At 39.5% G+C, this 144179-nt stretch overlaps 1 protein-coding gene across 5 annotated transcripts; it reads left to right on the top strand.

Moving 5' to 3' along the window:
• The first annotated feature begins 54179 nt into the window (after positions 1 to 54179).
• Positions 54180 to 126909, top strand: WDR11 (WD repeat domain 11). 5 transcript variants are annotated; one of them, XM_073354200.2, is made up of 29 exons: positions 54182 to 54510; positions 58791 to 58902; positions 67325 to 67478; positions 74119 to 74292; positions 75836 to 76022; positions 79824 to 79989; positions 82945 to 83059; positions 84279 to 84474; positions 85731 to 85834; positions 86962 to 87138; positions 90111 to 90195; positions 95669 to 95775; positions 102096 to 102171; positions 104185 to 104293; positions 104612 to 104736; positions 105260 to 105407; positions 110641 to 110747; positions 112000 to 112114; positions 112843 to 113014; positions 114856 to 114964; positions 117584 to 117646; positions 118884 to 118991; positions 119966 to 120137; positions 120579 to 120674; positions 121696 to 121861; positions 122820 to 122917; positions 124551 to 124696; positions 125149 to 125231; positions 126414 to 126909. In XM_073354200.2, exons 1-29 carry the CDS (start codon positions 54425 to 54427, stop codon positions 126566 to 126568), a joined length of 3711 nt encoding a protein of 1236 aa, XP_073210301.1. In that variant the 5' UTR covers positions 54182 to 54424; the 3' UTR covers positions 126569 to 126909. The 5 variants fall into 5 exon arrangements, with proteins under 5 accessions (XP_073210305.1, XP_073210301.1, XP_073210300.1 ...); XM_073354199.2 differs by having other exon boundaries at positions 54183 to 54510; positions 86959 to 87138; XM_073354202.2 differs by having other exon boundaries at positions 54186 to 54510; positions 118926 to 118991.
• Positions 126910 to 144179: the final 17270 nt, after the last annotated feature.

The following is a 144179-nucleotide window of genomic DNA, read 5'->3' as shown; positions in this document are numbered from 1 at the left end:
ATGAGACTTCCACTTAACACATGGAAACTCCATGGTTCCCCTGGGCTTTGCTTATATGCTCCCCAGCCCTGCACAGTGTTGTGAGAGCATTAACATACACAAACAGCACATAGAGTTTGCAAGGAGGCAATGTGGGCATTGCCCTCCCTGACCCCCCTCTTCCTGACGCTGGCTCCTGTATATGGGGAAAATAAAGGTGGCTTAAAGACACTTTTTGCCTCACCGCTCTACTCCTGCCGTAGGCTCCAGAATGGAATAAGTGAGAATCCGGACCATAACGTTTTTGACACAGTGTGCAGGAGTTGAAATGCTAAGCAAATGTACTGTACTTGCAGCCAACATAGAGCATTTTCATGTACACTGTACTGGTTTCATTTAATCTGGGGGGTGGTATTAACACAATGAGGAAATGTTAACCAGCTCACTGTGATTATCTTCTATCCTTTCAAATAATGCCATGGGATCTTTAATATCCACCTAAACACCCCCCAGAAATAAATTGGCCTTTGCTTAAATGTCTCATTGTGATGAAGACTCTTTTCCTTTTTTTAAATCTTCTTTCCAATAATAAATTGCTATTTTTACAGCTGCAGATACAGAGTGAGGGAAGGTCAAGCTTATTAAATAAACCATCAGTCTCTTTTACTTTTCTGAGCCATTTTATGAATCAAACAACTGTGATGTCTCAGTTCAGTTCCCAGTGGACTCCAGCCCAAATTCCCAATCTACCACACAGAATTTAGATTAGGACGGCTCTACCATGGAAAATTATTCAGCTCTGCCAGCTCTTTGAGTTTTCTGTAACTCTATGGGACTAGAGGGAAATCCCCGCACCTCTGATTGTCACATGGTGGGTTAGGGATCAAGGGTACATAAGAGGGGACTGGCAGTGTGTGGGTCAGAGGTTCATGGGAGGGTGGTGGAGGCACATAAAAGCACTAAGGGTGAGAGGCACTTGGAGGGGATCATAGGTTAGGGAACCTTGGCAGCAAAGGCCTGACAGTAGGGTTGTGGACTCATTGGCAAAATCCAGCGCCCTCCAGTAGGTATGAAGCAGGGAACTATTTCCTGATGTAGCTAGGAGTTTGGGTGGAGCGGAGGTGCAGGTGTGAGGGATTTTAGGGAAACCAGACTGAGCTGGTGTGTTGATTAGAGGGTACAGTGGAGAATTGGGACTATGGGAGTGGTGATTTTTTTGGCCAGAGAAAGGGGAGTCAAACATAAGACCTGAGAGATCAGTCACTGGGAACAGCTAATGGGGACTATGGTGGTGGCAATTTCTTGCCCAGGCAAAGGAGAAACATGGACAAGTGCAGGGAGGCATGGCCATGTGGTGCTTATTGGAAAGCATGAGACTGGACCAAGGCTATCTTGGATGGTTTACACGCAACAAATCCTGCATCTTGGCGTGGGGGTTAGATTAGATTATCCTTGCGGTCCCTTCTAAGCCTATGATTCTATGATTGTATGATTTCTACCTACCACATGGAAACTCTGTGATCCCCTGGGCTTTGCTTATTAAAGGTAGAGCTTATGGCTGTGCTTTCCCTTCCCTTGAGTAGCTTAGGGGACTTGCTGATGGTGATTGCTGAACAGCACCTGCGGTGATGAGTGAGTATGGGTATATGCAGAATGGGTAGGTGTGCGGATAAGTGTACAGAACGTCTATATGTATTCACAGAGTGTGTGTGTGTGTAGAATGAGTGGACAGGTGAGTGGGGAATGAATGGGAGTAGGTGGTGGAGGAGACGTATGGGCATATTGAGTGTGTGGGTGGAATGCCAGGATGGAGTGAAAGTTGGTGTGGAATGAATGCAAATTGAAATGTATGGAATGTATGCATGGAGTGGTTGTGAGTGAGATACACAGACAAAGTGTCTGCACGTTTATATGAAAGAGAATCCACTAGTTTCTTTTGTTTGTTTGCAAATGTTGGCAAGGATGAAGATTTCTCCCTCTTGGTCCATTTTCTCCCTGTCATATTCAAGGTGCAGTAATGAGAGCACTGCTGTTTTCTAGTTTATCAGAAGCTGATCGTGGTGGATATTTGGTTCCCAGTAACACTTGAGGACAAAGCTGTAGGTCAACACTTTTTCAAAATTTGTCTACTAGTTACTTAACATTAATTTATTATTTATTTATTTCTCATGGACCAGGACCCCAATGTGTTGGGTGCTGTACAAACACAAAACAAAAAGACAATCCCTGCCCCAAGGGACTTACAATCTAAATATAAGCCATGAGACAACAGATGGATATAGGGCTTGCCTACATGTACCTTTAGTTTGCACTAGTAGTTTTGCACTAGTTTAGTTTGCACTAGTAGAGCCTACATGGGACAGTTACAGTGGAACGCTTTTGTGCCCACAGCAATTCACACCCCCACAGTCCACACTGTGGGGCTGTGCGTCCTTTTCATTAGAGGGAGTGTTTTGTCTATCCCAGTCCACATGCAGACCGTACGTGTCCGTAGTAGCACTGGGCCCCAGACAAAGACGGGGATAAGCACGTGCATGAACACATACCACCTGCTACTCCTATTCCTTCAGGACCTAGAGACAGCCAATCATTGATCAATACCAGCGGGGAAAGGACATGGACAGGCCCTTTTCTGGCAGCACCCCCAGGGAGGGCACTAGTTTTGGAGGTGAATTCCCTCTCCTCTCTTGCAAAGGGAATTGCAATTTGCACCCCTTGCACTGATGGGGTTGTGTTAAGGCCAGTAAGTCCATCCATGTTTAGGAAGTTGATGATTAAGCAAGTCAACAGCTATAGTGTTGTTCCGGGAACCTGAAGAGGTGGATATGTTTTCCTATTGAAGGTGAAGTGCTACAGGTAAAAGTAAGAGTATATATTTACCCAGAATATCTTTGCCTTGTGTAACCATTATACTCCATAAGGGGTGCATTTTAGGACTTGCATGCTGGTCCTACCATGGGAGTTAGTTACCTTGCTTTAAGCAAACAGAAGGGCAGTCACCAGCTGACTCTAGGGCCTAGGGGATTGGAGACTCAGTTATTCTTATATTTATATTACAGCTCTGCCCAGTGGCTTCAATCAAGAGTAGCATCTCATTTTGCAAGTTACAATACAAACCTATGTTAGCAATTAGGGTGGTCAATCCAGCCTGCCTCTTAAAAACTGAATTTAAAAATCCCAGCTTCCCTTTAGCGAATGCTGGAGGGAGCAGGAGCCAGCTGGGCTGAAACAGAGCCACTTGTGGCAGCAAGATCCAATTGAGAGAGGATAGGGGATGCTACTGACACTAGACAGTTTGGTCGCTGGATAGGGTGCACTGCTCTCTCGTGCTTGGATGCAGTTTGGAGCTTCCACTCAGGAGCATCTGCTACTGATGCTATTTGCAAAGAGATAAGGAGCGTGCATTGTATCGATTGTAATGCTAGCACTGAAAGCCAACATCGCAAATGTATTATACAACAGAGGCACCCATAAATTGATGAGGGCTCTGAAAAGCTGAAGATGACGTTCCTTTCAGACTTGGTATTTTGAACTGTCTGTTGCATATCATGAAACATCAAGTCACTTGTGAAGGGGAAAAGACAGAACCACAGAGCTGTGTGTGCCTGCTAAGCCCATTTGCAGTAGAACAATAGCATCCCCATTTAAATTCAGTAATGCAGTTTTCAGGACAATATTATCTCTGGATTGCAGGGATCTGTGGGGTTGCAGTTTTGTCAGTGTTTAGGCTGTGCGAGGAATTTTAGCAGAGAAGTTTATTGTGGAACTGCTGTCAATTTGCAAATTAATGAAGTGGTCAAAGACAATTGGCAAAGAAAGCTAAATGGGGAATACAGAACTTTTGGTTGGAGTTAGTAGCTCTTGTGATCCAGATAGCAATCCTTGTCATATCAGGAGAATAGTTTTGCAGCTGAGAAATCCTACAAGATGAATTCAGTGCAAAAAGCCTTGGCGTAAAGTCAGACAAGGTGCAGTTTGTGGGAAAGAAAGTTGAGGAGTTGTGGCTAGCAGAGCTGTGTGTACTTCATGTTGAAATAGCATGATGTGTTCTGCTGTCGACCTAATACCTTTGAGTTCAGTTTAAAATAGATATAGCCAGTGATGAGCTGCCAAAATCTTAAGAACGGGTTCCCTCCTCACCCCAAGAGGGGGTCGTTGCCCACCCCCACCCCCCAGGACTCCTGCCCCATCCAACCCCCCCGCATTCCTTGATGCCCCCCCCAGGACCCTTGCCCCATCCACCCCCTCCCCTGTCCCCTGACTGCCCCCAGAACTGGGCAGAAGGGTCTCGTGGGCCACTGTAGTGGGTGCCCACCCCACCCCTAAGAGCCAGAGGCACCTGCCTCGGGAAGCTCCCAGGAAGTATCCGGCAGGTCCCTCTGGCTCCTAGGGGCGGGGGAGCGTAGCTGGGGGGGGAGTAGGGGGAGTGGCTGCTCCCCCACTGATCACATCAAAAGTGGCGCCTTAGGCGCTGACTTCCTAGGTGCTCCGGGGCTAGAGCACCCACGGGGAAAATTTGGTGGGTGCAGAGCACCCACCAGCAGCTCCCCGCCCCGCGCCTGGCCCCAGCACACCTCACCTCCGCTCCACCTCCTCCCCTGAACGCACCGTCACACTCTGCTTCTTCACCCCCACCCCCGGCTTCCCGCAAATCAGCTGTTTGGCGGGAAGCTGGGGAGGGCTGAGAAGCAGGCGGCAGCTTCCCACTCAGGCCGAGGGTGGCGGAGGTGAGCTGGGGTGGGAAGCGGTTCCCCTCCACGTCCCTCCCCCCCCAGGTTACCTGCTGCGGCGCGGGCAGCCCTCCTCCCCTGCCCCAGCTCACCTCCGCCTCTCTGGGCCTGAGCGGGAAGCCGCGGCCTGCTTCTCAGCCTGCCCCAGCTTCCCACGCGAACACCTGATTCGTGGGAAGCTGTGGGGGTGGAGAAGCAGAGTGGGGCAGTGCATTCAGGGGAGGAGGCGGAGGTGGAGCGGAGGTGAGCTGGGGCTGGGGTGGGGAACTGCCGGTGGGTGTTCTGCACTTACCAAATTTTCCGCTTGGGTGCTCCAGGGCTGAAGCACCCATGGAGTCGGCGCCTAAGGCGCCACTTTTGGCCGGTTAAATTTAGAAGCCCTTTTAGAACCTGTTGTCCCTCGCGGAACAACCGGTTCTAAAAGGGCTTCTAAATTTAACAACCGGTTCTAGTGAGCCGGTACGAACTGGCTCCAGCTCACCACTGGATATAGCTACAGCTGACTGGCTGAATAATATTAAACAGAACAGGTCTGCCCTTTAGCTCTCACTGAGCCCAGCATACTTAAAGACACTAATTCTGAACAGAAAAGTGATTTCCAGATCAAAAGAAAAGTTGAACTATAAATGGCCATAGTTACTTAATACAAGCCAAGCCAAATCCCCAGGGGTCATCCCTTCTATTTCCATGAGAGCAGAGAGGCAAGAAGGAAGGATTGTTGTGTGTCTAAGGCACTGGCCTGAGGCTTAGGAGTTCTAGGTTTAGTTCCTGGCTTGGCAATGAATTTCTTCACTGCTCTGGGTACCCGCATGGCCCCACAGTATGCCAACATATTTACGGCTGACTTAGAACAACGCTTCCTTAGCTCTTGTCTCCTAACACCCCTAGTCTACTTCCGCTACATTGATGACATCTTCATCATCTGGACCCATGGAAAAGAAGCCCTTGAGGAATTCCACCATGATTTCAACAATTTTCATCCCACCATCAACCTCAGCCTAGACCAATCCACACAAGCGATCCATTTCCTGGACACTACTGTGCTAATAAGCGATGGTCCCATAAACACCACCCTATACCAGAAACCTACTGACTGCTATACTTACCTACATGCCTCCAGCTTCCATCCAGGACACACCACATGATCCATTGTCTACAGCCAAGCTCTAAGATACAACCGCATTTTCTCCAATCCCTCAGACAGAGACAAACACCTACAAGATCTCTATCAAGCATTCTTAAAACTACAATACCTACCTGCTGATGTGAAAAAACAGAATGACAGAGCCAGAAGAGTACCCAGAAGTCACCTACTACAGGACAGGCCCAACAAAGAAAATAACAGAATGCCACTAGCCATCACCTTCAGCCCCCAACTAAAACCTCTCCAGCACATCATCAAAGATTTACAGCCTATCCTGAAAAATGATCCCTCACTCTCACAGATCTTGGGAGACAGACCAGTCCTCGCTTACAGACAGCCCCCCAACCTGAAGCAAATACTCACCAGCAACCACACACCATACAACAAAAACACTAACCCAGGAATCTATCCTTGCAACAAAGCCCGATGCCAACTTTGTCCACATATTTATTTAAGTGACACCATCATAGGACCTAATCACATTAACCACACCATCAGGGGCTTGTTCACCTGCACATCTACCAATGTGATATATACCATCATGTGCCAGCAATGCCCCTCTGCTGTGTACATTGGCCAACCCGGACAGTCTCTATGCAAAAGACTAAATGGACACAAATCTGACATCAGGAATCATAACATTAAAAAACCAGTAGGAGAACACTTCAATCTCTCTGGCCACTCAGTAACAGACTTAAAGGTGGCAATTTTGCAACAGAAAAGCTTCAAAAACAGACTCCAGTGAGAAACTGCTGAGCTTGAATTAATATGCAAACTAGATACCATTAACTTGGGTTTGAATAGCGACTGGGAGTGGCTGGGTCATTACCCATATTGAATCTATTTCCTTAAGTTAAGTATCCTCACACCTTCTTGTCAACTGTCTAAATGGGCCATCTTGATTATCACTACAAAAGTTTTTTTCTCCTGCTGATAATAGCTCAACTTAATTAATTAGCCTCTTACTCCACCTTTTCATGTTCTCTATATGTGTGTATATATCTTCTTACTATATGTTCCATTCTACGCATCCGATGAAGTGAGCTGTAGCCCACGAAAGCTTATGCTCAAATAATTTTGTTAGTCTCTAAGGTGCCACAAGTACTCCTGGTTTTTTTGCGGATACACATTAACACGGCTGCTACTCTGAAACCTTTAGTAAGTCTGTGCCTCAATTTCCAATCTCTAAAATGGAGAGAATAATGCCACTGTGAAGTGCTGAGACTTTACAGTGAAGGCTGTGGCTAGATAGGGAGAAGCATCTCAGGCCCAGATCTACAAAGGTACTAAGGCATTGCAGCGCTCAGTATTGCAGCACTGTGACGGGGTGTCCACCTCACAGAAGGGCTGAAGGAGTTAAGAGCCAGGTGGGCCAATTAACTGCCTAGGCTGCACCTTGAGGAGGAGCCAGGGATCAAGGACTAATTAGAGATGAGGTTCAGCTGCATGGGGACAGGAGGGGTCCCTATAAAGCCCAGCAGCTGAAAATAGTAGGGGGCTAGAGAAAGAAAGTGCATCCCTTCTCAGGGTGAGGGAAGCCAGCCAGCCAACCTAAGGATATAGAAGTAAAATTTGGGACTATACTCATTGTAGGATCCCTGGGCTGGGACCCAGGTTTGAGGATTCAGCTGATTTCCTCTACCAGCCACTGGAAGGATGCCTGAGACAGTGGGTCTTGGGAGATTTTAATACCCTGGAAGGGGAGGACCAAGCCATGAAGCAGGAGCAGTTGAGTCCCAAGTGAGTGACGCAGGGAGAGTGATGGAGTGAGCAATTGCAGGAGAGAGTCAGACTGGCAGAGCTAATCCCTAGACACGGCCAGAAGGAGGTGCTCTGATGGTGAATAGAACACCCTGTGACAGGCACTTACAAAATCACAGGAAAAACACTATGGTCCACAAAAGCCTGAGTTAGGCGCAGAGGCTCGCTATACAATAAATACGGAAAAAATAGGCACTAAAGGATGCAATCCACAAAAGCCATCAGGCATGGTGGGGAGCCCTCTAAAATAGCCAATGGGAGATGCTGATTACAGGGATGTGTGCTAAGAGCTCCTGAAGATGGACACCTTTCTCTGCCTCGCTCCCCACAAAACAGCTAGAGGAGATGGTGATGCTCATCTTTTAACCTAGGGGCTGGAGAATTCATCCAGGATGTGGGAGACCCTGGTTCAATTCCCCTCTCTGCCAGAGAGGGGAGAGGATTTGAACAGGGATCTCTTACTACTTGGATACATTCTCTAAAATCATGGACTATGACCGGAGGCCTGGATGGATCCCCTGGAACTTGGCTGCAGTATGGGGTTCCACCACAATACGTACTCCAGGAGGTGAGGGCAGCCTTATTGCCCACCTCTTGGACTTTCCTTAAGCAGGCCCTGTGGGACAGTGCTCCTCGCCTGGCTCTAACCCCTGGCCTTCTAGACCTTGTCATCAGGCCCCTGACTCACAAGCTCCCCCAGCTGTCCCCTCCACATACCCCAAGCCAGCTGCATGATCTGCAGCTGGTCCATTTCCAAACCATGCCGAGGAAACAACTGTACACACTTGTGTGCCACACCTTTCATTTCCTCACCCCCTTGTCTTGCCCCAACAGCAAGTGGTGGGATCTCTTATCACCTGTGGAGGGTGAGGAACCCCAGTGGGCCAGTCTGTATTCCACCCAAGTCCCATGGACCCCTGGAGATATTAGTTGTGGCTCCTTCATGGAACCGTGAGCACAGGTGTGTACTTGGCACTCTTCACTCCCCTTCCTGACACCTGCCCTTTCTGCAGGCTGAGGGAGCCTCTTTTCTAGCTCCTCCAGAACCTTCTCCTTAGGTTCTGGCTTCACTTTTCCCCATACCTCCTGATTTATGCACATCCCATCCATGGCCCCATGAAGTCATGAGACCTCCTTGTCAACCTCCTCTGGGTGTTGGCCAATGTTGCCATCCACCATACCAGGAGGAGGATGCTGGATGAGGAGATGCTCTGTGACTGTGAGGCCTGTTTCTGCTCCTCCATCATACATCCATGAGGAGTTCATCTAGGCTGAATGCACTAGCTCTCTACCTAGACACTTTCGAGGAGCAGTGGGTGCTGTTGGGAACCAGAGGACGACACTGAACAGAGAACCCTGAACTTTTAACCCTATAACTCTCCCTCCTGTCCTTGTTTTATCATTAGTTGTTCCCCTGGAATTGCTTGGGATCTGGGTCTGGTAGCTCCTCCCCTTAGGTTGAGGAGAGGGACCTTTATCTGTGGATGGGTGCATTCCCAATAGGTACATTCTCTAACCACTGAGTTATGGGATATTCTGATTTGGGGCACCCTCAGTCCCTTCTGTTAAAGCTGTTCCACTGTGGATAAATAATAAAAGGGTGACTGTAGCAGGGGGACTGGACCTGTGGTCTCCCACCTCTCAGGTGGGTGCCTAACCCCTGGACTACAGTATCATTCACTCACTCCCTTTCTCTCCCAATGACTCTCTGAATGTTGATACTGTGATAAACTCAGGACAGACAGCTGCAAATGGGGGGTAGAAAACAGTCCCAGAAGGTTAAAAGGCCCTCCTCCCTATCAACTGAGTAGGGGTAACTACAGGTCAATCAGGTTCAGCTGAGAAGGGGTTACCAGAGAATCAATTAGGTTGGTAATCAATCAATTACCAGAGAATCAATTAGCTGAGAGGGGGTTACCTGAGGTCAATTAGGATCAGCTGATTCCAACTAAGAGCTGCCTGAGACCTTTTTAAACCCTCCCCTGGAGGTGGGGAGAGAGAGAGGTGTGTCAAGCTGCCAGTAGGCTAGGTGCAGGAAGACAGTGAGCCTCACCAGGTGGGGAGGTTGTAGTCCCTCGCAGAAGGGAAGAAAAACAAGCTCAGGAGACTAGCTGAGGGAAGGAATGGACTTCCCCTGTGCATCCTAGAAGGACTGTTTACCCAAGCCTGTCTCACCAAGGCTAAAAACAGCTGAGGCTGGTGAGAAGGTACCTTGCCACAATACCTAGCAGAACAGTCATTGGGTCAGTCATTGGCACATCCCAGCTGAGTGCTCTAACCTCTGGGATGAAAGTTATAAGGTAGGCACCACCACCTCCTTCTCTAGTGGCAGCTGGATTCTGAATGGGACCTAATCCAGTCAGCAGGTCTGAGTAGATCTACTGGATCAGGCCCTGCATGTTACTTATGTGGACAAATGCCTATCTGTCTCCCTGGTTTGTGAATTGCTCTGCAGCTTGGGAAGGAAATGAGCATTTGGAAGTCTTGAGTGAGGCATACCTCATACCTCCCTTCAAATCCACATGTGTTTGCTGAGTAAGATAATGCTGAACTCTAATGGACAAAATAACTCTCTGGCGAAGCTATGCTGGCATTGCAAGGAGGCTATCAGTGCAGAAGTAAGAGGACTCTCAAGTGTCCTGAGACTGTTCCTGCTTTGATTTGGTAAGTAAAATCTCTGGGTACATAAATAATAAAGTAAACAATAAGATATCAAATCTCTTGTAGTTCAGTGATCCAGTCAGACCATGATTACTATCATCAGGGCCAGGTTATACTATTTAAAATGAAATTGGGGTGATCCTCTCTCAACATTGGTTGTTAACCTAAGTGAAATAGGTGTGCTTTGGGGGAGCTTTAATAGACCCATTGCCAACCCCAACTGTTCAAAAATCACCAGTCAGGCCACAAGCAACTGAGATTTAAAACCAAATAAATATTGGAGGTGGTATTTACCTTTTGGCTTTTGAGGCTGTAGGGTACACTTGGGTAACCTTTCCCATGTGCAGACTAGAAATTATTTTAATTTAAGCTGAGACTGAGAGCTGGGACTCTAAGAAAAATACTAAATGTTGTGGCTGGCAATAAATTTGATTTGGCAACAGCGTTTATTGTATCTGACTACAACTCTCACAGCTATATGAATTCACCAGGAAACTCTTCAAACACTTTATTTTCAAGGACATTATTTTACTTTATTTCAAAGAGTTCTAAGAAATAGAAATTCTGAAAAACAAATTGTGATATTCATGTGCAGGCATTGTACTGATCAAACTGAAAAACCTTAAATATAAGGTATTGCTGTTGGTGTGCAGTTCTGATTATTTATCTCTTGGCATTGTCGTCCTATTTTAGTGAGTACACAGCAGTTTGAAGGAGTGGATTTTTATCCCTCTTAACACACACACCTTTTAAATGGTGTAAATTGGTCACTTTCAAGATAGCTCATGCATCAGATTAAATGTGTTGTATTACTTTTATCTTTAGAATGCAGTGCAATTGTGAATGCAGTGATGAAAAGCCATCAAGCTCCCATTTCTGGTTCCTTCCAGACAACACAAGTGGATAATCTTTGTAAAAAGATTTACCAGAGACATGTACTGGTATTGCCTGTATACAAACCTGCAGTGTTATGCTACCATTGTAAATTAGTTACATCCTCATTTCCTCCTCTCCTCCCAGCCATATTCAGGGTTCTGTGTTGAAGGCCATGTTCAGCTGCCAAAGATTGGCTTAAACTTCTAGTGACAAATTATGTGCAAATTGATTAAAAAATATAATCACCTAGCTCAAGTACCCCAAGCTAATATTTAGGTTTCAGAGTAGCAGCTGTGTTTGCCTGTATCCACAAAAAGAACAGGAGTACTTGTGACAACTTAGTCTAACACATTTAGTAGAGCATAAGCTTTTGTGGGCTACAGCCCACTTCATTGGATGCATAGAATGGAACATATAGTAAGAAATCTGTGGTGTGTGTGTGTGTGTGTGTATATATATATAATATAAACATAAACACACAAAGTTGGAAGTTGCCATACAAACTGAGAGCCTAATTAGTTATGAGCTATTATCAGCAGGAGAAAAAAACTTTAGTGATCATCAAGATGGCCCACTTGATCATCACTACAAAAGTTCTCTCCTGCTGATCATAGCTCAACTAATGAGAAATGATCAGCAGGAGAGAACTTTTGTAGTGATGATCAAGTGGGCCATCTTGATGATCACTAAAGTTTTTTTCTCCTGCTGATAATAGCTCATAACTAATTAGGCTCTCACAGTTGGTATGGCAACTTCCAACTTTGTGTATCTTATACACATACACAGTCCACAAAAGCTTATGCTCTAATAAATGTTAGTCTCTAAGCTAATATTTAGTTTCTAGCTGCTTACTTAAAATAGCATCATTTGTAATTAACTTTTTTCATTATGAAAATCCCAGAGCAGGTGATCCCTTTTCAAATTCTTGATAAGGGATGCATGTTGCTCTGACTTTCACGCTGTCTGTGGCATCGCGTAGGCCTTAATTGCATTCAATTACAATAGTTAATTGCATAAAAGAGGAAGGAATGGAAACATAGCTTGCATTATGTAATTTTCTAAAAGTTAGGGATGGGAGAATCTAATATCCATCCACTCAAATGACTTAATATCCTTTGCTTCATCCTTCTTGTTTCAGCAATGTGTTCTGGTATGCAGGGATCTTCTAGGCTGGCCACACAAGAGCAACCAGCTGTCACCTTGTGGAGCACAACTGCTGTACAATACAATATACTATCATCATGGAGGTAGTAAGACTTTGTCTGCCTATCCAGTCTCATGAAAGTCAGGTTCAGTTCAGGAGGTTCAAAAGCTCCTCTTTGGGAATATTCACCCACTCCTCAAATAATCAGGGTGTCCCAGATTTACCAAGGTGTTCAATGTCCCCACCCATTATACAGTCTCTTTGGGAGTACTCCTATTTGCCAGGCTTAGCTTTTCTACAAGGATGTGTCCCATGGCTCTGCAACTCCAAGACTGAGCCTTTGGCTCCAGCTCCCTGCTCCCTTCTCACCCTGGCTCTACAGCAAGTCCAAATGAGTTCAGCCACCGGTTGGAGACTTTTCCCTTTCAGGGAGCAGTGTGTCCAGTAAACCACTGCAGCAACACAGGGCAATCCTTTCAAAACAAGCCACCATTTATTAGTCAACTAGAGTCCAGGTTAGAACAATAGCCACAAAACTGAAGTCAGAGTCCATGGGAACAGAATTACCTGCCCACTTTCCCAGAGCCTCTTAGGATTTAACTATCTCCCTGCAGCTCTCTCAGAACCCTGAGAGTACATCTATCCTGCAGCTCCAGCCCAGAAAGACACACTCATACCAGTGCACTAAAAATAGCTGAGTGGATGTTGAGCTACCAGCAGAGGCTTGGGCTAGCCACCCAAGCCTAGTCCTACCCTAACCACTGGGTCCAAGCTCAGGTGACTAGCCTGATCCTCCCCACTGCTGCAACATCAACACATTTTTATCACATTGACACTAGTCTGTCTGCCTGGGCAGGAGAGGCTTACCCTGTGTGTCTCTGACCTGGCCTGCAGCAAACTTAAAACTCAGCATGTTCACACCTGCTTTGTCCCAAGTTGCAGTCCTGCTGTGTCCTCATGTTCTCCACTCTGGGGTGCCAATCGCTGAGGCTTCCATTGACTCTCCAGAGCCCTCCATTCATCTGTGCTAATTCCAATCCGTTCTAGATAGGCCTATATGGCATACAGCCATGCTTTGCATCTCTGCCCTCAGGGAGCAATTAACACCTTCTCACGCAGTAGGTAGCAATACAAATTGAATGGGTAAATTGAGTCTCTCATGCATTAAAAATATTGCAGAAATTACCACAATGGGCAGTGGAGAGCTATTTATTTTCCATTGCAATGTTTTTGATGGAAAATAGCCTTTTCAATTAAAGGCAATTTTTTCAAAATTTTGCATTTTCATAAATACTTCAAGTTTAGGAAATCCATGTGTGGTGTGGGTATTTTGTTTAAAGACAAACTTTAAAAAAAAAAATTTAAACCATAATAACTTGGCTTTTGGGTACTGAAACCAACAGCTTTTTGGTTTTCGTGTTTTTTGACTAAAACCTGAAATTCTGACCATTTTAATAAATATGAAATTAATTTCATGGGAGGTCGGAAAAAATATAAATGTCCAAACTGTTTGGACAAGACCTTGAACCAAACCATTCAGTGAGCATCTGTCATTATTTGTTAATTTATATTTTATTTCTATGCTGACTGTGAGCCGAAGGATTGCCCCCCCCCCTTTTTTTTCAGTCCTACAAATAACAAGCTTATGTTGCTGGTTTAATTTAAAGGTTTATGTCCACTGGCATCATAGTATCTAAATGTCTCAAACATAAATTGATTTATCCTCACAACCCCTCAGTATTATGCTAGTATTATACATTGGTAACTGAGACACAGACTAAATGATTTGCCAAAGGTTCACAGGAAGCCAAGAACTGACCCTATATCTTCTGTGCTCCAGGCCAGTACCTTGAGTAGAATACCAACCTTCCTCCATAAGACCAGCCTTTAAGTCTCTGTGGCCATATCTATTCCAGGGTATATTCCCAGATCCATTTTCCCAGTTATGGGGTGGGGAGATGTACTACTTAACTCAGTTCCTTTCATTAGTTATCAAGTTTCAAGTTTCTGAGAGAACCTCAGATGCTGCTATGAAACTTCAAAAGTAGTACTGTGATTACTCCATATGTTTTCTGTACTGCTTTGAAAATGTGCCCCACAATGACCAAATGTTTAAAGATACATAAAACCATCCAACATCACTAAGTCATTAAATTACTGAGAAAAACAGGAACTGAAAGTCCCCATGGCCCACACCTGAGCCTTCGGGGAATATTTGCATTAGCATGGTAGGCTACCTCTTGCAAAGACACTCGACTTCCTTTTAAGTGAGTTGGAGACAGGTCATCTTTGGTGTAATCCGTTCTATTTTTAATGGGTGACTGATCTTTAGAGTCTCTTCTTAAATCTACATTTTAAATCTTACCTTTAAATCTAACTACTCTTTAGTTGTAGTCTCCATCTGTGCCAATCACTGCAACTGTGGTCTTTGTTCATTACCAACAGTCATGTCAAGAGGAAATAAAAAATGTAAATGCTTCAAATTTAATACTAATTGTTGTAGAAATGTGGAAGGTTTGACATGCATGGCAAAATTTTTGCTGCACAGCTGTGTTAGTGCACAAATGAATCAAAGCATAGCTTACAGGCTGCATCCCTCTTGCTAACAGTGATTGGCCAGATGATCACAACTGGATTGCTCATGTTACATTAAATGCAAAGCATTGGCTTCATTTCCATGACAGCAGCAAAGCACAGGCAGGAAATATACCAGCATTTTGCTTTCGGGTGTCCCGTGCAACTGTTTGTGCTTCATGTGATAAGTCAACCGCTTTTTCTTCAAGGACATGTTGAAAGATGAAATCATGGACCCAATATATAGCTGATGTAATAGCATTGAATTCAGAGGCGTTATACCAAGGATACTTGCTCCAGTTTGTTTTGAAAGAGGCAAAGTTGTCACAAAGTGACAAGTATTTTGTACACTAGATTTTAAGATACCCTGTAGTAGAGCCAAAGTTCTCAATCTGTGGTCATGAGGACTTTCTCTCACAAATGAGCTTTGTATCCCAGTGGCTGCATGATTTTTACAATGTGGTGTTTTTATGGAAAACGTTCAGGGTTTTTTATAACTCAACATTAACTTTCACAGAAAAAATCATATAAAATCCACATAAATGACCAACATTCGCTAAGGCAAAGCTTTCCTGCGGTTTCCTCCATGGACTTTATTTCTTTTATTTGGGAGGCAGAGTGGATGGACACTAGGCTGACCTGAGTTCTAGTCCAGTTCTGCCACTGACCTGCTGTAGGGTTTCAGACAAATCTTTGTATGACTAGTCTGTAAAATAATGAGACTTGCCTCCTTTGTGTTTATATAAAGAAGTTGAGATCTATGAATGAAAAGTACCAAAAACCTAGATATTTATTTCAAACTTTAGAATATAGGGTTTTTTGGTAAAGGCACATGTATTTTGCTGCTTCTCCTCCCCCACTTTGTGTGAAACATCTGGAGTGCTTAAACACAGATTTTACTCCAAGAAATTCTGCCCCATCTGCTGAAGAGTTCTGAGAACTGGGCTCTCCCATTTTCCTTTTGCCATTCAGTAAGCCAGATGGCTTTTACTTGTGTAAGGTTATGGTGTTCCAGTTTGTTTCTGGAGTGTGGTGAAGTAACAAGCCTAGACCTTGGATTGCCTGTAGGATTTCTGTTTCTAACAGTTAAATGTGACAATTGTGCCAAAAAACAATGGACTGCAATAGTTCTTGCAGTCTGCTCCATACTTGCATGTGCTGATGAACAAACTACAAAAATCAAGCTAACAAAATCAACTTACCAACAGTTACCATAGCAGACTATCTAAAGGAGCAATGGTTACCTCCTACTCTCAAAATGGGGAAATACTTCAGTATTTGGAAACCAGTGTCTGGTAAATGGTGTACTCAGGTAATCACTGTAGGTTAGTCTTCGGTAACTGAAATATACCATCTGCAGCTAACCCTCTTTTTCCATTTCTGCAACAAATGTTAAGAGTGGTGGCTTGCATTTCATGACCAGCTCCTTTAAAAACCTTCAAAGAAACCCATCAGATATTTCACCCCTTCATCTTTCCACCATCCACATCCACAATGGTTTTTAAATCTCTTTACAATCATAAGCATTGTTTGTTACTAGATATTGTTATACCAAAGCTGTTAGATAGGTAGAAGAGACCTTGACTCCATGATGCAAGAACAGACCATGTTTAAAAATTATGAATGAGATTTTTGCAACACAATCAAAGATCCAGAAACAGAGGTATTCCCTGATACAACAATGTTAATTTCAACCAGAATTCATAGCTTGTACACACAGATTCCCCAAATAGTCACTGTCTTAAACATACAGCTAATGGTAGCATAAAATCCCTCCTTTACCTGTAAAGGGTTAAGAAGCTAGGATAACCTGGTTGGCACCTGACCAAAAGGACCAATAAGGGGAGAAGATACTTTCAAAACTGTGCGGTGGAAGGTTTTTGTGTGTGTGGTCTCTGAGACAGAGACCAAGCAAGCAATCTAGCTCCTACTGAATGATACATCTAATTTACAGAAATAGTTAGTAGTAGCAAGGAAATGCATTAGAGGATCTTTTTCTTTTAGCTTGTGACTTTTCCCTGTGCTAAGAGGGAGGTTTATCCCTGTTTTTGTAGCTTTAAAGTTTTGCCTAGAGGGGAATCCTCTGTTTTGAATCTTATTACCCTGTAAAATTACTTTCCATCCTGATTTACAGAGGGGTTTCTTTTTTCTTATAAAGTTCTGTTTTCTAAGAATCTGATTGGTTTTTTAGTGTCCTAAAAACCAAGGGTCTGGTCTGTGTTCACCTGGTTTACCTATTTGGTTGGTAGGCTATTCTCAAGCCTCCCCAGGAAAGGGGGTGAAGGGCTTGGGGCGGGGGGGGAATAGTTTAGGGAAACAGGAACTCCAAGTGGGCCTCTTCCCAAATCTCTGTCTAACTCACTTGGTGGCAGCAGTACCCATCCAAGAACAAGGAAGGATTTGTACTTGGGGAACTTTAACCTAAGCTGGTAGAAATAAGCTTAGGGAGTCTTTCAGGTGGGTCCCCACATCTGTACCCTAGAGTTAAGAGTGGGGAGGGAACTTTGACAGTCACAAGCAGTTTAAATATTAGCTGCAGCCCATGTCACTTGCAATGTGTTTGGGCCACAACTGACCCACAGGTTGAGAACCACTGATCTAGTCTGTTGTAAAAGTGACTACCAGAGAGGAGGGCAGCTATCATTCCAGAGATTTAAAAGCACAAGAACAGCGGGAAATAGAACAAACTACTGAAGAGAAGGGAAAAAGACTAGGTACATTGCTTTTCTTGTTTAATCAGCAAATCTCCTTTAGAGCCTAAAGCAATGGACTAGTGTTGCTTGTTGAGTTCACATGAAAATCAAGTTCCACAATTAAATGCAGTATGTTTTTTGTTTTGCAATCACTTTTAAAGTTAATTAAAATGTTCAAAAATGGTCTACTGCCACAACTGTTCATGCAATCCCTGTATCTGGGCTTACATGTCATACTGTGCATCTGTGTACCTAATTTGCACTCACAGGTGTAGGTTTTCCAATTGCAAATAAGTTTACAAATATAAGCAGAGTCAGGATGAGCTCTACCCTGACATCTGGTGGCAAATCATGGTGGGTTGTGGAAAAACTTCAGTGGCTGATCTCATTTGCATAGGCACACCCACCCTCCCTAGATGGTCACTTTGGCTGCTGTAGGAGCCCCAGTTTCTGTTACTGGGGCAGGAATAAACTGTTGTTATCCTGATTGTGTGAATCAAGGACAGTGGAACTGTACTTGGTCTTTTGTTATGATGGAGGGACTCACCATCAACTAAGCAGCACTTGCTAGGCAAGGGTCATGGATTCCAAAACCCAGTGAATGGAGAGGGGCTAGGGACAGGTATTAACACTTGGTGGTATGCGCACCCTGGTGCTATTTGCACTTCCTCCTCTCTCTACTGCAGAATATCAGAGCTCATTTTGATTCCTTTGAGTCTAGTTATAGGCTGCTAAGCTGAATTTACTTTGGGCTAATGATGCACCAGCACTGAGGCTCCCCTACTACAAGCTGAAATCACAAGAGCTAAGCTTACTAAAAGCTTAAATCACTGAGTTTTAAGTAGTGGGGGAGCCTGAAAATATATTGTGGAGCACTTTGCGGGATGGTGGGCAGGGCAGAGTGGCTCGTGGAGCAGAGCAGTTTGTCGGATGCCTGGAGCAGCTCATGGGGTGGCGAGCAGAGCCCCATGGAGAGGTGGGGCAATCAGCTTTGGACCACGTAAGGTGCCCCTTAACCCCCCCCCCCATCTCCACCCAGGTTGGGAGGTAAAACTCTGCAGATAAACTTTCAAACTCTGGGGCTGCCCTGACCCGGGACAGACACTTGGGTTGTTTGACTTTTGGGACTTTGGGTGATTTTGGGTTGCTGGACTCAAGAACCAAAGGGAAAGGACACGCCCCAATTTGCTTGCGGTAAGTTTTTTTGCTCATGGGTTGTTTTATGAATCCTGTTGGTGGTGGTTCCCCAACATAATGCCACATTGTTTCTTTGTTATTAAAAGGCTTTTTGCTACACTCAGACTCTGTGCTTGCAAGAGGGGAAGTATTGCCTCTTGGAGGCGCCCAGCGGGGGTGGTATATATTTGTCCCAGGTCACTGGGTGGGGGCTCGAACCGGTTTTGCAATGTGTTATTGGAATGGATCCCCTAGATACTGAACCCGGCCCTTGTTGCTGCCAACTCTGAGGGGCAGAAGGGCTACACAAACAATTCTGAAAGGCTTTTTGGGGTGGGGATAGGTGGAGTTGCAGGCTTTGGAGGTCATTTGACTGAAGTCGTTGAATACTGTGAATATTCAGACTTAACTTTGTAAAATTACACATGCACTATCACAACTATCCATGCATAATGTGCATGAGAATTAGGTTCAGAGTTATTGGTTCCCTTCAAAAAATCTGACCATATACAGTGCAGAGTTTGCATTTTAACTGAAATGCCATTTAGAATGGCCAATGGTGGACATTATCTTTGTAAATATAGGAGTAAAATGATTCATCCAATCTGCACAGAGGATCCCAGTGTTGATCTTCTCTTAAATGCATAGATCTTAGTGGAAGTTTTTCCATGTGTCCACTGGGGCCAGAAGATCAGAATCAATATCCACCATGTGTATGAGAGGATAAGTTTGCCTAACGGCAGTACATTTAATATAATACAAGCCAATTAACTATGCATGTATCCACCCCAGAAGCAAAGTTTAGCAATTTGTCTAAAATAAAATGGATATATAAATGCTTTTAATCAACCAGATTATCTTTTTAGAAAGACAGAATATCATTAACTTCCAGCAGAGTATTAACAGTTGACTCTCAGTGTAAATCTACATGGTGAGAAATAGGATAATTCATAATTAATATTCTTTCACAATGAGCAAATACACATCAGAGACCTGTATCATTAAATTAGAATTTTTTACTTCTGCTGTTCAGTAACTTAACCTATGTTTCTGTAGGATGGAACTTGATATGATAGGAATAGACTGAGTAGCCATATTAAATATACAAGATCAGATCCCATAAGGGCTAGTTAAATCAATGTATTTAGTTTACACTCAAATTTAAGCCTGTTCCTCCTGTTTAAAGGAATGCAACACTTTTTGTAAGCCCTTTTTCGGGTCCAAGAAAGAGAACCTGACAAGAACACTGTTTTTAGATAGTCTTGGGTTCACATAACAGTGGTGACAAGAAGCCCTTCAAAACTGTCAAAGCTTACCAGAGAGGCAAAAACATATGCGCTAGTCCTGACCAAACTAGCCAGATCCTTTTACTCCTCTACCCACCCTGGTGCTTGCCCTCATAGCAGGGTTACCTGGATGGTTTCAACTTCATTTATGGCTGAGTATTGTAGAAAGCCTCAAGACAGTTAAAGTCCCTTGATATGAACTGTAGGATGAATACATGTGTTATAAAACTCTTTTACCTGTCCTAATGTAACAACTGGAGTTTTCAAAGCTCCTGTAACTAAAATCTCAGAGGAATATTAAGACAGTCATGACACAAATTGATATTACATTCAAGCAGGGATCTTTGGCAATAATAATTTAGCCAATTCACAAATAAACAAAGTCAAGAGTGCCTTGTAAATATTACTACTATGACCTAAGGTGCTTTGGTTTTAATATTGTATGACATGCTAAATTTTCAATATTTTTCTTCTGATACATGCAAATCTATATTTCCAGAGTATTCAAAAACAGAATATTTTATTTAAATTGCTACAGAGAAAGTAGAGCCAGAAAGCTTTCATCATGGAAAACACAGCTACAGCTGTAAATTACATATTAAAGCCATCTCTGTTCCCCTATGTAAGTGCATCATGCTGCTTGAAGGAGAAGAAACATCTAGACACAAGGATAGTGAGGGAAAGATCTTAACTATGGTATGGATTCACTGTTGTAACTCAGTTAATCTTAGTTCCATTATGGTTGTTTAACGCAAACTGAAGCGGACTTTGGTGCATGCTTTCTCTCTAATCATAGGGTCTATAACTGTGTGAAATAGTCTACAGACAAGGGAAGCAGTTGGCTACACCCAAAAGCCTGTCAAAAATGTTCCAGCTGGAGGGGACCTTGGTGGGGGAAAAAAGGGAGGAAGCAGGCTTCCAGGAGCCACTAACCTGTTAGCCTTCAAAAAATGATGTGTTAGAAAAATTTGACACTGCTTAGATAGTGATCTCAGCACACCAGCTGCCTGTCATGCTGACCCATATTGTAACATTGTTTTCTTGTGCTTCCCCATTTCTCTGTATTCCCCTCTTGTCTTTTACTTAAATTGCAAGATTTCTGGGGCAGGGACTATTTTGTCCTGTATTTGAAAAGCACCTAGCACAATAGGGTCCTGATCCTTAACTGGGGTTACTAGGCACTATTGACATATGATCAAGGACTGTTATACCTGAGGAAAGTGGCTCCCAAAGGCCTGGGAATTATCACCTTATTGGTAGAGCAAGAGAAGTAACTCTCCTGACTGGGGAAAGACATTCTTAGGTTGTATCTAGAATAGGCTTTTATTTATTTTGTCAAACTTACACTGTTCCGCTCCATTGCTTGAAGCAGTGACAAGACCACTAGTGTAGACAGGGCTTCAGGCTAAGAAGCTGAAGAACTTAATCCAGTGACTTCTGGGGAGTATATCTATACTGCAGCAGGGAGTGAGCCTCCCAGCCTGGATAGACAGACTTGAGCTAGCACAATAAAAACAGCAGTGTGGATGTTTGTGACTCAGGTGGCCACCAGGCTTTCAATGTCACAACCAGGGCATGGGTGGTCATGCATAATGGCTACAGTCATGAACCTGGAGTCATGAGCAAGTGGGTCTGGAGATGGAGAGGAATAAGACAGTCATAAGAGTAATCACAGCTACAGGCATAATCATTCAACAGCCAATGACCTGATTTCCTTCAGCCAATCAGGTGGTCCAGCCAACCAGGTGGCCTACTACAGCCCAACTCAGCCCATTAATCTGCCTGGAGGCTGGGCTGGCTAATCTTCAGATGAAGAAGCTTACTCCTGATATTACTTCCCCACCTGACCCACTGGGAAATATTTGCTCCTATGCTCTAGAGATTTGTGGAGTTTCACACCAAGTAAACTTTCAGTCCTCCACTCCAGTATATACACATCAAAGATCTGTGGTCGTTGGTTGCTTGTCTGGTGGGGACATTGTCCAAGCAGCCCTTTAAGGGGTTGCCTATTTGCCCAATTTGGGGCAGGCCCTCAAAGGTGGGATAAAACAGCTCCCTTCCAACTTCTTTTTACCTGTTGGAATGTTCACATTGTATTAACTGGACTTGAACTGAAAGACCATGAACTTCAAAAAACAGCCATAACTGACAGAACTCCATTAGAGTTGATGTTACGGCTCTCAGTGAGATGACTTTCAGAAACTGGATCACTACATGAAATAAACCATCACTTCTGCTAGTGTGGGAAACCTGAAAATGAACAAAGGGTATATGGTGTCAGATTTGCTGTCAGGAAGTTTGTCCTCAATGCATGTACCCCTCTGGTATTTATCAATGAGATCATCATGTGGCTGGATGTGAATACAAATTCAGGAATCCTGGTTCTTCTGTCTATTTACCAACCAACACTTGACTACTCCAAACAGCACCAAAAAAAAGGGTTCTATTCTCAACTGGAACAAATCAAGAATGCCCCCGTAAGGAACATTCTTGTGGTTCTTGGTGATTTCAGTGTAAGTGTGGGGAAGGACTGGGAGCATTTTGAACACATCGTTGGCCAACATAGCATAGGTAGCCTTTATGAAAATGGCCAGCATATCCTTGAGCTTTGCACCTCTTGTGACCTGATAGTCTTGAATACCTATTTTGCTGGTAGCAGCAGTAGCAAGGTCACATGGGGGCTCCCCTACCCAGAACACTGGCATCAGCTTGACCTCATCCTGATCTGTCACAGAAACATTTGTGATGTACTGCATGCTTGATCAATGCATAGTTTAGATTGCAGCACTGACCATGCCCTTCTCAGGGCCAAGCTCTGATTACATCTTAAAGATCCATCATGTGAAGCCAAAAGGTAACCCTCACCTCAACATCACTAACATGAAGGACTCTGACACTTGTGAAAAGTTTTAATGTGCGCTTGAGCATGTCTCATTTGAAAATGATCAACTTGATTCCCCTGATTCTGACACCTTATGGGAAAATTTCGAGAATAATATACTCACTACTGCCAAGGATGTCTTTGGAACAACAAAGGAAAAACAACCTGACTGGTTTGCAGCATCTGAACATCTGCTGTTCCCACTCATAGAAAAGAAAAAGCAACTTTACTACTCACCTAACTTTACTTCAACAACCAACTAAGTCCAGAACTCTTAATTTCAAAGAGGCTAAAGAAGGTCCAGAAAGCCATCACAAAATGTACCCAGAAGTATTGGCAAAACCTGTGCAAAATGATTCAGACTTGCTTTGAAAGAGGGGACCTCTGTGGTACCACAATGATGGAAACAAAGAGGCACTTGGTCCAATTTGTAGGAAGACTGAAAGCAAAAGATACTACCATCCTGACTGACAGACAAGCTGGTGGACTGAGTATTGCAAAAACCTCTATTAGATGCCATTGTTTGATATTGTCTTAGCTGCCATTTCCCAGCTTCCAACAATACAAGCGCTGGACCACAAACTCGTGAAGATGTAGAGAAAGCTATTGAAGAGATTGTGCCTGGGAAAGCAGCCAGCAAATCAGATACCCTAAAGGCATGGGGGGGGGAGAGCTGGCAAGTGACATCCACATGCTTCTCTGCACCCATTGGGAAGAAAGCCAGGATCTGATAGACTTAAACATAATTACTTTATACAAGAATAAAGGGGACAGAGCAGACTGCAACAACTACTGAGAATATCTCTAGTCAGCAAGGTGCTTGCAAGGTTCTGCTGAAAGGACTCAGTCCTTGCTGAGAGAATTTTATCCTGAGAGCCAGTGCAGGTTCAGAGCTGCACGATCTATGATTGACATCCTTCACAATGTGCTTGTTGCAAGAAAAAAGCTATGAACAGGCACCTCTATGTAGCATTCATTAACCTACAAAAGGTTTTTGATGATTGACTGAGTCTGTCTGGGCAACAATTAAATTGGGGAAGAAAACTATTAGAGCCTCCCCTGGGATAGTGCTTGGGGTGTGCTATAGACTGCCGGGATCTAATTTGGATATGGATAGAGCCCTTTTTAATGTTTTTAATAAAGTAAATACTAATGGAAACTGTGTGATCATGGGAGACTTTAACTTCCCAGATATAGACTGGAGGACGAGTGCTAGTAATAATAATAGGGCTCAGATTTTCCTAGATGCGATAGCTGATGGATTCCTTCAGCAAGTAGTTGCTGAACCAACTAGAGGGGATGCCATTTTAGATTTGGTCTTGGTGAGTAATGAGGACCTCATAGAGGAAATGGTTGTAGGGGATAATCTTGGCTCAAGTGATCATGAGCTAATTCAGTTCAAATTGAATGGAAGGATTAACAAAAATCTGCAACTAGGGTTTTTGATTTCAAAAGGGCTGACTTTCAAAAATTAAGGAAATTAGTTAGGGAAGTGGATTGGACTGAAGAATTTATGGGTTTAAAGGTAGAGGAGGCCTGGGATTATTTTAAATTAAAGCTGCAGAAGCTATCGGAAGCCTGCATCCCAAGAAAGGGGAAAAAATTCATAGGCAGGAGTTGTAGACCAAGCTGGATGAGCAAGCATCTTAGAGAGGTAATTAAGAAAAAGCAGAAAGCATATAGGGAGTGGAAGAAGGGAGGGATCAGTAAGGAAAGCTACCTTATTGAGGTCAGAATATGTAGGGATAAAGTGAGACAGGCTAAAAGTCAAGTAGAGTTGGACCTTGCAAAGGGAATTAAAACCAATAGTAAAAGGTTCTATAGTCATATAAATAGGAAGAAAACAAAGAAAGAAGAAGTGGGACCGCTAAAAACTGAGGATGGAGTGGAGGTCAAGGATAATCTAGGCATGGCCCAATATCTAAACAAATACTTTGCCTCAGTCTTTAATAAGACTAAAGAGGATCTTAGGGATAATGGTAGCATGATAAATGGGAATGAGGATATGGAGGTAGACATCACCATATCTGAGGTAGAAGCGAAACTCAAACAGCTTAATGGGACTAAATCGGGGGGCCCAGATAATCTTCATCCAAGAATATTAAAAGAATTGGCACAAATTGCAAGCCCATTAGCAAGAATTTTTAATGAATCTGTAAACTCAGGGGTTGTACCGTATGATTGGAGAATTGCTAACATAGTTCCTATTTTTAAGAAAGGGAAAAAAAGTGATCCAAGTAATTATAGGCCTGTTAGTTTGACATCTGTAGTATGCAAGGTCTTGGAAAAAATTTTGAAGGAGAAGGTAGTTAAGGACATTGAAGTCAATGGTAAATGGGACAAAATACAACATGGTTTTACAAAAGGTAGATCGTGCCAAACCAAACTGATCTCCTTCTTTGAGAGAGTAACAGATTTTTTAGATAAAGGAAACACAGTGGATCTAATTTACTTAGATTTTAGTAAGGCGTTTGATACTGTGCCACATGGGGAATTATTAGTTAAATTGGATAAGATGGGCATCAATAGGAAAATTGAAAGGTGGATAGGGAATTGGTTAAAGGGGAGACTACAACGGGTCCTACTGAAAGGTGAACTGTCAAGTTGGAGGGAGGTTACCAGTGGAGTTCCTCAAGGATCAGTTTTGGGACCAATCTTATTTAATCTTTTTATTACTGACCTGGGCACAAAAAGTGGGAGTGTGCTAATAAAGTTTGCAGATGATACAAAGCTGGGAGGTATTGCTAATTTAGAGAAGGACAGGGATACCCTACAGGAGGATCTGGATGACCTTGTAAACTGGAGTAATAGGAATAGGATGAAATTTAATAGTGAGAAGTGTAAGGTCATGCATTTAGGGATTAATAAGAATTTTAGTTATAAGCTAGGGACACATCAACTAGAAGTAATGGAGGAGGAAAAGGACCTTGGAGTATTGGTTGATCATAGGATGACTATGAGCTGCCAATGTGATATGGCTGTGAAAAAAGCTAATGTAGTCTTGGGATGCATCAGGAGAGGTATTTCCAGTAGGGATAAGGAGGTTTTAGTACCGTTATATAAGGCACTGGTGAGACCTCACCTGGAATACTGTGTGCAGTTCTGGTCTCCCATGTTTAAGAAGGATGAATTCAAACTGGAACAGGTACAGAGAAGGGCTACTAGGATGATCTGAGGAATGGAAAACTTGTCTTATGAAAGGAGACTCAGGGAGCTTGGCTTGTTTAGCCTAACTAAAAGAAGGTTGAGGGGAGATATGATTGCTCTCTATAAATATATCAGAGGGATAAATACCAGAGAGGGAGAGGAATTATTTAAACTCAGTACCAATGTGGACACAAGAACAAATGGATATAAACTGGCCACTAGGAAATTTAGATTAGAAGTTAGACGAAGGTTTCTAACCATCAGAGGAGTGAAGTTTTGGAATAGCCTTCAGAGGGAAGTAGTGGGGGCAAAAGATCTATCTTGCTTTAAGATTAAACTCGATAAGTTTATGGAGGAGATGGTATGATGGGATAACATGGTTTTGGTAATTAAATATTCATGGTAAATAGGCCCAATGGCCTGTGATGGGTTTTTAGATGGGGTAAGATCCAAGTTACCCGGGAAAGAATTTTCTGTAGTATCTGGCTGATGAATCTTGCCCATATGCTCAGGGTTTAGCTGATCGCCATATTTGGGGTCGGGAAGGAATTTTCCTCCAGGGCAGATTGGAAGGCCCTGGAGGTTTTTCGCCTTCCTCTGTAGCATGGGGCCCGGGTCACTTGCTGGAGGATTCTCTGCTCCTTGAGGTCTTCAAACTACAATTTGAGGACTTCAATAGCACTGAGATAGGTGTGAGGTCTTTTTTAGGAGTGGTGGGTGAAATTCTGTGGCCTGCATTGTGCAGGAGGTCAGACTAGATGATCATAATGGTCCCTTCTGACCTAAATATCTATGAATTAGCAGGAATAGCATAGACAAGATCCTGTCAAAAATTGGCTGTCCACAAAAAGTGCTCTCCCTATTTAAGGAGTTCCATGAGGGAATGAAGGCAACTATCCAGTATGAAAATGAAACATCAGAGTTTAGCATCGATACTGGTATAAAGCAAGACTACATCTTAGCACCTACCGGCTTTGGCATCTTCTTAAGTATGCTTTTGGAAACAATCTGGCATACTAACTGAATCGAGGACAGATGGCAGCTTGTTCAACATCAGACAATTTCAAGCAAAAGGCATGTCACCAGCTCGCTATTCAGGATCTGATCTTTAGCACATGATGCTGCATATGTCTCTAACCTGATAAATTGCAGATCCAGGATGAATAAGTTTCCCTGATGCATTGTATTAAGTCTGACATGCTAATCAGTATCAAGAAAATAGGTGTCAGGTCACAGGGCACCAACATCCAACCTGAAATCTACTTCAATGAAGCACTGGACAATATGGATTGCTTTTGCTATCTTGACTCAATTGTAACCAGTCCACCTAGCCTTGTTAGAGAACTTGATGTGAGAATCGCCAAAGCCTCTGTCACCTTTTGATAAACTTTTTGTCACATTTCTGGAACAAGATGCTAACCCTGAACACAGAGGTGTCCATTTTTCAGGCTTGTGTCTTAAGTACCCTCTTTTATGGCTGTGAAAGATGAGTCGTACTCCACACAAATTGAACAACTTCCACTTTGGCTGTCTCAGAAAAATCCTTGCCACTTGGCACCAACAGCTCATTAACAACAAGATCCTTGAGAGAACCAGCCTTACAGTCTATGCAGACTATGCTGGATGCTCACAAGCTTCGCTAGCTAGGGCACATGGAGTGTATGTGTAATGCCAACAGACCCCAGTCGTCAGCAGGCAGGATTGAACTGGGGACTTCTGGAGCTTAGTGCATGAGTCTCTACCACATGAGTGAAAAGCCAATTGGCTGTTAGCTAAGTCTGTAGAGCAGGCTCATTTTATCTCTAAGTGGTCTCGGTGCCAGTAGATGGGACACAACACCACACCCAGAAGGTATGTGGGTTACATGTGCATAAAGATTGTCTGTCTGCCAAAGGCTGTGCTCTGTAACCAACTCAAGAATTGCCCACAACACAGAGGAAGGCCGAAGCTCCAACACAGCAACAAGGTCAAGCAAGGTCTCAAGAAATTGAGGGGAGGGATAGCTCAGTGGTTTGAGCACTGGCCTGCTAAACCCAGGGTTGTGAGATCAATCCTTGAGGGGGCCATTTAGGGATCCGGGGCAAAAATTGGGGATTGGTCCTGCTTCAAGCAGGGGGTTGGACTAGATGACCTCCTGAGGTCCCTTCCAACCCTAACCTTCTATGAAATTCAGCATTCCCACTGACAACTGGGAGGACCCTGCCTGCAATTGCTCAGCCTGTAAAAGCCAGGTCAAGGTTGGTGCAATCATTGCAAGTATGCTTCATCTGGCGAGTGGACCTGTGGCAAGGTCTGCCACTCGCACATCGGGGTCTTCTCCCACACTACTGTCAAGCACCATTGACAGGCTGACTTTGCTGTGTTTCCTGTCATCTGTCAAGATGCTGGATGGATGTATTAGCTAGTGATGGGCGCTGGGGATGGGGTGGGGGAGGAGCACTGCATTAGTCTGGTTCTACCTCCAAGCTGCAGGCAGGCTGAAATATCCATTGTAACAGATTGGTAGACCTTATTGCCAGAAGAAAGGAAACTTCCAGGTAAATACAGATGCTCTATGGATGGCTTTCCCAGGTTGATAAGCCTGAATAAAACATTTCAGGATGTTCTTTGGCAGACTGGAAAAGAGCTGGTAGTATAATACCACTTGGCCTCTGATTTAGCTGGTGGACTAGAAGAGCTTGAAGTGAAAACCTGTTGAGTGAGACTAGTTCTATGTGACTGTAGTAAGGGTGTACAGTAACTTGCTCTGATGCATTGTGGCTCATTGTAATGGGTGTAGATTTGATTAAAACATTGAAATTTCATTTTCCTATTTAGATTGCATTAAAGAAGCAACTGTTGCTATCAAAGGTATACTCTGAGTTGCTATTGTAATTACATCTGTACAACAGCTACAGTGTGCTCAGGTCTTGCCAAGATGCTGGATGGATGTATTAGCTAGTGATGGGCGCTGGGGATGGGGTGGGTAATTTCTATCTAAAATTAGAACAAAAATAGCCGCCTTATGCCTTCTATGGAAATATATTGAGGTTGTGGAATCACAATGGGAAAACATGAAGTTAGTCTCACAGGCTGGCTTGTAGTGTGAACGCATCATGCCATGTATAGCGCTCTAAATGCAGTCAACATGGAAAACCTCTTCCAGTCTAATCCCCTTCTGATAAATACCCATGTCTTTCCCAATCTGGTAAATCAAAGGTGAGGGGAGCTGGAAAATGTGTGTGCACAGAGTTGCATTTTCCAGAAGCCCCTGTCAAGAGTAGGTCCTCATTGCTACAGGTGTTGACCAAAAACATAAGATCTCAGAATTTAAGATGACAAGTAACAGTGAGCGAAGAGAGGAAAATAACAAAATAAAGGCTTTTTTAATTAACATCTGCATTTTTGTTAATCAACCTGTACTATATGTATAATATACTTGTATGTCCATTCACCTAGCTGGCACTAATTTACATGCGTATTAGCAGATTTCCAGGATAAATTCAATATATTGTACTTCTGTTCTTTTCACCCAGCTCTTAACTTTTTCCCCCTACAGAATTTTGTTTGAAAGCACTTGTTCAAGGCAGAGTGGGTCATTGTGGGGAAACTTATTAAGAGTGAAAGGCCAGCATGTTTCTTTGTGGGAGTCCTCAATTTCTGAGAACACTTTACACATTATAATTCCCAAGCCAAGGAGACAACACTTTGATGGAGGAAAGGAGATGTCTCCAACTGCTGAAACTCTTAGGGCGCACCCCTGAAGGCCAGTCTTTGATACCTGCTTTCCCTTTTCCTCTATGCTGAAAAAGGGAATGATCAAAAATGGAAACATGGTAAATAAAACTAAGAATAGGAATACTACCACTGTGTCTAGGTACTAGTCAATTTATCACACTGACATTAGAACCACTGCGCGTAGCTGTGAGTATACTGCAACTGTTGATAGGACATCCATTGTACCTTGGGAGAGTTCTATTGCCCTTCCAAGAACTTCCTTTAAACAAGATGTGATTATTTTAGGGAAAAACTCTAAAACAGCCAATTCTCTCTCCAGTACTTTCATTGAAGAGGGAGAAAAATTGAACAGCGCTGATGACACAGAATGGAGAGATGAAATACACAACTTCAACAAGACTCTCTGAAGAAATCCATAACCAATGGTGCAGGTGCCTGAGCTCTAACTTTTTTCAGCTGCCTTCTTGATGAAGGATAATATTTTCTTTATCTGTTGGAAGATACTGAACTTCAGCAAAGTTCTTGTAAAAGGGTGGCTTGAATGTAGTCTGGAGCTCCTGGGGCTAAGACAGCCCTGATTACAGCAGCATTGAATCACATAGTCCCAGGATTAAAAAGGAAGCCCAGGAGACTGCAGCTATGGCTGTAGATACAGCAGGGAGCAAGAAGGCTCCTGCAGGACCTGAAAAGCCAGCAGGAGACAGAGAGCTCCCCAGGCAAGGGGACTTGGAGAGACCCTGCCCAAACAAGGGAGAGACCGGAAAGGACTATGGAGAAAGTCAAACACCCAGCAGAAGGTACAGGGAAGCGCAGACCCTCAGGATGGAGGGGCTGTACCCAGCTAAAACTGGGATAATGGTTGAGAACTTCTTTTATTTTCAAAGACCTGTTTTTTGACTACTGTGCAAGTGGCACTGAACCAGGGTTGGGGCCTTGAGGGTTTGGGTGTACCTAGTGGATTAAATAAATGGAACCCTTGTGAGGATTGTTTCAATTGAGTTCTTAAAGGGCCTTGAAGATTTTGGGGGAGGGTGCAAAGCTCAGCATTGCAACTTGATGAACCAGCAGGTTCTCTCCAAAGCATACTCTGAAACAGCTTTTTAAAGCCAAGCTCATTTGGCCCTGCTGACTGGAAACCAATATTGGTGACACAACTTTGAACTTCTATAATGCCTAGAAGCCAAGAATCTCTCATGCTTCACAAATGTTTAATGGATTAAACCTAATACCTCTTTGACGTGGAGAACTCTTATCCTCTTAAAGATGAAGAAACCTTATCTGCACTAGAACTATGGCCATGAAGCTTACATCACCAGGGTAAGGAGAAACAGTGGAGGATATGGGTAAGAAAAAGGAAATGTAATTTATTTACGGCAGTGGCTCAATCAGGCAGCCTCTGTAGTTGCTGAGGTCTGCAACAGATGTCCTCAGTCATTCCTGGATCCAAGTAGCAGGGGCAAAGGTTGTAAATAGAAACTGAGATAAAGGATCTAATATAATGGTGGTTCATCACTCACCCAGATGTAAGTGCAGCACACAGGTCAGGTAGCAACAAGCAGAGTGAAGAAAGAAAAGGGAGGAACTTCTGGCCAGAAGAGATGTGGAGCTTATACATACATGTCACGGTCACCACAAAAGTATGAAAAAGTAAAGAGCAAAACTTTCTCCTAGGGCATAGCTAACTCTTTTGCTCTGTACTTTGCTCTGGGGAAGGGCTTTGTTGTAGAAGCACCAGAAATGGACCCAACCAGTGAAGTTCAGCTCCAGGCTTTCCAAAAGTTCAGTGGGATTTGGATTCTTATTTCCTGTATAGGCCCCTCTCTAACAGTGCGGCTTCCAATTACCACTTCTGTTTCTTTATCTACCTCTTCTCTTTCTCTGACAGGCAATATGAGAGAACTTGGCCTGCTCTAGTGGTACCACAATGGTGAGACGTTCACCATTATGAGGTGGAGAATAGTTACTAGGGCAACAAGATTTGCTTTAATTCTACTATAAATGGCAGCTGTCTATTACTAGATAAATTACCTCAAATTTCTAAGGCCCTCTTGACAATTGGTTGGAGTACTTTGTCAAGAAGTCCTGTAACATGGTGTTGCTAGGTGCTCAGTTAAGAATACTGAAGGTCAACCACCATTCTCCAACATTTAAAGACTACTTTTTATGAGTTTTATATTGAACTGGCACCATTGTACCACTCATCTATTGGCTATAACTATGCAATGGTACATAAATAAAAATCCCTGAAATGTAAGTTAAGCAATAACACATGGTGGTGGGTCACATGGACTTGAAATTTGGACACTGACGCTCATTCAGAAAAATGAAGAAAATCAAAATAAGTATATTTGCATTTCATTTCTACTTGAAATTTGCCTGTTTTATGTATCCAATGATCAGGTCAGCTCTCTTGGCTGCATCCTTTGTTCCTAGATGTATGACTTAGCATTTGGCCATATGGAAACATCTATTGCTTGTACCTAGTTTACTGAGCAATCCAGATCACTCTGTATTTACCATCAGCCTCAATTTTTGTCATCTGTAAACTTGATCAGTGACTTTATATTTTCTTCCAAGTTAATGTTAAATAGTGTTGGACCAATAACTGATCTGTGGGCAATGCCACAAAAAACACAGCTGCTTGGTGAAGCTTTCCTACTTAATATTTTTGAGACAAATCTGTTAACCAACTTTTAATCCATTTGTGTGTAATGTTGATTTTTGTATCCTTCTAGTTCCTTAATCAAAATGTGATTCCATACTAAAGCAAATGCCTTACACAAGTCTATTGCATCAACACTATTACCTTTATGAACCGAACTTGTAATCTCATCAAACAATGTTTAACTTGATAGGATCTATTTTCCATAAATATATGTTGAGTGGCACTAATTACACTACCCTCTAATTCTTTATTCATGAAAGTCCCATATCGGCTGTTCAGTTTTGCCTGGCATCAATTTTAAGCTGACAGGCCTAGAATTATCTGGGTCAAGCTATTTATCCTCTTAAAATATTTTCACATTAGCTTTCTTCCAGTCCTCTGGAACCTCTTCAGTGTTCCAACACTTATTCAAAATCAACACTAATGGTCCTGAGAGCTCCTTGGCCATCTCATTTAAACTCCTGGGTGCAAGTTATCCAAACCTCCTGACTTAAGAATATCTAACTTCAGAAGTTACTGTTTAACGTCTTCCTAAATTACTGTTGGAATGAGGGGGAAAAAACACAAGGAGTGCTTGTGGCACCTTAGACTGACAAATTTATTTGGGCATAAGTTTTAAGTGGGATTTAGCCCACAAAAGCTTATGCCCAGATAAACTTTAGTCTCTAAGGTGCCACAAATACTCGTCAGTGTTTTGGTGTGTGTGTGTGTGTGTGTGGTTTGTGGGTTTTTTTTTTTCTGATACAGACTAACAGCTACCACTCTGAAACCTGTTGGAATGGAAAGTATTTTCTCATGATGTCCTCTCCCTTTTTCCCCAAATAAAGAACAGATATATTTATTGAACATTTCTACCTCTTCTGCATTACTGACAGTTCTACCATTTCTTTCTAGTAATGGACCAATATTAGGACTCATTTTGTTCCATATATACTATTTTTTTTTTAAATCTCCTTATTGGCCTTAATTCTGCTGTCCATAGATTTCTCCTTGTGGGCTTTTGCTATCTTTATCAATTTTTGTACAGTTGCTAGTTTTGAATTTATGTTGTAAGTATCAACTTCCCCTTTTCCTCTTTCCTTTTGCTATGCTTGATTTATTATTTTTATAGCTGTTTTCACTTCCCCTCTCTGCAAGGCTTTTTTTTTTTTCCAACCAGTATAGCTGTCTTTCTCAATTGTGGGATTGTTACTTTTGAGCATATAGTAAAAGGTTCTTAAGCATTTCCAAAGTGTTCACTTTTTCATGTTTAAAATTCCCCCCCGCCCCTCCGATGCTTTGGTTCAAAGCTGAACTTTGTGAAACTGACCCTTTTTTTAAAGCCCTATATATATTACTAGTTTGGACTTGATTAAACTTTTTGTATGCATACAAAATAATAATCATGGCCACTTGTACAAAAGCAACAACAAAATTTTAGTTCTGGATACAATTTCTTTTCAGATCCAACATCAAATTCTCCCAAATTAATGCTTTCTGAGTTAGAAAATTGTCATCTTTAGAAATTCCAAGGACATTTTAGTATTGCAGCATAACACCTCGATGTATTACTCAGACTGATAACGTAGCCTTTTTTCCCCTACATGTTACAGATAGGATGAGCAGCTCCTTAGGCAACTGTCTGCTTGTGTCATTTAGTGATTTGTAGCAAACACCAGCTTTTACCCCATCTTTTGTTTTATCTGTTAGAATATTAACCTAGAGGAATTCAAGATCCTATTTCAGCAGCACAGAAACAGGTTGTCATATTTGATATACAGTGCTAGTCCCCCTTCCTTTTTGCCCACCCGATCCTTAAAGAGGTTGTAACCATTTTATTCGATTTTTTTTTTAAACATTCCAGTCACACAAACCTTTTCTCCAGGTTTCAGTAAAACCAATTTGTTTGAATTTTTGCTCATATATAGAACAGGAAAAATATTTGACATCTTGAAAGTTTTGTGAGATGTGAAAACTGTTTCTGTCCAGCTCTACTCCTAAGTAGTTTAGCCAGTCTGACCCAGAGAAGCTTCTTTCTACTGAGATGGAGCATTCCAAACTGTACCACTCCCTCTCCAGAGACAGTGGATCACTTTTCCACAAAACCACCTACCTTACACGAGCAGTTCACACCCAGAATCTGTCCTTCCTTGTAGGACAGGAACAATATCTGAAAAGATCACTTGGACATATTTCTCAATCATCCTGCTGAGTTTCCTGAAGTTGTCTGTAAGCTGTCCCATGATGTAGTATCATTAGTATGTACCTCACCAGTGTATCCTTGGCCAGAAGCCTGTCCAATCCTACAGTTACATCTTCTACCTTAGTTTCAGAAAGACAAAACACAGATCTTTTGTCCAGCTGTCCCTTGCAGAAAGTTCTTTCTGTTCTTAGTATAGAATCTGTAGCAGTGATTGTCCACCTTAGATTTCTGGAGATCCCCTCTGTGGACACACTTGATTGTCTTGTAGGCTGGGCTGAGCAGCCATCTACAGGTATGTCCCATACAGTTCTCCATTCCATTTGAGCTGGCCTTTTAGAGATTTGTCTGCAGTTTCCATGCTGAGGACCTGGTATCTATTGGAAACTTCTAGCTTTGTGAATTATTCCTGATCCTCTACTCTGAGTCATAACCAGCCCATGCTCCATCTGCTTCTCTTCATATAGAATGCCACCTCAGCCTCTTGCTTCAGTTTGTGAACTGACAATCCTTGTCTAGTTTCCACTCACTCTGTTTCCTTTGTTACTAGTTCCTTTCTTTCTTGAATTGGGGTTGGAGATGCTTCCTAAATCTGGTTGTCCAAAAACTCTTCATCCTCTCTGTTCTGTAGTGTAAGTACTTGTCCTTCCAAATCACAAGTCTTTCTTCCAGCACAATTACTGACTTGAACTTCAGACAGAAGTCTCAGGCAGGAAAGAAAACATGGCACATGGGCTGCAGGTCATAATTGCTGTTCTATTGCTGGCCATCAGGGTATTGACTGTAGAACTGAGAACCTCAGACCCTCTCTTCTTTTACCTCCCTCTGAAACTCTCCTGGTGGTTGCTCTTGTTTGTGGTCCAAGGCCTTGGTCCTTCAGATAACAGAATCATGAGTGGCAGCTTCAGTCTGACTGTTCAGGTTGATTTCTACTAGGGGGGTCAAAAAGAGCAGCAGGATTCTACCGAGGGCACCTGAAAATCATTGAAGAACACAACAGCTGTAGCAGAGCAGTTAGTGGCATTCCACGGTGACCTTGTCATAAGATGTATATGAGGAACCTCTCAACAGCTGAGAAGGGTTATAGTGTAGCAGTAGTGCCACTTAAAACTGTGGTTTCGAGCCATCAATACCAGTCAGAGGAATTTACCTTGGTACTTAACCCTGTTGATTTTAAATTTAGAACATTATGTCTAACTCACAGTGGAATTTGTCTCATTAATACTAAGTTTTTGTATTGCCACAGCACCCAGAAGCCCAGCAAGGAGTGGGGGTCCCATTGTCCAAACACATTCAAATATCTCTTCACCAAAGGTATTTGTGCTTAAACAAGGGCTTTCTCCCTCACAGCCCACCTTTAACCTACCATTTGAAGTGGCAGAGTACTCAGAGCATTGTCCTGTGAGCTGTTTATAAACCTCATTTCCCCTTGGCTTAAGGGAAGTTCAATAATACAGATCCCCCCTCATTTCAGGTCAGGAAAGGAAAAATTGTGTATTGTTATAAGATATGCAAGGATATGTCTTGCCTTATTATTCACAGGAAAGACTGTCCCTTTCTGAATTATCATTACTATTTTCTGCACCATCCTGGAGTATTCCCTGGAAGTCTCCTCTCCAGCTACTGGTTAAGTAGGACCCTACTTAGCTTGTAAGATCTCACAAATGGTATGCATAACATTGAAATAAACACAAAGGGACCTGATTCACCACTATCTTAATCTAGTTTTACACTTGTGTAATTCCATTGAGTCAGTTTACCAAATCCGATAAACCATGGTAATCAAAATCTTCATTCATTTTTTCCTTAAAAATGGAGACACTAAGTGGAAACAACCCATTAACACAACACTTATGGTTAAAGTTTTGAAGGCACAAATAGTTCAGGTAGTTGAAGGTTAATGCTTTTTTTGGCTACATTCTACCTATATATTAAGGCATAAAAGTTATCACCTACAGCAACAGAAAGTACTTTACTAGGTATGTGCAGAGGAGTAGAAATATTGTTACCATGGCTTCCATAATTCTGAATTTCCTGATTTTTAGCGTATATAAAAATCTTTACAATGTAGATTAAATAAAGGAAAAAACTTTTAATATACAGTACGTATGAAAGCATTTTATTTTAGTTTTTAATCTGCACTTTATCAAGCTCAGTAAGTTAATATGTGCTTGCATTTTCCTTAGCTATAACCATGAAATTGAATATGGTTCTTTAAATCAGTCTTGGGCTCAGATTTGTTTTACATTATTATTTCACGAAACAGCTTTTTTTAGTGATTGCTTTTCCCTTAAACATCTATGCTAAGGAAAAACTGGCTTGTCAAAAACACTAACTAATTTAACAATTTCTTAGTATCCTAAATTACTTCACATAGATCTCAAATCCCCAATGTTAAAAAAAAAATAGATGTTTTGAAGCAGCCTCTTTGAATCACTCAAGTAAGTACTTCTTGAGATAAATGACTCTAAAGGAAAATGCTCCAATGCTAATAAAATATCTGCTGGTAGCTTATTAGCCACAGCAATTTTTGCTTTCTGTACATGTCAAAGTAGAAAATAAATGCTTTCTTGAATTACAGCTAAAGGTCCATTTCACAGCTCTGATGCACTGATAGAAGCTCACTTAGGAAAAGATCTCTTTTCCTCTTGACCCTATGGGTCATTTAACACCATGAATGTGCATTTTATGTTTTTTAAGAGACCCAGGCACAAAACTACCATGGACATCAATAGGAGTTCTGTATGCGTTACTGGTGATATTAACCAGTGGTGTGGAGGGCCAGTGCATGAGCCTCTTCCCTGCTCACCCTCCTTGATCAAGCTGTGGGGTAGGGAAGCCAGAGGCCAAATGACTTTAACAATTACTTGTGTGCTGCTGAGGGAGTGATCAACCCCAAACAGGTAGTGTTTGTCTGTATAACTAGAGTGTGTTAGAATTTCCTGAAGAGTCACATGAATGAGACCACTCACAAGAGTTAGGACTACTTTGCAGGAACAGGGATGAGTCAAGATTGGGCTCAAGTGAGTTAAAGTTCCTAAAATTGCCATCAAATGACATTTCTACAGCTCTGATCCTTCAGTGAATGCTGCACAAATGCAGGGGTCCACCAATCCAGAGCTCATTTTAGGATCAGGGCCTAAGTGAAGTAGCTCGCTGTCTCAGTTGATGGGCCAACTGTAACTCTGACCCATCCTTCTCTCTAAAGTACCCCCTCTAGGTCTCAGGCCTCTAGCTGTCACCTGGCTCCAGGCAGTATCATGTAATTCTCGCACTCTGGGTTGCAGTCCCCTGGTACTAACTGAATACCTCAGCAGGTCTGATTTAAGCTCAGACCTTGCAGTTCTGCTCCTCCAGGAGCAATGACAGTGGTTAATGCTGTAACCAATCATGCTTTGTTTTTAGGAGGCTCATTTATTATTTAGAACAAAAGCATTTCAGAGAAAGCAGATCTTTAAAAAAATCAACATATCACACTACACATGACTAGCTTATGAGGTATCTAACCAATGTTCCCTCTAATTTTTTATGTCCATGTGTGGAATCAATTTTATGTGCACCAATATGAAGGTGATGTGTGACACATCACCTTCATATTGGTACACACAAAATTCATGTGGTAGGGGTGGGGCTGAGGGGTTGGAGTGTGGGAGGGGCCTTGGGCCAGAGGCAGAGGGTTGAAGTGTGGGCAGATGAGGGGTCTGGCTGGGGTACAGGCTCTGGGGTGGGGTTGGGGATGAGGGATTTGGGGTGTGGGATGGGGTTCAGGGCTGGGGCAGGGGGTTGGAGTGCAGGGGGGGGTCAGGCTCTGGGGTGGGGCTGGAGATGAGGGGCTTGGGGTGCAGGCTGCCCAGGGACTGTGTTGGGAGGACTCCCCCCAGCCCTCTCTCACTGAAGCAGCTCAGGGCCAGAGGAGAGGCGCCTTTCCCCGGCTGTGGCAGCTACGGCAGGGCCTGGTGGGGCTAGGCTGGGCCAAGGGAGGGGCAAGTCTCTCCCGGCCGTGGCAAGTCCAGGGCAGGTCCGTGCTGGAGCCAGCAGGGAGGGATGCCTCTCCCCACCCCTTCAGGTCTGTGCTGGGGCAGAGGCATTTCTCCCTACCGCACTCCTGAGCTGTGCTGTTGTATGGCCACGCGCTTTAGGTGTCTAACCATCTTCCACCTGGTGGCCCTCGTAGGACCAGCTCCTGCTAGACTCTTCTGCAGATCCCCTCTCTGTCAGCTTGTCTCCCTGTCAGAGTTCACTGACAGCACAACATCTCCTGCTTACTCACACCCTCCCTCCCACTTTGTAGGGAACAAGACACTTTTTTAACTGCTTATGTCCCTTTTGATCTCTAGCCTCTCAGCTTGGAAAAACAATTGTCACTTTAGCCTAGAGCCTGGAAGGATACCATTGTCTTTCAACTGTGTCCTTGAGTGTTTTTTTATCTGGGAAGCCATTGTGTCACCTTCCCAGTGCAGACCCTATTGAATTTGAGCATTAAAGTCTTATAATAAACATTTTACTACCCTCAACATAAGTTAGATCAACATAGGAAATTCTAATAACCCATTCTAGTTGTACAGTAACTTTACCTCACTTCCCATGTCACATACAATGTTCACAAAATGGTTAATCTCAATATTCACATTGTTACATAATCAGAGGGTGTCTCAGTGTTGAAGGAGAGGTAGCCTCCCTTTTTTATAGGGGTGTGAAACATGGATAGTTTACTGCAGACATATTAAACAACTTGAAAAAATTCGCATGACCAACAGCCATACATAACAATTCATGTCTGTCATACCCACACCGCCTGAAATCCATCTCACCACTGACTTATGTTTCCTTGGCCAAGTCACTTAAATTATCTGTATTCTCATCTGTAAAATGGGACTGATTATCCTGATGTCATAGGAGTAGTATTAGGACTGTCAATTTAAAAATTCCTGAATTAAAAAAAAAACAACCTCAAAGTAATTTCAAGTACTTCATTTGCCCTTGATTCCCCTGGCTGATTTCTATTTAAAATCACATTTCCACATATTAAAAATTGTTTTAAAGACCCACTCAAGCACCAGGGGAAACTAAGAAACCGATAACTCTAGGTAAATTATGCAGTAAAAAGTTGTTTTTTTCTCTAATTTTAACAGTTATCTGTAGCAATAGTAGATAAAAGAACTTCTTGACAGAAGTCCATTGTGGGGTTTTTGTTTGGTTGTTTTTTTACAGTGATGGTGTCCCTCAAAGCAGTTCACTAGCTGTAGTATGCCTAGATGTAAAACACTACATACAGGTCAAGTATTACAGATGTGTGGAGGGGCAGATTCTCCCCTAAGTTATACCAGGGTGACTACACTGTACTAAATAAGGAGAAATTGTCCCCAACAGATAAGAGTAGAAATCCATCTATCTAGATAGGTATTTATATGGCCCTCATCACCATAGTATCAGAGCACTGCACAAAAGGATTAAGTATTATCCCCATTTTACAGATCGGGAACTGAGGTACAATGTCGGTGAAAGGATTTGTCCAAAGTCACACGAGAAGCTTGTGGCTACGGGAGGAACTGAATGCAGGTTCCCCATATCCCAGTCCAGTGACTTAGCCACCAGATTACTTTTCCTTCTAGAAGCAGTCTTTATAGTGGAACATTTTGAGATAATCATTTATTGGAATTAATGAAATATCATTAAAAACAATTTAAAATGAAAACCTCAGTGAGACTGGGAGAAATTTCTTTCCCATTTGATTGTTGGTCTACTTTAGTATCTAGTGAAAAATTATAACCAGCATTTTTTCCCGGGTAGGAATTGTTTTGACTGATGGCAGAGTTACAGTAGGCACGACTAGAATACCACAGATTTTGTTTTTATACACCTCCTTTCATACTTAAGATAGTCCCAAACTGATGAGTCTGAGCAATTACTGGGAATGGTGACTGTAAAGGCCAATCTGGCAGTCATTATCTATGACATTAATCTATGATTCAAGAAAGCACTGGCTTCCTACTTTATGGGACACATAAATAAAATCTTCTCGGGTAAGAGTTCATGTCAGATATTTTATTAGCAATATAGAATCTGCACTAAGATTAATCTATCCACAACAGAAGTCATTGTGTACATTAAAAAGATCAGTGACTCTAAGCTGCAGTAAGAGAACATCATTTGTTTTTTTTTAAAACTGTGGATATTACTTAACGTTACCTTATGAACAGAAGAATTAGAGATGGACCTATACCACCTCCATAGTGCACTTTTGATATTATATACGTCAGGGCCATTGGACATGATTAGATGAATGGAGCCAATAAGTAAACAATGTGCAAATCATACAACAGAACATCACTGAATAAATGGGAAAAGTTCAGGACAAGTGCAAAACATTTTAAATCACAACATGAAACTTTAATGTCATACAAAGAGAGAAACAGTCTCAGTTTATTTCCAGATTAGTCAGGGGTGACAAAAACATGATTTTCCTCTTTTAGACAATTATAAACACACTTAAAAAAACCCCAAATAAACTTGCACTGCATCTAGTGCTAGGAGTCTGGGTAACAAACAAGAAGAATTGGAATTGCTCATTTGCAATTGTTCATGCATAAATTCAATCTAGTTAGTATTACTGAAACCTCATGGGATGATTTGCATGATTGGAATGTTAAATAAGTTATAACCATTGATTTTTAGGGAGGATTGAGTGGGCAAAAAGGGAGGGAGTGGCCCTGTATGTCCAAAATTGCATTACTTGTTCCTGAGTCACTGATAATTCAGAAGAAAATGATCTTGAATGCTTATGGATCAATGTTCTAACAGATAAACCACAATATGGGCTATTAGTTGATGTCTGCTACAGATCACCAAATTACACCGGGGAACAGGATAACCACCTCCTTATGCACATATCTATAATGTGTAGGGAGAAAAAAGCTGCATGATCATGGGGGACTTCAAGTTGAATGACACATGCTGGAGGTCCCATGTTGCCGGTACAAAAACATCCTTGGAACTCCTAAGCATTACAGTTGACAACTTCCTAACTCAAAAAGTATTGCAGCCAACATGGGGGAATTTTTTCTTATAACTGGTCTTAACAGAAAAAGAGGGACTGATAACAGAACTAAAAATTAATGGTAGCTTAGGTACACATGATCATGACTTGATCACATGTATAATGTGCAAGCAGAATAAAGTCCATATCAGTAATGTATATACTTGGTGCTTTAATAGGGCCAGTTTCACAAAGCTGAAAACAATTATGGGCCAAATCAGTTGGGAGGAAGAACTTAATAGAAAATGGTGAAAGATAATGAGGAATAATTTAAGAACACCTTACTAGATTCCCCAAAGCCTACAATCCCACAACTGAGGAAGAAGGCTGTGCTGATTAAAAAAAACAACCTAGTTTAGAAGAGAAGTAAAGGTAGCTGTCAACATATAAAACAACAGAAGAAAGGGGAATTTGGTTGAAATTAATATAAATCAGATGGTAGGGATTACAGAAAATTGATAAGGGAAGCAAAGGGACACAAGGCAAAATCTATGGACAGCAGACTTAAGGACAAAAAAAAAGGAGGTTTTTAAAATACATTAGAAACAAAAAAAATCCTGACAATGATATTGGTCCATTACTAGATGGAAATGGTAGAATTATTAATAATAATGCAGAAAAGACAGAAGAATTACATAATTTTATGCTGTATTTGGGGAAAAACCAATGATATACCCATATATCATATCATGTGGGGATAACACTTTTTTCATTCTACTAGCATCTCTGAAGGATGTTAAACAGAAGCTACAAAAGTTAGACATTTCTAAATCAATAGGTCCAGATGGGGGTTCAGAGAAGAGCCATGAGAATGATTAAGAGATTAGAAAATGTGCCTTCTAGTGATAGACTCAAAGAGCTGAATCTATATAATTTAAGAAAGAGAAGGTTAAGGGGTGACTTGATTAAAATCTACAAGTATCTACATGGGGAACAAATATTTAATAATGGGCTGTCATAAATATAAAGGGAAGGGAACCTACCCTTCTGTATACAGTGCTATAAAATCCCTCCCGGTCAGAGGCAAAACCCTTTCACCTGTAAAGGGTTAAGAAGCTAAGATAACCTCGCTGGCACCTGACCCAAATGACCAATGAGGAGACAAGATACTTTCAAGCTGGAGGGGGGGCAAACAAAGGGTCTGTCTGTGTGATGCTTTTGCCGGGAACAGATCAGGAATGTAGCTCAGAACTCCTGTAAAAAGTCAGTAAGTAATCTAGCTAGAAATGTGTTAATTTCTTTTGTTTAATGGCTGGTAAAATAGCTGTGCTGAATGGAATGTATATTCCTGTTTTTGTGTCTTTTTGTAACTTAAGGTTTTGCCTAGAGGGATTCTCTATGTTTTGAATCTGATTACCCTGTAAGGTATTTACCATCCTGATTTTACAGAGGTGATTCTTTACCTTTTCTTTAATTAAAATTCTTCATTTAAGAACCAGATTGTTTTTTCATTGTTCTTAAGATCCAAGAGTTTGGGTCTGTGTTCACCTGTGCAAATTGGTGACGATTTTTATCAAGCCTTCCCCAGAAAAGGGGGTGTAGGGCTTGGGGGGATGTTTTGGGGGGAAGACATCTCCAAGTGGGCTCTTTCCCTGTTCTTTGTTTAACACGCTTGGTGGTGGCCACATAGGGTTCAAGGACAAGGCAAAGTTTGTACCTTGAGGAAGTTTTTAACCTAAGCTGGTAAGAATAAGATTAGGGGGTCTACAAACAGCTCAGGTGAGGTCCTCAATCCCCACTCTGGCCTCTTTATGCTAGGTAGAAGGATGGAAGTGTTATAAAAGGTACTGAAACACCTGCTTTCAAGCTAGGGGATGATCTCCCTGGTGCAGGCTCTGGGAAAGACAGATGTCAGGCTGCCTTCCGAGAACCCATCACAAGCCCTGGCATAGAGAGGAGGGCTGGGTGTGTGTGGGAGGGGGTGTGTGTGTGTGCAAAATGGGTTGTTTAGGGCTGGGAGCCACTATTCAGTATGAGTAAGGATTGTAGAATTTGACCTAAAGGGATTAAGTAATTTGCCCAAAGTCACACAGGAAGTTTGTAGCAGAGCCAGTAATTGAATCCAATTATCCAGAGTCCCAGCCCCGTAACTTTATCCACAAGACCCCCCTTCATCTCATTTTTGACTTTTCTGCCCCTGTATTTGAATTGTGTTTAACAGACTAATACATCCTATTTAGTACCTACAGAGTAGATGTGGCAGTAATTTACCTCTGCAAATATATCTATATTGTTAATTATTTCATCACAGTATTAGCTGAAATAGAATATGTTGCCTGGGAAACAGGATTATTCTCTTTTTCAAAAGCTTTTAATCTTTTTTATGGTTAGTTTTATCCCTCATCCGCAAGATTAAACTGACCCATTATTGCAGTCTGTCCAACATCATTATAGCATATGACTCCAAATCCTCAGTAGTAAGTTGACTTTTCCTCCACAGAAGTCTGTCCAAGCCAGATAGAACAGCAAATATGTCCATCTTTTTTTAAAGGGGTTATAGGCACAATGCACTGTTCATAACTGCAAACCTCCAGTTATTATAGACAGCACAGGTCAGACACAGCCAAGAGCAATAAAGCAGGAGAAAACTCATTCTCTGCTCTGTTATACTGTGCTGCTCTCATATTGACCAGGGCCCAGCCTTGTTCCAGTTTTCTTCAGACACACATTAATCTGATCTCTCTGCGCAGTAGAATAATTAGGCACATGCACAGTGAGGAACTGCAAGATTACAGTTTTCCTCTGAGCTTTCTCTGACAGGGTAACAAGCCTTGTGGAAAGGAGCAAGTGGTAGATGTGGTATTTCTTGACTTTAGTAAGGCTTTTGATACTGTCTTGCATGACCTTCTCATAAACAAACTAGGGAAATATAGCCTGGATGGAGCTACAAGTAGTTGGGTGCATAACTGGTTGAAAAACTGTTTGCAGCGAGTAATCATCAGTGTTTCACAATCAAGCTGGATGGGCATATCGAATGGGATCCTGCAGAGAATGGTTCTGAGCCCGATTCTGTTCAATACCTTCATAAATGATTTAGATAATGGCATAGAGAGTACACTTATAAATTTTATGGATGATACCAAGCTGAGGGGTGGGGTTTTGCAAGTGCTTTGGAGGAAGGATTATAATTTAAAATGATCTGGAAAAACTGGAGAAATGGTCTGAAGTAAATAAGATGAAATTCAGTAAGGACAAATGCAAAGTACACCACTTAGGAAGGAACTACTACTGCACACATACAAAAAGGAGGAGTACTGTGGAAAGGGATATGGGGGTTATTGTGTATCACAAGCCAAATATGAGTCAACAGAGTAATAGTGCTGCAAAAAAGGTAAACATCATTCTGGGATGTATCAGCAGGAATGTCGTAAGCAAAACATGAGAAGTCATTCTTTCAGTCTTCTCCACACTGATAAGGTCTCATCTGGAGTACTGTGTCCAGTTCTGGGTGCTACATTTCAGGAAAGATGTGGACAAATTGGAGAAAGTCCAGAAGAGAGCAACAAAAATGATTAAAGGTGTAGAAAACATGACATAGGAGGAAAGAAATGGGTTTGTTTAGTCTGGACAAGAGACGACTGAGAAAAAACATGATAATAGTTTTCAGCTACATGAAAGGTTGATACAAGGAGGAGGGTGAAAGTTTGTTCTCTTTAATCTCTGAGGATAGGACAAGAAGCAAGATGCTTAAATTGGAGCAAAGGAGGTTTAGGTTGGACATTAGGAAAAACTTCCTAGCTGTCAGGATAGTCAACCAGTGGAACAAACTGCATAAGGAGGTTGTGGAATCTCAGTCATTGGAGGTTTTTAAGAACAGGTTAGACAAACACCTGTCAGGAATGGTCTAGTTATTACTTAGTCCTGCCTTGAGTGCAGGGCACTGGACTAGATGAACTACTGAGCTCTCTTCCAGTCCTACACTTCTAGGATACCCTTCTGTGAAAAAAAGCTGCCTGAAGGCTGAGGGTAAGTAAAAAACTATGTAACCTTGAGGGTATGCACTTTCAACCAAAGGTTACTTTTAGGAAGTAGAAGTGGCTTTACCACCCTGCCTACTTGACAGGGTGCATGACCCCTCCATTCCTGCAGTTATTCCAAGGTCAATGGGAAAATCCTATGGAAATTGGGCTATCTGAGGAAAGCTAGGACATTTGCACTGAGGCTCATTGTTTCTGTTACTCTTCATGGCAGACATGGGACTGGGCCAATCTCCAGCATTGTGCAGACTGAATGGCAAGCAACACCATATCACAATACCTTGAATATTCTATTTCTGTATTTATTTGTAAAAGAGGGTAGAGAGTTTGTTGCAAAGAAATAGGCTCAGAAAAAGTCACAGAATAAAGGTAATGGTAGAGGTAAAGATCATATAGACTGTGAACATTGTAATAATTTTCCTAAATAGAAGCCTCCACATGCAAGAAGTATAGAATAGAAATTGATAATCATCTGTGTTCTATAAAACAAATGTGATCCTGTCCTTGCTGTTACTCAAAAATCCTATATAACTACTCCCAGCAGTTTGTTAATGGAGGTTAAGTCCATTAATGGCTATTAGCCAGAATGGGTAAGGAATGGTGTCCCTAGCCTCTGTTTGTCAGAGGGTGAAGATGGATGGCAGGAGCGAGATCACTTGATCATTATCTGTTAGGGTCACTCCCTCCCTCTGGGAGGTCACTCCCTCTGACATTGCCCACTGTTGGTAGACAGGATACTGGGCTGGATGGGCCTTTGGTCTGACCCAGTATGGCCATTCTTATGTTCTGTTTGCAAAAGGATGGGAACTATCTTGTGGTTCATCCATGAAAGCGGCTATAGAGAAAACGACATTGTATTAGTCATTTTGAACTGGTTTTCATGCACTTTAAAAGGAGAGCAAGGACTTCTCATTTCCTGTTTTAATAGAATCTAACTAAGTTACTTTTATGTTTGCAGTGTTGTTGTAGATGTCTTGGTCCTAGGATATCAGAAAGACAAGTTGGGTCAGGTAATATCTTTTATTGGACACCTTCTGTTGGCGAAACAGACCAGCTTTCGAAATACCCAGAGCTCTTCTTCAGATCTGGGAAAGGTATTGATGCTTTTCACTTCCAACTTTCTATTTGGAATTTGCTTGTAGGCCTTTGCCCTTAGTTTGAATATGACAAGGCATTAACATTTATAAATCTGGCTTTGCCTAGGCTGCAGCAAGATGAACATCTGTTCAACAAAGAAAGCTCTCAATAACAGATAACAAAGCTGAATAGGTTCTTTTAAATCTGACGCAGGTGGGATTTTCAGTGCCATCCTAACCCAAGGCTAGTGAGCTATTCAGAATGTTATTTTAATGGCAGTGACTCACCATCCACAAGAACCTTCGGGTGAGCCATGATTCACACTCAGCTAGAGTGATGTTAAGGGAGAGGGTGATTATTTCTTCCACTTTTTTTTTTCATTTTCCTTCCCTTTGCCTTTCTCAGCAAGATTCTTTTAGGTGTGCAAGGCAAGGTGACAGCAGATCTCAAGAGTTTCAGTTTTAGGAAGAGAAAGAACTGATATTTCGCAGACTCAATCTTCCTTCCTTTGGTTCAATTTTAAAATAAGGCTTGTGAGAGGCTACAAGCCTTCAGAATGTGCTAAGAGACCTCAACTTCCCTGGAGTTCAGGGAGCTCAGCATCTCACAAAATCTGGACACGAACTACCAAGATAAACTGTTAATATGATGGTATGATAGTCTATTGTATTATGTGAGAAACAGTATGAGATTATGTATACAACTATCGTAATGCATATGTACAAGTGGGTGGAGTTATATCTGCATTTCCAACCTGATCATTTTGGCATTTCCTGACTTTTGAATCCCCAGTTCAGCAACATGAATAATCACATTCTTATTCAGCAAAGCCATACGCCCCAGGTTAGCAAAGCACACCTATTCAGTAAAGCATTTAAGCACATGTTTAAATTCCATTGAAGTCAATGGAATTCAAGCACATAGGATGGGGTGGGCAAACTTTTTGGTCTGAGGGCCACATCTGGGAATAGAAATTGTATGGCGGGCCATGAATGCTCACAAAATTGGGGTTGGGATGAGGGAGAGGGTGAGGGCTCTGGCTGGGGATGCGGGCTCCATACTGGGAGCCAGAAATGAGGAGTTTAGGTTGCGGGAGGGGGCTCTGGTTTGGGATGGGGGAGGGAGGTGAGGGGGTGGGTGAGGGCTCTGGCTGGGGGTGCGGGCTATGGGGAGGGGCTAAGGATGAGAGGTTTGGAGAGCAGGAGGGGGATCAGGGATGGGCAGGGGTTTGGGGCATGGGGAGAGGCTCAGGGGTGCAGGCTCCAGGCAGCGCTTACTTCAAGCGGCTCCTGGAAGCAGCAGCATGTCCCTTCTCCAGCTCCTAGGCAGAGGTGCATCCAGGTGGCTCTGCATGCTGCCCCGTCCGCAGGCACCGTCTCTGCAGCTCCCATTGGCTGCAGTTCCTGGCCAATGGGAGCTGTGGGGGCAGCACTTGGGACGGGGGCAGCATGCAGAGTGGAGCCCCCTGGCTGCCCTTATGCGTAGGTGCCGGAGGGGGGCTTTCCGCTGCTTCAGGGAGCCATGTGGAGCAGTCCCCGATCCTGCTCCCCAGCTGGAGCGCCAGAGCAGAGCAAGCCCCAGACCCCGCTCCCCAGTGGGAGCTCGAGGGCCGGATTAAAACAGCTGGTGGGCCGTAGTTTGCACTCCCCTGACATAGGACATAGGGCTGGATGGGACTGACAAAGTCATTGAGTCCAGTCTCCTCCTATCACAGGCAATCTTATCATGTAATACTGTTCACAAATGTATCAAGCTCCATCTTAAAACTAGTAAGGCTATTTAGCCCCCACTGCTCCTATTGGAAGGCTGTTCCAGAACATCACTCTTCTGATGGTTAGAAACCTAATTCTCATTTCTAGCCTAAATGTATTCATGGCCAATTTATACCGCTTTTTTCTTGTATCAATATTGTCCTTTATTTTAAATAGCTCTTCTACCTCCCTAGTGTTTACCCCCCACCATGTATTTACAGAGAGCAGTCATATCTCTTCTCTGAACCTGTTCCAGTATGTATTCATCTTTCTTGAACATGGGTGACCAGAACTGTACATAGTATTCCAGATCAGGTCTCACCAGTACCATATGCAATGGCATTGATACTTCACTATCTCTACCAGAAATACCTCACCTGATATATGAGGATTGTATTTGCCTTTTTCATGGCCACATCAGATTGGTGGCTCATAGTTAAACTGGTTGATTAATACACCCAACTCTTTCTTCTCCTCTCTCATTTCCAAGAGATGAGCCCCTAGTTTAGAGCAGAAATTCTTTTAGTCCTACATGCAACACCTTTCACTTTGTACTATTAAATTTCATTCCATTTCTATTACTCCAGTCATCAAGGTCATCCAATTCTTCCTGTAAATATCCCGTCCTTCTCTGTATTCACAGTGCCTCCCACCTTTGTGTCATCAGCAAATTCCATTAGTACACCCCCACTTTTTGTAGGACTTTGTGCCTAGGTCATTAATTAAAATATTCAATAAGATCAGTCCCAAGCCCGAACCTTGAAGAACTCCACTAGCAACCCCCCTTCAGTCCGATAGTTGTTCTTTCAACACCAACTGTTATAATTTCACTTTTAGCCAGTTCCTTACCCACCTTACAATTCTTGTACTGATCCCCATTTTCTCCTGTTTAATGAATATTTTCCCATATGGCACTATGTCAAATGCTTCACTAAAGTCCAGATAGATTAGATCAATCACATTTTCCTTGTCTAAAAAAAATCCATTATCTCACCAAAGAAAGATACCAGATACTGCCATATTCTAACTTTGCTAAATCCATGTTGCATCTTATCCCATTACATCCATTACCTTCATGTCTTTTATTATTCTTTTCTTCAGAATTTATTCTAAAGCCTTGTATACTATTGAGGCCAGATTAACAGATCTGTATATGCCTGGGTCATCCCCCCCCCCCTTTTCTTAAATCATAGACTCACAGGGTTAGAAGGGACTGCAAGGGTCTTCTAGTCTAACCTCCTGCCAAGATGCAGGATTTGTTGAGTCTAAACCATCCTACACAGATGGCTATCCAGCCTCTTTTTGAAAACCTTCAATGAAGGAGCTTCCCTAGGCAGCTTTTTACATTGTCCAACTGTTCCTACAGTTGGGAAGGTTTCCCTGTAGGTACAATATTAGCTATTCTCTAGTCATACAATATCACCCCTGATTTGATAGATTTATTAAGAGTCCTTGTTACCAGACTTGCAATTTCATTTGCCCGTTCTTTAAGTATCCTGTGATGGTCCCCCTGGTTAGAGCACATTCATCTCTGTGCATGTGGCTTCCACCTTAGTTGTGGTAATTTTCATTTCTATATAGACTTTCCCATTAGCTATCCTGCCTTTTCCATCCATGTTATAAATTATCATCCTTATTGAAACCCTGAGGCAAAGTTTGCATTTAGTTTTTGGGCCATACCTACATAATTTTTAATTTCTCCCCCACCCTGACTGCATAGCAGCTCCACTTCTTTTCTTGTTCTCTTTTTATTTACGTAACTAAAGAACCTTTCACTATTGGTTTTAATTGGCTTCGCAATTCTAACTCAGCTTGACTTTTGGCAGTTCTCACTTTATCCCAGCATTTTCTGATCTACATAATGTAGCTTAATTTGCTGACCAATCCCTAAGTGTTTTACTGAATATGGATGGAATTCATCATGTGCTTACACATTTTGCTGAACTGGGGTGTAAAGTCCAATTGACTGCAATGCTTAAAGTGAAGCAGGTGCTCTGCTGAACGTGAATGCGATTACTCATGTGTTTAAAGTCAAGCATGTGCTTAACTGCTTTTCTGAATTAGGGCCTAGCTGTGCAAGCTTAATGTAGATTTTTGCATTTTATTTTCTGTGGTTTTAGAAGGAAAAAGTTTAAATGAAGAAGCTTCCATCTCTTGGGCTTCAAAGTTCCTTCTGAAAAGCTTATGAACACAGCACGTAAATATCATATGCTGCAAAATTTTGCTAAATATTACCTGAAAGCTGCCAGCCTGGACCTAAGCCACCTAGAACCTATCACTCCTGAATACAGCCACTAAAGGCCAGCTGCCCTTGACCAAAGCTTCCTGTGTACTGCCCTTCCTTATTCTGCCCAAATGGAGCTTGCTTAAAAATTCACTACATTTACAGATAAAGAAATGGGGGATGAGCTGCAACATGCTAGAGACTGGATAGTCACTGAGCTTACCCCATATTTTCCAGAGGGTCATTTTTGACTCATTTTCTCAAGACAGGCTGCTGTTTTTCTCTCTGAGGTTTCACAGCTATATTATTAGCGTCGGAACTAAGACCCAGGTCTGCAAAGGTATTTAGGGGCCTAACACCACTGACTTCAATGGGAACTAGCTGCCTAAATATTCTTTAGGGTCTGGGCCTGACTGCACTGCTATATATTTGATAATACTATTATAGTCTAATTATTGGCATTGCATCCATAGAACAGAGTCGCACAAGAATATGACAGGTTCTGTTCCAACATCAGAAGTACTTCTCATTAGAAGAAGATAACCAACTGCAGAAACAGAGTTAGTTTTACATTTGCAGCAGTGAAAGACATTTCTCAAGAGTAATTATTATGAAGAGGCCATCTCGCTGATCACATTATCTCCTTTAATACTGTTCACTGACCCAGGACTTCCCACCATGTGCATTAACATCATCGCCTTCTTGCTGCCCCTCCTTCCCTCACTAACCTCCAAGAGGTTGATGTCCTCCTTCAGCTCCCCCCTCTCTCTTTAGCAAACTATTTGTTTCCCCAACATTGGCTGGCAACTTACATCCTTTTCCTCTTTTTTTTTCTTTCCTGCTGCTAAACACCTTTAGATAAAACCCAAGGTTCTTTCACTGCAGCTTTTCCTTTTCGTTCAGCACTGCATCTCTGACTTCTTCAACCTGTTTGAGTCAGGGAGGAGTGGCCAGTACCACTTCTCCTCCTTAGCATATCCCCTCAAAATCTTTCACATGCTTCCTCTTTCTCTCTGTTGAGGATCTTGTCGATTTCTTCAGTGAGACAAATGATGCAACCTGGAAAGAGCTTTCACTTTCCTCTACTTCCCTCCTGCTGTGTGATGTTCTTTTTCAGCCCAGTATCTGATCAGATGACTCTTTCACTCCTTCAACTCCAGTTGAAGGAACTGGATAGAAATGTGACTAGGGAATTCCTTTCCACCCTGTGAGGATAGGGAGAGAAGCAACAGCAGCACACTCAAGGACACAAAGTCTAATGTACCATATTAGCAAAGATGTTGGGGACACTGGGGCATGGCCACTAGGTAACTCGAAGGGATGGAAGCCCCCAAGTGTCGATGAAGCCCCCTCGCACTAGGCCCAAGTCTCCTTGGCCCCCCCGCCTGGAGGCACTCGCAGCAGTTATGCTGAGGATCTGCAACAATATGTTGCAGAGTCAGACTGCCTGAAATGAAACAAGGCCAAACAGGGCAGATATGGAAGAACAATGCTGAATAAAGCAGGTTTATGTATAGTTTAACAAATGATACCAGCTAGTTCCCTTGTTTTTTGTAACTGGATTGGCTGGCTATATGGATACTTAGGGCAGCTTGCTATTGGATAAGTATGCTGAAGAAAGGATGTATAAAAGCCTGTGTAACTTCCTGCTCTGTGTGTAGGATTTGAGATTCTATTCTCCCTGTACCTTTTTGCAGCTGCAAATAAACTTTTCTGCTTCTCCACCCCGTTGTGATTATTGGGTGAAGCAGACCGGGTAGCGAACCAACCCCTGCTGTTGTTTTGCCTCTCGGCACTGGGTGCCGGCAACAAAGGGACAATTACAATTAGTAAGAATTCAGTGTGTTCAGTACTTTGGCAGATTGAACTCTAGGTGTGTACGATTATGTTGCCCCTAGTGGTGGATTATAAAAAGAAAAAAGTCCTGTTAGTACTACTAGTAAACAGAAACTTCATCTCAAAGAATAAATACCAGTGTTTTGGGATCTGAAGATCTTGAGTTCTATTCTCCATTGTAGTGTTTTAGCTGACAATTTTATACAGCCATGTATTTGTTCCAAGAGCAGGGTCCTAAGGAGCAGATAGAAGAAACCATAAGCCGCAGATGGCTATTTGAATGGAAGCCCAACAACTGTTTATTACATAAATAAGAAAAAGTGTAGTAGCACCTAATATACCCCAAAATGTAGGCCCTGCTGCAAACTGGCATAACAATACTCCAGTAGCTGGAGATTGCCAATTTTTGGCCCCCAGTTCCCAAATTCCTTTGCAACCAGAGGCAATATTTAGTCAATCCCACTGCACCAAAAAAAAAAAAAAAAAAAAACGGAACGCCCATACAACCACATACAACTTCACCACAAAAAACTGACATCTGGATCTATCTGATCCTTGCCTCTGCCTCACAAATTCCATGGCATGAATAGAGAATAGCAGCTGCCCCTACTCCACCAAAATAATCTGGATCCCTGTGCGCCCCAGCACTGAAAAACCTGACTATAGCAAATGGAGCCTATTTTTAGTAGCGATCACTCAAATAGAAATCTAAATAAAACAACCAAACAAGTGTAGCTTCTTCTATGTAAGTAGGAAAACCTGGACCCTCCCTTTTGCTTCCCTGTATTATTTTGCAAACTGGTGCAGTACCACTGCAAAAACACACAATGTGTGCTTTTGAGTTGCTCTTGCACTAGGATGTCTCAGTACTCAGAACCTGGGTTGTAATGGCTAAGTAGGAATGGCAATAGGTTTTTACGTAAGTACAAACAGGGTGGCAAAGGGAGCCAGGGTTGGGGCTAATAACAGTAGACAAGTGCAGGATACCTGCTTTTGCGCTCCTTGTGAGGAGGGATGTGTGGGGATCTGGATTATTGCAGTGTAATTGGAATAGCTGCCCTGTAGCTGGTAAAATTTTGGGGATGAGGATTAAAAAAACCCAAAAATGGTTCGATTCAGCTGCCGGCTAACTATTTTTTACAGTACTGCTCTATCAGTGTGCAACAGAGGCTGGGTGTTGTGGCGTAGTAGGTGCTGAAACAATTGGGCTTTAAAAAAATGACAAGATCCAAATCACAGATAAGTCTTTTTCCAGAGCTACTGGGCCAGGATGGATCAAGATCCAGATATTCCCACTGAAATAGGAGTGGCCACATTTGTTTCCTATTTAGATTGTACACTCTGAGGTTGGGCCACCCCCCCCGAATTTGTCAATAATCGGACGGCTCCTGGTGCTGGATCCGTGTTTTTTGGTGTTGTCCCGCCAGGAGAACGGGTTCATCGCGTGGCCTCTGAGTGACTGCTGCCAAAAATGTAGGAAAACCTGACCGGAAGCAGCGGCTGGATGCGGCTGCTTTGCAGCGCTGCGCGGAGAGGGGAGGTTGGGTGTCTGGGGCGGCGCAAGCGGCTCCCCGGTGCGGTGCTGCTTGGAGGCGCTGACTCCGGGGCAGCGCTGTGGGTGAGCTGGGGAGGCAGAAGCGGCACGAGGTGGGGGCTCGGGCTCCGCCGCTCAGCGACTCCCTGCCGCGGCGGAACCAAAGTGCCCCAGGCGCTGGGGCGGCCCGGACCGCTGGGGAACGGGATCGGCGGCGGACTGCCCCGCGACGCTTCCTGCTGAGGCGGCGGGCTGAGGCTTCCCAGCTGCCGCGCAGAGCCCGGCTACCCCCGCCCCGCGCAGAGCCAGGGGGGGGGCCGCCGCCGCCGCCGCCGCCCGGGGTCCAGCGCGCCGCTGCGGGCTCCCCCTGCACAGTATGTTGCCCTACACGGTGAACATCCGGCTGTCGGCCCGGACCCTCACCGGAGCCCTGAGCGCGCAGAACAAGGGGGCGGTGGACTGGTGAGTGCGCGGCCGGGCAAGGGAGCCCTCGCTTGGGGGGGCGTGAGGGGCCCGGGCTCGGTGGGTGGGGGAGTGAGAGTGAAGGGCCCTGGCTGGGGATGGAGGGCGGGAGGGGGGCGGCTTCTGGTTTAGAGTCGGTTGATGAACCAATAGGAAAGGAGGCCTTGGAGCCCCGGAGGAGGAAGGGGGGCTGGTGGGGGAGAGAGGCTAGGAAGCCCTGGCCTAGGGGTGCAGGGGGGGAGGCCTTTCGGGGAGAGGCTGGGCGCTAGAGAGAGAGAGGAGCAGAGTCTTTGGAGTGGGGGAGCGAACTATGCCCTCCCTCCTGCTCCGGCCTTTCAGAGACAATTGTCAACGAGGGATTGTGCCTGACCCACTTTCTCTGCGACTGGGAAGGTTGTTACTCACTTTTCTAAGAGTACAGCATGGGCAGCCTCAAACACTGAAAACATGAGCTTTAAACATGTTTAAAAAAAAAACAGGTGTTCTTTTATTTGACGACTTAGGTTTCTGAGCCTTTGCTTGGTATAGGTTACACTATAGTCATGTTTTCAGTTTCTTTCCACAAACGGAAGGAGTAGGAAAATATAAAGTTGAGATTCCCACATAATCACTTGTCTGCAGGAGGTGAAACATTAAATCAGACACCAAATATCGTGGGACTTGCTCATAGGTGCTGACTTTTGGTTTTGCTGGTGGGTGCCCCATCCCAGCTCTGCCCCCTTCTCCAAGGCCCTGCCCTCACTCTTCCCCATTCCAGCTCTTCCTGCCCCTGCTCTGTCCCCTCCCCTAGGTCCTATCCCCTGAGCATCTCTTGCCCACTGTTCACTCCTTTCTGCCCCTTCCTGACTTGAAGGTGAGAGATGTGTGCTTTTGGGGGGGGGGTTAGCCTCCTCCCAAAACTGGCAATTTTCAGCATATTTATACACTTTTCATAGTCTGTTATTGAATGTGTGTCTATCATTTGGCATCTGAACAATGTAATCATTATTAAAATAGTAATGAAAAATATCATTACATTATCATGAATTACAGTACAGATGCTCCCCGGGTTATGCAAAACCTGACTTATACAAATTCGCACTTAAGGAAAAAGTTTCATAAGCTAGAAATAGGATTTTCGAGTTGCGGAAATTTTTGTGTAATGTACAGGTATATGTTTCCAACTTATGCAAAATTCTAGTTAGGCAAGACTTTCCGGGACGGAACGATTGTGTAAGTCGGGGGGCATCTGTATATTAAATTCATTACATTCAGCTATAAGCTGTCTTCACTAACATCCCAGTGTAAAGACATTACGTTTGCTCTGGGCTTCACACCGGCTTAGCGCCTGTTTGGGAGCTAAGGCCACTGATGGCTGTGGGAAGAAGGTGGATGGGAGGGACAAGCATTGGGGAGTTTTTCCCCTCTCCTTGCCCCTTTCTCCTCTCCCTTCCTTTTGCTCTCCCTGCCCCTTTCCCTTTCTCTTGTTTCTTCTCTAAGTCCTTGCTCCCCTTCCTGATGTTTCTCCCTTCTTGCTTCCCACCCATATCCCTTTTCCCATCTCTCTAAGCTCCCCACCTCCTGGTGGCTCTGTCTAGTGCCTGTTCCCACCCACACACTCAAAGTGGCAGAGGAGGTTCCCTAGTGGCTAAGGCACAGGTCTCGGGCTTAGAAGTTCTGGGTTTGATTCTCTGCTCTGCCACAGACTCCCTGCTTAGCCTTGGGAAAGTCACTTCTCCTTTGTGTGCCCTAGATCCCACCTGCAAATGGGGCTAATGCTGACCCTGCCTGCTAGGCTAAATCCATTCATGGCTGTGTAATGATGGTGGAAATGGAGATACCAATGTGGGTAGATTTGGGCTGAATTTCTCCACAGCCGGAGAGTGTGGGGAGACGGGAGAGAGGGGCGCTCAGGCCAGCTCTGCACAGAGTGGGGTTGGGGCTTCAGCCCTGTAACTTCTGCCACTAGGGTGGCTGGGGCTCCCGTGCCAGGGACTTCAGCCCCAAATGTTCTGCCAGGGTCCAGGGCCTCTTGACCGCCCCACCCCCCGCCACCCAGCATGACTCCTGCCAGGGTCCGAGGCTTCTCCTCCCTCTCCCCGCGTGGCTTCTGCTGGGGTCGGAGCTTCTCCCCCCGCAGCGTGGCTCCTGCCGGGGTCAAAGCTTTTCCTCCCTCCTCCTCCCCCCAGTGCAGCTCCTGACAGGGTCCAGGGCTTCTCCTCCCCCTAATCTACCACTGCACCAGCCCTAGCCTAGCTGGGCTCCTTTGGGTCACCTGATGCCTGCTGTGGCCGGAGTCGAGCCTGGCTGCCAGGGAGTAACCAAACACATGGATGCCATGGTCAACAGTCCAAGAGGTGTGGGGCGGCCCTAGGTGAGCAGGGGCTGGCTGTGCTGCTGCTGATAGCCCTGCACTCCTGCCCATGCCTAACCCTAATGCTTTTTTGTGTGTGTGTGAGACTCAATTAGCCCTTGCCAGAGCAGGGAGGTGGGAAACAGCTGATCTGAGTTTGCCCGCCAAACAGTTGATCGCAGCTGCGCGCTGGCTACCCGCAGGAAACAGCTCATCTTCTGAGGCACCCGCAAAACTGTTGATCCCTGGCTGCCAACAGCTGGTCATCCCAGTGTGTGATGAGCACCCCCTATTTTTTTTTCCATGGGTGCTCCAGCGGAGTCGGCGCCTATGGACTTGCTATATAATTGTGAAAATTGTCAGCACTGAGTTTGGAGGATCTGATCAGTTTCACTTCCTGCAAATGAAAACTTATCATAAACATGCTCTTGACAAATTCAGTTTTGTTAAATTTCTGTGCATCGATGACTGTTTCTGGTTTTGTCTGTTAAATATTTATATTGGTGTAGGGTCAAAAGAAGTTGTTCTCAACCTTTTTTGGCTCAGGACCCATTTGTAAATGTTTATGGCCTGTTGTGACCCAGTAAATTGTCTGGGGGTGGAGGCCCTGGGGTAGTTTTGGTCGGGTCCTACCCAGCACTCATCCATCACCTGTGCTGTGGGACTGGCTGGGCTTCGCTCTCTGTAGCCTCCTTTATTGGTGTGACAAGCCACATATGGTGTAAGTGTTGACAAACATAAATGGTAGAAACCTTCTGCTATGTGTTGTAGAGATGATACACCTATCTACCTATGAAATGGCAGATAAAAAGCAATATTATATATTCAATGCCCTGTATGTCCTCCAACTAATCCAAACAACTGCTCTGTCTGGGAGGTTAAAATTATACCCATTTTGCAGCTTGTGAAACTGAACAGGCTGCCTGATTTTTTCAGTCCCATGCTTAAATAACTGAACCAATCCTCTGTCTGAGGACTTCTGCTTCCATATCTGTCAAGTCAAGACAACACCTTCCCCTCCACTGATTTCCTCGATATTTACTCAGAGTAGTGGACATTATCTGGGGTTCTGTGCTTGGTTCCCTTTTGGATTCTTTGCTTCAACCCCTTGACTCCAATCCTATTCTTGTTTGTCCTCAACCATTCAGCTGAACCTCATATTTTTGTGGTCCTCATATGTGGCAGTCAGCCTCTTCTCTGAGGTCAAATAGGCCGAAACTTTTGACTACTACTAAACTCACTTAAAATATGCCCCTTTTCTCTGTCACTTCTCCCCTTCCCTGCAAAAACCAACCAACCAATATCCCAACAATTATGAATTATCTCATATCTTATAAAGGAGCATGCCATACTATGTAAGTTTTAGCCTACCCTTTTAGCATTTAAACAGCCTCTGACATACATTAGCCTTGCATTGAAAAATTGCTCCCTGTAGAGTGCTGGTATTGAGTTTTGTATGTTTTCAAGTTTTATTTTGTTGGGTAGGTTTTACTATTTTTATTTGTTTCCAGTAGCATGCACACAACATGCTTGATGTTGTACAAACAAGTGGCACACTTCTTGCCCCCAAATGATTTTAATTTTAAAAATGATCAAACAGAGGCAGAGTGTAGGAGAGAGGGAGATTACAGTTAACACAAGCCCTCTCTTCATAATAAACACAATGTTTTAGTGATACAATGATTTTTTAAAAACATATGATATAGAAGCAATCACAAATAAATCAACCATGCTGCTGTAGTTGCAGTTCAGCTTTATTTTATTACTTATTATACACAATATCAGTTGTGTTGAAAATCCAGCTACAGAAATTCTAATGAAGTATAGATCATAGCTACTACAGTTTGACTTTACAGCTAAAAAAATCTCATGAAATCCAAGTACACCTACTGATGGTCTGCACATTTACTTCTTTCCTTGTTTGATAGTAACATTGCTATTTTTCCAGGGGCTGGCAAGGTTTGATTGCATATGGGTGTCAGTCCCTGGTGCTAGTTATTGATTCCAACACTGCCCAGACTGTACAGGTTTTGGAAAGACACAAAACTACTGTTGTCAAGGTGAGTTTATTTGTTTCATGTTTTCTTTTGTGTGTGTTGTTTTTTCTAAATTTCAGTGTAAATAACTACCATTTTATCTAATTTGACTTTCACATCAAATCTGGTATATAACTAATCTTTAAGGAATAAAATGACCTCTTTGATGGCTAAGATCCAATCATTTGTTGAAATTGAACAAGCATCTATGTACCATTATATTTTCGGATGTATGGAGAAACATCTGTATGTGTGTTAACGATACAGATGTGGTCAAAACAGAAACACTCCTTAAAAAAACCCAATTATTACACACCTAATACACATTGAAATTCTCCTTTGCTTTTGACTTAACTGATCTTTCCTTATTAGAAAAAGGCCAACATTGTAAACAAGAGATATGCATGGCAACATACAGTTCTACTAACTTCACAATCCATAAAAATATTTTTGCAGTTTTCCTGTTATTTTTGAATCTTACAACTATTTTTATAACTTAATGTAATAGCAGTAATGAGTCACCAGGAAGGCTTTTCCTGATAGTTAGGTAGCTGAGTTCATTATCATGGCACCTGCCAAAGAGACACAGTCTCCTTGCAGATCAAGCACCACGATTGTTTTTGAGCTAAGTCTGGCTCAGTGTTCAGTCTGCGTCTGTCATTGGTGTTCTTATAGTGCTACTTTTGGCAACCATGTGATAGCTGGTTGTGCAGCAGCATTCCTTAGTTAACGCACCAACTGGCTGAGTTAAGTGCCCTCAATTTCATTTTGCAACATTTATCTCCTAGGAAATACTGCTTTTGCGTATTTGTGTGTGTTTAATTCCTTAGTATTTTCTTGTTGGATTCCTATTTTTCTGAGAAAATGAAACTGTGCTGACATTCTTAAGTCATCAGTTCATCATGATTATCAATAATTATGACAACCCTAAAAAGATGACAAATTCTGAGCTCTTTTTAGCAATAATCTGCTTATCTATGGATTGTCTATTCTTGGGGAAGGGGTGACGCATGTTTTCTGTGGAGATTCCTCAGCTCAGAACTCCATCAAATAGTTTGTCAGGGCTTGACCTTGCCAACCTTCAGAGCATGGTACAAGGCACATCAATTTGATCTTTTCTTAGACCATTGGGTATTGGCGGATTATTAGTGAATGATTGGTGCATTGCATGGCTGAGGGCTGTTTGGTGGACAGTTAGATTTCATGTCTGGTAATACTGAATCTGTTCTATCCAGATGCTACAACAATAGATACATAACAAATTAATAAATTCCAAGTCCAAAAAGGATCATTGTGATTAGTCTGACGTCCACTACAACACATAGCATAGAAGATCAAAAAAATAATTCATAGAGTAGATCTTCCAGATATAAATCAGGACTGGAGATTAAATTAATATTCCTCCCCTGAAAAAACATTAATAAGCATTTGTGTGGGGCACTTCTTGAGGGACAATGCAGTTCAATTCCCCAGTCTCTGCCCTATCAGCCAAGCAGAGGGCAGGTTTGGGAGCTGCAGTGCAGATCCTCCTTGGCTTATACTCCAGTCTATCGACTGGAATGGTGGTCACCCCTCCTCTGCAGTTCTTGTATAGTGGAGAGTGGGCTGTATAAGAAAAAGTGGTCTGTTTTGACGCTGTAGACTGCCATATTTTTGAGTGAGGTGCAGAATACCATCTTGCAGTGTTAAAGAGGTTCATTTATAGTTGATCCTCTGCACTTGGATACATATCAACCCAAATAAATTAAAATAGCATCACCAAATCCTGAAAGCAGCTGTCTTCAGAGGTAAAATCTATCAAGATATTGCAGGTGGCTGAAACTTTGTGTATTTAAAAGTTGATAACTGCATGAGAGTACTTTTTATTTTGGTGGGGTGACAGCAATCTACCATGTTTATGTTTCTTCAAATACAGTGCTTTATTTCACAGTAGCAGCCGTGTTAGTCTGTATCCATAAAAAGAAAAGGAGGACTTGTGGCACCTTAGAGACTAACAAATTTATTAGAGCATAAGCTTTCGTGAGCTACAATAAAGTGAGCTTTAGCTCACGAAAGCTTATGCTCTAATAAATTTGTTAGTCTCTAAGATGCCACAAGTACTCCTTTTTAATGCTTTGTTTGGGTTTTTTGGGATGTTTTATATTATAAAATTAAACCTGTTTACATTGCTATGGAAACATTGGTAGCTACTGAATAGTTAAGATTAGCATCTAAATAAGGACAAGAATCCCTCTAGTCACATTTTAATGATTGAATTTAGTCTCCGGATTTGGAGCAATAACATACCAGAGAGCAACTGAATTTTCTACTTAAGTTTAGATCCACCATTTGTCTGATACTGCCAGGCTGTGTCTCTGACTTGCCTATTGATTAATATATATATATATAGATATAGATTTTTGTTTCTGTTGATAGGAGTATTTTTCAAATGTAAACATCTGGAACTGCTATATAAGTTGTGTGCCATGTCGTATCTCCATATATGACAACACATTTCTATGCCACAAACACTTTGATTAAAGCCTTTCTGTTTTATTACGTGTATGGAGAGTATCAAAGAAATATGTGGCCAAAATTTGAACAATAAATTATATTATCCTCTATAGTGGATGGAGCAATAAGTGATATGGACATGTGCAAGAGGTTGGCAAATAACCATACAAATAGTTAGTCAGCATCATAACTGTTCTAAATTGAACATAATATTTAGGTATTACTTCTGTTGGTTAGAGATCGTCCTGCAGTTGGTCACAAAATGGAGACTGATGAGAGTGGTAATAAAAACATACCTATTGGCCAATCCACATGGATATTTTGGGGACCTGTATATTATGAAGTATATTAAAACACTTTTTAATGACTTTACTCTCTTAAGGCAAGATACTGTATAAGAAAATGTATCAAATCATTCTTTACAACATGTTTTAAAATTATATACTCTGACATTACAATGAATGACACTCACTCTGGATGAGCAGCAGATTGTCGTCTTAGTCTCCTACACCCCTGACATGTGCTGGACTGTCCTCAGAACTGGTCATGAGCTATAGGTAAATACCAAAACCTAAAATAGTGTCCAAACAACAAATTAAACACACAGTGGAACAGGACAGTGGCAATATTAATAGCTTAGTTTAAAAGTTAAACATTAGTTAATAAATTATAACCGATATAATTATATATTATATCAACTCTTCTGCCTTATAATGATAGCATTATAACTGCATCAGGATAGCCATATTTTCCAGCAAATTTTTTTGATGTTATACTATTTCAACAGTAAGCTAAATGTTAAAGTCCCTGCAGTCTTTATATAATTTATTAGATCATTTTTCAAAACCACCATCTCTTTTATTAACTGGAGCAGACCCAGGAAAATGACTAATTTATGAGGAAAAAGAGAGGAGTGGAATTCTGTTCTTTTCTGCTTTAAAGATCAGTGGACATCGTATAAGAAATTATTATACTGGCCAAGATCTTTCCACACTTCTTTAGATGTATTCATAAATAATTTTCTTCCATTCCTGAACTTAATATTTAAGAAGTCTACTTACCACATTCCTTTTTAAAAAAACTATTACAGTTGCAAGTGACATAAGAAACATATTCTGAGTCCATTGTTACAAAGAAAATAACATAGGCTCCATTTACAAGGAATTTTCACCTAAAAAACTTGTTGGATGTTATGTTACTGGACTGCATACCCCAGCAGTTAACACTGTTAAAAGCCAAGAAATAAGCAATTAAGTATTTCAACACACTATCTGCAATCTATTAAACATATCCTCTTTTTAACCTTACGAACCGTGTATCTTTTGCACACATGTCTCTACCTTCATGTTGAACTATTAATGGGTATCCTTAAAGTCCAGCCATGTTTACTTTATATATTTACCCCCTTTGTCCTAATGAATAGTATAGATTTTGTGTGGCTTTAATAATATTATCTGTAGTGTATCTATATTTAGGGGTTTTTTTATTGGTGTGTAATGTCAGATTGCTAATAGTGATTGCCCGATGTTTGTCTGTAATGTTTAAACAGTTATGCATGGGTGATCAGTGTAGCTAGTGATAGTTCTAAAGTTCATGTGGCTTTTTTATATAGTAATTACAGGTTTGAAATCTACATTTGAGTATGCATTCGCATATTATATAATTGTTCAAAGTCAAGCTTGCCCTTTTAGTTGTTAAGGTGAGGGTGATATGTGTAGGCGGTGGATGGTGGAAAGAAGTAACTGATGTTTCAAAGATCTTTCACCTCCCTTCCCCAATTCAGCTCAACGTTCTGGCAGAAGTGAGAAAAGGTGAGCAGGGATGTAGCGGCGGAGGTACAGGGAACGACTGAGGAAGTGCTAAGAGGGTTTTGGTTGGAGGGACACAGGGATGTGGCTAGGAACTTGCGGTGGTGGAGCCTAAGGTCTACTGTTTTGCTGCACCCCGGGATTTGAAATCAGAATGCCAAGGAGCCCTTGATGTGCCAATGCCTTTGTGCAAAAGCACTGGACTCGCTCACGCATACACTACCTTCTTGGCCATCCAGACACCTCGTGCGTCTGCTTAAACATCACTGTTCCCCACTCCCCCCCCCCCCCCCACACACAAAAAAAACCTAAAAGATTTGTTCAGCCTCTCATCTTCCCCAGACCTGCTCTGCTCCCACTCCAGAGCCTGCCTCCATAAACCTTGCTGCTGAGTCTTCCAGGTAGTGAGTTAGACATGCTGCACATGCCTAGTGAAAATAAATGACTTAGGCTTAGACAGTCTGTAGCTTAGAATTGTGTCATCCAATACGTAGATACCGGACACCACACAACTTACATTTTGTTGGATGAGAATATTAATCTTTGAACCCTACAGCAAAAATGAAACTCTAACTTTTCATTAATAGTTGCTTGTAAAGTGTTTTGAAGAGAGGTGTCCTGTATAATAAGTGCTAAGTGTAACAGTGATATTTGAAGGACCTTTGAACAGATGCAGCTATCAGAACAACCAGAGTTTGGAATCTGATTATGGTGATCTGGTCTGGAAACTTATCATATAGATCTCTTTGGTCATACTGGCCAAACTACCCACCTGATTCGTGAAATCAACCCAACTAGAGTGCTAAAGTTTCAAAAACAATGGTCAGAGACAGCTAAAAGGGGCTAGGGTTTGTGTGTAGAGGGTGGTGATTCTTTGGGTGGAAAGAGAGATTCTAGACGACGCTAGCATAGGTGAAGAAGCAGCACCTGATACATTTTTTTGACAAAAGTATATGTAGGAACTGAAGAGAAACAGTCAAACAAAAAAAGTCCTGTTCAGTTACGTCACATGAAGGCAGACAGCTAAATATTGAGAAATTTTAAAAGTGCTTGTATACAAATGCAAGAAGTCTAAATACAAACATGGGTGAACCTGAGTTCCTGGTATTAAATGAGGATATTATGTAGTAGGCATCCCAGAAACTTGCTGGAATGATCATAATCAATGGGACATGGTAATACCAGGATACAAAGTATATAGGGATGATAGAATAGGTCACACTGGTGGGGAAGTGGCACTATATGTGAAAGCAAACATAATCCCATGTAGTAAAAGTCTTAATTGACTCAAACAGAATCATAAAATCTTAATGGATAGAAATTCCATGCTTGAATGATAAGAGTATAGCAGTAGGTAATACACCATCAAGCCCCTGACCAGGATGGTGACAGTGATTGTGAAATGTTCAGGGAGATTAGAGAGGCTACATAAACAGAAAATACAGTAATAAGGGGAGATTATAACTGTCCCCATAAGCAGTCATGGAATGAGGGAAGATCCTCTCATGGATCAGTAACTGGTTAAAAGATAGGAAGCAAAGATAGGAATAAATGGTCAGTTTTCACAGTGGAGAGAGGTGATAAGTGGGGTCCCCAAAGGATTTGTACTAGCACCAGTGCTGTTCAACATATTCCTTTTTCCAGATAATTTATGAATAAACAGTGAGGTGGCAAAGTTGGCAGATGATACAAAATTACTCAAGATCATTAAATTCAAAGCTAACTGTGAAGAGTTACAAAGGGATCTCACTAGACTAGGCACCAAAATGCAGATGAATTTCAATGTTCATAAGTGCAAAGTAATGCACGTTGGAAAACATAATCCTAAAATGAGTGGTAACATACAAAATGAGTGGTAACAGCTAATTTAAACCACATCAAGAAAGAGATCTTGGAGTCGCCATGGATAGTTCTCAGAAAACATCAGCTCATCGTGCAGCAGCAGTCAAAAAAACGAACAAAATGTTAGGAACCATTAAGAAGGGAATAGATAATATAACAGGAAACATAATACAACTACATAAATCCATGGTGTGCCCAAACTTTGAATACTGTGCAGTTCTGTTCACCCCATCTCAAATATATTGGAATTGGAAAAAGTACAGAGAAGGGCTACACGAATTAGTAAGTGTATGGAATGGTTTCCTTAGGAGGAGAGATTAAAAAGATTGAGACTGTTTAACTGAGAAAAGACAGGACTAAGTGGGGAGTATGATAGTGGTCTGTAAAATAATGAATGGTATGAAGAAAGTGAATAGGGAAGTGTTATTTGCCTGTTTTACATAACAGAAGATCCAGGGGGTCACCCAATTAATTAGTAGGCAGCAGGTTTAAAACAAACAAAAGGAAATGCTTCACACAACACATAGTCAACCTGTGGAACTCAGTGCTGTGGGATGTTATGAAGGCCAAAAGTATAACTGGGTTCAAAAAAGAATGAAAAGGAGTACTTGTGGCACCTTAGAGACTAACCAATTTATTTGAGCATAAGCTTTCGTGAGCTACGGCTCACTTCATCGGATGCATGCAGTGGAAAATATAGTGGGGAGATCCAGTGAAGTGAGCTGTAACTCACGAAAGCTTATGTTTAAATAAATTGGTTAGTCTCTAAGGTGCCACAAGTACTCCTTTTCTTTTCACAATATTGTGACCTTTTTGAACAGCTGTCCAGATGAAATTACAAAACTGAAATTTGGCCTGGCATGGCCCTTCTTCAAAAAGTGCCTTTTGGTTGTTCTGATGAAATTTGATTTTGATTTGACAAACTTTGAACCCCTTGAAAATTGCACCCTGCATATGCATAGTACATTCATTTTTTTTTAACCTTGGCTCTTCGAGCAAGATCCTGGAAACTGGCCATACTGTTCTGAGGAGTAGAGAATACATGAAGGTGTCTGCATTGTCCTAATATAAGGGGTGTTGATCCAGTACAGGTAGCTGCTTCATGGCAGCTCTATTTTATCACCTGCCACCTATGGCCCCCATGGACCATTGTGGCATGGCAATCATCTGGAGGTTGTAACCCCTGGCCCTTTCCTCAAAACGCCCCGTAAGCTGGAGACTCTAAAGAGAGAGGAGACATAGAGTTATGCCAGCCACCTATGACACACTCACTGGGGGAATCCCCAAGAAGCCAGTTATGCTGGCTTTAAGGCTTTTTTCTTGTGTGCCAGAGCAATGCATAGAACCTTGCTAGGGGCCAGATTCTGGACCATAAAGCTCCTTCCTCGACGGTTCACTGCTCCTCCACGTCAGCTTTGCTCCTCCCTCTGCTGAGGGGACCTGGGGCCCGGCTCTGCAGCTCAGAGGGTTACAGTAAGATAGTACAGTTTAGAAAGGTTGTATTTAAGAGGGCACCTGCTAAGTCTTGCAGGGAAGGAGCAGTCTTCATTAAGTCTCTGAAGGTGCATGTGTGTTCCAGTGTACTACAGTCCATTTGTTACAGCTGATTAATTTATGCACACAGATTGCTGTCTTCTTACAAACCAGCAGGGCTTTGAAGTCTTGAGAGAAAGAGAGGTTTGGAGGGAGGGTTATGCCTGGGTGCTGACCATTTTTAAAATGTATACTTTTTATCATATAAAAAGTTTAAATCGTATATTGGCCATTATGGCAATTAGTATAAGAATTAAAAAATGCTATATTCTGTCTCACACATTTAAGGTTTTAGGAAAATGTGTATTACTTTGTATACAATGTTTGATGGCAATAAAAACTGCACTTGTGTATCTTCTAATGTGTACATGTAAAAAGACAGGTGCACATGCCATCTTAATTTTGGCATTTTTTGACTTTCCTTAACTGTGGAACCTTAAAGTTATCAATATTTGTATATAGAATTATTATAAACCATGAATGCAGGGAAAATTATTGATTTATTGTGTAATTTTAGTATACCTGTGCACAGTGGTAATATATTTAGGATAAACTAAAATAATTAAACTTGCACAACAGTTGCCAGTTTAAGTCTCTATTTATTAAACTGTAGTCATTTCACATGTATGTCACTAACTGTTGCATAATCTTCTGGTGTCTGTGTTCAGATAGTTTATATCCCATTTAGTGGGGTCAAACTAAAAAGTATTAAATACTTGTCTTTATTATACATAACTGTCTATTTTAACCTGTTTCATTCATACCTTCAGGTTAAATGGGCTAAAGAAAACTACCATCACAATATTGGTTCTCCGTATTCTTTGCGCTTAGCTTCTGCTGATGCCTCTGGAAAGATAATTGTGTGGGATGTGGCAACGGGAACAGTTCGCTGTGAAATACAGGAGCATACAAAACCAATCCAAGGTAAGGAAGGTGTATGCTATTTGTATAATGAGTTGTATTGTAAGAGGCAGTATTATCTACAAGTTATAGTGGTGACTGGAGGCTAGGACTCATGAATTCTATTCACAGGCCTGCCATTGACTTACTGTCTGACCTTGGGTACATCAATCTGTATGCCTGTTTACCCACCTTTAACATAGGTATAATGCTGATGTCCCAGCAGCGCTGCTATGGGGTTTGTTTAATGCCTATAAAATGTTCTGAGATCTTCCGATGGAAAGTGCTATAAGTTAAGAAGTATTTTATTATTCATAAATGTTCATACAATACACTAAATAAACCTCCTTGTTTTTGAGTTTGGGATTTAATGCAGTTTGCAGTCCACATTATAATAATACTTGTACAGCATTACAGTGCTGTTAATCATGGATTTGACTGTATTCTTATTTAAAGTGCATTTTATATAGCCATTACAGTCCAAGCATACTAATATGACAAATTAAAATTGGATTGTATATTCATAAGGAATATGGTATTTTAAACCAGTATGCCCTAGATTCCTTTGAATATCTATATCTGTCTTCCTTGGCACACAGGAACAGGAAGACTATTTCATGCATAGGAACTGGTATAGAAAAGGCAATAAGATGGATTGGAAAAGGGAGCATTAAGGAGCAGGCAAATGGCAGCAAATGAGTGAGATGTAAGATGAAACTAGAGCTGATATGTGCTTGGGTTTAACTGGGCAGAGTCTTTCCTGGGTATCTGGCTGGTGAATCTTGCCCGTATGCTCAGGGTTTAGCTGATTGCGATATTTGGAGTCGGGAAGGAATTTTCCTCCAGGACAGATTGGCAGAGGCCCTGGAGGTTTTTCGCCTTCCTCTGTAGCATGGGGCACGGGTCACTTGCTGGGGGATTCTCTGCTCCTTGAAGTCTTTAAACCACAATTTGAGGACTTCAATAGCTCAGACATAGGTGAGAGGTTTTTCGCAGGAGTGGGTGGGTAAGATTCTATGGCCTGTGTTGTGCAGGAGGTCAGACTAGGTGATGATAATGGTCCCTTCTGACCTTAATATCTATGAATCCACGAATCTAAGTTGAGGCTGCAGTGTTTGAATGTAGAAGGAGTCAGTAGAAGGAGTCAGATGTAGAAGGAGTCAGTGAAGAGACATATGGGAGAGGGCTTGACTTGATAGAACAGAGGTGGGCAAACTAAAGCCCGCGGAACCCTCCTGCCCGGCCCCTGAGCTTCTGGCCTGGGAGGCTAGCCCCCAGCCCTTCCCCTGCTGTCCCCCCTCCCCCGCAGCCTCAGCTCACTGTGCTGCCGGCTCAATGCTCTGGGTGGCGGGGCTGTGAGCTCCTGCCAGGCAGCACAGCTGCAGAGCCCTGGCCTGACCCAGTGCTCTGTGCTGCACAGTAGCATGGCTGGCTCCAGCCGGGCAGCACGGCTGCCTGTCCTGGTGCTCTGGGGGGCGCGGCTGTAACACTGCCAATCACCAGTGCTCCTGGCAGCGTGGTAAGGGGGCAGGGCAGGGGGTTGGATAGAGGGCAGGGGAGTTCAGGGTGGTGGTTGGGGGCTGGGATTTGGAGAGGGGTTGGGGCAGTCAGAGAGTGAGGAACAGGGGGGTTGAATGGGGGTATGGGTTCCGGGGGGGGCAGTCAGGAAGGAGGAGGGGGGTTTGATGGGGTGGTCTGGGGCGGTCAGGGGACAGGGAGAAGGGGTGGTTGGATGGGGCAGGGGTTCCTGAGGAGCAGTCAGGAATGAGAGGAGGGGTTGGATGGGGCGGCGGCGGGGCAGTCAGGGGCACGGGGTCTGTGGGGGGATAGGGAGTGGCAAGGGGGTGGATGATGCAGGGGTCCTGGGGGGGCCGTCAGGGGACAGGGAACGGGGGGGTTGGATGAGGCAGGAGTCCGGGGGGGCGTCAGGGGGTGAGAAGCAGGGGGGTTCAGATGGGGGCGGGGGCAGGCCATGTCTGGCTGTTTGGGGAGGCACAGCCTCCCCTATCTGGCCCTCCATACAATTTTGGAAATTCGATGTGGCCCTGAGGCCAAACAGTTTGCCCACCCTGTGATAGAACATGCAGGAAAGGAAGGAATTTCTGGATGATCATTGATTTTTGGTTACAGTTGACAAGATATGTCAAGAAGGCATTTGCTTTTTACATTGTCGTATCTGTATACATCTGCATGTTGCAACTCTTCAACGGGAAGCTATAGAAAATACTCACAAAGCCATGTATAAATAGTCGTCCTTGCTTAGGAGTTGGAATGTTCTTTATTATGCCCCTATTAAAAAATAAAAAAGGAGCATAGATTAAGACGGTGGTTTTCAATCTTTTTCCACCCACAACCTAGAAACCACCCAGTTCCTTAATGCAAAATACCTAAATTTCACAGGCCTTTCCGGCCACAAAAATTTGTGGGCTGTAATCAGTATGAAACTGTAGGTGTGTTTTGTGCTGGGACTTGTGGAGGGTCTGTGCTTGATTGTGCTGGATAGCAGGCTCCTAATGCTAGTTGGGCTGGGTGTATTGGCAATTACTGGTGATGTCTGGTGGGATGCTTTACCTCATCCCATCTTCCTTCAGCAAACTACTTAGCTCTGGAAGTTGTGGAAGCCAGCCCGATAGTCTCTAGAAGTGCTGCTTGCCGCAGAGCTCATTGTCATACTAGTAGGTATGGTGAATTGGTGGGAGGACTGAAGAGCTGCTCTAGGACTTAGTAGTGGAGTGGAACAAAGAGCAGCAGGAGAGGGGGAGTAGTAAACAACCTTCCTTTTACCTGGCTTCAGTCAACGGGTTACCATCCAGCAAATGCCTCCAGTGGAGAAGTCTTAGTCTGATGGTTAGAACAGGGGCTTAAACATTAAACCATTCTGCTTCAACCAGATTCGCTGAATGACCTTAGATACATCTCTCTCTCTCTCTCTCTCTCTCTCTCTCTGACACACATTCACTCACACATCCTCTCTGACACACACACACTCACACACACACAATGCATGACATTGAGGATCTTGGGTAAAAACTACTTTATTATTATTGGTAGTAGGGACTTACAAGATCTCCTCTTGTGTATGAGATTCTGGTTGCTAAAAGAAACATGCAGTTTTATTTTCTTGGGAATTTTTCAGTAAACAAGTTTCTGTGCAAACACATTTTGTCATCTTTTAAGCTCTCCTGTAATTTTAAAATCAAACCAAACTCCGAGTAAATCTCTTTATTTTACAGCTACCCACGTCCTTATTAGCATCACACTTTATAGGTTGTTTTATTTCTGAAGTAAAACTCAGAAATAAAGTTTTGTTGTGCAATGAAATTTTCATGGTACATTTCTGAGAATAGTTGATAGTTCATTTGGGCTCCAAGCCTTTTTTTTTTTTTTTTTTTTCTTTTTTTTCCCCTCTTCCAAACTCTCTGACATCAGCCTGAATCCTGTGTTTATCTTTAACTGTATTATCTGAAAAGCCACTTAACAAATTAGACTTTTGTTTCTTTAGCAAGGTTTATAAAACAGAAGCATAAAATAAAGTGGATAAAATACAGCAAAGCTTAAACATGCTTTTGTTGGCTTCAGTTAATTCAATTAGCTTTGTTTTTTTCTCTAGAGTTACGGGTTTTTTTCTAAGATGATGAGACTGAGTTACTGAACGAATAGTGTGGCTTTTTACGTGTTGCTTAAAGCCATTTTCTGATTGTTTAGCACCAATCTGCCATCTACTCCCAGTAGTGTGTAACTTGTACCTTCTCACTCGAGGAAATCATTATCCCTGTTGTTTTGATGAATGGAAGAAAAGTTAGTGGGGGACAAAATAACAAAATTGTCATTCCTTTCCTCACCTTCAATTCATTTTTAAATGTATTTTTAGAACATCATCCTGCTTTACATTGCTGTTTGTAAGCAAGGTTATCCATTCTTTTTCTGTTTAAGGTGTGAAACTGGTGAAGTTATTTTTAAGATTTGATTAACTTTTTATCCATATTTTACAATGTTTTGCGCTACAAGCACCTTCCACCAGCACTTCTGAATATAGTCTCCATTGTAGTAAAACACATCTCTAAGCCACCATCTAGAACAGGGTACTCACAAAGTTTTCATAGTGTGAACCACATCTTATTAAAGAGATTATCCCACAGATCATCTCCCTCCTACCATCACATAACATTCCTTTGGCAGTTACATCAATTACTTACATAGAAAAATAATATTGAGAAAGTTTATTGTAATTTTCAGTCTTTTAGTGTAACAAGAGTATTATCCTTTTTTTTTTAAATCAGTCTTCTGATTTAAATTTAAATCAGCTCATTGAAGTAACTGAAAAACAGTATCTTCAAACAAAGTGGCATTTGTTAGCCAAAAGAAACATAGTGTCTATAAAATGGATTAATAAAACAGCTGAGTTCTGTATGCGCATTTCTTTAAAGCTTCACCTCTCTATCCAGAGGTCAGTTAGACCCAGCATATTCCCATCTCTTGTTGGGAAAGCCAGCCTACTTATTGCAGTTCATATGTCTGTCTGCCAGAGACCCATCACTTGCCACTGTTGCTGACAGCCCATTCAGCCTATCTTCTTTAAGGTTTAGGATTTTCTTTGATCCTGGGCTTTTGGCCTGGGGAAGAGTAAACCATGTCAGTCTGATGGGAGCTGGGCACGGCATTCTCCAATTAACCCTTCTTCCCTGAAGAACTTGAATAGGCAAAACACAAAGGAAGGGGAGTAGGAAGTATTAGCCCCATTTTATGAATAGGGAACTGAGGTAGAGAGAAATTGTGACTTGCCAGGGTCACACCCATCTGTGGCAAAGCAAGGTATTAAGTCCAGATCTCCTGAGTCTCAGTCCAGTCACATGACATCCCTCCCTGTGTTAACCTTAATTTTCTTCCCGTGTGTGTATACATACACAATATCTTTCATTTCATGATCTCTCTGTGTACTTCCACTGCAGTTGTTTAAAAAAGCACTCTGAGTTGGCTTTAACTACATTATTACTAGTTTCAGAGTAGCAGCTGTGTTAGTCTGTATTCGCAAAAAGAAAAGGAGTACTTGTGGCACCTTAGAGACTAACACATTTATTTGAGAAGAAGTGAGCTGTAGCTCACGAAAGCTTATGCTCAAATAAATTTGTTAGTCTCTAAGGTGCCACAAGTCCTCCTTTTCTTTTTACATTATTACTGAGGTCAGTGAAATCTTACCATTGACTTCAGTGGGAGCAGAGTTAGGTCAGTGCTGAGTGTTTGAAAATTCAAGCACATTATACACATACGTTACATTATTTTAGCTGAGTCTGTATATTGGTACCTGGCTTTTTTAAAATGTCCTTCTCGCTCAGCTGAGTAGGTAATGACACACTGCATTCTTCAGCAGGATAGATTCAAAGTATATTCTCAATGTCATTGGAAGTCATTCATCTTTTTTAATTATTTATTTATTTATTTAAAGAATAAAGGGAAATTATATATTGAAAACCATCCTTTGAAAAGATTTGGGTAATGAGTTCTTCTTGCCAGCTTAGAAACACATCAAAGTAATTTAATATTTCACACGAATGATTTGTGCACATTCTTACAGCATTTTTGTATTAACTTTTATGTTGGATCTGGCACATAAAAAAGTGTCATTTGTTAAAGTGAGCTATCAAGTTAAAAATTAATGGAAAGAAAAATTGAGAGCTCAGAACTTTTTGTTATTTTCATCCTACTTTTGATAGTAGAAACATTGCATTTGTGTTCTGAGGGATTTAGGTACTATTTTACAGAACTTCAGAGTAGTCTGCGGATTCCATTTTGGTTTGGCAGTACAGATTTTCCCCCTTACTTTTAGTTGTCTGGATTAGGATGGTTTTTTTTTTTTTTTCAAGGGTGGTTGATCAATAGGATTTTATTTAGATCTGAAAAGAACATTTGAATGGAAATGGGTGAAAGAGAGTGGGGTGAAAACAAACAATGCAGCTTCTACTGAAGGGAGATTCGCATTTTTCAGTCATGTATAAACATTTGCCCACTCCATTGTTCTGTGGCCCATCCCCTTCTCCCATCCCTGCTAGCTAACTTCACCTACTGTTACAGGACCATGTACCTTGAATAATTTGGTACATTATGTCAAAGAATAATATGGTTGGTGTCCTCTCTTGTGACTAATCATATCACTTTAGCAGTATAGTTAGTTATTCTTTTGGATACATAGTATAAGAATGATAATTTAAAGTTATTCCTAAACTCAGGACTCTATTCCAAAAGGAGAATTTGAAACACAGAAGTCCTTTGTTTTATTTTAATATATGGTACTTCCACTATTTTAGGTTTTCTAATAGCAGTGCATGCATTAGTAAATTGTTTTATACATTTCTTGGTTGTTTGAACTCATTCATTGTCAAACCAATGTCTAGGGTATGTTATAAACTAAAATAAATAGTTTCAAATATGTATACTTCAGTTGATCAGGACTAAGAGAACATGTCATCAACGTATACTGTAAATAAATACTTGAAGTAATAAAAGGAATTTTTTTGAAATCATGAAATATTTAGTGTGGTGTTCCTAATAAGTCACTTTTTCAGCCTAATAAGGCCAAGTAGTTGGAAGCGAAGTAGGTTTAAAACAAAATGAATATTTTTAACACTAACTTCAAGTTTGGCTAGTTGTTGCTTCTTTCTTTTGACAGACATGCAGTGGCTGTGGAATCAAGATGCTTCTCGAGACTTATTACTTGCAGTTCATCCACCAAACTACATTGTACTGTGGAATGCAGATACAGGCACTAAACTTTGGAAGAAGAGTTATGCAGAAAACATCCTTTCTTTTTCATTTGATCCCTTTGATCCTTCACATTTAACTTGTAAGCTTGTTATACAAAAGGAATTTCTTATTTTTATGATGTTTGTTTCGTGCTGACAGTATACTTGGTATAGTAGAAAATACAGGTAGTTTAGAAGAAGAAGTTTAGAATCTCTGGTTCAGAGTAGCAGCTGTGTTAGTCTGTATCCGCAAAAAGAAAAGGAGTACTTGTGGCACCTTAGAGACTAACAAATTTATTTGAGTATAAGCTTTCGTGAGCTACAGCCCACGCCACTTCGCAGCTCCCATTGGTCCGGAGCAGCGAACTGTGGCCACTGGGAGCTGCGATCAGCCGAACCTGCGGACGTGGCAGGTAAACAAACTGCCCGGCCTGCCTGCCAGGGGCTTTCCCCGCACAAGTGGCGGAACAAGTTTGGGAACCACTACTATAGACATTTGTCTAGTATCATTTCTTACTAACTCACGAGCATTGTGGAAGTGAATCTGAAGAGGATTTGATTGTGTGGGTGGTGACTTGGCATATTAGGAGGTCATTCCATATGTACGCTACTTAACTGTGTATGAGAAAGGGAACAAGTGTCCAGGTTGTGAGATGAAGGATCCAGCATTGTTTCTGAATTTGCAAACAATAGCCTTAAGCAGTAATTGAATTACTTCAAGAAAGGCTGAAGAGCAAGAGTGATCTAACGTCAGAGCCTTGTGGGATCCCTTCTGAAAGTGAGGTGGGGTGATGGGGAAGAAGGCCCACTAGAAAAGCTGCTGAGGGACTGACTAGAGAAGTAGAAGGAAACCAGGAATGAATGGGGCCTTGGAAAGGCGGGTTTTCAAGAAGGGGAGCATCTGATCAGCAGTGTCAAAAGCAGCCAAGATGTCAAAGGAAATCTGTGCACAATTTAGTTGAAATAGCAAAAAAAAAAAAAAAAAAAAATGAAATTACCATTTCCATTTCTGAATTTAGCTCCATCACTACTCTTTTCTCCATAATGAGATTGGGTATAGTTTCTGCATTTTTCTTGCTTCCCTCCATGCAAATCAAACTGAAGGAAGGCGCTTTTGGGTGTATCTGTGTATACATACATAATATAAAATTATGGAGATGTCCATCATGGCTTCATAGTTAAGGCTGAGTCGGGTTATGCAATCATGTAAATGTTATAATTAGAGGTTCTGAGAGAACAATTCTGCGTGAGACTGGCAATGGGGACTTATTCTTGTGGGTAACCATGCTTTCCTTTTGCATTGTAAAACTTAATGAGGAATAGTTGATGACTGAAAATCAGCGTACGTAACTAATGTAAAAGGACAAATAAGAACTTTCTGCCAATAATCTGTACAGTATTTTGTAATATACGGACTTAATTTTGAAAAACTGAGTTTTGTGGCCTCTAATGAATTGTAATAGACCATTTGCTGCTCTTTCACTAGAAGATTCCTGTTAGCTAGAATTATGAATTTCCCAGCCAGTTCAATATCATTAAAACTATTATAATTTTTCCACCCAAAAGCTATATTAAAAATAAAACATCATAAGAAAATTGCACATCATAGTTTGCTATAATAAAAAAATGTTTTTCTTGATACAGTGCTCACCAGTGAGGGCATTGTGTTCATCTCAGACTTCTCTCCTTCCAAGGCTCCTGCCAGCTCAGGGAAAAAAGTTTACATCTCCAGTCCACATTCTAGTCCTTCTCATAACAAGCTGGTTGCTGCTACAGGGGCCAAAAAGGCCCTTGATAAAGTCAAAATTTTAATCACTAATGAAAAACCAAGGTAAGTTGCAAGTGTTTCTTCTGTCCAGACAGAACTTTTTCTCTGGAACTATATATATATATGTGTCATATTATAAATCCTGTAAATACTACTTGGATTAATTTATGATACAATATTTGATAAAAAATCTTTGAGGGACAGGGAAATTGCAGAATTATTTTTTTCTCCATGTCCTAGCATCTCTAATCTTCTCCACTGTAGTAGTGAAACTAAAGGGCATCTGGCCCTGTAATTATGAAATGTGAAGAACCTGATGTCAGGCATCTACTTTTATTAAATCCTGCAGGCGTCTGTTTCCTTTTAATTTTGATTCCCTGGATAAGGTTTAATTGAACCTGTTTTTAGTAATTACTTCTGATTGTTGAAGGGAAGAGAGGGAATTCTTACAGTAGATACATTCTAAAAAGTTAGCGAACAAAGAGCACTTTCCCATTCAACAAATCTGCTTTCTGTCTCATGACTTTTGGAGTCATGTGCTTACATTATGGACGAATAAGTTTTGCTAACTCCCACCCTATTCTTACAGATCCAATAATCCTGAAAGACGGAGTTGGATTTTATTCCTTCTCCTGCATCATCAGCTGAGTTGTTAAATATATCCCAATTGAAGGGCCCAATTTTGTCCTAATTTACAACTGTAGAAATCTATGGTCTTCAGTGGCATCAAAATGGCATAGTAAAGGTCTGCGTTCTGATGAATAGTGATGTTGAAGAAACAGAAAAGAACACAGCTTAACTTTCAGATCTCAGCTGAGTTTGTAAGCCTGGTAGATAGGAACAAATCTTTTTATTTCTAAGGTGAGCAAATGAGCAAAATGATATAGAAAACATTCAAACAATGAATACTGAACCGCAATGCCATTTTTAGAGTAACTTTTCCTTAATAAATTGCACTTTGTTTCAGCATTTGAGCAAAAATTACTTCAATCATTATCAGAATTTACCACATAGTAAATAGATTGCACTTTATTAGTGATCTGCTAACCCTAATAAGTACAACTGCTTGCCTTTATCTGCATTCCTTCAAGGAACTTGCTCAAACGGTGCATATAATGTATGATTATTTTTCAAATATCTAATAATTTTTAGTATTAGTATTTTTAATAATTGTCAGTATCTTCTGAAATGAGGCAATCTCAGTTTTTAAATGTATTTCTTCAAACTTCGGAAGATGATGTGTACCTAGTTATATGCAGTTCTTAATTTTGGGTTGTAAAATCTGATTAGGATTGCGTTGTACTCATTCTAAAACTGAAGTATAATGCATTTAAGAAAATACCAATTATTCATACCTTTTCCTGTCTCCAGTTTGCCAGGAGACTGTACCTCTTTAAAGATTTAACTGTGAACAATGCTGCTGTTACCTCCAACTTAATGTGAGGTGCAACTGTCCAAGTAAAAGCCACATTGACTCATCTGCTTTCTGAGTAAGGAAAAACAGTGGCAAGCATATCATACCCATTTTCCCTATTTGGTTTGAGGTTCTAGTCCCAGTCTGTAAAACCTTAAAGATTATTCTTGAATTCTGTAAAGACTATCTGAGATTACCTCTCCAATTCCACTCAGAGAATTGTCTGCACGGGCATATAGAGTACATGTAGCTACATGCCACAGTGAAAAACTGGCTGCATCCAAACTGCAGTTGTAGTTACATGTGGCAGGGAAAAGCTTTCCCCCATCTGGAGCCTTTCCCTGCTCCTGGAGTCTTTCGCTGGGGCTGGGAAAGGCTCCAGCAGCAGGATACTACATTGCTAGGAATAGCAGTGTAGATGCGGTAGGCACTGCTTGGGTGTGTAGGGAGCTGTGCACAGCACATACCCTAAGGTTCTGGTGTGTCTTTACTCACCCGAGCAATGCCTCACCATCCACACTGCTCTTTTTACTCAGTCTTGGGGGGCATGTAGTGTCTGTACTCTACAGGCCACCATAGTGTGGACAGAGCCTTAGAATCTCTGTGTCAAGCATATTATGGCAGGGGTAGATGGCATAGTATGCTAAGTGGGCGATCTATGACAGTTAAACAACTTATTAAAGGAGATTAGCATAAGTCCAAGTCTGACTATTTTCAAACCAAGCCCCACTTTTTTGGAAAAGCCTTCCTTTAATAATGAAAGCTGAGAAGGGCCTGATATCGTTTCCCATTGAATATGGGATTGGGGGGGCGAGTATTAGAGGAAAATCAGAAAACCCTAAATAATAGCAGCAGTAAAGAGAGACATTATTTTTATGTTTAAGAGTGACTCTTAATTTCTTTTTATCCTGCACCTAGCAATTAACGATAGATGATTTATAAATAAATAAATAACATAAATAAAATCAGAATTTAAACCTGTACGTTAAATTTCAGTATTTTAAAAGCTAAAATTACTTCATTTTAAGTTATTCTAGAAATCAGCTAACTTCCATTTTTATATGTTGTGATTTTTTTTCTTTTTGTACTTTTTTACTTGTTAAAAATACCTTCCAATCTGCCAGTGATTGTGTGAACAAACTAATCAGACAGTATTGTCAATCAGCGCTTAACGCCAAATTTTAGTGCAGATTAAAAATTTGGACTTCATTTTAATAAGCTGTTTAAATTGCAAATAGAACAGAAGACTTAATGGCATCTCATTTTGTAATCGTTTAAGTAATTGTGATCTTTATACTTTTAAGTTAAAGTGTGTGACATTCTTTTTATATTATTCTATCATGATCTGCTTGTGCTACATCAGATAGAATATTTGATTTAAAAAAAAAATATCAAGGAGATCGAATGTGCTGCTGCAACGTGGGGGGTGAGTGTGTATATCTGTCTATAGATATACGCACACAGGTATAGTAACGATACATTAACAAAGGTGGAATTTGTTTCTGTGTTGTTCTGAATGCATTCTTAAACTTCATGTTTGCTAGTTACCTTCACACCCAAAACAATATAAATAGTCAAAGGGAATGAGAGAACAAAAAGTAAGTGGTACAGCGGTGATTGGTTTGGATTTGTTTTAGTTGCCCTTTAGTTATGAAGGGGGAGTTAGTTGTATGGGTTGTGCAAAACAAGAGAGAAAGGGAGAGCAAAAAGAAGTGAGCTGCGAGATAGATGATAAATTGCTCAGAACTTTCAATAGTATGAAGAGTTTACATAAGATACAGATGCCCTTTATGACTCTATCACAGATTTACAGACTAATTATTAGATGTATAGTCTCAAGAATGTCCTCTGTTTCACAGCCCCTCTCTTGTTTAGATACATTGCATTTGATTATTAATAGTGTTGTAGTCAGCAACATGCTGAAATACTGTTTGTGCATTCTCAACTTCTTTATTTCAACTTTAACATACTTTCTGGCTGTGAGGCTAGTTTTAGTTAATTACAAAATAAAAAATTATGCACAGTGATATGCAAATTGCAATGAGCCCCATGAGTGAGGCTGATTTCTCATGAATACCAATAGATGCTTCAACTGCTAACGCTATTCACAGTTGGACAGCCTTTCTCTTGAAATGTGAAACCATTACATTACATTTATTTCCCTAGCATCATAAACTTATTCATTTTTCAAGGCTTTTCAGTTTGACTTTAATTTCCAGAGGTGTATTTTGAATTGTGATGGATCAAATGGGGTAACTACAACTGTCTTATCTGTTGAAGTGGGCAGTCCTTGGAAATTGGCTTTTGTGGCTGCATGCAAAATATTACCATGCTGCTATTAATTGTATTCTGAGTTTGAAATATGCTAATATCAAAACCTCTTTAAAGCTGCTCCTGCTTTATGAACTATGTAAAAACTGCTTAATAGATGTGCATTTGGTATATTTCAGTGCTGAATCTGTAACACTGAATGAGTGTCTTCAGTTGTCATATCTACCTTCCAAAAGAAACTACATGTTGTTACTCTATCCCAGAGAAATTTTGATTCTTGACCTTGAAGTGAACCAGACAGTAGGTGTAATAGCTATTGAAAGAACAGGCATACCTTTTGTACAGGTAACAAATCTAGTTTGTTTCTGCCTACGCTTATTTCATTTAACATTCTTTGCAATTAATACCAGCCGTTACTGAATTCTAGGGACTATAACTAGATAAATTTGATTTTTATAAATATCAAATATATGATTCTTTCTTTCTAAAGTTATGTTTCCTATGTGGCTGTCAAAGAGATGTTTAGGCTGGGGTTTTAAGTCTGTAAAACCCAAGGAAAACTTTAATTTAGTGTGAAGAGCAAAGGTTCTTATTGTGCACTAATATGTGAGAAATACTACTGAGCAACCATATATTCTGTACTGCATAACACTGTATCACGTAAATTATTTTACCATGTGCTATGAGGAAAAGCTGCTTTTACATCTATTGAAAGAAAATGTTTTAACGTGACAATTCTGATTTCTCAGTTATAACCTATAAAGGAATCTTGAATTTAGAGCTAGGGTCCCATGACACTTAGAATGGTTTGTTCAAACTGTGATATGATCACAAAATTGCCCCCTTCATCTCATCAAGAACAGTAGTTGATCAGCCTGGCAGGGAATAGACTGGGTGGAATAGGCTTGAGTGCTCCACAGCCTTTCTCTTCCACCCCAACCCCGTTGCAAGTGAAGATTTGTCCTGGGCAGGGGTAGAGAAGAGGTGCCTCTGCCACCCATTGGCCCTTGGAAGACAGAGAGAGAGATGATTAGCTCTCCCATCCCTCCCATCTCCTTGCTGTATATAAAGCTTCACTGGCATGCATGCATAAGCCATTCTGGCGTGATTACTGTTGTGCTATCCCTATTGGAAAAATGGAGGTATAATTTGAACTGCATTTCCAAGATTCTGTGCATCTGACCAGATCACTAGTTTTGGAATCCAGAAAGAATTTTTCCCTCAGGGGAAGATTCATGTAGTGCCTAGGGGAGTTTACTTTCCCATAGCATCCTGGGGACCTGATTAGAGGCTAATAAGGAAAGGTATTTAAAAGCTGTAAGTTTAATAAGTGAAGTTGGTAACTTCATCACAACCTGTGCCCAGTGCAGATGGGAAGCTCAAAGAAATCAACTCCCAAATGTAAACATGAATAAGCAAGCTGGGAGATGGATGTAGCTTTAGGAAGGAGGGGAGACCATATCTTCACAGACTGAGGTACCTCTCCCCGTTAAAATTAATAAAGTTGCAGGCTGCCAATTTAAAATCCATCTCTGCATCTGTTTCATTCTCCTGCATGCCCTGCTCAATTTTTTTTTAAATATGATGTAGCTTGGTTTCTGGAGATAAGTATGGAAACTGATTTTATTTGTTATTTCTAAAACATAATTGTGAAAAATCATGAAGTTATGGTATCTCAATTGCAATGGTTAAGTTTTGTTCTCGCTTACACCAGTGTAACTTGGAGCAGGGCCTAGGTCAGTAGCTTTAGGCAAGGTAAACTGGCTTTTTCATAAGCTATATCCACATTAATCTTTCCTATTTTTTGTGAATCCTTAGTCATTTAGTTTGTCTGATCAAGATTCCATTTGGAATATTGACATGCTGTTGAGATATTCATACAGCAGGATCTAATCATTCAACATAATAGTTGCATTTTCCAAATAGTTTACATTTGTGTGGGCAGGGAGAAAATGAAAAGATTGAAAACTGTGAATTATGTTCACTCTAAACTGATGTCAGTGTGAAAATATTTGCAAGTTCCATTTTAAAATGAATTTTTAAGTGCTTCCTCATGAAGGGTGGGCAGGCTAGTTGGGCAAGAGTGGGAGAAGTGCATGGCCTTTAGAAGCAATGTGGCAGACATAAGTTCTTCACCCACTTGACAGTTTCTTTTGATGAGTAACAGACAGTGAAAAGAAATAAACTAGATAGGGAAAAAGCTGGCCCCGATGCAGCAGGCATTGTTTAATTAAGCTCACAGAGGTCTACTGCAAATCCAATCTTTTTGTGGTGGTATAAAAACTACCAGTGTGGAAACAATCCTGTGGAGAAAGGACATTTCATTTTCTGTGTGTTTAGCTTTTTATACACAAGGTGACGTGCACTTTTCTGAGCATCTGGCTTTGCTTGATTAGGTAGCTAAATCAAGTCTATGGTCTTATTGAAGCCTGTTTGCTCTTATGGAATCATGAATTCCTGGGACTAGAGAAAAAGTAGAGCAAAATATCAGCTAAAACAAATGTGAGTGCAATTGTGTATGTACATGTGGAAAGAATGCCCTCCCTCCAATCCCCTAAAAAGAAAAGCATAGAATTCCTCATAAGCCGACTGATTTCACCTGTACCAGTGTCATTTGAACCATCAATTGATTTTCCCAGTTTAGTTCCAAAGATATTGATGATGCTATAAAAGAGAAGTTCTCAAAATGTGGTCTACACAGAGCTGATTGTTCACATGATGACTCCTTATTTTAAATTGCTAAGTTTATATTAAAAGGCATTCCAATTACTCCATTTGGATGATAGTTCCTGGTGCTTAAACTCGTGGAATTCTTAGGATTTGCAGACATTTCTGTGAATACCCAGCAGTTGTCTGGCTACTCATGAATAATATGTAATCCCAAATTACAAGGAACTGAGGCTTTATTCACAAATATTTATAATATAATTATTCAAATAGCTCTAAAAATAAAGTTCCTATGCTGAATAATTTTATAACACGGTTTAAAAGAAAACCTATGCTGAAAATCTCATTGTTGAAGTGCGAATTTTTTATATATTTTTTTTAAACTAAAGACTGCCACTGAGTTTGCTTAAATGAGGTCCTGGACTTTTTGCACAGGGGACTGAAATCTCCATTACAGTGCTTTTTTACAGGTAATATAACTAGATAAATTGATTTAAATAGTTCCTTAGTGATATGTTCTTTAGTAACTCCTTCAATATAAATGAGTGAGCACCTTCTGATGCATATTAACATAAGTTGCACACTAAGTGATCTTGTGTGTAATTCAATGCTTTTTGACATCTGTTCATATAGGTAATTCCATGCTTTCAGCGTGATGGTTTGTTTTGTCTACACGAGAATGGTTGTATAACTTTAAGAGTTCGCAGATCTAACATTAGTATAACTGGTACATCAAATGAGGATCCAGGTGAGTTTGGTGCCAATAAATGATCAAAACTGAGTATGATGTCAAAATCAGCTCCTCTGGCCTAAATTTCAATTTATTTTTTTCAAATACAAGCACTTTTTCTGAAAAACATTAAAACCTGGGTCTTACAATAAACTGTATTTGCCTTTTTTTTTTTTTTTTTTTGTGATGGTTGGTCATGTGTTTTCTTGTCTTTTTTTTTTCAAATTAATTGAATTTCCACTGTTTTCTCCAACTTAATTCTAAATTCCCTTGGCTTTTAATGCAAGATAAGAGCCTGAATATCCTGAAAATCCTTTAATTGCTGAATAAATAATCTTTTTAAATTATGAATCATCTTAATAATCAAATCTGTAGGGAAAGTCCCAATAAATGGTATTTAATTTGCTTTACCGTGTCTGTGGACAAAGCAAAAGATGCTTATGTTTCTAAATGCATTATTATGTGTATACACAAGTTTTTGGAAGCAATTTGCTCTGAAGAGTTTATTACAGTTTAATGTAAATTGGGATCAACTAATATAATACCGTAATTCCAGTTCTAAGTTACTAAACTTCTATCATTGGTTGTGTAACAGAATATTACTCAGTTAAATGTTTTAATTAAATTAAACAGGGAATAAAGGGCATAAGCTAACTCTATATACATGCTTAATGCTGTAAATTTTAAAATCCGTGGAGAGTAAGTGGTGTTTCTGATAAGGTCTTTCGATAGGCTTTTGTAGTTTGTGTGTTTTTAGTGAGCTGCTATTGGCATCACGTTCTCTTGTTCCAATTTTACAAGCATGTCAGAAATGTATTTTAGATTAGGGAGAGAGGAGGATGTCCCAAGGCAAATTGGCTTTTGAGTTAGCGTATTTTAGAGATCTTATTTCACTATCTGCTTACTAATCTAGAGGACACCTTTCTTTTACTTATTTTGAAGAGAAGTTTTGGAAATAGAGAAGTCATGTTTATAACGTTTGAAAAATTTTGATGGAATTACCCATTTTCAAAGTAAAAGGATAGAATTTAAGACCACCCGTTGTATATGTTAGAAGTGAAAATGTGTTTAATTTCTAATTTTCTTTCATAAAAACTTGTTTTCCTATGAACATTCTGTAAATCTTAACAATAAAGTAAATTGTTCTTCCCACTTAACCATATTACCCTCCAAGAATAGTATCCTGTTTTTGGGTCTGAATGTTATGCAGCTTATACTTGGTACATTGATATTACAGATCCAGATCCAGTTCAGGAGCTGATTTATGACTTACGAAGTCAGTCTGATGCAATCAGGGTGACAAAGACAGTTCGCCCATTCAGTATGGTGTGCTGCCCAGTGAATGAGAACTCTACTGCTCTCATAGTCAGTGATGGCAGGGTGATGATATGGGAACTGAAGTCTACCATTTCTGGCAGAAATTTACGTAACAGGTAATTGTATTATGTTTCCGTTACATTGTTGTTTAATTGTATTTACACGAAGCACTTAATCACATTATGTGATGTGATATAACGGTAACACTGAGTCATGCTTCTTGAAAATTTATGTGCAGTAGGAGGATTAAAATAGTTATAATTAACTAAAGGGCTTTAGATTTCATTTGTGTTTTGAGGGATTTTTTTCCCTCCTCCCTCCCCCCTTTCTTTTTTTTTTAAAAAAAAAATTGTCTTGCAAATGGGAAGGTATCCAAAAATACTGTAGAGACCAACATTAACATTTTTTTCAAGGAAAATTTTCCTTCAGCTTTATCCCTCCTTCCTACCCTGAACACTGTCATTTAGCTTTCTTTAGACAAAACTGTTTTCCTGAAGAAAAGACCTGTGTGTTTTGATTGGATGAAGAAAGGACTGCCAAAATAGTCTGGAAATTAGAACACTTTTTAATAGGTGTCAGGGAACGTCCTCTTCCCAGGAGCCCCCTCATGGCCTTGGGGCAGTCCTATAAGCACCCCTCCCCATAGTTCCCCTCTTGGCTCCTCATTAAACTCAAAAAAGAGGCTTTCATAAGTCTGGTAACAAGAGCCCTCCTTAGGTGTGGTTTATTAATCCACTCAGGCTAGTGGTAGTTTCATGCTCCAGCTTGTTGCAAACTAAATGTTTGCATAGACAAGTCCTTAGATGGCTTAAGGAGGGTGGTTTTTACACCACTGTTCAGCTACTTTTCTGAATTTGATCCATTGCTATAAGGCATTTGAGTACTGAGTCAGTTAAAAAGGGGTTGGGATAGGGAATATTCTGATGTAACCACGTTCTAAAATTATGTTGCTACAATGTTCTAAACTGTGTATTAATACTTTTTCTAGATCTGAGGTCTGTGGCTACTGCACTGATTAACTTAGTGTTAAAATAGGAATAGTACAGGAAAAATGCATGTATAAAATTTTGGATGTCAGTTCAGAACAAGAACTACATTGGGGTAACTAGTCACAAATACAAAGCAAAGAGGATTGGTTAGAAAATGTGTATATGGAAGATGAGACATGCTAACTCAAAGCAATTATCTCTGGATAATTGCCATATATTGGTGAGATTGTATATGGAAAATCACCAAAATAATGTTGCAGATAATAAGTAGCAGGGCATTTAAGTGACATTTGAAAGAACAGTTCAGGGAAAAAACAGAACCAAGTGCATCAAGCAAACAGCCATGCCATTTTGCGTTCACAACTTTTTTTCTTCCTTTAAAGCAATTCAAGTGCATCACCTTTGTATTCACCAGTTGCTTTCTGTGGAATTCCTGTAGGAGCATTCCAAAATAAACTTCCAGATCTTTCATTGGATAACATGATAGGTAAGCGTTACAAACAATTTTAGAGGTAGTCTTTTAAAACTAAAGAGAAAATCTTATGGTTTATGGATTATATGTAAATACTGAAGCTAGATTCAGAGTTTGAGTTGTGATGTTGAAAAACTGAACAGCATTTCTGTTTTTTAAAGAAAATATTCAATTAATCTTTCTATGACATGAAGACAACATACCTTGTATGTGCTCCTCTTAAAAATGTAATGTTGGGAAAATAAACAACATTTCAGTAGCAGGAGAACCTTTGTATATCTGGAAATAATGGTTACAGCTCCTATGAATCACGTGTGTGACAATTTGGATTCACTGGAATAGCCCTATTCAAATCCAGTGCAGAGATACCCTGACTGTGAGATGTGACCTGTGCACCCATTCCCGACATGGTATAAAGATATACTGCACTTGAATGAATTTTCACCCTCAGCAGACCACTGTTCAAAAAACCCTTCTTTTCGATAACTTGATATGATTTGGAGCATTAAGGATGGACACTTAGGACCTGATTCTCCATTATCTGCATATTGTGTAGTCATTTACGTCAGTGCCATTCTGATTTGGTACCTTTCTTACAACTGCTTTGCATTGGCGTAAATGGCTGTGCAAAGCATAGGGCAACAGAATCAAGCTCTATTTTTCTTCTGTCTTTAACCTAACTACTGTGCAAGTGCACTTAATCTCTAGAAGTGGAGTATATACGGTAGTAACTTTCCAGAATTGGCTCTTCTTTTTCTCTCCAAATGGACTAATCATGTGCAAAACACCTTTGAACTCTAAAAGACAAAAATGAAGCCATTTCTGAATTTATGGAAATAGATCAGAATCTACAAAGTTTACATATTTGAGTTCCTAAAGATAAAAGTGGGGGCAGGTGGAGGTAAGAGGTTTGAGACTTAAGAAATTACCAGCTGAAATGTAAGTCTCCTGAAGATAGTTCTGCCTGTGTCTATTGCAACAATATTGAATGCCTCTTTAAATAAAAGTTACTACTGCATACATTTATTGATAATTAATTGCCTTATTTTGTAAGCAGCTGGTAAGTATGTATCTACTGTCAGATTAAAATGCAATGCTTACAGAAGCTTCATTTTCTATTTTTTTTTTTAAATATAAAGCAGGACAAGGTGCAGTTACTGGTGAAGAACAGTTAAAAAATTATTTCTTTCAAGAAGTGCACCTCAAATTCCTGCTGACGGGGCTTCTCTCAGGACTTCCTTTGCCTCCATTTGCTATCCGTATGTGTCCACCTCTAACCACAAAAAACATAAAACAGTATCAGCCTCTCTTAGCTGTTGGTAAGTACTCTGAATGGTGTGCTTGATGTTTTGTACTTACGTGTGAAGGATGTACAAAACCAAGGATAATTTCAGTCTATTTTTAATACTGTGCATCCAGTCCAAAGCAGTGGCCATTTTAGTAACTTTCATTAGAAATATTTTTTGCATAGTTTTGCTGCCAGCAACTTTGGGCATATGTGGTGCAGCTTGTAAATTTAAGTGGTTTGGCTGTCTTGTGCTTAGAAACAGGTATTTTGGTGGTATTTCTGTCTTCCATGTTGCCCTCTGTTCATGGATACTTTTCCAAAATTTGTTCTGTAAGGCAGTGATTGCTCCTCATTCCAAACCCTCCTAAAAATTCATTTCTGTATGCCATTTGTCCAAAATGAATTAATGAGCTTAATACATGCCTTAAGGCCCCGATTCAAGTGAGTAACTAAGCATATACTTAATTTTAACCATGCCATTATTTTTCCTTGCCATATCTGGTTCTGACCTAAAGCATCTTGATACTGCTGTGATTGGCATCTAAGGCCTGATCTTGCAAACCCTTGCTATTTAGACTCTGATCCTTCAACAGGCTCCATGTTGGCAAGACACCTGTGCTAGTGCATAGCACCAGTGACTTCACTGGGGTTCCAGGCAGGCTCAGGCATCTGCCTGAGTGGAGCCAGTTGCAGGACTGGGGCCTGAAACACACTGTAATGTTTGCAAGACTGGACCCTGATTCTTGACGACTTCTGTGGCTGAAGTAACTCCCAGCATAATTTAGAAAACCCTTGGGGCCTGGCTAAATTACAGCAACCTCCCTGGGCTGCCCTATGGACTTCAGCACTGCCTGGAGTCTCTGCAACATGGTATGCTGGAGTCCAGCCCCCAACATTCCCATTCTACTTCCTTTCCCAGGGATTGCAAAGGGACCTTCAGAAGGCAGCTTATGGTTGTCTGTCACAACGTCTGTGCTGGGGAATCCTCCTGTGGCCACAACTGGGCATTTGGGGGGCTATTTATACCATTCCAGTTCTCTGACATGGGATTTCACTCTGGAAATTTGTAAATCCTCCTCCTAATAAATCCTGTTTTAGTCCCTTAGCACAATTGCAAATAATGTCATCCAATAATTATGTAATGACAGTAGACTTTTTGAGATTAAGAAAGCTTTATTACCATTAAAACACCAAATTATCAACATCACATGTCAAAAATATGTATTGTAAATATCTTTAAATCAAACTGAGTTCTCAAGCAGCATTTTTTCTTTTCCTACCTGTAAATTTCTATTATTGATGGAAATATTTTTTCGTTGATTTATGTGTATATAGCAAATCAGTGTTTACTGACAAATATCTAATCCTTCCACTATAGCTTTGCCTTAGTATTTGTTCCAAGAGTGAAATATAAAGATTAAGAAACTAATATGTAGCTATAAAATGCATTCAGCAGTATAGGATAATATTTGCTGTACACCAAGAGTGTGTTCTTTAAGCACCAGTCTTTCATCCTATTCTTTAGACCAGTGGTTCTTAACCTTTCCAGACTACTGTACCCCTTTCAGGAGTCTGATGTATCTTGCGTACCTCAAGTTTCACCTCAGTTAAAAACTACTTGCTTACAAAATCAGACATCAAAAAATAAAAAAAGTGTCACTGTTGTTGAAAAATTGCTTACTTTCTCATTTTTACCATATGATTATAAATCAATTGGAATATAAATATTGTACTTATATTTCAGTGTGATACTTGAGCCTGTTTTTCACTTTTGAGCCTTCTCTGAAGCCTGAGCCCAAGCAACGGGTCTGAAGCAAGTAACTTAGCTTCGTGGGAACCCCTGTGGCGTGGGGTCTTAGACAATTACCCTGCACTTGCAATCCCCCTAAACCCTAATCAGCGGGTAATCCACATGCGGCCCCGTCAATGCAAACAAACTGTCTCATGGCCCGCCAGCAGATTACCCTGACAGGCTGCGTGCGGCCCGCTGGTTGCCCACCATTTCCCTAAACCCATCTTGTGAGACTGATGGGGCCTGCGGCTTCCAGGTTGAGAAATTCTGATCTAAATAAGAAGACATACCCACTGGAAGACCTCTGCATATTCCCTGGGGTACATGTTGAGAACCACGGCTTTAGACTGTCTTTTCCGTATCTATACCCATAGCAACCCTGTTAGAGGGGAAAAAGGCAATATTTCTACTGGGTTTACTATTAAGAAAAAAACCCAGAGAGTCTGTCAACTACACGAAGTAGAAAATTATAAACTTCATTATCCATGAAGTTTTTTGATCTAATTGGTTTAAGCTAGGTTTCAGAGTAACAGCCGTGTTAGTCTGTATTCGCAAAAAGAAAAGGAGTACTTGTGGCACCTTAGAGACTAACCAATTTATTTGAGCATAAGCTTTCGTGAGCTACAGCTCACTTCACGAAAGCTTATGCTCAAATAAATTGGTTAGTCTCTAAGGTGCCACAAGTACTCCTTTTCTTTTTGGTTTAAGCTAGAAGCTCTTAATACATTTATTGGTTTGTAGCTTAAAACAGAAATGGTTTTTTTCAAAGAAGAGAAAGCAGAATTGTAAATATTGATTAATGAAAATTTGCCATGTTGCTCCTTCTGGATTATTGAGGAAACCAATTTATCTTTGCATATGATTCAGCAACTCTCCTTTGTAGTAAAAGTATCTGGTACTTTCGTATCTAGTGAACATGCTTTTATGTAATAAAAAAAACCCTCCATCTTTGTTCCCAAATCTTCAGCAAATTCTAAAAGTTGGAAGACCTAATGTTTCCTGGCATAAACTGGAACCTTACAATTTTTGAAGTAGGATTTAAACTTTAGCCCCTTAAAAATCAAAGTGCCCACTTCTTGCTGGAAATGTGAATTATTTATAGATTAAATCATTTGAAGTAGCTGTGACTCTTGTGTTTTCATTTTTAAAAATTACTGCAAAAGCTGCTCTGCATATATATTTTTTTCTAAAATACAAATGACTTTTTATAGGTACAAGCAATGGCTCAGTTTTAGTGTATAATCTTACCACTGGACTTTTACACAAGGAGTTAAGTATCCATTCCTGCGAAGTCAAGTGAGTTTGTTTTTAATTCTTGCTAATCCTTTGGGGGGGATAAGAATTATAGTATTTAGTATTCCATAAGCAATGCAGTCATTTTGACACACAAGAAAATTACCCCGTTGAATTTTTTGCTCTGCAAAACCAATACCTCTTTGTGAAAATTAGATTGGACACTGCATTGAACTATAAATATTTGAATTAGTAACTAATGTGCTTTTTGATCTAGGATGAACATTGGCTGTTTGCATTTTCTCTAGAACATTGTAGGACAGAGAATTCTTTCTAACATGATAAACTTTATTACAATGTCTGATTTATATGGCTTTTACTATTCATGTTCCTTTTCTCATTGGAACTAATTCCACTCCATTTATTAAAGTTCATTTTGTTTGTTTTTTCATTCATATTAAGCTGAAACTGCTGATGATAGAATTTTAGTACAAACTGAATTAAAAGCAGTTGATCTTAAAAAATTGTAAGACACAATGCATGTAATATTTAGATATTTTTAATAAGGAGCATAAAGAGCTGACATCATTTATTTATAGATATATAATGCCATATAAATATATGGCACATGAAGAGTAATCATAGAATCATCATAGAAGATTAGAGTTGGAAGAGGCCTCAGGAGGTCATCTATTCCAACCCCCTGCTCAAAGTGGGACCCAACCCCAACTAAATCATTCCAGCCAGGGCTTTGTCAAGCCAGGCCTTAAAAACCGCTAAGGATGGAGATTCCACCACTTCCCTAGGTATCCCATTCCAGTGGTTAAGGACCCTCCTGCTGAAATAGTTTTTCCTAATATCCAACCAAGACCTCCCACACTGCAATTTGAGACCATAATCAGGAGGATGTGTCTGAATACCAAATTCAGGATCCATACTAGTGGAGGGAATAAAATATTTATTATTACTATTGATTATTTAGATCACATTTGAGGACCCCTGAAAAATTTTAAAATGGATGTGCAGACCCCTTGGGAAAGCTTAGTCTGCAGACCCCAAGTTGAAAACCACTGATTTAGATTTCAGTAGTGCCCAGAGGCCCTGATTAGGATTGGCCCCTGCATTGTACAAACACATAAGAAATATATGAATAACAGAATGAGTACTAACTGCTATTCAATAACCCTGTTTTGGCTCTTCCACCAATGAACTTGTGGTGTGATTAATAGACATTATAGGGACTTGATATCTGTTTTAATCTTCATTTGATTTTTCTTCTTTTCCTACTAACAACTGGTTTTGAAATTATTATCATTTTGTATTCTGTTATGAAACCCAAGAGGTTACTAAATCCTGCTTTTTTAGTTTTCATTAACATGATTATAGCATTTAAAATTAAAAACCATTGCTAACATATTACATATATGGTTTTTAAAAACATTTTAAAAGGCTTCTCATTAAAGCTAAACTACTCTATTATACAGTTTTGTATGCATGTTGAAAGCATAACTTTCAGAAAAGTTATTTTCATCTTTTCTTCCATTAATAATGAATGGATACTAGTGCTGGGCTTTTTTTAATCCTTAGTGCTTTTGTATCATAAATAGAAAAAATCAATTTATCCATCTAATATGAAATTTTATATTCCCACTTAAACTTTAGTTGTATTTGTTTTAATGATGCATCAATAAAATGTGGACCTACAAAAATATTCTTAAAAGGGTTAGTAGAAGCATTAGAAAATTGGAAGTGCTTATGTTATAGTTATAAAAGATTCAGACATGGGTATGATTAATATTGCATCTTCTGAAAAATATAGTTCATCATATTTATAAAGTAAACAACATAATGAGAGATTCCTAATTGGGAAAATTTAATGTAAAAGATAAGGAAACCATGAATCCACATTGGACTACTAAAGATATGGCGATGGATGGCAGGGGAATTAAACTTTTTTTTTTTTTAGAATTATTTTTTATATATTACATCAATGTGTATTTTATTTTGATTTAAATTGTTTTAATTTTATGGAGACTTAAAAGATCACTGGCAAGGGCTTTTAACTCCTCAAACTTCTTATACTTATATATTTTAGAAGTTTGATAATGTAACATTTTTCTGTTAACTGCTTATTGCTCGGTATGTTTTTGAACTAAACTAAAACTATCATAAATGTTACTTAATGGTGATAGGCATCATTTATTGTGTAGGCAGAGCTCTAAGAGACTAGCTTCGATCTCTTGATTTAATTTTTAATAATGTAGGAGATATTTCGTATCCAATTCTAACAACTTCAAGGGAATGATTAAGCAATGTAAGATATTGCACATTAATCTTTGCAGTGAATTAAAATGCCTGGAATACAGGAAATTTTCCTTTAGTATGAACTCTTACTTAATCTCTAAAATAGGTAAAGGTTTCTGATTTTTTTTTTAACTGAAAATGTACAATTTAGAGAAAGACATCCCATGCACTCCACTTATAATAGATAGCATATTAGCATGCAGCGAAGCGCCAACCTAGCTTACAGTGCCCTCTAGAAAATAGCTGAATTAAAGTTTGGAGCACTTTGGCATGGGAACGGTCTTTCTTTTACATCTGTACTGTGCTAACGTGATGGGGGCCTGATGCCAACTCTGGTCTCTAGGTGCTACTGCAATACAAATAATAATGGTTAAATTTTCTGGAGAATGGAAGTGTTCTTGTAGAAGATATGCATGTAAATACCCTTTGGGTTTTAATTTTGCAAATATGTATGTTTTTGTGGAAAGACTGCTAGCTAAAATCTCTGAATGTATTTTATTCAAGGCATGTAATTAAACTTATCTGTGTTGAACAGTTATTTATTATTCATATTACTAAACCTTCCACAGTCAGACGAAGCAAAAAGATGATACTGCTTCCTCAAACATGGCACTATTGTATATTGGGTTTTTAATGTTGGATTAGAGAATAAAATGGAGGGCAACTTATACTGGTGTGGGCAAACAATTTGTATAGTGATAGTCTGCTTGTCATTTGAGATACAGTGGCTCTTTGAGAATGGTATTTTACTCCTCTCTCTACTCCCAGCTTACATCGCATGAAAATGTACTACGTAGAAACATACTGTGTTCTTTGCTGGTTCCTGATGGCATTGAAGCCTAACTAGTATTCTCTTCAGGTGTTTGACACATTTCAGAAGAGAGAATTCTGTCACAATTATGAAAATTAATTTCCAATAGCTTGTCCACGGATTTCTAGAAATATTTTGCTGAGCTGCTGTTGGACAATGTCAAACTGCTAGTTTTGTGTTGGACAGTTATGCTCCGAATGACCAGAATTGGCATAATATGTGTTGGATTCAAGTATCAATGTGAAGCTTTCACTTCGCCATATTTCAGTTTAGAAAAGCAAGAGCTGTCCTTTCCAATGATTCATTTATATGTAATATATGATATACTATAAATCAATTTTGAGTTAATGCATTAGCATTCTATTACTCTAGGTAAAAATACTAATTCGGAACTCATAAATGTTGAATTTTAGTGAAGAATTTATTTTTAAATGATATAAAGATTAAATTGATTAAATGCTTTAATTATGTTCTGATGCGAAATTGATAATAACTTAATTTTAGATACCCGTTAATAAAAAAAATTCCACACATTGGGTCCATTCTCTCTCATAATGGTCAAATACCTATGAAAAAAAAGCAGGAAGACGCCTTGCCTATATACAAGGCAATGGATACAGTTCTGCTGAAAGTGTTGTTGGGGCATATTAAATTCAGCACCTTTTCAGCTTCTCTTTATTAACCTTCCTCGAAGGAAATATTTTGTTACCATTACTGAGATTCTTACATGTTGGCACCTTAAATGCACAAACTGATTTTGTCAGCAAAGTGTGTGGAAAAATCAAAAGTGTGTGGAAAAAATAAAAAATCAAAGTGTGTGGAAAAAATAAAAATTTGGGGTTGAAAATCACATTAATTTTGGCTTTTTTTCTTTGTGATAATAAGTCTACTGTAAAGTGACAGTATTCCTTCCCTGGCTAGATTCAGCTTGTTATCCACCTAAGGATTTAAAAACTGTAAGAACTTATAACTCCAGTGATCAAAATCTTCATTTCCCTTGAAAGTGCGCATTGATCAGAGCTATAGACTTTAATGGTAAAATAGCTTCTAAAAAGTGCTATTTATACAAAATCCATGAACCTTACATTTTAACAAATAGATGTAGTCTACAAAACCAGCTTAGTGTAACTCTTAATTGCATCAGATAAATTGATAGTAGTTTTATGACAAAGTTTTGTAGAAAGGAAATATTCCAGCAAATGAGACGTCATTACTGATTTGCTGTATTAAAACTAGAACAGTTGTCTTAATTAGTGCAATGAATTATTAGTTTCTTCAAGATTGGTTAATATATGCATATGACAATAACAAATAATTATATTGCTTCGGCAGTGCAAGCATTTATAAAGGGAGGGAAATTCTTAGTTAATCTGGGTGTCATGGGATTCACTAGATCATTATTAACATGGACAGATGGCCAAATGGCATAAAAGGGAACAGCAGTAAAACTAATACTTATTTGATAAGTCTGAGCTGATGACTAAAAATCTAGAACATGCTTCTGTTCTTTTAAAGATGACTGAAAATGGCCACTGGGAATAATAATGAATTATAATTACTCTGTGGTGTTTCTATAATGTACAACAACTTTTGAAGAAATAATACAATTAAATTAAATCATAGAATAGAATTTGGCAACAACAAAGATTTGTTGGGCCTCCTAATCCACCTCCCAACCATTTCAGAATATTCCCTATAATATACTAACTGCTTATATGCAAACACAAAATGTTACATGTTTACATGAGACTGGAGTTTGTCAGGTCATCATACTTGTTGTATGGGGCATTTTTCAAATCTGTTTGGTTATTCACTCTCTCCTCTCTCTTCCTGTGTCCTTGATGTTGATAGGAAGGGAATGTTACCACCTCTACTAATTCCTGGCTGCTTAGAAGCATGCAAATCCATCCTGGCTGTCCTGGACTGATCTGTTTACCCACACAACTTTGTGTGCCAGATAGAACAGGATGTTCTCATATCAAACGTCTGGGTTTCATATGGCCTACATTTATGGCCCACTTCTACACTGTGGTGAACATGTTCTGCTCCTTGTAGTTACAGCCATAGCTTGAGATTTTGGGCAAAACTTTCCTACTGTTCCTCGATCAAAACGTCTTCTTGACCCAACAAGAGACTGTGTCAAGAAAATTGTGTCTAACGCTGTTTGAAAATAAAGATCTTGCATTAATATCACTTGATAACTGCATTTTTTTTATTTTTATCATACATGTAAATGCACATGTATCCTGCTTTTCACATTTTGTTTAAATAAAAAAGTTTCTGTAAAATATAGAAAATTAGCTATGTATTTGTTTCAAAGTGTAGAATAAGCTATAGAGTAATTCTGCACTAATCTAGAACATTTTCTAGGCTCTCAAAAATTTCTGCTAATTTGCTCCATGTACTCTATTCTGGTGACAGGGGCATTGAGTGGACAAGCTTGACTGGTTTTCTTTCCTTTGCCACATCAACGCCCAACAATTTGGGATTGGTAAGGAATGAACTGCAGCTGGTTGATCTTCCAACAGGTTAGTCTCTCGTGAGACATCTGTATAGATTATGCTTGGGAAAGTGGCTGTGACAGAATTGCTTGTTGGGGCATACCCAGATTTGTATCTGACTTCAGTGACAAATAAATTATGCTTTATCCTGTTGTCATGGCAGAGATAACATATCTAAAAGGAAATGAGCTGATTCTGTTCTTCCTTGTCCAACCACAGGGGTAAGTGCCTGTCAGATCTGTGCAAACTTACTGAAGGTAGGAGGTTTGCTCAAATATCTCTGGTTTGGTCCAACCTAGAAGAATTACCACTTATCAGCAACAGAGTCAGCACTGCGTCAGCCAAGACAAAACATGTTGAGCACCAGTTGTTATGTAGCCGTGGATAAGACTGTCTCCAGATGTATTTTATCCATGGATTTCTGAAATGGTGCTGAAAGTGGTTTGTCTTGATCTAAACTTGCATTTATGCCATGTGCAGCTGAAATGGTGCCGAACCCTTTAATGATACACATCAGTGAATGCATAATTATTGTACTACACGCCAGGTCACTGAGAGCAGAATTTGGCCTAAAGAGCCTGTGACCTTATTTGAAAGAGCAGAACTCAACTTTCAGATCCCAATCTGAGTTTATAGAGCTATTGGTTTATAAACAAGAAAAGGTTCTTTGATCAGGACACACAGGCACATGAACGACAGACACGCAGAATAGATTTTAAACAGCAAGCCACAACTTTGTTATTTTAACAGTGGGAAGAGGTGTTATGTATCCCCAACCCCTGCTGTCACATATCAGACATTTAACTGAGTCTGGTGGAGGGTTACAGGGCTCCTACCATACATAAGAACTGCCGTACTGGGTCAGACCAAAAGTCCATCTAGCTCAGTATCCTGTCTTCCAACAGTGACCAATGCCAGGTGCCCCAGAAAGAATGAACAAAACAGGCAATCATCAAGTGATCTGCCCTCTGTCACCCATTCTCAGCTTCTGGCAAACAGAGGCTAGGGACACCATCTTGCTCATCATGGCTAATAGCCATTGATGGACCTATCCTTCATGAATTTATCTAGTTCTTTTTTGAACCCTGTTATATAGTCTTGGCATTCACAACATCCTCTGGCAAGGAGTTCCACAGGTTGACTGTGCGCTGTGTGAAAAAAAATACTTTTCTGCTGCCAATTAATTTCATTTGGTGGCCCCTAGTTCTTGTGTTATGAGAGGAGTAAATAACACTTCCTTATTTACTTTCTCCCCACCAGTCATGATTTTATGGGCATCTATTGTATCCTCCCTTTGTCATCTCTTTTTCAAGCTGAAAAGTCCCTGTCTTATTAATCTCTCTTCAGATGTTAGCCGTTCCATACCCCTAATAATTTTTGTTGCCCTTTTCTGAACCTTTTCCAATTCCAATATGTCTTTTTTGAGATGGGGCGACCACATCTGCATTCAGTATTCAAGATGTGGGCATACCATGGATTTATGTAGAGGCAACGTGATATTTTCTGTCTTATTATTAATCCCTTTCTTAATGATTCCCATACCATATAACTAGGGCTGTCAAGCAATTAAAATTTTTTCACAATTAAAAAAATTAATCGTGGTTAATCGCATTGTTAAACAATAATAGAATACAATTTATTTAAATATTTTTGGATGTTTTCTATATTTTCATATATATTTATTTCAATTACAACACAGAATACAAAGTGTACAGTGCTCACTTTATATTTGTTTTTGATTACAAATATTTGCACTTTAAAAAACAAAAGAAATAGTATATTTCAATTCACCTAATACAAGTACTGTAGTACAATGTCTTCATAATGAAAGCTGAACTTGCAAATGTAGAATTATGGAGAAAAATAACTGCATTCAAAAATAAAACAATGCAAAACTTTAGAACGTACAAGTCCACTCAGTCCTACTTCAGCCAATCGCTCAGACAAACAAGTTTGGTTACAATTTGCAGGAGATAATGCTGTCCACGTCTTGTTTACAATGTCACCTGAAAGTGAGAAAAAGCATTCACATGGCACTGTTGTAGCTGGCGTCGCAAGATATTTACGTGCCAGATGCACTAGAGATTCATATGTCCCTTCATGCCTCATCCACCATTCCAGAAGATATCCGTCCATGCTGATGATGGGTTCCGCTCGATAACAATCCAAAGCAGAGCCGACTGACACATGTTCATTTTCATCATTGGAGTCGGATGCCACCAGCAGAAGGTTGATTTTCTTTTTCGGTGGTTCGGGTTCTGTAGTTTCTGCATTGGAGTGTTGCTCTTTTAAGAATCTGAAAGCATTTTCCACCCCTCATCCCTCTCAGATTTTGGAAGGCACTTCAGATTCTTAAATCTTAGGTAGAGTGCTATAGCTTTCCTTAGAAATCTCACACTGGTACCTTCTTTGCGTTTTGTCAAATCTGCTGTGAAAGTGTTCTTACCACAAACATGTGCTGGGTCATCATCCGAGACTGCTATAACATGAAATGTATGGCAGAATGTGTGTAAAACAGAACAGGAGACATACAATTCTCCCCCTAAGGAGTTCGGTCACAAATTTAATTAATGCATTATTTTTTTAATGAGCTTCATTAGCATGGAAGCATGTCCTCTGAAATGGTGGCCGAAGCGTGAAGGGACATATGAATGTTTAGCACATCTGGCTTGTAAATACCTTGAAACACCGGCTACAAAAGTGTTGTGAGAACACCTGTTCTTGCTTTCAGGTGAAATTGTAATTAAGAAGCAGCCAGGTTTGTAAATGTAAACAAACTTGTTTGTCTTAGCAATTGGCTGAACAAGAAGTAGGACTGAGTTGACTTGTAGGCTCTAAAGTTTTACGTTGTTTTGTTTTTGAGTGAAGTTATGTACCCAAAAAAATCTACATTTGTAAGTTACACTTTCACGATAAAGAGATTGCACTACCGTACTTGTGTGAGGTGAATTGAAAAATATTATTTCTTTTATTTATCATTTTTACTGTGCAAATATTTGTAATAAAAATAATAATATAAAGTGAGCACTGTACACTTCGTATTCTGTATTGTAATAGAAATCAATATATTTGAAAATGTAGAAAAACATCCAAAATATTTAATACATTTCAATTGGTATTCTATTGTTTAACAGTGCTAATAATCATGATTAATTTTTTTAATCACAGTTAATTTTTTGTAGTTAATCGCGTGAGTTAACTGCGATTAATTAACAGCCCTACATATAACCAGTAACTCAGAGTAGACCCACTTAGGCTCACCCTTAGGACTGAGCTCACTTCTGAATCTCTACCTCCTGCCACTTGTGGGGCAGTAGAGGTTACCAAGAGAGGGCCTCAGTCTGCAAAGACTTCAGGTCTCTCCTTTTTCCCCACAGGCAAAAGGACAACCAGAAAAATCCTGGATCTCCTTTAACTCTGAAAGTTGGTCCCTTTTACCTTATCCATTCAGGCCAGCAATGAACATGGTTGCTGGCAGGCACAAGAGGCTTAAAATGAGGTGGTGGCCCACAAGAGCCAACTGGCTAGTTGGTTTGTCAGCCAGTGAGAAGACAGTGGAGCTGGGAGTGGAGAGGGCAGCCACTCCACCATGCATGGGCTTTTGTATTCGCCCCTCCCCTGGGCACTGTGAACGTCCCCTACAGTCCATTGAAGATCCCTCTGCCATTAACTCCCTACTTACAAAATAAGCATGTTTGATATCAAAGTTACTGGGGAAACAAATGATACCCCAAAATGTGATGGTTTATGGTATAGTTTTACTTTAAAGTAAAAATCTAGTTTGTGACACATGTATGATGCTACATTATAAGCTGATATTCTACTGAAATTAATGTTCATTCTTGGTTTTTATATAAGGTTATTATTTAAAAATACTTTTTGAAAATAAACTTGCTGTATATATGTAATAGATATTTTAACACTAAGTTGTGGAGAGTTGAGACAGTTTAAAACAATGCATTGCAAGTTCTTTCTAATCAGCTTGTTAGTAAATTGTCTGTTGAAAGCTCTTTGGCCTAGTTGTCAAACTATCAAACACCGAGGGCTCAGATGGGTGAAAAATGCATCTGTGATCTTTGAGTTTAACGGTTGCACAATACAGAGCAATTTAATTTGGAAGATTAGAGAGTTTCTAGGAATGGGAAGCACTTTCACTAATTTTAAATTGTTTTAAAATGTATAAACCTAGAACCATTTAATTTCTGATTGAAGACCCTGAGTTTTGTAACACACCAATAATTCTGAATTACTTTATGTAGCATGCAACAACTTTTAAAATGATATAAAAGTACTTTTCTAATTTTATAAGCACTTCTAAGGCATTGCACAAAATAGCTGTTTATCTAACTTTGCTATTGCATTTTTTTTAATCTTTTATAAAACCAAATGAGCAGTAAGGAGAAAAGAAGTGGAAAATATATTTGTGACATTATAGCTAAAAGAAATTTGGTTTCCACTAAACTTTTTATTCTACAGAAATTCCTAAATAGTAACATCAACTTCAAAAAAAAAAAAAGTAATAAAAAGACTCAAGCTTTCCATAAGCAGCTATGTTCTCAAGTAAACTGAATTAGCTGTGATTTTATCAGATGCTGACAATGACTAACCTTCCCCTTTTGTCCCTTTAGTAGCTTCCTAGAGTAGCAGTCATGGACTTCCCAATTTACTATTTTATCAGTAGACCTGTAAGCACTAGAAAAAGAGTCTGCATGGAGGGTTGAAAAAATGTAGCCCAGTTGTGCCTTTTGCTAAAGTTGCCGTTATATCTTTAGTATATTAATAATGAATGTTTAGAGAACCTGAAGGTATTTTTTCAGTTATGAAGAAAACAAACTTTAATATTCCACACAGGCAGACTTTTTGCTCTACTGCTTATGATTCACTGCTGACTTCATATACCCCATACATGCTTGGCTATTTTAACTAAGGAGGAAGTCTGCAACCATAGGAAAAGTACTTCTGGGGGAATTGTGCACCAAAAAATTCTGCACACAAAATTCTGCATATTTTATTTGTCAAAATAACAGAATATAACCATGCCGGTTTCAATTATTTTGGAAATTTATTTCAAAATACTTGTCAGCAAGTATGTCTGTAACAATACAGACAACAAAAAAGGTTCAGGAAATGTTTTTTTTTTTTTTTTGACAGATTCCTTACTAAGCATATTTAATATGGAAGTTTGAGTAATAATTCATTTAAACTACAATACAGAAACATATTTTCTGCACCTCTCAATGCAAAGGCTTGGCGGAGTCAGGGATGAGAGAGGAGCCAACAGAGAGGGAAGTAATTGCTGGACAGGAGCCTCAGAGTGAACCTGGAGGGTTGTTGGGTGTGGGAGTAGGAGAAGTATGGAACAGGTGTTTTTTTCAGGGTGAGGGATAGTTAGGGAGTTGGGGAGCCTCCCCCATGCAGACCCTGGCTGACCCCAGCCTCTCTCATTCAGTCGGGTACATCTGCCCCTGTGTGTCCCTGCACCCTCACTCCCTCCTGTCTCCATGTGACCCTGCACCCCCACTCCCATTTAGCCCCTGGCTCAATGTTGTCACCTCACAAGCTCCTGTGCCTCTGCTCCAATCTGTCCCCCACACTAGCCCTTCTGAACCTCGGTCTGTGTGATTCCCCAGCAGCCCTGTGTGCCCCACTCTGTCCATCTGATGCGCCCCCTCCTCCGCCAATATCCCATGTCTCCTCATCTGACCCTATGGGTAGGGCACTGTGAGTTGGCTGGGCCACTTTTGTTTAAAACACCTTTAAGTCTATGACACTAGACAGTTGTATAGGTAATATAAAGTTTTGCTGAGAAAGGACAGCAAGTTTCATTATTGGTATTCAGCAGTGATCACTTCGTTTTGAAAGTTACACATACAAGCCATCAGGAATGCAGTGATTCACTGAGTGTAAATAAGTTAATACTTCATTTGAGAAATACTTATACATTTCTTATATTCAAAAGGAGTTAAAAAATACAAGGGGAGAATATGTTTTTGGTATGAAAATTGAAATCCATTCAAGGTTTCCTCGTGGAGCAGTCATTAAATAGATATGAAATATTGTCTATGAGCCACAACTCAACTAACTCGCTGAGATGTCAGTATTTGCATAATGCCAATCATGCATTAATTCCAGTTGTTCCACTCTGGAAGTGAGATTGTTGTGGGGTATTTTCTCAGGCAATAGAGAGTATATTATGTTTTAGTGTCTTGAAGGCAAATAAAAGATGAATAACAATGTGAATAGAGAAGCAGGGGATGTGACAGGTCAATTACAGGGGTTTTACTTCTTTGGGGTTACTATTTTTTATTCCCCTCTCTTTTTTTCCCCATATAACTTCTGTATTCTAGGCAGGAGCATTGCATTTCGTGGGGAAAGAGGCAATGATGAACCAGCCATTGAAATGATAAAGGTGTCTCATTTGAAGTAAGTAGATCAGCCTTGTAAAGCTCGTGTTATCTAGTATTGAATTTTCAGGAGATGCTTGTAACAGACAGAAGTAAACTGGGATGAGGAAAGACTCTGCACAAGGAAAAGGTGGAAAAGAATATGCAAATTAATCAAAGGAAATAATCTATTTTTAACATATGTTTGTTACTGTAGGCTTTTATTAAAATGTGAATGTTTGTGTAATGGATGTTTTCACAAACTTCAAAATGCCATTGGGTGGCTAGAATAATTAAGGAGGATTTTCATCTAATAGTTGTATTTTGATGTCCAGGGCCACTAGAGAATGGTTGTTATGAAATATTTTTTCATAGTTTGGGTTTCTCCATGAGTTTCAAGGTCTTTTTAGAATCTAAACCTTAAATAAAATCAGAAGGTCAGGGTTGCACATCGATCTTCATGTGTTTTGCACAGCATTTAACACAGTTAGGCCCTGAAATTGCCACCACAATTACAAATTAGCAGGTTCAGTCTGAAGATGTAGACGATTATTAGGTGAGACCAAAAAGAAACAGTTAGACTGGCAAGAGATTAAGATGGGTTAGGAAAGAGGCTATAATACCTTCGGTTTGAGGGAGAAGGTAGAGTTGATAGCTTACAGAATATTAAAGTGTGAATTTTACTTTTAAAATGTACAATGTGAAAAAACAAGGAAACAGCGTGTATCCAAGTCATAAAAAGTTACTTTGCAAAAGTCAATTGCAAACTGTGGTGTGACAGAAAACTGCCCAGAAAACAGGGAGTTAACTCTAGAAGGGTTTCTCTGCACCTGCACATGCCCTTATGGGAAGGCAAAGATCCTGGACTAGAGACTTGTAATTCTCCACAGGATGAAGGCAGGAAATTCCTTAAGAATAACGTTTTGGAAGGCAAAAGTGGCAAATGAATTAGTAGTTAGAAGATTCCATGTCCATGTACTGCAGGACTATGGTGTGAAGTCTTCTGATTTTTTTTTCTTTGTAAATATAATTTAAACAATATTGGATTCAATATAATTCTATAAAATGTTTTATTATAGATTTTTTGTTTAATATAGCAGACAGCTTTCATTATATAATAAGCATTCAAATATGAAGACCTTACAATCTAGCCTTGTTCTCAGCAGAATATTATCTTCAGTAGGGGGAGAGCATAAATTCTATAGCTAGGTAGTCTTGAGATCAGATTATCCTCATTTTATTATGCTAGAACAAAATCAGAATAGCAGAATAAGTATTTTTAAAAGCCCATTTAGGTAGCTAATCTGTAAACACAGTTGTGTTTTCTTGTATTAATATTTGTACAATGAGAGTCTGCTAAACATTTATCTCGGGTAAATGAGTTTTTGTCAAATCAGTATATACTACTACCAGCTCTTCTTTGCTTTAGCAGACGGATTTAGAAATGAAAAATTCTTTCATTTAAATCTTAAAAAAAAACAATATTTACTGTGTAGTATAGATCCTGGATTGGCTGGGTAAGAGATTGTTGCAACAGCATCAAGTTTAACAAATTCACATTTTAATTCAAATTTTCTTCTCATTAGTCTCCATATATGTCAGGAACCTTATGATAACAATGTTTTAAAATTAATTGTGGTTTATGGATGTATATATATCAGGAAATGGTAATATGAGTTTATATATCAGTTTTTGCAACAGTTTTCAAAAGTAATTCACACATACCATGCACTACTAAACTATGATAGTGACCAGAAGTTTTGGATCATTTAGTTTCTAATTCTGTAATGAAATCTAGACATTTGTTCCCATGAGAAAAGTCAGAGGGGTTCTGAATGGGTGCAGCAGTCCAGTTCCACAGAACTTGTTGCGAGATCGGGGCAAGTCTAAATTTGTTCAGTGTGTTTTCGCCCTCTACTTAAAAAATAAAATTAAAAAAATAATAATAACCACCCCACACAGATGCACACATCAGCAACATGATGCCAGTAAGAAAAGGTAGAAAATACTTAAAAAATAAACTGGAATGTAATAAAGGTCTCATTTATTTCAGGCAGTACTTAGCTGTAGTGTTTAAAGACAAGCCTCTGGAACTCTGGGATGTCAGGACGTGTACTCTTCTTAGAGAAATGTCAAAAAACTTCCCTACCGTGACTGCTTTGGTAAGGAATCCAATCTGTTGCTTCTCATTTGAAATGTAAATGGTTATTAAATTTGTATATCTTGAAATAATATGATTGTTTTTTGTATTTCTCTAGTCTACAAACACAGTCTGACCTATCTCCCCACCCCTACTCTTCTCTCACAAACTAGGCTATTAAGGAGGGAACCCTATTTTGAAAAGATGCCCTTCTAAAACATAGGTTTGGGGGTTTTTTTTCATAAAAATAAATCTGTAATTGGCATCATAATTATTAATCAATAAAACTAGGAAGTAAAAGGGACATATTTTCCATTTTCCTAATTAAAAATTCTCACAGGAATGGTCACCTACTCATAACTTGAAGAGCTTGAAAAAGAAACAGCTTGCAGCTCGTGAAGCCATGGCCCGACAGACGGTTGTGTCTGATACAGAACTTAGCAGTGTAGAATCTTCTGTGATCAGGTATTGCCCATCACTGTCTCGTATGATATGGTAATACATCAGTTATTCTTCAGATAAGTTCTCTTACTCTACAGATTGTCACTCGTTAATAGTGCTGTTTGGTACATGCCATCCAGATGCTCTCCCATGATGGAGGTACCTTGAGCTGTCCCATTAAAGCAACTTTGCAGGCTCTTTTGTGCCATTTGAACAGCACAAAGGAGCCAAAGAATGGGCCAGAGTCTAGCACTTGAACATGGTCCCTTGATTTCACTGCTGAGCAAGAAAAGTTATCTCAACAGACTTTAACAACATCCTTTAGTGGCCTACTTCTTGAAGTCAAATTTTAATTTGCCACTTGTTAACTGTAATAAGTGTATAAACCAATTTGTTATTTCAGGACTTATGTAGACAATTCTCAGGGAAAATACTCCCTACCAATCTACTGTCTATTTTTATGTATTTGTTGATTGGGGTCACAACCTCTTATATCCATTTCAAGAAAAAGAAAGGTCACCTTTATCTTATTATCTTTCTCTTAAAGCTTATTACAGGAGGCCGAAAGTAAATCTGAGCTGAGTCAGAACATTTCTGCCAGAGAGCACTTCGTGTTTACAGATACCGATGGGCAGGTTTATCATCTCACGGTGGAGGGAAACTCGGTAAAAGACGGTGCAAGAATTCCACCTGATGTGAGTTCGATATTTTTGTCTCATCAGTGCTGTCGTTTGTTTTCATATTTACTGTTGCAGAAAATAGCATGACATTAATATTAATAGGGATATGCATTTTAATGGCAAATATTTACCAGAAATCAATAATTGGAAACATGAAACCAAAAATATAAGATGTAAAACATAAACTAAAATTACTGGCTTTAAAAAAAGGACACTTACAATTTTGTAGGACTATATGATTTTATGTAAATATTCAAACAGTGCTCTTATTTACAAGAGCGCATTAATTTGTTATATATGTGATCACTATATTTACTTGGAAAGAACAATGGAGGATTTTTGTTCATTGTGTCCCTGTTTTGCATAATAGTACGTAAACGAGGGAAGCTGTATGCAGATGTTGAAGGTGTCTGAATTCTTATGGAAATAGTAAATACAGCATTTGGAAAAAGGAAAACACTCCATTTATGCTAGCTATAGAATGTGTTTTGTGTCTGTCTTAGACTTCTGTACAGGTATACACTATCATATTTGGTTTAAGAAAACAGTAGTTTCACCTATGTATGATGAGACAAGGCATTAACCAATTTGATCATATAGTAGGCATCTGATAGCAACTGCTATAGATAACAAAACTATTTCCATTGTTTGCCCAATTAACATAACCCAAAAAAGCAGCACATGTTTTGAAAATTCTATGCATGTTTTTCACATGAGAGATTTTTTTCTTTAATTTTTGAGCAAAATACTTTTAGCTAATTTTGATTTTGCAGATACTTTGTTCCACTGCTTTGTGGGGAAATGGGGGCATATTCTTTCAGACAAGACAACAAAAACAGCTGAAATTAAATTTCAAATGTGGTGTAACCATGGTCCTCAGTGAGCACTGGCGCCTTTGCTTCGTTTGAGGGTGGAAACACTTTTTAAATAGTTTGTATTTATAAAGCATTTCTGAGACCTTTTTTTTTTTTTGGATAGAGTGGGATGTATGGAGCAGGTGTTGGGCATCTTTGGTCATTTGGATTTTTTTAAACCGAGCCTAATGAAGCCCTGCCCATTTTGTGATATAATTGCACACTTTCCCCATAAGACCTGACCAGGGTGATGATGTGTCAACTTTGAAAAGTTGACTCTTAAGCATGAGATCTCTTTCTATTACTTTTAAAAATCACAAGGAAAATAAAAGTTAAAAAAAAATATTTATGCAACATTAAAGGCTGCACAGTTAATTTTTACACTTCCTGACTATGATTCTGATATTCCAACAACAAAGTTAACTTGGACATGTAGTATTCCCGTTTTTCTGTTTCAATGTGTACATTATATATTTGTCATAAGATGCATGCCAGTAAACATACAAGATGTTCAAAATGAACAGGTTGATATTTCTGTTGGAGCCTTAGTTTGTGCATTGTGTGACTTGTGATTTAACCATTCATCCTTAACGTTTTACTAAATGTTTAATTGCATTTAATATGAACATATTTAGCCTTGATTCTGTAAACACATATGAATAACTTTAAATGTATTAACAGCCCTATTTAGCTCAGGGGAATTATTCACATATGTAAAAATTTAAGCACCTGTGTAAGTGTATGTGGGATTGGGGTCTAAGTCTGTTTTCTCATTTTCAGTGGGGACCGGTACATCAGTCATAGCCCTGGAATACAAGATTTGCAACACTAGATCAGATTACTCGTCGATCAGTTCTGGTAGCGTTCCTCTGGTAGTGGCCAGTAACTATTCCTTCACAAGAAAGTGAAGCCTACCTTTTGCCCAAAACACTATCACATGCTGCTAAACAATTGTGCAGTGCTGCATGTTAAATGCATGTGATGGGGTTTAGGATAGGGAAAACGTTTGAGCTTTAACTTGAACCAAGACTTGATTGAATTTAGCTTATAGTGGCATGCCTAAGTACAAAATGTTGTTACTGGTCATAGTTATATATTTGAATCGGAGCTATGTAGTGGCAATGAATTTCCATTTATTTTTATTTTCATTCTTAAGATATTTTAGGCTGCAGATGTTCTGTTGGATTGTTCTTTTTGCTAATAGCATGTGCATTACTACTTACTTAAGGGCCTATTGCTGAAGTGAATGCAAATTTGCCTTAGTAAGGAGCACAGAATAATATCCTATGGTTCAATAGCCACGTCTTAATTTTTTTTCTTCATGGGACAGAAAAAATAAAGTTCATGTACAACCTTTATGCAGTGATTTAGTGGCTAAACCAATGATCTCTACAACCCCTCATAACTATAAGTGACATGTGTGACATTCTCAGGTTAGCCCCCAGTGGCTAGTAGTCAGTCTTACTAGGCAAAAGTTTCATGGTATAGTTGGCAATATAGACTCTGAAAAGGATTGAAATCCAAGATCACACTCTCCTGTGACTCCTAAAGTAATTGGTTTGCTCTAGGAAAGATGAAGTCTTCCTTGTTGAACAGTTAATGGAGCTTGCCCTGCAGGTACTTACACCCTATCTATTTAAAAAACCTGTTTGTCTTCAGACTGCTTCTTAAAAATACATGTTGCAACCTTAGGAACCCGAATATTTCTCCATTTGACACCTCTTATCCTATACATTTCAAAACATTTAAGTAACATTGTTAAATGTTACTCATTTTATTATCCCATTCTCCTTGTTTAGGTCAGCAGTCAAAATATTACAAAAATCATTCTGTTCCATGTGACAGGTTGTCTGTTTTCAGAGATAGTGGCAGCTTTCACAAAGAGAGACCAGGTATTAAGGATCCAGTCTTTGATGGCTTTAGTAAATAATTTAGAGCAGACTTGGGCACAGGGGATAGAAAAAAACAATGGAAAAATTGCTGTTTTATTGTGTGATTTCTTTTCCTTGGGATTTAATGAAAAATTATGTATTTTCAGAGTACATTTGCAGAATTTAGGAAATAGGTGGTGAGTTTTTACCTGCCATTACATAAACAAAGCATTTTTAAAGACAGAGGTCTCCTGAAATATTTTTTTAATTTATGTATATTTTGTGCATGTATATATAGCTATAACAATACAAACAAAAGTTACCCATATAATCATACAGATAGTGTATGATATTTATGTCTGGTAACTTAGACAGCAATTTTAAAATATATCTGAGCATTACAAGTTGACTAGGACAGAACAATTTTATAGATGTTCTTCATATACTTTGAGTTTTAGCTCAAGATAAAAGTAGTTCACTAGAAAGTCTAATGTTACTGGATTATGCTGAACAAACTTTTTAAAGTATTCCAGACCAGATGTCTCTTAAGAATTATTTTTCTTTTAATTAATACCTCTCCACAGATTAAATGTTTAGGAGTAAAGCAAATACAAAATATTGGGATAAAGATACTTAAATACACACAAATCCCTGACCTATTTCTAGAGGTGTGCTAAAGCCACAAAATCTGGGTTTCAGACAGTCCAAAGTTCAGATGCATGGCCTTGGTTTTGGCCAGCTCTTCATCATTTTTGAATAGTGACCCTAAGCTATGGTTCATGACAGACAGTGGTAAATAGAACCCTTGCTGATGGTCCATGCAGAGTTGACCGGATGTATGGTGCTGAATCTCCTCGTTTTCAGCTTCTAAATTTTATTAGAAGAAGCTATAACTATTTCAAATATTTTTCTAAAATTACTTTTCCATATCATTGTCAGAGGAAAGAATGTGGTCCCATAACACAGTTTAAGATGCAGTCCAAATTATGAAAAAGCTTGACAACCCCTATTTTAGAAGATTAAATGACTGTTAGTTCTCACTTTCACTTTACAGAGGTTATAACAATCAAATTAGAATATAGGTTCCCTGACTCTGTTATGGTTGCAGTGAAAAAGGCTCATGGGAGACTATAACACACTACGCATAGCTCTGTGTGTTTCTTGCTTATGGCTGCTACCCACAGTGAGGCAGGAGTCTTTAAGCATTGGCACTGTCTTTGCCAGACAGTGGATTTAGTGACCCAAGATCTTGGATATTTTTTTTTTTTGTAAGCTCCTATCTTCAGAGACAGTTTTACAGGTAAATAATACATTATAACCTGTCAAACAAGGAGAAAAATGTTTGCAGACACTTTTTAGTCATAAGTTTGGAGGATGTCACTTTTCATGTTATATGATGGGTTGTTTTTATATCAGTAAATTTGTGGAAAACCTAACTATTTATCTAGATACTTACATGGACCTCGTCACCATAGAATCTGAGCACCTCAGTCACTAATGAATTTTGTCTTCATATCACCCCTGCGATTCCCATCTGAGACATAGGCAGATTAAGTGATTTGCTCAAGATCACACAGGAAGCCTTTACTGAGCTAGGAATTGAACTGAGGTCTCCTGAGTTCAAGTCTGGTAGCCTGTCCACTAGATCATCGTTTTCCCTACTTCTGGGGCACAACAGAATTATTGGTTGGAAAATGCATTATCTGAGTTACACGTAACACTTTTTCAATCATGGTTTTTACATTGTGACCTGAAAAAAACAAACAAAAAAAACTTGAGACCAATTTGTAGAACAAGAAATATTAATATCTAGGTGCAGACTAATTACAGCTTTTGTCATTTTAGATTAAAATTTCATGTTATATTTCAGTGTTCAAAAACTGAATGTTGCCATCTAATAATTAACCTTGGTATGAGTTTCTCTTAAGTTAATCATTTGTTCAGCGGTAATTTCTTTTGTAGTGACATTCAAATCGTGAATTGAACAGAAAGGGCTCAGGTTCACTTCAGATTTGTAATGGGTCAGAGCTCTCTTTTTGGGACCTTTTAACAATTTTTTTGCTTCTCTGAAGTGCAGCCACTTTCCGGCATCAAACATGAAGGCTCAGATAAATTTATCTATCAAATTGGAATCCTCTTATTTCTATTTCCTAGTATAGTTTGATAATTCAGTCCTGTCTAGTTTGATAGTTCAGTCCAGTCCTGTCTTGGGGTTTACATGCAGCTAGGGACACAAAAGCTTTTCATTGCTTTAAAACTCCAAATCTTTCATTGCTTTAAAATGAAAATACAAAACACTTCATTCAGGACAAAAGGTCTTCAAAAATATGATGTGGCAGATTCTGTTCTCTGACCCAGAACAACTCCATTAAATTCCGCTGAATTTCTTTGTTGTAACAGAGAAGAATTTGGCCCATTAGATTTATCTATTGTGGAAAAAGAGGAAATATCCATACTGATACATTTATGCCGATGTATGCTACTATTAATTACAGTTTTATTCTTCTTCTGAAATACTTGCAGGGAAGCATGGGTAGCGTTACTTGTATTGCATGGAAAGGAGATACGTTGGTTCTTGGAGATGTTGATGGAAACTTAAACTTCTGGGATTTGAAAGCAAGAGTATCCAGGTATGAGTGTGGATAAAATCTTACTTATTCATATGAAATGAAGGAAAGGTAAAACTTTTTTATTTCTTTTTTTTCCCTCTGCAATAGACGATTGTGTGTTGTCTGAGATAACTATTCAAGATTGTATTTTTAAAATGAAAATTCTCAGTCATGTCCTAGCAGAGAGTGATTAACCAGAGAGATATTGGGCCATGTTAATAGATTTACAGCTCCCATGCCAGAAGGTACCTTTGTGATCATTTAGTCTGACCTCTAACACGGGCCATAAAACTTCCCCAAAATAATTCCGAGAGCATATCTTTTAGAAAAACATTCAATCTTGATTTTTAAATGGTCAGTGATGGAGAATCCACCATGACCCTTGGTAAATTGCTCCTTTGTTTATTTACTCTCACTCTTTAAAATTTGCTCCTTATTTCTAGTCTGTATTTGTGTCGCTTCAATATCTAGCTTTTGGATCTTCTTGTGCCTTTCTCTGCTAGAGTGAAGAGCCCATTATCAAATATTTGTTCCCCATATAGGTACTTCTAGATTGTAATCAACTCACTCCTTTCTTCTATCTGTTATATGATTTTTTTTTTTATAGCTGCCTTCACTTACCCCTAAACCAGGTCTTTGTTTTTTAACCAATATGACTGTCTTCCTCAGTGTGGGATTGTGGCTTTTTGGGCATCTAGTAAAGTTTCCTTAGACCATTCCCAATTATCATTCACATTTTTCTGATTAAATTCTTCTTCCCAGCTGATCTGGCTCATAATTGGTTTCAGCTTTGTGAAATTGGCCATTTTAAAGCATCAAGTATATACATCACTGGTTCAGAAATTATAAATGTGATCAAGTCATGATCACTTATACCAAATTCACCATTAATTTCTGGTTCTGTGATATAGAATGTTCTCACTAGTGTAAACTGGTATTGTTCCACTGACTTAAATGAAATTGATGATGATTCACACCAAGCAGAGAGCTTGCCTGTTATGTTTAATCCAAGAAATCTTATTTCATTCTAAATTTTGATAACTAATAGTATTAAATGTTCTCCCCTCCCATGACCACTTTTTTTTTTAATAGCGCTGTCAATTTTTGATATTTTGTGGGGCTTTTGCTAATCTATTTAGGTAGCCTTGGAAGTTTAGTTCTACAAATTTATACAGGATTAAAGTGTAAATGCTTAAGGGAGAATTTATATTAACAACTTGTGGCATATCTGTTCCTGAGAATGAAATTGAACCTGTTGTCCTTTTGTCCCCAGGGGGATCCCCACACACCGAAGCTGGGTGAGAAAAATACGCTTTGCCCCTGGGAAAGGAAATCAAAAAGTAATAACAATGTACACTGATGGAGCTGAAGTTTGGGACACAAAAGAGGTGCACATGTATTTCTTATCAGTATTCCCGTGTGTGCAAAATATGCTGCTTTGAATTAGAGACTGTCAGGTGCCCAAGCAATCTGATTAAAATAATACTTAATCTGTTGCTGACATTGGTATAATAGTTACCCAGCCTTTCACAAAGGACTTTTCGTTTTTAATTTTTTCAATCTGTTTTCACTTGAGAAGTGCCTTTCATTATGAAAGCTGACACTCTATTGAAATGTACAATTTTACTACTCTTCAAGTGAGTTTGAGTTGTATATGTTGTTTTGAACTCTCACTTATAAGTAGAAAAATCTCCCTTCCAAAAACTTTATCAAAGTTTAATGAACATCTACATTTATGGAATTGTAAAGTTGTCTTATCTTCAGAGCTTGGTTTTAACTCACTTGAGGATATGAGAAGGCCAGACACTTATATTAACATTGGCCATGCTTCTCCTCCTGCAAGAAAAATCTGTATTAGGGAAAATGCTCTTAAAAATTCTGGGATTCATCTTACGTAGTTGGAATTGCATTCCTCCCTCCAGAGGTCCATAGACACTTGAACTCCATGGATTTCACAGGCAGAGTAGGCTATGACCCTGTAATCCTTTCCCCGAGGAATGATGTCTGAGGAATGTTCTTGCGAGTTCTGTGAAACGCCTCTGGGAGGCACAACACAGAATCTTGACCAGTGTGATTAACAGCATTACTAAAAGCGAAAATGTCTTAATGTTTCAAGGTGCAGATGGTAAGCAGTTTAAGAAGTGGAAGAAATGTCAACTTCCGAATACTGGATGTGGATTGGTGTACCTCAGACAAAGTGATCCTGGCATCAGATGATGGGTGCATCAGAGTTCTAGAGACAACTATGAAGTCAACATGTTTTAGAATGGATGAACAAGAATTAACAGGTCTGAGAGATCTCAAGAGTACCTAATGCTCATGTGTTTTGAATTTTCTCTTTTGCTGCAGACCACAGTATATTTCATTTGGAAGGGTGTGCAAAATAGTCTTTACTATTTAAAACTGTCAGTCTAAGACAGAAAATGAGGTAGCTTACAAACACCAGAAACTTTGGGAATATGGATCAGTTTTATAATAATAGGATATACAGCTTTTGATATTTCTAAATAACTCATATTTTGCTTTTTTAGTTTTATCTGCATAAATATGCAGCAAATGAATGTATAAATTCATTGCATTAGAACAGTCATTCACATACACAGCATGAGTTTTAGTCATGTTTGTCATACATGAAAAATTGCTTTTTTTATACTGCTGTATATTTCCAGAGTTTGAATCCTGCTCATTGACTGGTTCAGTGACTGGCCAACGTGGATGTTTCCATGAAATTGTAGAAATGCATCAGTTTCTGATAGCCTTGTTATCTGACTTTTACATGTTTTTAGCTAGCATAAGTTCTTACAAAAAATTGCTTTTACATTCTTTTGTCTATGGGATGAACTGTGCAGCTAAAATGGTTAATACGTAAAATCGTGACTTGAAGATGATCCAGTTTTTTCAAATTGTGGGCCAATCCCATTAAAATCTTTGAGACTACTTGTGGAGTAAGGTATTACTTAATGAGAGTAAGAGTATCATCATTTGATGCTGTGTTTGATAGATATTCTGATTTAATATACTTCGCTAACTTTGTCTAAAATAAAAATGGATTGTTTTCTCCTGACACTATGAAGGCTATAGTTTTGACGAAAGACAAGTAACAGTGGGATCAGCATCATTGAAGGATAATTTAGTTATCATAAATTATCTTTTGAGACCTGAAAATTAAACTGTGTCAATGCATATTTATTTCATTAACCTGTTGTGCTTAAAGAACAGGGTATCACAGAGTCCAAGAATTTAGTGTGATTCAAAAAAGGATTAGACATTTATAGCAATAATGAAAACAGTCTTAGGTTACATGAGATAGATAGAAAATACAAGAAATAAAAGCCATCATAGTTTTGTGTTTAAGCAAACCACTAACAGTTGGAGGTTAGAAAGAAACTTCCCATAGGAGCAGATTATTCAATAATTTTCTAGGACAGGGAATCTAACCCCTTCTTCTGGAGCATCTTACTGGTGTCAGAGACTAGATACCAGACTAGATGGACCACCAATCTGATTCATTATGGCAATAGTTAAGCACAAGTATCCCTACTGACCAGACTTTTTGAGGCATTCAGTATTGATATACGTTTAGTTTAATTCCCTCCCTATAAAACCATATTGATGCTTCCTGTTTTCAATACAGATATTCCTGAATACTGTGATAATAACTGTGATACAGTTTCACTGGAGTCCATAGTAATTGTGATGTGTAAGGATGAGGCATTCTGGCATATCTTGTATGAATTTCTTTCACATCTGCTTTATAGAAGCATCCTGCCATATACATCTCTGCTTAACTCAAATTTCACTTTTACTTTGCAAGTTCATCTGCAACCAGATTTTAACTAAACTAAAAGCCAAAGACCGAGGAGACCAGGTTCTGATTGTAAATGTCTAGTGACTAACTGTATCTCCTAGAAAATCTTTTTGCTCATGTGTAGCAGCAGACTTCCATGTGCAATGATCCATGCTGTACATCTGGGATTACAATCTGGCCTAACATCTAATATTTTATCTTCTGTTACAGGCAGCTACCTATATATTTTATAGTTGTTAAATGCTATGTCATTAGAGGTTAGCTACTCATAGCTCTTGAATATGACTCATTTCCCTCCTCACTTTCTTTCTTCTATTTCAGAGCCTGTGTGGTGCCCTTATCTCCTTGTTCCAAGGGCCTCATTAGCTTTAAAAGCCTTCTTGCTGCATCAGCCATGGAATGATAAATGTACTCTAGATATTTTACACATGTAAGGCTTTGTTTTAATTTTCTGTTCAAACTTTTAACTGTTATCACATGCAGGTCCCCTACGTATTCTTTGGGAGGAGGTTGTTAAATGGGTGAACTTCAGCACTTAACGAGTAGTCGGAATGGAGGGGCAATGCTTCCCTCTCATCAGACCAGAGCGATGTGAGGTCAAAGGTTTGGTTTATTTCAAGTGGCACCAACCTACCTTCATCTTCGAAAACAGCCCCTATGTTTTTAAGACAATAGCAATTGTCTGTACTCCGAATTAGAAACTCATGCAACATATTGCATCAAAAAACAAAAATGTTTTCATTCTAAAAGCAGGTGATTTCTAAGTTAGAGGTGGCCACTAGAGAGTAATTCCAGCCCTTTCCCCTACACTAATGATCATGTTTCCTCTTTAGTGGTGCAGATTCCTATCAGAGTGGAGCACCTTATAAGGATGTAACATTTATTATTTATAGGGCAGTAGCTTAGACCCCATGAGGATTGTTCAGGGCAACATACAGACCATAGGAAGATGCACACCTTGCCCTAAAGAGTTTGCAATCTAAGAAGATAATCAATGTACAAAATGATATGGTCAATATATGCAAACTTATTTGCATGATATATATTATTAATATGGCCGTAATGCAAATGAAATATAAAGTACATAAGTCTAAGGAGGTGGAAGCTAAAGGGGCTAGGCAGGATGCCATCATGAAGCTTGAACTCCTCAAAGAGAAGCATGATGGTTTGTGATGAGATGGAGAGCAGTGAGTCCATTGGGGAGCAGATGATTTCAGCTTTGAAAGGAAGGGAATAGGGAGTTGAATGGGGTATTGAGCAAAAATGGAAATGGAGTGAGAAAAAGGAAGGGGATGCAAACAGCAAGAGAAGAGAAGATAGACACTTCCACTGCAGCCTTTGGGAGCCATCTCAGGGCTTGTCTATATGGACACTTAGTTCATGGCTAGCTGGAGTCTGACTATACCTTTCATTAGCCTGCCGTGCTCTAAGTGTCCAGGTGGACTGTGCTGCCATGCTCTAAAAATTCCCTTGTATGCTTTGATCTATGCTGCCTTGAAACAGAATACATTAAAGCTCAGTTGGGAATTTTTAGTGCACAGCAGCAGGGTCAACACAGACACTCATTGTACAGCAGTCCAGTGTGGGGTAGATTCACACACAAGCTTGCTGACAACTAAGTTTTTGTGTGGGCAAGCCCTCAGTTTGGAGGATGTGAGAGAAGTAAAGACTGCCATAAGAAAGAACAGCTGCAAACATGCTGGCCTACATTTTCCAAAGTGAGTAGTGATTTTGAGGGCCTCTATTTTTGGGTGCCTAACCAGAGACTCCTTAAAGGGAGTGGTTTTCAGAAGTACTGAGCACCCACCCTCTGAAAACTAGGCCCCTTTCGGGTTTCTCAAGTTGGGCACCTAAACAGTAAGGCACCCAAATTCATGAACCACTTTTGAAAATTAAGGCTACAGTGTTGTACGGGGAAATCTAGGTTTCTATGAGTTCAAGATGGAAGGGAGTGAGAGGTGAATAGATTGGAGATGGACTTTTTATGAAAGCGGGCATTCTAGAATACAGTAGAACCTCGGAGTTCTGAACATCTCGGGAATGGAAGTTGTTCATAACTCCGAACAAAACTTGGTTGTTCTTTCAGAAGTTTACAACTGAACATTGACTTAATGCAGCTTTGAAACTTTACTATGCAGAAGAAAAATGCTGCTTTTAACCATCTTAATTTAAATTAAACAAGCACAGAAACAGTTTCTTTACCTTGTCAAATGTTTTAACTTTCCCTTTATATTTTTGTAGTTTACATTTAACACTGTACTGTACAGTATTTGCTTTTTGTCCCTGTGTCTGCTGCCTGATTGCATACTTCCAATTCCAAATGAGGTGTGTGGTTGACTGGTCAGTTCGTCTCTCTGATGTTTGTAACTCTGAGGTTCTACTGTAGATGAAAAAGAGGTGGAAATGGGGGTGAGATTGATGAGTGAGGGACCAGTGTGGGAAAGCCATGGTAACAGTGGGTACGTTGGGCATAAAAGATAAGAATAAGAGGATGGTCAAGATTGGATTTATTATTGCTGAAAATAAGCAGGAGTAAGCAATAGAGAAAGAAGAGGAGATAGGAAAAGAATTTGTGAGACAAGTGGGATTGAGGATTAGGAATGGGCAGGCAACATAAAAAGGGGGAGACGTAAAGGTGAGTGGGTAAGAAAGAAATGCGAAGAGAAAGGAGACAATAACAGAGATGTGGGAGTAATGAGGGTGAGCAGGAATGAAGAACAGGCCATGAATAGTACTTCGAAACTAGTAACTGATGTCCAAGATTTTCTGTCTAAACTGTTTTTTTTATTAAGGACATGAGAACATTAAGTTGGCTTCCACCATGTTTCGTGTTGTACCTAGCCAACACTTTTCCACCACTTCAGATAATATTGCCAATATAGTTATGAGGAAATATAAAATTATATATATATATATATATATATATATATATATATATATATATATATATATATATATATATATATATATATATATAAAAATATAAAATAATTTATAAAATATAAAATTAGAATATATATTCCTGTTAAATCAAATGTTTTCTTTGCAGTGATTATCCAGAGAATGAAAATATTAAAAATCTGCTTCAAAAACAGTTGAATTCATTGTCCAAGTAAGCACCATTTTATTAATGTTTTAACAAAATACTGCTTTGAATGAGATTGCAGCAGCAAAAGTTGTAATGATTGGTTTTTCATTTAGCAGCCACTCTGGAATAACTTTATTTTTGTATTAAAACATTTGATTGTGCTTAAAGATAAGTACTTGTTACAATAAATGAAATTTAGCTTACTTCATGACCTGCTTTGTCTAATGAAAAGTTAACGGTAGCATTCTTACCAAATCGGAGATCTTTCTTAAAACAAATTGTTTAATATTGGCTTGACAGAATAATTTACTGTATTAAACATTAAAGTGGGATGAAACTCATGCCTAATTTGAGACATTTAGGTTGTCACATTGTTGATGCCACAGACAACGGTGGCTGCCAGCCAGAGGCCCAGGAATACTCAGCATTTAAATTCAAATGGCATTCACAGTTTATTGGCAACTGTTTCTCAACATGTCTGCTCCTCAGAGTGCTGCCTGGGCCAAATGGGTGCAGCCTATTAAAAAAAAAATGTATCATTCGAAACATTATGCAGAATTTTAAACCCTATCCAGAAAAATATCACATTGGTCCTTTTGAAAATCCTACCCTTTCAAGATAAGTTACTCTTCATGGGTGAAGTTCATACTTCTGACGATATTACATCAGTCTCCCTGGTTGCATAGCCAACAGATGGCAGTACATTCATTTAAACTATTAAGGCAGCCTTTGCAGCCAAGAAACTGGAAGCTCTTCCCCTTTCCTCCCCTCTACCCAAAAAAAAGGCTAATTTTCTTTTGTATGCAGAAAAATTTATGCAAAACCTGAATTCATAGATTTATAATAGATGTATTTGTTGTCCAGTGACACCATACAGATTATATTTACATAATTATGACATTTATTAATTTAATTTTATAATATTTAGAATTGCTGCAAACCAATATTACAGCTTCAGGTATACTCTTCTGGTAGTTCACATTTATTGCAATACATGTAAGTCAGAAGGCATTCTTGACAGACTGGTTTTAACTATTAAAACTGATAAACAGTGAATTGCTCCTGTAAAGATTTCGACATACTTAAACTTGGTATAATTCCTATTGCCGTGATGAAATATTGTTTGATAGAGGCCTTTGTTCAGGTCAGCATGAGATAAGCTTCTACTTTCCTTGTCCGACAAGAAGAAATAAGTCTTGTTTTCATTTGTAAACTTTAATTCCTAGATGTAATATATAGTACTTGTTTTTTAAAAATCCAGCACAGCATATTACAGATCAGATATGGCTTTCTGCTTTTGCAGTGACGTCAAGAAACTTGTGCTTGATCCTGAATTTACTCTATTGCAGAGATGTTTACTGATTGCAAGGTAACAGAGATTCAGATGAAGTCGAAAGGTTTTTCTAAATAATCCTGACCCTGTCAGCACTTACACATGTGCTTAACTTTAAGCATGTATATAGTATTATTAAAATGAATGACACTAATGATGTGCATAAAGTTAGGAATGTGTATGTATTTCAAGGATGGGGTCTAAGTTATTATCTTAGTGAATTATTTGTATTTCCACTGAGTTTTATATTACAGTGAAAAGACTCCTTTAACGTGATTGAACAGAATTGCATTTTAGAAAGGTATAAGAAACGACCGTACCCACAGTGAAATAGTAGTTGTTACTTGTACAATGCCCAAAAGTGTATTCGGTACTTTACTGGAATATAGAGTCCAATCTCTCTCCCAAAGAGTTTACAACCTAAAACCTAGGCCCATATGCAAGCAAAGGAAAAGAGAAAGTGGGGCTCTTTTTTAATTCCATGACCATTGTCATGTTGTTGCTCTGCTCAAATGATAATTTTTAACCTGTTCTGCATTTTTTAGTTGCTTCTAAGCTTTTATGATAGATTTTTTTCCTGGTGAAGCGTAAAGCAACCCAGAAAATTAAGTTGAGGATAGATTAAGTTCTGAATGCCTTCGCTAAACTAGTTTGTGGAGAGATTTACTGAGCTTTAACTAACCTTGTAAAAGTCTTTCCTCCAACTGGCTACTTCCTAGTTTGTCGAACATATTTCAAAAGAGATCATTGTTTGTGATGTCATATATAAGTCTTATTGGTAACCCACAATATTTGTGATGCCAAAAAGAATGTACCTTATTCTCTGAATAAAGAAATTATTTTAAAATACAGAACAATTACTAGTAGTATGTGGAAAAAAATCTACAATGAATAAGTATTATGGTTACAAGTGATTGTATTGGGGGGTGCTGGGAATTTAAACTAGTCTGATGTTGTAGCTACAATGTATAATGGTAGGGTTTGCTTCATTTTGGTTTTTGACTTCTCAGACTCTATGGGGATGAATCAGAACTGCATTTTTGGAGTGTTGCTTCCCATTATTTGTACAGTTTCTCTCAGGAAAAAGCACAAACTACAAAAACTACAGATAGTCTGCAAGAAAAATTAATCAACCCGTTGGATATATGCTATGACATACTGTGTGAAAATTCCTACTTCCAGGTATTGAAAACCGTTTATAAATAATATTTAGTAGGTGTGTGACTAAATCAACAAAATGACGAGCATTTCTTCCCTTTTGAATTTAAAGCTCCTACATATAAGTGCCTCACTTTTATTTCAAAGAAAAAGGTGCATGACTGTGTGTTAATAATGGAGTTTTACCCTTATCTCAGTGTACTTGTTATTTGAACTTAAAGCACTCAGTACTATTTAAAGGCTGGGCTTTCTTTGTGGTTTAATAAATAAATAGTATCATAGGCTTATAAGATCATTTGTATGTACTTAAAATTTATATATATATTTTAAGATCACATATTTTTGCAGGTGTTTCTAATTCATATTATGGAAAAGTATATTTATATATATATATATAAAAATATATATTTCATATATTAGCTAGTTTATTCTCAGATTTGTAATCATTTTAATTTTTCTCTGCAGAAATTTCAGCTTGAAAGGGTACATCTACAGGAAGTTAAAAGATCAACCTATGACCACACCAGGAAATGTGCTGACCAGCTTCTTCTCCTGGGGCAGGTTTGTGGGTGGCTTGTTTGTTTGTAATGTCCCTTACCTGTTTCTGTGGGTTTTGTGTGTTCTTTTCAATACTTCCTCTATCCAGACAACATTATGTCTATCTTATCTAGGCTGAGTTTCTTCAAGCTAGCCTACATGCAAGACCCAGTCTTGGCTAGACAGCTGGGTAGTTGTTCCACTGCACCGTCTGGGTCCAATGAAATGGAAACAGAGTTAAGTGTCATCCAAATACGAAAATCACCTCAACACCCATCCTTCTTTTGGAACTCCACGTGGATCTTTCTTCAGTCAGATGACCAAACAGACACTACCCTTTGAGTTCTCTGAAAGAAAATAATCAAGCTGCTCAGATAGCTTAGTATTTGCAGGGAAAAACTGCTAGTATTGGTATGCAAGTTTACAAGAAGACATAGTGGTGTCAATGACTCCTGTCAAATCTAAAAGATTTGACATGAATAAAGAGATAATATACCAACACAACCAGTGCAGCCTAAAATCAGATTTTACTAAGTATACATAATGCCTTTCATATTTCTCCATAATTTGTTAACCTATCAACTTTAAATACAGTGAATTTCAAAAAAAATGTGCTAGGTTATTGCAGGTGCCACCCTTTGGGTATCTGACCAGTTTCTTTGCTTATACAGTCTTATCTCACCCCTACTTTTTAAGTTGCTTTTCTTTCCTCCGTTGCTCTGTGAAAGACCACACAAACAGGGAAAACTGCATACGCAATTTATTGTTTCTCCTATGTAGGCCCTCTTTCTGGAAAGCACTTAAGCGTGTGTTTTAACCCTATCCCTATTCAGAGCATGTGTGCTTAAGTGGTGTCCTAAATAAGGTGCTATCTTGAATTGGGACTATAGTCAAGTTAGTATACAAACTTGAAAAAATAGATTTTTTCCTTTTATCTCTGTTACTATAACTGTTTGTTGTTTTTTTTGTTTTTGTTTTTTTTTTAAACATCCAAACAAAAGTGGGGGGGGGTTTAAGATGATGTAATTTGATTTTTTCTCACCAGACTGACAGAGCAGTACAACTATTATTAGAGACAAATGCAGAAAACCCACATTACTACTGTGATTCACTCAAGGCATGTTTGGTCACTACGGTCACTTCATCAGGTCCTTCTCAAAGCACCATTAAACTGGTAGCAACCAACATGATAGCAAATGGAAAGCTAGCAGGTAAAATATGTGTTTTCCTTTTGTTTGTAAGCAATCAATACTGATAATTATTATGGAAATTAATACGGTTAGACAAAAAGCCTCTTTTTTACAGTAAACCATATAGGGTGCTTATTTTATAGGGTTTGCAGATGTACAAAAAGCATTAGACATAATTTTAAGTACTTCAAAAGAAGGCTGAACAAGTCGGTCTATTTTTTTATTGCAAACCATATTCCAGAAATGAACCTGTTTGCAATTTATTGCTAATCCCAAAGAAGGTTGCTGTCACATTCCTAATGAAAACAAAAGCATATTTATTGGATAAAATTAAAACACACAGGTTGGAAATGAAAGGCCTTCTATATTTCAGTTTGTTTCAAACCCATTAATATATAAATAGGCTCTTAGAACTGTATCTTTGTGTTTTTCTACCTCATGTAATAGATGCTTGTTGTAAGGTGACTAGAATTTCTGAAGTCATGTGGTGGAACTACTTATGTTTATAGGTGATTAGACATTTCTTAAGCATATTACTCTGTTTTGTTAATATTTTTTTTTTAGGGCCTAGGCTACTTTTTGAAAAAAAAAAGTTAAAGGATGATTTGCAGAAATCGAGCTTGTTGTTTGGTATAATTCTGTGACACTGATTAAGTCTACATGGTCCAATGATCTCCTTAGCATGTCTGTTTGAGGCAAAGAGAAGCAGAGGAGAGGTTAGAACTTTGTGGAGCATTTCTAAGCTCTGCAGATGTCATGTAAGGCAAAGGGAGATGGTGTCGTGGATAACCTTCAGAGCTCCAAAGCTCTACAATGCATGAAGAGGTGGGTGTTAAGAACTGGAGACTTTGTGGAGCTCCTGTATCCCAAGAGGCAGCAAGTGGCCCTTTCTGAGGGATCTGTTGCATTTAAATAGCAACTTCTTTTTTTTCCCATTAGTTAAGAGTCAAGTTTTAGGTAATCTACTTCTATTTTCCAGAGGGAGTGCAGTTGCTCAGTCTAATAGATAAAGCTGCTGATGCGTGTCGTTATTTGCAAACCTATGGAGAATGGAACCGTGCAGCATGGCTTGCAAAAGTATGTAATTGCTCAATCCAGATTATTACCCAGATAGTACAAAGAAGCCCTGCATCAATTTTTGGCTTATTTTAAACTGCAGTGGCATTTGGTTTTGTTTATATACTGTCAATGATTCAGTTAGCTCGCAACTAAAGTACACTGATGACTTTGTTATTATATTCATTGGTTACGGTCTACATTTTTTCCCATGACCTAGTCAACAATGCCACCTGTAACTATCTCTATATCTTTTACTTAGTAGTAAAAGAAATTTTCTTTACTTCAACAGCTTGCAGAACATTGGAAATAAAATAAGTATAAATTAAACTGTGAACATAAAAGGCCTGCCTCAAGACGTATATTTATAGAGATTAGTGTGGATTTCAAGGTCCTTCAGACTTGAAGAACATTCAGTATCAATTCAGAAACATATCAATGAGAAAAGTTCTTTCCAATGCATTAAGCTATAATGTCCCAACCCTGCAACTGGATCATTGCCGGCAGACACCTTCTCCCATAGGGAGCCCCAGAAGGTCTCCCTGTGGGCACAGAGGCCCACCTGCATGGATCAGATTGTAGGATTGGGGACTAACAATGGTCAAAATTCCCAGTTTTCAAGTTTGTCACCAAAGATTTGTCAAAGACATTTTAATAACCTGTTCTGATTGTTGTCTACATTTTTCTTTTGTAAAATTGTATATCCCTTATGTGATTTATTTTAATGTCTGGAAAAAAATAAAATAATAAAAAGATAATATATTTCACTTTCATGGGTGTCTATCCTAAAGTAATAAAAATTTCAATCTGTTTAGCTATTTCACTGGTAAGAGGTAAGGGAGTGGGGCAATATAGATTTTTCCAAATCGATGAGTCCCATTTTTATTTGCCCGTTTTGGTTTTTTAGATCTTCAGGAGAAGTTGACATTTCTCCCATTGTATTTAATTCCTTGACACTTTTGATTGCAGTGAATCCTGTTAGTACAGTGGCTCTGTCTTTCCAGACTAGTGTACCCCTTTCAGGAGGCTAATTTATCTTGCGTATCTCCAAGATTCAGCTCACTTAAAAACTACTTGCTTACAAAATCAGACATAAAAATACGAAGGTGTCACAGCACACTATTACTGAAAAATTGCTTACTTTCTTAGTTTTACCGTGTAATTATAAAATACATAAATTGGAATATAAATATTGTACTTACATTTCAGTGTACAGTATACAGAGCAGTATAAACAAGTCACTGTATGAAATTTTAGTTGGTACTGACTTCACAAGTGCTCTTTATGTAGCCGGTTGTAAAACTAGGCAAATATCTAGATGAGTTGATGTACCCCCTGGAAGACTTCTGCATACCGTCAGGGGTACGTGTAATGGAATGCATAGCAAGCAAGCCTGATTTCCTATGTCAAGGTTTAAGTAATCTGAGAACTTTTTTGTGTTTCTCATTTTCCTCATTATTACCATTCTAGGGACCAGTGAATTTGGGAAGTGGTAACTTGAGAGAAACTCTGAGTAAGAATCTGCTGAGTTGTAATGAAGTTACAATCAGATAAAATCATGTAGTAAACTTGTACGTGGCTTGTCATGGAAATGTTTTCTTTCGTTATATAGCAGTTGTTGCATTCAGACTTGGGTCTTCTTTATCTCCCAAAGGTTCGTTTGAATTCAGAGGAGTGTGCTGATGTCTTGAAACGTTGGGTTGATCACCTTTGCTCTCCCCAAGTTAACCAGAAATCCAAGGCCATCCTTGTCCTCTTATCGCTAGGATGTTTTACAAGAGTTGCAGAGATGCTGCACAGGTAGAACTGAATGAGCACATTCTCTACACTGCTTTGTCCAAAATTGTCAGCTGAACGTATAATCAGGAAATGTGTGTTTTTCTGTGAACTACTTACATTTAATTCATTTTTTGAACAATTCATTCTGTTTTATTTAGTTGACAGTTACTTCAACAGCATGTCATCCTTGTCTATGTGCTTGTACTGATGCTTTTTCTGTAATTTCAAGGGAACATGTTGGCATTTTAAATTTTCAGCAGCTTTTAAAGGTGCCAGCATCTAAACAAGTGCTAACATTTTATAACAGCTGTTACTCAGAGCTAGTAAATTGAACCTTGTCCTTTCAAAACTTTAGCATCAAAGATCAACTCATTGAATACTCTTGAATTATAGAGTTAGGTAAGCCAGATCAAAATGGTTTGAACTTTTAAATCTTCCTGTCCTAACAGTTTGTTTGTTTTTCTTTTCAACAGCATGAGGTATTTTGATAGAGCTGCCTTATTTGTTGAGGTGTGTCTGAAGTATGGCACAATTGAAGTTAATGAAGTTACAAATATCCTTTTCCAAAAGACATACGGTGAATGTATATGTGTGTGTGTGTATATCTATATATATAAAAAAATCAGCTAGTCTGTACAGGAAAAGAAACTCCTAATAATTATGTCCCCCAGGGTGTGTACTGCACTTCTTGAAGGAACAACAGAATAAGAAAATGCGTGGAGAGAAAATATACACCCAAATCATAATACCAGGCTCTTCCTGTATTCTGTTAAATCAGTGGCACTGGGAAACAAACAAGGGAGCAAGAATAAGAGCAAACCTATGGATGCTACTACCTAAATTCACACCTTTAAATTTGGGAATGGAGAAGGGAGCAGATGGCAGAGTGTTGATGCTGATGGAACTTGGGCTAAATTGCTGGTTACTGCTGGGCACATAGCGAGGTTGAGCTAGCTAGGCTAATAAGGCAGTTATCTTTTTAAAAATTGTACGCCACAATGTACATTGAATTTCAGGTCTTTTGGCACACTCCCCTGCAGTGTGTGCTGGTAAGAATATTTTTTTTTTCCTTTACTAAAAGGATCATCAGTTTTGAGCTTGTAAGAATTATGTAAGTTATAAATCGAAGTGTAGTGTGAGATGAAAGCTTAACAATAAAAAATCCACCTGAGAACTTGTTTCTTCCAGTGTATACTTCTGCTAACGTGTTGAATCTTGAAAATTGTAGCCATTATAAAGATTTTTATTTACATGAATTTTGGGATGACCTGGGTGCTCCCAGCTGACAAAGCCACAAGTGAGTCCTATAGATCATCCCAAATTATTTTATTGCCAATATCTTGCAGTCTGTTTGCTAAAAATGGGATCTGTGTACCATAAGAAAACTCAAATATGTCCAGACAAGATATTAAATTTTGTATTGTTGTATCTGGGTGTTCAAATTAATTTCCATAGATCCTCATCAAAATTTTGCTGTTTTTAATTCGCTGCCATTAGACGATCTGGAAAAATGGTGCTGAGCAGCTATTTGTAAATCATTTGCATTAGGCCTTTTGCCTTAATTTGTGCATAGAGGTTATATTTAGATGATATTTGGTATCTTGTTCCAGAAGTGAACAAGTGATTAACAGCAGTGTTCAGTATTTCCTGCTTAGACAGGGGTTGGTATAAGAGAAGCCTGGTTCTGAGCCTTCTCCATTATCTCTCACTTCTGTTTTCCTTAACCGTCATTTACATAAACTAATCCATGTAGTATTTGCGGATTATGCCAGAAGTTTGAAGACCTTGGGTTTTAAACAGGGTGCTATTATGTTTGCTTCAAAAGCAGGAGCATCTGGTAAAGATTTATTGAATGAGCTTAAACAACCTGAAGAGGAAGTGACTGAAGAGTGACAACTTTGTCATAAAAATATAAGATTTCCATCCGATGGGGTATTTGTTAGTTACATTTCCAAGGTTAATGAGATTCCATTGTATGAAAATATCCTTTCTCTTGGACCATTACATTAGGGATCATATATATAGGATGTTTCATTTGGACGAGACTTTTTTTAAAAGATGTATGTGGAGACAATGATAAGAACTAGTTAAGACAGAATTTATTTTTAAGTTATCTCAGATTTTTTTTTAATTATCCTCACTTCTGAGAAGAGGCATAGAAACATCTGAAAAATCATAGAACTGGAAATGCTTTTAACTTTTTGATCCTAGGCACAGAGATCAAGGTTCCAGAATTTGCTAAAAGATTTGTTAAATTTGAGGGAGGGCTACTTTTACTTTTTTAAGAGACCTTTATAGACATTTGGAATTGATCATAGGTGAGTTTATGTGCATATATTATGGATTTTGTACATTAATAAGAAAAATTAGTCAAGGAATAAATGTAAATCACAAAAACATGCAGTGGTTTTCTTGCCATGAAAACCATAATTTTTGCCCAAGCCCCATAATTATTTTGGCTAAGTGCAGCGTGTTTTGACATTCTCGAAGTGGGCTGTGCATATTACCTTTGAAAACTTTAAGGACAAGAAATCTTTAAAAAGTACTTACAAAATTCTCCTTTTTAACTTTTCAAAACCCATCAAAAAGTGTTTTCTTCAGCGCATTAGTGTGGTTATAATTTTTAAGGCATTCCATTCCTTATTATTTTAAATGTGAACCTCCTCCATGCCTTAAGGACTAAATGCTGCCATGCACTGTACTGTTCAGTTCTTAAGATTAAAAGGAGAGGAAAAGATCCTACCACACAAGCTGCAGGGCAGGATCTCTCCACAGCATTCAAGATCACTAGGAGAAAGGGCTGCTAACACGCATGCTCTTGCGCCTCTTCTGTGGTTCAGGAGCTATTGTGGCGTAGTTCGCTGTTGAATGTGCTGCCATCATCAGTTGGTAGAGAAAGCATTTTACGGAATAACGAAGTATAGACTTCAGTATGTCATTCCCTACCTTACTGTGAGGAGGGATCCCCTGGTTGACAGGACTTAACGTAACAGATAATGCCTCTGGCAGCATCTCTGCTCCTGATTGCTGTGCCAGCCATACAGTATTTGAGCCTCAGCATAGGGTATTTTCCAGAACATCCTAGCTGCTTGTTTGACCGTGTTCTTTGCATTACTGTTGCTTGTGGCAAACATATCTATTTTACGATTGCATGGATTAAGAAGCATTTTACAAGAAGTCTGCTGAAATATGATTTGCCTGGATTGTGACACTGGACTCACAAAATGAAGGTAAAGGATACTGAAACTATGTCAGTTAAGGAACCGTTAATCACTTAAAATTAAGTTACTGTCACTAACTAATTTAATAGGTGATGCTGTAAAGAAGCAAAGCACTTAAATCTTCAGAGTGGTAGCTCAGCAGTTGTTTTGACTTCATGCATTACACCTTAAAAGTAACAGAACATAAAATTTCCCCAGGTCTCCATATTTGTTTACATCTCTAACTCCAGAAACGTTTTTAACTGTAAGCCAAAGTGGCATGTATGATAAAATTTCAGTACATGGTGGGTTTTATATAAATAGAAAAACATTTCTATAAACAGGAAACTGAATGTTTTAACTATAACGTATCTGACTTCTTCCTGCCACATGTTCCACATACCATAATGTACATTCCTTTAGTGTATTATAAACCAAGTACATATAATTATGTTAGCTTTGAAAAATATATACAATAAAATTTGCCTTAAGCATTTATTTTGCCTGACTCATAGTTGAAAAAAAGTTAATGTAACTACTAAGGATTAAATTCTGGCACCTTTACTTACACTGAGTATATCCAGAATTACTCATGTTCTTTTCAGTGTGAGTAAGCATATCAGAATCTGTCCTTAGGCAAATCCTTATAGGCATTTCTCAGTAAGTCTCTGAAAAAATTCTGCATATGCTTTAGTGTACAGTTTGAATTTTAAATCTGTGATTTCATGTTATGAAAAAAAACTTATTGAAAAAGCCTTCCTCCTACTGGATGTGTTTCTGTGTGCTTCGTTTTTAAGTATGAAGGTTGTACATCTTGCACAAGGTTACCTGATTTTTGTTATCTTTATGCACAAATTATGGACAGTGTAAAAATCATTCCTAAAATCCATTTGGATATGAACACAGTCACAGAATGTAATTAAAAAATACTCTGACAACCACTGTGGTGTGTTTGATTTAATTCAAAAATATTGCAATCACTATACTTAGCCGAACGCTGCCTGTATCTCCTTTTTCTTTTTCGGTTAAAATTACAGTAGGACACACCCCATCCACTCAAAACCTTAAAAGCATGGAAAGAAGTTAGGGGAAAGACATGTGTATCCCTTTACACCTTTCTGTTGTCTACACTGCAGTAACACACTCAAACACTTCATAAGGCTTTCACTTCCATCTCCCACCAATATCAGAAAGCATTATGTACCTCAGCTTCCTCAAAATTTGCACTCTAACGTGAAAGCTTAATGATGACTATGTGCCTTGATATCGATTATATCAACAGATCAGCACATCTGGCTGTCACACATTTCATGCATTTGGGAAGTTATTTTGCTGTAACACTCTGAGGTCTCTGTCACTAATCTCCTAGTCTCTTCTTTCCGAGCTCAGAGAACTTTTGTCTAGGTTTCAGGGGTATTGAGGGAAGGACTCTCACTCTGGTGTGCTGTGTGTCGCCCTTACAAGTGAGTGACAGCATTCCGAACACAGCAGATTCTTTGTCAAATTAAAAATCGTTGAGTTAATTTTGGTGAACAAACTTGACATTATGGCTTAAATACTGTAAAATACGTTGTGGACTGATATTCCTGATGTGTAACTGAGATTCTAGAATCAGTACAGCAAAATGTGGCCAAAGGACAGGTCCTAGAGCGTGTGAGATTTCTTGCAAAATGGTACAAATAAAAGTGAGATTGTCCAATCAAATAACTGCCAAAATGGGTGATTTTTAAACTCTTGTTTTTTGTATCTTGTTTCTTGTATTTCTTTTATTATCAAACCTCCATGAAGAATTTCAAATGGTGTTTGCTATCTATATTCTGTGTGTTTGGTTTTTGTCATTTCATTGAAACTTTTACAAAATAAAGATTTAAAGCACCCATCAAAACAGAACTCTCTAACACAGCCTTAAGTATGATGCTGCTGCACCATAGTAACAGTGAAGAAACATATAGGAATTAAGTTTGCAAACAAATATGCTCCATAATTCTTTGAATATCTATATAACTAGCAGCTTTTTTATATCAAATCAAGCTTGCTGTTGGTTTTCTGAACGCGTGCCCTTTGCCAGTTTTGAAATTTACTTCAGAAGGACCAAAACCCCTGCCTCTAATTAAGGAGTCTGACCAAGCTGTTTGAGTGTCTTGATGGGGAGCCTGCAAAATACACTTTTTAGAACACAAGTAGACTTACAGTAGTGATCCCTTCTTTCTCACCCGTTGAAGACAGCCTTTAGTCTCATTGGATGAAAAGTTGTCTATTTTTTTAGCTCTTTGAATTACTTGTATATGACTCTACATAACCAAATAAGCTTTTTTAAATTTGTGCAGCTGTTGTCTGAAGCTCATTCAGTCCCAGCTACCGTTCTCGGAATCAGAGAAACTCTTCTGTTTGCATAAATGTTGGGGGACAGCTGTAGTAAGATTTTAATTTGAAACTATGTTGTTTGATCGCCTGATCCTGTGATAAAACAAATGAAGTTCAAACTATTTTAAAAATGGCTCCTACATCAATGATAACATTCTTGTTTTAAGATTAAATGAAATGTCCAGAGTGTACTCTTTAACAACTGTGTTTTAATATAAGCAAGCCTTTAGAGTTGCATTATAAAATATTATGTTGCAATAGAGGTAGTCTGTGTAAATTGACAATTAATTACATGAATTAAGTGTCTAAAATTGGGTAGGCATCTGAAATACTTTGATGTGTATACTACATATATATTTGATGGGCATATATCTATGGAAAATGACAAACTGTTAGCATGTATAGCAGAACAAAAATGATTAGTACTATATTGCAAATGAATCATTAAATTTATTGAAATTTAAAACATCTTTGAGAGTGTGCCAATTTAGAGACTTTGCAACCAGATAAAGACATATTATTGTACATCAAGAAAATCCAATCCAGGATGATGATGTGATCAATGCCTGAGTAACTAGTCTAGGATCTCAGTTGTTTTTGCAGGAGCTGACCCTGGGGACAGGGAGAAGAGAACATTCATGACCCTTGAACAATGAATTTGTTTAGTTTGGATGATCACTAGCTGAAGCTAAATGCAATTCAGTAAGGATTCAGCTAGCAATTGATTTGGAGCGTAAAAGAATAATTACAATCTGGCAAAGACTTAATGTTTTGGGTTTGTTTGTTTTTTTTAACAAATGCTTATCTTTAAACTAGAATTCAGGAGAATACTGTTACTAGAATGAGTCCTGCTTGAGAATGGAATCCTTTAAGGAGTCTGGAATGGGAGGTAATCAATCTTATGGCACCCATGTATCATGGAGCACCTATGAACTCGTATCAAGGCACTAAATGCTTTTTAGTCTGATATGAGCAACAATTATTCCATTTTTAGCTCAGCCAGAAGGCAGAGTGCCACCTATTTAAGCAGAGTCAAAAAGAAAAGAACTAAGGCACAGAAGAAAACTGTTTGCATGCCAGCACTTTTAAATGTGGTCTAGTTTGCTGTTCGGTTTCTTGATACTGCTGTATGCACAAATTATATTTTTTATCCAAAGAATTTTCCATATTTTTATGATGTAATAATGTGTGAGGAAGACATGTCTGTATCTGATGAAAGCATCAAAACCTCGGTTATCACATACAAACCAGAAACTACTAAATCTATTAAATTTAGCTTCATTGGAGCTCATCTGTAGCTGTCATATATCAACAATTTAATTTCTGAAGTGGATAATTTCAGTTAATATATCTAATAAAATAAAAAAAATATTTCCATTTTCTTTTAAAGACATAGGGCAATCTTAAACTTTGGGATACTCCACCAAGTTATAACTGATGAGAGTCCTGTTTACTGGAACACTTCATAAGAGACTGGACAAAATTCTGACAAACATTACTCTTGGGAGCAATCCAGCACTGGTAGAAGGATGACAAATGAGCTAATAGCTCTTTTTCTATCACTATGATTGTTCACTCATACAGCACATCCAATTCACAGTGTAAACGTTGTGTGTTGAGCAAGTGCAAAAATTGCAGTATGCAGATCCGGAAGAATTTTGCCTTTATTTGTCTACTGGATCAGAGTAACAAAGCAAGAAGCTTTCTTAATCAAAACATTGCTTATTTGCATGCATGATCAAGTTGACCAAAAACAACGATATTGAGAGAATTAAAGTCCAAGACTAAGGTGGTTGCTTTTTTTTTTTTTAAATGTCTGTCTTTTATGGGTATGCATACTGAGTTTCGAATAGATTCTTGTATCAGTTATCAAAATGAAAGAGCTCTTCCAATTTATTTATACATGATCTCCAAAAACAAGTGTATCTTAGTCTAACTATTTAAGAAAGTTCATTTACTTTTAGAGTGGGTTCTATGAGCTGCTATAGCAGTGAGTTCTAACTGGCTCTAGGAGTGAGATGTGAGAAAGTGAGGTTCTTCAAGTGATTGCTCATGTCTACTCCAAGAGGTGATTCCAATTAGGTGTGCACGCGCCTAACTGGAATGGACATGAGCAACACATCTTGAAGAACAACAGTTACAAGAAGGTTAGTAACCGTTTTTTCTTCGAATGATTGCTCATGTCCATTCCAATTAGGCACACACACATCTAATTGGGAATCACCTATTGGAATGAACATGAGCAACACATCTCAAAGAACAAAGAACTAACGAGAAGGTTAGTAACCGTTTTGTTGATTGAGTGATTGTCATTAAGTTTTCATGGATGTTTCTCCTTTGCTCCTCCTCTAGCCCCTCCTGAGTTTGATTTTTGTTTATATAGGTCACAAGTGACACTATACTATGAGAAGATGGAAAGCACTCATGTACTTGACTGATGTTTGATATCTTCTGCCCTTAATGTTTCATGTCTTTTCAACTGTAGTTTACTCTAGGCAATGTAACTTAATTCACATATGCAGGGCCGTCCTTAGTGGGGTGCGGAGCCTGGGACAAATCACCCCACACCGGCTTGGGGGCCCCACTCTGCATCAGCGACTGGGCTGGTGGGATGGATCCGGCCTGGTTCTGGGTTGCAGTTGCAGCAGCCAGGACCCCAGGCACGCAGGGAGCAGCACCCCCAAGCTCCTACTTCCCATGCCTACGTCTTCTGGAACCAACTGCACCGGCTAATTGCACAGGCCCTGAGCAGTCACCCTGATTCGGCCTACCCAAGGGACTGCTCTGCACATATGGGTAGAGATGGCACCCAAAGTCTGCACCCAGAAACAAATTTCCCCAAATTTAAGGAGGTGATTGGATCCAGGGTTTTTGTTCAGGCCCTCACCCTTCACGAGGAGTCACTTCTTATTCCAGTAGTATTAGCGTTGCATCTCCAAATGCAATGGATGGAAAACTATTTTTGCTTTGCTTTGCATCAGATGGCTTCTACAGTTCAGTGAAATCCACTTAAAATGAACTTGGATATAGCAAAACTCCAGTTATTAGTGAAGTAGGATGATTCTCTTCAATGCATTTAATAGGACTTTCTACTTAAATTGAAATTTCCCTGCATTGCACTATAAATGGCTTCCACCGGGCTAATCCCTTTGGAATATATTTACATTTTGTCTTTATGGAAAAAATAACAAATGTCCAATAACTAGGACTCATTTATGCTTTTGAGGATCAATTTAATTACATCAGGGAAAGCCTCTTAGCAATCTACTGTTCTTCAAGCTTTGGGACAGATTGTGAAACTTTTGCTCACACTAAGTAGCACCTTTCTCCACAGTAGTTTCTTTTACATCAGCATAAGTTATTCAGTAGGAGTAACCTGGTCATATGTTCTGTGTCAATACAGGTGAATAAGGAACTGTGAAATATAAGCAGAGGTAAGGAAAGTTAATTTACAGGACTAATAATCAAGTTGGGTTTGTTAAGGTCCCAATCCTTCACAGACTTTCATATATTTAACTTTATTCACTGGGACTACTAATGCTTTTAATTAAATGTGTCTTTGCATAATCCTGGCCTAAATGAGATCATTGGTAACGTAAAAGCGTGACCCTCGTGAAGACATTATGGAAAGGGAAAACAATTACACAGTTAAGGAGACCAAAAGGCTGTAAAAGATACCACAGGTAATTTGTTGGCAAAAGAGAGAAATGATGCTACAAATAAAAATGGACTTTTCCCTGTCTGTTCAGAAAGGACAGTTGGGAGCAGATGCCAAATATTAGAATGAATTTCCCAGTAGAAGTAGTACTGAAGCAAATCAGTTAAAGGATCAGAAGGTACAGTGGTTAATTAAACTGGGGCAAAAAACAGAAAATCCTTTTGATGTTCTTAGGTACTGTCAGGAGAAAAAAAAAGGCAAAATATTTTAAAATACTAAACCAAAAACCAAAAGAACATTGTAAATGAACACTAATGAATAGACTCTGAAGGGATACTTGCATGTACTTAAGGGCGAAAGCTTAGCTTTTTTTTTTTTTTTTTTTTTTAAATCATAAATTTAAAATACAATTCCATGGAACTGGGTCGTTAAACAGTCCTCTTTGAAATGTGCTAAAGCATGGGAACCAAAAAGACAACTGACTAAAAGCAGTCAAACTTAATCAATCTATTTTCATTGTCCAAAAAGAAACAGCAAAAATAGTGAAAAGTAAAATAAATTCTTTAAAACTTTATTTCAGATTTAGTCCCCAGTGCTGCAATTGTCTGCATGTGGGTACATGGCAGTGCCAGAGAGCCCAGCCCTATTGAAGTCAACGGGGCACCCTGCTGGCAAAACATCCCCACACAGTGAATTAGAGTCCGTTAATTACTGTATCTACGATGGCAAGAGAACCACAGGAAAGGCCTTAAAAATGTGAAGTTGGAAGGAAACTCCTGTTTGGGGAAACTTAAAAATGCACATTTGAAAAAATGTTCTTTTGTTTGGAAAGCACCTAGGGTATTTCACAACAGAAATAGTATCAGTAGAAATAAACAGGTTCATTTATGGTGTTTCCCTTCATGATCCTGGGTCCTTCCTTTTTCATTTTCCAGTATGTGCCATATGTATGAACACAAAAGTTTGTTCTTTATCTGAACGATGCCAGTATCTTCATCTTGGGCTTGTCCTACGTTGTTAACATGCCAAAATTTTGAAAGGGTTTAAATACCTACCTTTTAAGGTGTCTATTTGACACTAGAAAAGGGTATTCTAGATTCTAAAGCCTAAGCAAGGGCTTCAACGCTTTTAATATCCTAGGGTGAGATTTTCTAAAGCGATTTAGGGGATTTAGATATACATCTTCCCTTAATTTTAAGGGAAGATGTATGTCTAAATTCCCTAAATTGATCTGAAATCTCATCCCTAAATTCTCTAACGGACAACCCAGCTACTGCAAATGCAGGGTACTTTTGACTTGTTTGTCTTGCTATTCCTCTGCAAAATATTTTCCTGCTATGCTGTTTTCCTCTAAAGCATTAAACAGTGCCAGATTCAAGATGCAGAACTTGATAGGTTTAACCAGACTGGATACAGTCCATCTTCCTATTTCGGAAGGGTGATCCAAAGACAGATTCTGCCTGTGTTATTCTACCTGGCTTTTGACAAGAACTTAGTATGTCTGCTTCATTTCAAGAGACTCTACAAAAGTACATTCTGACAATTGAGAGGAAAATTATTAATTTCTATATTGTAAATCTTGACAAAAGCAAAGAATACGAAGGGAGGTTGGTGCAGGATGGACACAACCTGTTTTTTAAGAAATAAATATCAAAATGTGAATGGTCCCTCTATTCTATAATAGAGAACCCTGATTCTTCCAGTGTGATATAGTACAATGCTGTTCCTTCAATCCATAGCAGTGAATTAAGCTGTAATGAAATAAAATGAGCGGATAATTTAAATGTAAATACTGAAAAGGGCCAAATATAGCATATTACTGTAGGTTATAGGACAGTGTGTATTGATGATACATTATAATTGATACCACATTCTTCTGAAAAAAGAAAAGGAGGACTTGTGGCACCTTAGAGACTAACAAATTTATCTGAGCATAAGCTTTCCTGAGCTACAGCTCACTTTTGGTTATCATCCGATACAGAACAGAAAAGGGTACAATCTTTTATCCCATCACTTGTCTGGCATTGTATTCAGAATGTCATAAGCTTATCCTAATTGAAGCCTTCAGAATGTATCTTCATTGAATTTAATTCTGATTTTTATAATGGATTTTTTTTAAACACTTCTAATGGCTTTCTGGCTTAGGCAATACCAATTGGAGAAAAGGAAAAAAATAAATATTGAAGGGGGGAAACAACTGTCATATCCAATAGGCAATAACCAACATAAACTTTTAGGGGGTAAATAGTCGCTGTCCTAAATATAGGGAATATAAAGGTCAATTCCAATAGCTACGTCCAAGATCTTGGGTCAACTGGAGTCATGATGTCAGTGAGTGAATTTTCATTATTTTCAAAGGGATATTTGGTCCTAATTTTTTTTATTTACTGGAACAAAGGATCAATACCTGGCCTTGGAGCAAAAGTTGGAAGGACAGGAGGGATTGTAAAGTGTCCATAATTGGCAGGTAGGTGGGAATGACTTGAGATTACAGGGTCTAATGCTAGAAATATAGTGTGTGTTGGCTGTAAAAGTTTCAAAACTAATGTTACCCAGAGTTTTTAGAACTCACAGCAGAGGTAATTTAACTGTTTCTTGTTAAGCATTGTTAGGAATAAATTAATGGGGGCACAGCTTGTTTGATAAATTATTGACACAAGCAAGAGGCTTTTATTTAAAACTTTTTTATTAGGTTTTAAGCATTGTGTGTATACACATGCTGTAGCAGTAGGTTTAGAGCATTTTAAGTATTTGTAGTTATTTGAAAAGTTTGAAATGGTTTTGAGGAATTAGAAGCCAGGCTTTTGGGGGCCCTCCCTTTTGTTTAGCTACTGGGGAATTTAGGTGTTAAATTTTTGATCAGAGGAAAGGTTTTTTTGGACTGCTCTAAAGCAAATTGCTTTGCCTAATTTTTATAGCTAATTTTAAACAAAGCACATAACATATAGTGACTCCCTAATGTGTTACCAATTTTTTTACTTTCAGCAAATAATAATCTCTCTTATTATTAAAGCATTTCTAATTATAATAATGAAACTTACATGTCAAAGGTGACAGAGGTGCTCAAGACCAAGGTCAGCCGTCCAAACATTCCTTTCATTCTTACAATACATTCACTTTTTTGTTTTATTCTCCCATTCTGATAGCAGAACTCCAAACATGTAGTTATTTGGCCTTTCCTCTCAGGGCCTAAGATTTTCCTAGTTATGTGATGTTTGGCTTTCAGCTGGAAGTGGCTGAATACACAAGATGGCTGACTGCAGCACTATCAAATTCCGGGGTACATGCAGGAATGTCAAATTCTGGGGTAACACGGGCACAGTGACAACGGCAATGATATTTCGAATAGTTTAATTTTTCAAATGGTTTAATCAACCTCAGTTAAAGGTTTTGTTTTTTATGAGTCAAGTACCATAAGATGAAGGTGTGTTTATTCTATTTCATAGGTGCCTTTTTCTTCATTTGGCAAATAACATTTTCTTATTTCAATGTAATTTCCCTATAAGTTTGATACCCTCCATTTCCATAGCTGTTTTACAGAGAGTTATTCAGAGTACTAGCATCCTGCATGGTTGAAACCAGGTGCCAAAAAGGGGCTTTTAAAGAAAAAAGTGATCTTGTTGACATTTTATTTTCTCTGTACCACAACAGGAGATGGTGTCATGCTATATTAGACTAGTCTAGCTTCTGGTTCCCTTACAAGTGCTAATAAAAAGCCACAAACAACATATTTTAGTTGACAGTAATTCTGATGATGGTTTGTTTTTCCAGAGCAATCATTGTCTCAGATGCCTTTTTCATAGTCTAGAGGTAGAATGCAAAGAACATACATTATTATTCATTTTTATTATACACTGGACTTGAGGGGAATGTTTCATATTCATAATTATCACATCATTAAGTTCCTTATCTGAATCTGAAATAGAAGGCAACCCACTTTCTGCATATGTCTCCCATGAGTAAACTTTTCCATTGCCCAGACCATGCCATACCAATGGGTAATTGTTGAGAGATCATTTTGTTTCCAGCATGGCAAGACCAATCTTGTTGCTATTCATAGAATCATAGACTATCAGGGTTGGAAGGGACCTCAGGAGGTCATCTAGTCCAACCCCCTGCTCAAAGTAGGACCAATCCCCAACTAAACCCTCCCCTTATTAATACTACAGGTGTAAGATCACCTGACTGCAGTCTAGAGGTAGGATCATTTCCTGGGTACTCTGATAATATAGCTATTGGGGCATCTGGGAGATTAGAGGAAGTTATCAAACACGCTTGCTCTCTTCACAGCAGCCAATACTTACAAATGTTTGGCTATGCCCATTAAATACACACAGAATCTCCACACGCTCTAGCACTTCCCCAAACCAGTTTTATAGACGCATCAGAATCTAGTGGAGTGTGCCACCAGAACAGGATTTTCTAAGAGTTTTCCCTAGTTGCTCTCCATATTGAGGATGATGATCCTGTATTTGTGCCTGTGCTTTCTCTGAAATTTCCTTCCTCACATCTGTCTGCCATCTAGTTTTTTACCTTTTAGTTTGTCACTCGCAGTGTTGTATACAAGCAGGAAATTAATCCTGTGTTGTGTGACTTAGCCTCCACTGTTGTGTGCAGTGTTGTAGCTGTGTTGGTCCCAGGATATTAGCGAGACATGGTGGATGAGGTAATACCTTTTACAGGACCAACTTCGTTTCCCCAGCTGCCAGCAGAAATCTGCTTCTGGGTGGGGAGGGGGAGCGGATTCCTGTCTGTAGCTGGGGAAACAAAGTTTGTCCAATAAATGGTATTACTCACCCACCTTGTCTCTAGCTTCCACTAGCATTTCAGATGGCTCTGTTAATACATTCCTGATTATGCAGTTGTGTCTCATAATATCTTACGTGTGGGTATTGATGGTGCTCAATGTCTACATTAAAATTGAATCTCATGGAAGAGTATAAAATGGTTCTCTTTAAACAATTGTTTTATTCAAATTCTTGCCTGCCTCCCTCCCTCCCCATACTCCAAAATATGTTGGATTTTGCTTCAGTTATACGTTTGTGTTAAGTGGGGTCACAACTGAAGAAAAATGACATTTGCTTTATCCTTTACATTTTACCATGGAACTAATGTGCCAACTATATAGAAAAACTGGTCTGAATTCTTTTGAAGTGAACAAGACCACTAATGAATTTACCGCTGGGCATGTGCCTGTTTTAATAGAAGCCAATGTGTATCAGAGTTTTGATTTAACCTATTTATTACACTTTTTAATAGCAATACAGACTTTTAATGAAGAGATTGCTGGTAACATTTCCTGAACTCCCACAATTCACCAGAGTGAAACTGAAATCCCAAGGCTTAACTGTGAAGAGCCAGTCTGCTTCATATGGTCTTCACTCTTGAGGATATATTTATATTAATAAGTATTTCACAGAGACACATTTTGCAGAGAATACACTCTGCAACTGAATAGTTCTGTCACTATGGGGTTTGCAACAAGGTACTCGAGATCCAGAGGTGAAAGTAAGCTGGTCCGATCCGGTACGGCATACCGGAAAGAGCCAGTACGCTGTGCCGGACCAGACCGGCTTCCCCAGGGCATGGGGGCCCTTTAAACGGCAGGGGGCTCCCTGCAGCAACGGAGCCCAGGGTAGTGGCAGCAGGGCTCTGGTGATGATTTAAATGGCCAGGGGCTCCGGCCGCTGCGGGAAGCCCCAGGCCCCTTAAAGTGCCGCTGGAGCCAAGCTGCCGGAGCCCTGGGGTAGCAGTGGCAGGGCTCCGGTGTACCCCAGGGCTCCGGTGGTGATGTAAAGGGCCTGGAGCTTCACTGTGGTAGCAGTGGCCAGAGTCCCAGGCCCTTTAAATTGTCCCTGAGCCTCGGGTCTCCCAGCCGCCTCCGCAGCTGGTACCTCCAGACTGATTTAAAGGCCCTGGGGCTCACAGCCAGAGCCCCGTGCCCTTTAAATCTGGATTTAAAGGGCCTGGGTATTTAAAGGCCCTGCTTCTTCCGGTTGAGGCCACACCCCCTATTCAGGACTCCAAGTACCGGTACGTTACTTTCCTTTAAGTTACTTTCACCCCTGTCTAGATCTCAATTATGAATAATGTTGTCATGGTGATAATGTAGTCATTCGTCTTAGAGATGAGAAGCCAGATTTTCTTTGCTGAAGTAAGTGGACCATATTATATAACTTCCTTGGTTTTTCATCTTTGGCAGCAAATCCACTTGACTGAATTTTGGTGCTTATTGACCTAAGCCCTGTTGTTCTTTCCAAAGGGAAAGTAATTCCTTTCTATGGGTCAAGTTTGTAGGTCAGTCATCCAATTAAACACAGCACTTCAGCAATTTTATGTCAACAGGAATGCCAGGTACATATATTTAGCCAATTTAATAATGTGATATCTCAACTGAATATAAATTAGGGTGTTATTGCCTTGGCCATTTTTGACTCACTGGCTAATTTCATTTGCTAAGTGGGTCCAGTTACCGTTTTATTTTGAAGTTAGAATTCTCTTACCTATTCCATTTATTAAAATGGTCACCAATTAAAAAGTTAATACTGGTACTTAAAGTGTGATTGTTTACCCTAAAGTCCACACCCTAATTATCTTAATATCCTTTATACATAAGCCAGGAAATAGAAGAGCTTGGTCCAAAATATTCCAGAGCTGCCTTATGTTGTTGATTACAGTGTTAAAAATGTACAGTTTTTTTAAGGCTCGATCCGCCCAAACTATGTTTATCTTCCATAAAGCAGAAGCCCTAGAACCTTCGTTTTTTAATGGGGGAAGGGCAGGTGTGTATTTCAGGGAGGACAGGAAGTTCCATGGGGAGGTATACACACCCCAGTAAGAATTGTTTTATAATCTGGCACTTCATGTTCTAAAATTACTCCTGGTCAAATCTGTGCTTTCTGTACAAAACACACCCCAACTATATTTATGGAAGTGCAAATCCTAGAGACCCTAGAGACAGGCAAATGACTGAGTTACTGAAAGATGCTGTTGCAGTAGAAGAGTTTTTGATTTATGTTTTTGCCAAGGAATTGGCAGCCTCCATAAGGTCAAGGCTGAATAAATTCTTGGACGGCTCATTTGTGCATTCCTAACACTTAAGCAAATTATTGCAATCTCTGATGCCAGTTTTTCAGAATACCCTTTTTTAAAAATTCTGAATATTGTGTGAATTAAAAACAACTTCTCAGTTACAAAATGTCATGTACCTAGGTATTCAAAGCCTCCACAAGAACCAATAAAAATGTCTACTAATGGTATTTTTTCCAGTTAATTCTGATTTTCATTTTCTTTTGTGCTCTTCGGTTGTGTATTTACTTTGCTCCTTAAGGGAAAAAAGCATAAAATAGAAAATGTCTCATTTAGATGGTGACTTAAACTTTTATCCCAGACTCTCCATGTGTGAGTTAAAGATTCCAAGACACTTTTCAGAATCAGTGGGTGACCCTGGTCTTTTGACTAGTACTCCAGCTCTCAGTCAGTTCCAATGTGCACAGTTATGAACTGCTGCTGAATTCATAATAGCTGCCATATTTATCTACATAGCCATTGCTCTAATAGTATCCAATACATTGGATCAAATTTATCCTCTTTGTAAATCTGTCAGTTTAATGACCAGGGATGAATTTGGACCATTCTTTTTAAAGCACCTGTGGAACAGTTTGAGCATGAATGCAGGTGATGGCTTGTATTCTAAACTTCAGTTATCAAATACATAGACTTCCAAGAAACATAGGTGGATTTATTCCTACATCTTTCCAAGGCAGAGGCGTGCCATACAATTTACATCATCTAGGTTTTTCAAATGAGACTTTTCAGTCTCAGTCTCTTATTTGCTCTGTGCTACTTTACAATTCCCTTTGGGGCTTTTGTTAAAAATAGAGATTAGCTCAATATCCTTGCCTCCACAGCCCCCAGAAATATTCTTGTTCTATATTCTAGGTAGTTGGGTACTTTCTGTCTCAGAAGGAGGTATGGCCGGAGTGCCAAATGGGAACTTCATGGAGATACCAGGAAAGACATATGCCCATGGTTTGTAAAGCTATTTCGGAGCTTTGGAGATAGAAAGAACAGTTTAAATGTAAAATATTAAAAGTTTTTATAAAACCCAGTTGCATTAGATAAAACTTTGCAAACAGGTCATCATAACAAACCTTGAACCTTTCCTCCAGAGTGCGGACACCAGGTAGCTGTGACTTAGAAAGGGATTCTGGGTAATGTTATGCAAATATGAATGCAGCAACTCTATTCCCCTTTCTACGTTCAGTACTGCCAAAAGTAGCTTTGTAACTGGAGAAGGGTTCTGAATATTTGTAAGTCAACATAAATTTAAGTTGACTTTTCAAGGATGAGACAATCTTTTCTATTAATCATAAACATATTTTATGGCTTCTGGATTTTTTTTTAAGTCAGTCCTTCTAACACTATAAATCAGTGTTTTCTGATTAGTGTTCATCAGTTCTTAGCACCTCTCCCTACTACTGCATCCAGAATGCTTGGCTCCCCAGTGTGAAATTGATGGGAATCAGCACAAATCTTCTAGCCATTTTTTTCAGGCCACTCCCAATTTCTGCATGCTCCCTGGCCTGAAGGGGAATTTGTCTTGACAGGACCTTGTGTCTAGCCATCAAGACTGTGGAATTGTACTGATCGTAGTAGTGGTCTGATCCCCCAAAACAGAATTGTGTGCAGAAAAAGAGTTTCTACATACATTGTAAAAAGAAAAGGAGGACTTGTGGCACCTTAGAGACTAACCAATTTATTTGAGCATAAGCATAATGCATCCGATGAAGTGAGCTGTAGCTCACGAAAGCTCATGCTCAAATAAATTGGTTAGTCTCTAAGGTGCCACAAGTCCTCCTTTTCTTTTTGCGAATACAGACTAACACAGCTGCTACTCTGAAATCTACATACATTGTCTAATCCCAAACAGGCCAAGAGTTCTTGTTGTCATTAGGGTGTAGTTTCTGGATCAGTAACTGGTTAATGACAGGAAACAAAGGGTAGGAATAAATTGTCTGTTTTCAGCACTGGGACCAGTGCTGTTCAACAGTTTCATACATGAGCTTGAAAAAAGGGGTCAACAGTGAGGTTGCAAAGTTTGCAGATGGTACAAAATTACTCAAGATATATTAAGTTCAAAGCTAACTACAAAGAGTTACAAAGGGATCTCACTAAACTGGGTCATTGGGTAACATATTGGCAGATGAATTTCAATGTTCATAAATGCAAAGTTGTGCACATTGGAAAACTTAACCCCATCTCTACACACAAAATACTGGGGGTCTAAATTAGCTGTTACCACTCAAGAAAGAGATCTTGGAGTCATTGGGGAAAACATCTGCTCAATCTACAGTGGCAGTCAAAAAAAGCTAACTGTTAGGAACCATTAGGAAAAGGATAGATAAGACAGAAAATATTATAATGCCCCTATACAAACCCATAGTATGCCTACATCTTGAATAGCCTGTGCAGTTCTGGTCACCCCATCTCAAGAAAGATATATTAGAATTAGAAAAAGTACAGAGAAGGGCAGCAAAAATTATTAGGGGTATGGACCAGCTTCCCTATGAGGAGAGATTAGAAAGACTGGGCCTGTTCAGCTCGGAAAAGAGATAACTAAAGGCAGATATGGTAGAGGTCTATAAAATCATGAATGGTGTGAACAAAGTGAATAAGAAAGTATAATTTACTCTTTCATGTAACCCCTGAACCAGGGGTCACCCAATGAAATTAATAAGCATCATGTTTTAAAAACACAAAAGGTAGTACCTCACAGTCCATAGTCACCTGCGTACTGCATTGCCAGGGGATGCAGTGAAGGCCAAAAAGTATAACTGGGTTCAGAAAAGAATTAGATAAATTCATGGAGGATAGCCTATTAGCCAAGATGGTCAGGGATTCAACCCCATGCTCTGGGTATCCCTAAGCCTCTGACTGCCAGAAGCTAGGACTAGACAACAAGGGATGGATCATATGATGATTGCCTGTTCTGTTCGGAAGCATCAGGCATTTGCCATTGTTGGAAGACAGGATCCTGAGCTAGATGGACCATTGGTCTGACCCAGTATGGCTATTCATATGTTCTCTTGTATGTGTTAGCTTTGCCTAGAAAGTCAGTCTGTACTCATTCAATGAAACTTACTAGGCCTGTTTTAAATAGACCAATGGTAATGATGATAACAAACCATCAGCCAATAGAAAAGGAGTACTTGTGGCACCTTAGAGACTAACCAATTTATTTGAGCATGAGCTTTCGTGAGCTACAGCTCACTTCATCGGA

This window comes from Lepidochelys kempii, chromosome 7, assembly GCF_965140285.1.
Source record: "Lepidochelys kempii isolate rLepKem1 chromosome 7, rLepKem1.hap1, whole genome shotgun sequence".
Lineage (NCBI taxonomy): Eukaryota > Metazoa > Chordata > Testudines > Cheloniidae > Lepidochelys > Lepidochelys kempii.
This window is presented reverse-complemented; position numbering and strand designations above follow the sequence as displayed.

Excerpts from the sequence above, each read along its gene's own strand:
- WDR11 (XM_073354199.2), top strand. The coding sequence starts at position 54,425 with ATGTTGCCCTACACGGTGAACATCCGGCTGTCGGCCCGGACCCTCACC. Across the intron at positions 95,776-102,095 it reads GCTGGTTGATCTTCCAACAG|GCAGGAGCATTGCATTTCGT; the intron begins GTTAGTCTCTCG and ends TCTGTATTCTAG. Across the intron at positions 102,172-104,184 it reads ATAAAGGTGTCTCATTTGAA|GCAGTACTTAGCTGTAGTGT; the intron begins GTAAGTAGATCA and ends CATTTATTTCAG.